The 130,864-nt window shown below is 38.9% G+C and overlaps 9 protein-coding genes, 2 long non-coding RNA genes and 2 other non-coding genes across 17 annotated transcripts; 11 read left to right on the top strand and 2 right to left on the bottom strand.

The window, feature by feature from the left end:
• The first annotated feature begins 6,453 nt into the window (after window positions 1-6,453).
• Window positions 6,454-7,479, top strand: LOC147519082 (germin-like protein subfamily 1 member 13). The gene is made up of 2 exons (XM_086590734.1): window positions 6,454-6,665; window positions 6,824-7,479. The coding sequence occupies exons 1-2, from the start codon at window positions 6,548-6,550 to the stop codon at window positions 7,369-7,371; spliced, it is 666 nt and encodes a 221-aa protein (XP_086446860.1). The 5' UTR covers window positions 6,454-6,547; the 3' UTR covers window positions 7,372-7,479.
• Window positions 7,480-23,574: 16,095 nt separating this feature from the next.
• On the top strand, window positions 23,575-30,404 carry LOC147519081 (uncharacterized). Of its 3 annotated transcripts, XR_015211997.1 has the most exons (3): window positions 23,575-24,198; window positions 24,562-26,939; window positions 30,179-30,404. It is a non-coding gene; the product is annotated as an uncharacterized LOC147519081 (long non-coding RNA). The 3 variants fall into 3 exon arrangements; XR_015211998.1 differs by having other exon boundaries at window positions 23,601-24,689; XR_015211996.1 differs by having other exon boundaries at window positions 23,601-26,939.
• A 21,352-nt stretch (window positions 30,405-51,756) lies between these two features.
• Window positions 51,757-52,458, top strand: LOC147519080 (uncharacterized). Its single transcript, XM_086594063.1, has one exon. It carries the CDS (start codon window positions 51,757-51,759, stop codon window positions 52,456-52,458), a length of 702 nt encoding a protein of 233 aa, XP_086450189.1.
• A 1,210-nt stretch (window positions 52,459-53,668) lies between these two features.
• Window positions 53,669-54,868, top strand: LOC147519079 (uncharacterized). Its single transcript, XM_086594062.1, has one exon. It carries the CDS (start codon window positions 53,669-53,671, stop codon window positions 54,866-54,868), a length of 1,200 nt encoding a protein of 399 aa, XP_086450188.1.
• Window positions 54,869-54,919: 51 nt separating this feature from the next.
• LOC147519078 (uncharacterized) lies at window positions 54,920-55,504 on the top strand. The gene has a single exon (XM_086594060.1). The coding sequence runs from the start codon at window positions 54,920-54,922 to the stop codon at window positions 55,502-55,504; it is 585 nt and encodes a 194-aa protein (XP_086450186.1).
• Window positions 55,505-67,351: 11,847 nt separating this feature from the next.
• Window positions 67,352-69,716, top strand: LOC147519077 (uncharacterized). Of its 2 annotated transcripts, XR_015211995.1 has the most exons (5): window positions 67,353-67,588; window positions 67,863-67,975; window positions 68,623-68,722; window positions 69,387-69,525; window positions 69,633-69,716. XR_015211995.1 is itself a non-coding variant. In XM_086590733.1 (4 exons), the coding sequence occupies exons 1-3, from the start codon at window positions 67,504-67,506 to the stop codon at window positions 68,701-68,703; spliced, it is 279 nt and encodes a 92-aa protein (XP_086446859.1). In that variant the 5' UTR covers window positions 67,352-67,503; the 3' UTR covers window positions 68,704-68,722; window positions 69,387-69,716. The 2 variants fall into 2 exon arrangements, 1 of the variants encoding a protein (XP_086446859.1); XM_086590733.1 differs by having other exon boundaries at window positions 67,352-67,588; window positions 69,387-69,716.
• A 1,627-nt stretch (window positions 69,717-71,343) lies between these two features.
• On the bottom strand, window positions 71,344-71,727 carry LOC147519076 (glutaredoxin-C1-like). The gene has a single exon (XM_086594059.1). It carries the CDS (start codon window positions 71,725-71,727, stop codon window positions 71,344-71,346), a length of 384 nt encoding a protein of 127 aa, XP_086450185.1.
• Window positions 71,728-77,143: 5,416 nt separating this feature from the next.
• LOC147519075 (uncharacterized) lies at window positions 77,144-77,821 on the top strand. The gene has a single exon (XM_086594058.1). The coding sequence runs from the start codon at window positions 77,144-77,146 to the stop codon at window positions 77,819-77,821; it is 678 nt and encodes a 225-aa protein (XP_086450184.1).
• A 2,882-nt stretch (window positions 77,822-80,703) lies between these two features.
• On the top strand, window positions 80,704-81,315 carry LOC147519074 (uncharacterized). Its single transcript, XM_086594057.1, has one exon. It carries the CDS (start codon window positions 80,704-80,706, stop codon window positions 81,313-81,315), a length of 612 nt encoding a protein of 203 aa, XP_086450183.1.
• Window positions 81,316-84,031: 2,716 nt separating this feature from the next.
• Window positions 84,032-90,945, top strand: LOC147519073 (CBL-interacting serine/threonine-protein kinase 23-like). Its single transcript, XM_086590732.1, has 15 exons — window positions 84,032-84,857; window positions 85,439-85,501; window positions 85,756-85,827; window positions 86,111-86,218; window positions 86,346-86,426; window positions 86,622-86,675; window positions 86,792-86,917; window positions 87,080-87,169; window positions 87,295-87,414; window positions 87,524-87,640; window positions 88,485-88,601; window positions 89,298-89,354; window positions 89,505-89,579; window positions 89,790-89,865; window positions 90,665-90,945. Exons 1-15 carry the CDS (start codon window positions 84,687-84,689, stop codon window positions 90,685-90,687), a joined length of 1,350 nt encoding a protein of 449 aa, XP_086446858.1. The 5' UTR covers window positions 84,032-84,686; the 3' UTR covers window positions 90,688-90,945.
• Window positions 90,946-92,902: 1,957 nt separating this feature from the next.
• Window positions 92,903-92,988, top strand: LOC147519072 (small nucleolar RNA R11/Z151). Its single transcript, XR_015214672.1, has one exon. It is a non-coding gene; the product is annotated as a small nucleolar RNA R11/Z151 (small nucleolar RNA).
• An 86-nt stretch (window positions 92,989-93,074) lies between these two features.
• LOC147519071 (small nucleolar RNA Z152/R70/R12) lies at window positions 93,075-93,190 on the top strand. Its single transcript, XR_015214655.1, has one exon. It is a non-coding gene; the product is annotated as a small nucleolar RNA Z152/R70/R12 (small nucleolar RNA).
• A 6,888-nt stretch (window positions 93,191-100,078) lies between these two features.
• On the bottom strand, window positions 100,079-129,098 carry LOC147519070 (uncharacterized). Of its 2 annotated transcripts, XR_015214184.1 has the most exons (4): window positions 129,076-129,098; window positions 128,423-128,638; window positions 128,174-128,239; window positions 100,079-100,501 (listed from the first exon to the last, which is right to left on the bottom strand). It is a non-coding gene; the product is annotated as an uncharacterized LOC147519070 (long non-coding RNA). The 2 variants fall into 2 exon arrangements; XR_015214183.1 differs by lacking the exon at window positions 129,076-129,098 and having other exon boundaries at window positions 128,423-128,693.
• Window positions 129,099-130,864: the final 1,766 nt, after the last annotated feature.

Genomic DNA, 130,864 nt, shown 5'->3' with positions numbered 1-130,864 from the left:
GGATCATGTAGGAGATGTCCAGGCTCACCTAAGAAAGAGTGAGGGGTTAACACACCCTAGATGGAAGATAAAAACAGAGAGAAAGATAGAAATGGAGTGCACCTTCTCCCAGTCAGTGTAGAAAGAGGTCCAGTGTTGGTCAAATGAGCCCTCTTCCGCGTATGTAATGTCCTTGGGAAGGTGGGACCCATAGAACAGGGAAGAGGCAACCACAGAATTCTCCAAGGCTGAGTCATTGATGTTGACGGTACGGCTGCGGACTTTGAATAGGGGGCGAAAGGCAGTTGAGGGATCTACGTTCTCCTTACCCGGCCGCTGTGTATGGCAAACAGGAGTAGTGGGAGGGGGAGCATTGACCGTTGAGATCGGCTCATTGGAAACCGAGGTCCGCGGACGCTTGAGAAGCGGTCCGTGAGGGGGAGCTGTGGGGGAGGTAGGAATGACTTCTGTCACCGCGTCATCGTCTGAGTCGCTGTCAAACAACTTTCTCTTGGAGACATTCATATCTGAGCAAGGGGAGTCAGCGGTGGGGGAGTGAGGGGAGTGGTATTGGTCCTCCCAAGTAACCATAGACTGGTGGGACCGAGAGGATTGGCGGGCAGATGGGGAATGAGCAGTGGGATGTGCAGGGCGGCGAGTATTAGCAAGGAGTGGGCGATGATTTCTGGTGGGGGGCCTTTTGGCTGGAGGAGAAGCTCGAGGTTTGCGTTCCTCCGGAGGAGGGGGACGGTAAAAGGGGGCGCTATAGGCACCAATGGTTTGCAATTGAGTGTCAGACAGCAGATGGGTGCAAGTGTGGGGGTCAACTCCAAGGACCGCAGCTTGAGAAGGGCCTAGGTCGTGAATCTTCTGAAATATGGTGGAGTTCACACCGGCATAAATGCTAGACTTCGAGTCCGGTCTCCAACCTGAACAGAGAAAAGAGATCATGATATTAGGGTTCATACAGCGAACTACACATGCAAGGGGAACTCACCACTGGGCAGAAAAGCGAGATGAGTGAGAGTCAAGGCAGGGGGTAGATCCGTGGACAGAAAATTTTCGGGAGACATACAGTGGATAGTGGTGCCACATCTTGTTCGAAAAAGTGACGCGTAGGACAAACGACAATTTCTTGGGACGGACACAGAAGGAATGATAACCGACACTAACATCCTTGGTGCTTCTTTTTATATAGTAATGAGCGACCATATCACGTCATGTTATTTTGGGCACACCAGATTTATTATAATGGTTCGCGGCATACATGTTGCGCTAAAAATTATCGACACCTTGACAGGGAGGGATGTTAAAATGGTTGCATACCGCAACATCCAAAAGGGTTAGGGGGAAGCGAAGTCCAGCGACAATCTACCCAACCGTGGCTACCAGACACCCTGGCCTATGAGGGACTAAGTGTGGAAAGTAGGTGAGATCAGGCACGTGTTCCAGGATGACATTAGCTGGAATGCTGTAAGCCTCCTTGACCGCCTCTAAATTAGGTCTACGACTACAAGGCGGCGGTGGGGGAAGAGCAAATTGTTGCCCTGAGGTGGAAGGGGCTTCGGAGGGATCTGGCGGAGGGGTGAGCCCACCGTGTTGGAGGTAGAGGAGGAAGAGTGGTTAGAATCGAAGTTTGACATTAGAGAAAGAGTCCAAATTAAGGGAGAAGATGAACAGTTTTCAAAAGGGGGAGGGAAGTAGCAGCAATTCTATAAAAGAAAACAGCGTAAGAGAGTGAAAGCTGGAGAAAGAAATAAACCTGAAAATGCTGAAAAGATTAGTCCGGTGTTGGAAGGCAAGCGGTGGAACAAGCACCAGGAGCACAACCACCAACCAGTGAAACAAAGGTAGGGGGAGGAGTAGAGGAAGAGCAAAACGCGAGAGGAAGAGTCTGAATGAGAGAGAGAGAGAGAAGTTTGAGCGGGTTTTTATAAGAGGAGGGGTAAAACTGTAATCCAGAGGTGCTGAAATCGAGGAGACACCCACAAGCACCAGCCAAAAAGTGACATGTGGATGCATAAAGCTCGAATAGACACTGACCCATTGCGCGTGTTGAACACGCATGGCCCAGTGGTACAGTGGGGGGATAGATCGCGGCTGCCGAAGTGAGAGAGGGTGAGGACTCTCAACCCCCCGACCTCTGTAGGATCGCGACCTCGAGGGGGGCATCTGTAGTGGTAGGATCTAGGAGGTGACAGATCAACGGTGAAGTGAACTTGGGGTAACATATATTGCGAAGGTGCGGTGCACAGGATCGATCTGTGAACTCTAAGTTACTGTACGGCAACCCTACACGTGGAGGTAGGCATGCCGCGAGATCAAGGGACAGATGGAGGGCTAGGGAAAAAGAGGGGATCGAGGAGTATAAAGAGAGAGAGGGGGGAAGAAAGAAAGGGGGATTGGATTGGAAAAAGGAGGCGAGAGCTAGCTAGAGAGAAAAAGAGAGAGAAAGAAAAGAAAGGAGAGAACATTAGAGAGTGAGATACAACAATCACCAACTTCTCAAGTCGAGGAGTACTTATGCTGAGACTATGGAGATGTCTATACACAAAGTTATGTATCTCCAAGTTCTCCAAAAGTGGAAGATTTTTTTTTTTCTAAGTAAGCAAATATTATATTGATGAGGGTAAAAACAGAATAGAGAAGAAGGTACACGTGTATCCTAGAGTCCACTGTAACAGTAGCACTACTAGGATTTTCTAAAGTAAACTTTAGTCAAAACTGGAAGATCAAATACTAGTTCTCTTTTGCAATTACCTTCAGGAAGTTTAACGTAATCCAGTTTCAAAGTTTTGAGTTGTGAAGTCGAACATATCGACTTGGGGAGTTGGAAGTTCCGACTTGCCACTATGCATGAACAGATGAACTCAAACTAAAGGTTGAGGTAGATGTAAATATTAAGCCCGAAATTTCTTTGTATTCGAATTCGTCTGGTGTGACACTTAGGAGAACATCTTGAACATGTCGTCTTGATGCGAGTTCTAACCAACGGTTAACGTGACATACATTACAAAAGCAGTGACCAGAGATATGGAACTTGTTTATATTGGATCCTTTGCCGAACTTCAAAACTTTATCTATAAAATTCCCGTACCGTAACATTCTATTAGAAGACATATATAAATTGAAGTTTAAATTTGGAACAGAAATCCATAGATGTCTCCATCTTTTTGAAATAAGGGTTGTGTTCATTATTACTTCAGACATGTCCAAAAAAGAGAGTATATGATGAAGTAACACATTTGATCTTCTCTAGTTGGCACCTTAACTTCATTATTATTGATTTTGAAGACGAATGCGTAGGATTTTGGTTTTCCTCCCAATTCCAAATCAGCAAATTCTAGAACTCAGGTTACGTGCGGACACATGTAAGGATGGGGATTCCAAGTTCTAGTGTTCCACTGCCATTTAGATATTCAAGCTAGGGCTGGAAATGGAACCCGAATCCGACCATATCCGAATCCATTTTAACGGATATGGTTTGTATGTTCGTGACTAGAATATGACCCGAATATTCATTTTAACAATATTTATATTTTAATGTCTAAAAATTAATTTATATCTTATATTTATATATGAAAATCATTAAAATATTATATTTTTTAGTATTTTTTAATAGATATGGATATTCAAAATCCGACCCGAATCCAGTAAAAAGTTTTGAGTGAGAATCTGATCCGAACCCGCTCCATTTTCAGCCCAATTCCTAACTACCGTATAAGAAATGGGCCCATATACTAGGGCAGTTAATTAAGTGCCTTTAACTGGGCCTAATATTGGACCCTTTATTCTAACAAGACTGGAGGCCTTACGAGCTTGCGTTACAAACCTTACTTACAGTTGTTACCTTTCTTTGACCAGAGTTATTTCTAAGCAGGCAGGTCAAGTCAAGAAATGTCAAACTACATACATAGAGGTATATATATAGACCATAAAAAGTGGGGAAAAAATGATACGCCTTGAGGTTCATATTTATATTTTCTAAGGGAAAATATGGCTACACTTGTGGAGGCAGAGCCTGCAGCCTCTTACGAAAATTTTCCAATTCCTCAGCATGCGTGCACCGGTGCACGTGAACGCAGTTACAGAGATGTTCTCCAAGACAGATGCAATCTTCAACAAATATTTAAGGATTTTGAGTTCAATTTCGCCGCTTCCATGTTAATAGCGAAGCTTTACAGATGTGTTGTACACTTGTACTGGGGCATAATATTTTATTTTGTCCTTTCTATTCCACCTTAGTTCTAAACTTCTAACACAGTACTAGTAACACTAATTACAGTAGAGAGAGACCAGGTAGAGTGATACATAAATGAGACTAGGAGCATGTATCTTGAACTCACAATAAAATTTTCTATAATCAGTCTAGGAGTTCAAGGTACTTTAAAATTACTCAACTTCGTTCATCCCAGAACTATGCCCATATAATATTAAAAAAAATGGTTTATATGATATCATTTTATTGATTGAATTGTGAATGATGAAGTAAAGATCAAGCCTGAGAGTTCTTGGCTTGAATCTGGATTATGGGCATGTATTGTAAGTTATGAGATTTGATTTGCGCAGTTCAACTTTTGCTGTTTTTTCTTAACCATGTCCCATATCATGCATCACAACTAATCAACTAGACCAATATCATGATCCGGTGTAGAGGTTGGTGGAGGGCTTGTAGCAAACTTGATTGCGCCAGATTCCATAATAACTAGGGATATTTTAGGAGATATGTTGTCATTGTGAAGCACTCTGCGATCTGAAGATCTTTCCCGTGTAGGAGCAGAGCTATCAAAATTGAGAGAAAATATTTGGAGAGAGAAAAACTTGTAAAGAGAGAAGAGTGATCTAGTAAGGTGGAGAAACTTGAGAGGAGTGATTATAATATTCATTCCCACGTTATAAACGGATTAGCTCTTGTAGAAGTAGGCATCATTAGCCGAATCACGGTATATCTTTGTGTTATGGTATGCTTGTTCTTTTTTTTACATTATTATTTGTTGTTTATAGTTGTTTAGAGAGTTGGGCATGCTAGCTAGGTTGTAGTAAATATTTAGAATTTGTCTGGAGTAGTAGTGTTTCATAATACAAGTTATCTGTGTAGTGGGGATCGATTGGTGTTGGTATTAACCCCAACAAATAAACACCATATATATGTAGTGGAGCTATACTGTGCACACAAGCGGACTATCCAACTGCTTATGCAGTTGATAAATAGCCATGAACCGAGCAAGAGACTTTTCCCTATGAAATCAGTCTGTTTAAGCTCAAGACATTGTTGGCTATAACAGAAAATTTTGCCTATACAAAGCTCTCCAATAATAAAAGCATTTACAAAGATATTAAACACAGCAAAATCAATCAATAACTAAAGAGATAGGAAAACGTATTCAACTACGAGATAGTTCAAGTTTTGTTGCATTGACTAGAGCCCAAAGGTTCAGTATAGAAGAGTAATAATTATGAAGTAGCCTACCAATGAGCAGAAGTGATATATGACAAGGAGCATATCTTTTGATCAAGCAAGAAAGAACTTCTAAATAATAGTTTGTCACCAAGTTCTTAAGTCGAGGAGCACTTATGTTCAGATGTACCAGCTAGCTTTAAGCCCAATCGCTCCTAACTTTCGAATAAGATTCCTCTCTGAATCTCAATATACTAGGCAATAATGAGCTGTAATTTACTGGGGCTCAATGTCAGGCCGTTTTAGTCTAGCTCGGACTTAAAAGTGAAGTGTGCGTGCGTGCGTGCGTGTGTGTGTGTCATCGCATTTCTCTGTCGTTCGATCTCAGTCATGATCAGATGCTATTTGGCCAGTCCATAATTTTCTTATCCATGTTTTTCAACTTTTGTCCATGGAGATTTTGTGTTCAATTTGAAGCAAAGTGCACTCCTGAAGTTCGCTGGTATACCAAACTTATTATGCCTAACTTAGTAAGTGATGGCATGGAGGTAGAAGGGATGTCCAAGGATCAAAATGAAGATATCCACTTTCGTCCTGACAATATTTATCATTAGCATAGTTGTCAAATAATCCTCGCGTGATATTTCAAAACCAAAATAGATATTTGGGGTTCAGGATCAGGTCCCTCAAAAGATATTTCAAATAATCCTCGCTAGTGCTAAGCTAGTTATTCAAAATGGTACCTTTGCGGCATCATGGCATGTATATCAGGGATGCACTAAATTAAGCAAGACGTACTCTAAAGGGGGTTGTCCCTTACCATTTCTATCGGTAGATCTGAGGGCGTAACCGTTTTTTCTAGATGTTGAAGAGACTTGGTCGACGACCGACTACACAGAGACTAAGATGAAAGTGTCTCAAATTGGTGAAGTTGTTGGATACAAACAGTTAATTCTACTAGTTTATTATTTTTATTTTGGTAGAAAAATTCAATGTCTAGAATCGCATGCAAGAAAAGTAGTTTTTTGACGACTCGGAAGGTAATTGCTACCTCCAATGAAAATGATGCATATGAGACCAGTTCTAAAATTTGTTCCTAGCTACCTGTATAAATACCCATGTAAGACATGCTAAGTTTCATCAACTCAAACATAACAAAGCATTAACACAATGGGCTCCGCAATCCTTGTAGCTTTCACCGTACTTGCCTACGCCTCCTTTGCTCTTGCATCTGATCCTAGTCCACTTCAGGATTTTTGTGTTGCCATTAAGGACACTAAAGATGGGGGTATAAGCTCTAACTTTTTTGGGTTTTTTTTATAATATATAGGTGCTATGTTAAAATCAATTTGCTGTTTACAGCGGTCAGTCGTATCATATATATTGCAAGTTGTTATACTTTTTTGTAGTTTCATATATGCTGATCGATACACGAACATTTTGCAGTTTTTGTGAATGGAAAATTCTGCAAGGATGCGAAGCTTGCTACAGCCAATGACTTCTTCTTCAGTGGGCTTCGTAAACCGGGAAACACATCAAACCAACTTGGTTCAATGGTCACTCCAGCAAATGTGGATCAAATACCTGGACTTAACACTCTCGGTATCTCTTTGGTTCGTATAGACTATGCACCCTATGGTCTCAACCCACCGCACACTCACCCTCGTGCAACTGAGGCCCTAGCAGTCTTGGAGGGTACACTTTCTGTCGGATTTGTCACCTCCAATCCAGATAATCGCCTCTTCACTAAAGTTCTTTATCCGGGTGATGTGTTTGTGTTCCCCGAAGGCCTTATTCACTTCCAGTTCAACATTGGTAAAACTAAAGCCGTTGCATTTGCTGGTCTAAGCAGCCAGAACCCTGGTGTGATTCCTATTGCCAAAAGCGTGTTTGGATCCAATCCGCCCATATCTGACGATGTTCTAGCCAAGGCATTCCAGATTGACAAGAAAATGGTTGATTATCTTCAAGCTCAGTTCTGGACGAACAACTAGATTAATCGCTACTATTAATGCTGTTTGTACAACTAGTAGTCAATAAAATACAGAGCTCTATTCTCTGATTGTCTTTTTCAAATACGATAAAAATTATGTTTCTTTGTCTATGATCACATCACACAATATGAAAGTTTTGTTCCCCGACAAAAATACCTGAGTGACTCTTACTGCTTTCAGCTGCCATGGATTTTTTATGCAGTTAACATTAATTGGTCGTCATCTCCACGAGCTGAGTGCCATACTAAAAGCCAGTCGAACAATTTTATATATTTTAAACTCTCTGGAACTTACAATTTACAACAATGTACAGAATGTTGGAATAAGCTAGGACATTCTAGAAAATCAATTTAAAGAGGACATAGACTGTCTGAAAAAATTGAAGAGCAAGTCCAAAGCTAGGATGCTAAACGCCTAAACATGCCCTTTTTCCGTTAAACCGCTCTAAGCATTCAAAACTAAAGACAAGTGGAGTTCCCTATTGAATTACATTTAAAGTATAAAGCTACTCACGGAAAAATGCCACAAAATTACCACGATTATGAGCTACGCATCACTGGAAATAGGATAAACACCCTTGCTAAAACAAACTTAAAAACCATTAACTTGGTTGATTGATCAAGAAGGTAAGAAGTTTACATGATTAGTACATCCCCCGCGCGCCAGCCTTATGCCAATGTCTTAAAACATGATTTCTTCATTTTAATGAAAAAAAATATATTCTAAATGTTATAGTAATGTGGACAAATTATTTTGCAATGGAGGCGTACGCCTCAATACTGAAGCGTACGCTTCAGGAATGCCTCAACACTTCATGAACGCCTCACACATTGAAGTGTACGCTTCCAGTGTAAAAGCACCTCACTCAATGCTTCTAGGGCACTTTAGGTGGCCTCAAGGCGTACACCTCAACTGCCTTTTAAAACACTGCCTTATACTTCGTCCGAATAAAGTTTCCCATCCCAATTTGCCCAAGATCGAGCCCTTCCTCTAAGGCTATGATATATTAACTTTGTTTGTTTAGCATTCTTCAATATATAATGGAACAATTATTTAGTTTGTTTGTCATAACATTTTTTTTCTCAATTTTTTCTTTAATTTGTTTGGGTAAGGTTACTCCAAAAGTAAAAAAAGGTTACTCCAGCATCGTGCAAATAAGGTTACTCCGAAGGGAAACTCCAACCCTTTAAATTCGCTTTAGCAAAATGATATGCTTGGTGTTATATCACAACACCCGTTAGTTACAGTGATTCACTTAAGTCTTCTGAAATAAAGTACGCCTTGCAAAACAGGAAAAAAAAATGTAGAAAAAAAAAATTGGATGAGAATTCTACATTAAAGACGCGTTTGAGAGGTGAAATTGTGTTCATTATATTGGGGCTACTACTTTGTTTTATAAGGGTAAAGTTTCTTTAATTTAGTGAAGTACTGAAGCCAGTAGCCTTTCTGAATGTGATAGCTGAGAACTGTGATTATTCGCTCGATCATACTTGCCATCAATTCATTTTGGATTATAACTGCATCATAATTTTCAGAATAAAAGGAAAAAAGGAAAATCTCACGTCAACTCATTTTGCATGGCATCTGGATTAAGACATGCGTGAGGCAGTTTCTGTGGGAGCCATCTAGAGTGTGGGGAAGGACTGTACTTTAGGCAAGGTATATATGTAACCAAGTATGTGTTGTACTTCTACCTCAAGATGTCGAGTCATGGGAACTGGGAAGTAGTAATTACTGGATGCTCAGAGAAATCCAGAATTGGTGGAACATATATAAATCATAGAATGGCAGTAAGAATAGGAACTCACTGCAACAACCCCAAATACACCATTTGGAAAGTGATCCCAAGTGTGCAAACAAAAATAAAAACATCAAATACTAAACACTGTATAACCCTCAAAAACGGAAGTTGGATTAAAGAAAATTTACAAATGTTGGCACAGACGCTCCACCCACAAACACACAAAGAGTATATGGTCGAACAGAAAAAGAAAAATTGATGCAACTAATTCTGTCACGCGATTTGTACAATGAAGAATAAAATTCAGAAGAAAGAATACAGATTATGTTGACAGTATAAACATAAGAAATTATAAGAGCATTCCCAATGCAGATGAATATCAAGAGAATGTGACAATATTCACCTCCAAATGGTCAAAAACCATTGCCCAATGCAAAGGTGAATATCAAGGTGACTATTTTCCCAAGTCAAAATGAGAGTGAAACCTTCAATTCAACCGAGATAGTGGTTGAGTTGTGAACTTCGGCCAGAATGTTGGATTCCGTCTCATGTGTTTCTTTTTAATAAAAAATCGGTTTTTTTTTCGGACAGAATGTTTGATTCCGTCTCGCATGTTTTTTCGACTTTTTTTCGGTTTCTTTTTTTTTTTAACTTCTCCGGCGCGTTTTTTTTTTTCGATTTTTACATTCAAACGGAATCCAACATCCCGTCCGAGATTAATATTCACCTTTGTATTGGGCAGCCTCACCTTGCTTTTCACCAAAACGGTGGAAAAGAGGGGAAATTGAGCCTACGTGGAGGTGAATAATATTAACATGCATTGGGAATGCTCTAAGCAGTGTACCTTGTTCAATGATGCGAATGGTACATTGAAGCTTATCTCACACAACAGAATCCGCAAATGTAGTTGGAAGCCATCAATGGAAAAGTTGTTGGGGATATGACACCAATCAATATAATCCCTTCAAGAATAGCTTGTAGACGAACACTCAACTACTCCAATTCATAAATCCAATCAAACTCTACAACTAACCAAAACTACAAACCTAGCCTATGGAGAACAACAACCATAACCTAAGTCTATGGAGACAACAACATCTACTATCAAGCAATGAACAAAGCAAACTAGCATAACAAACCACAACACAAGATTTATGTGGTTCGGCTTAATTTGTGCCTACATCCACAAAGAATCAATCCTTTTATAAGTATGGGATATGAGAAAAGAATATTGCAATCACTCCTCAAGTCTCTCACTCTTACTAGATTTCTCTTTCTCTTTACAAGCTATGTCTCTTTGTAAAGGTTTACTCTCAATTTTAGTTTGCTCCTCAAAATTGGGTTTCTCTCCTGTGTGTGTTTTTTCTCTCTTTTTCTTTCAACCCTAAATAATGTTGTTTTTATAGTATACAAAGTTTCATGGTCGAAATTTTTGTTTTGTCAAAATATTGACAAAAAATCAAGCTCCTCATTTTTTTTTCTCACACTCTCGTCATGGTGATGGATAAAACCCAACATAAAGCCAAACAAAAGTTACGACTGTTGAAAGCCATGAATGAAAAACTCAAGAAAGGGGAAGACAACATACCACTGCAATAATAGAAGTAGGAAAACAAAAAATAGTACCAAAACAAAGTTGCTGCCAACATATGAACTTCAAAATAATATTAGAAAAAAAAAAAAGGAACAAAAATGCCACCTCTGCATTTTAAAATGGAATTCTGCGGTCCGTGGTTGCGAGGAAGATAGAAATCAGTTAGCGCGGATGCATGAATGAAGTTGCTGTCAAAGATGTTTTAATGGATATTTCTGATGTTATTTATTGATGTTTCTAGTAGTATATATACATGAATATAGAGATCTCCTAGATCCACATATCTAGGAGAATATAATATTCTTACTAAATACACAAGATACTTCATAATACTAAATATAGCAACAAATATTCTAACACCCCCCCCCCCCCTTCTCAAGTTGGTGCGTGGATATACACATGCCCAACTTGAAAAGAGTAAGCGCGCCACGCGCTTGGATATGCCTGGACAAGGGCATGCCCCGCGCTCTTGTCTTGACGAACCTCCAGTAGAGTAAGCGCACCCCGTGCTTGGATATGCCTGGACAAGGGCGCGCCCCGCGCTCTATATTATTTCAGCATCTTGTCAAGTTGGTGCGTAGATATCGCACATACCCAACTTGACAAGAGAATCATTAAACACCCTTGCTAGCCACTGCTTTAGTAAGGACAAATGCTAGTTGGTCTTCAGACTTGACAAATGGAAAAGTAATAATTCCAGCTTCAAGTTTCTCTTTGATAAAATGTCTATCAATCTCCACATGCTTCGTCCGATCATGTTGAATAGGATTATGAGCTATCTTTATAGCTGACGTATTGTCATAATACATGTTCATTTCCACTTTTGGTTTAACACCCAAGTCCGTCAACAAGTTTCTCAACCACAACAACTCACATACCCCATATGTCATATCTCTATATTCAGCTTCAGCATTTGATCTCGATACTACTGGCTACTTTTTACTCCTCCAAGTCACAAGGTTTCCACCTACAAAAGTGAAGTATCCTGAGGTAGACCTTCTGTTGTCGGCTGAGCCTGCCCAATCTGCATTAGTGTAGCCTTCTACTTTTAGGTGATCATGTTTTGAGAACAATAAGCCTTTACCCGGAGCAGATTTCAAATATCTCAATATGCGCTCTACAGCATCCATATGAGATTTACGTGGGTCATGCATGAATTGACTCACGACACTAACCACATACGCAATATCTGGCCTAGTATGCGATAAACAGATCAGTTTCCTACAAGCTTCTGATATCTACCCTTATTGGTAGGAGTTGCATTCACACATAGAAACAGCTTGTGGTTCTGCTCAATGAGAGTATCAACTGGCTTACATCCGAGCATTCCAGTCTCAGATAATAAATCAAAAATATATTTCCGCTGGGATAAGAAAATAGCATTTTTTTATCAGGCTACCTCAATCCCAAGGAAATAGTTAAGGTCTCCGAGCTGTTTCATTTCAAACTCAGAAGCCAGATACTGTTGTAAACTAGAAATCTCCTCATGATCATCACCAGTCACCACCATATCATCAACATAGATAATCAAAGTAGTAATTTTACCTCTTCTGTGTTTTAAAAACAAAGTGTGATTCGAGTTGCTTTGTTTGTAGCCGAACTTCTTCATAGACTTGGTGAACCTGCCAAACCAAGCTCTTGGAGACTGTTTTAACCCATACAATGCCTTCTTTAGTTTACAGACCATTGTTGTATATGAGTATTCTGGTATACCTGGGGGATGATCCATATATATTTCTTCAGTAAGATCTCCATGTAGGAAAGTATTTTTTACATCAAACTAAAGAAGAGGCCAATCTTTGTTAGCTGCTAATGACAAAAGTACTCTCACAGTATTGAGTTTAGCAACTGGTGCAAAAGTTTCTTGATAATCTACACTACAAGATTGTGTATACCCTTTCGCAACCAGCCGAGCTTTGTATCTCTCAATAGCCCTATCTGCTTTGAGCTTGACTGTAAATACCCATCTGCACCCCAATGTCTTCTTTCCCTTTGGTAAGATTATAAGTTCCCAAGTGGCATTCTTTTTCAGTGCTGCCATTTCTTCTTCCATAGCTTTAGTCCATCTAGAATCTGCTAAAGTTTCCTGCATTTTACTAGGAATAGAGACAGATGATAACTGGAGTACATAAGATGCATATGACTTGGACAACTTGTGGGATAACACATGATTGCTTATGGGATATTTCACTTTAGCTTTAGGATCAGGTTCATATTTAATTGGTGGTTGGCCACGGTTAGATTGAGCTGGAAGATGATATTGAACACGTTCAGAATTAAGACTAGGTAACTTAACATCATGAATATTAGAATCAACAATAAGACTAGGTAGGTTAACATCATGAATATTAGAATCAACAATAATAGAGTCAGGCGATACCTCTAATGGGTCTTCTGGAGAAGATTGGATTAGTGGATCCGTTGTAGGAGGTAATATACTATCATGGATTTGATCTTCACATTCTTCATTTGAGCACTCAGTGGAGGTTGCATCGACTTCTTCTATTGATTTTTTTATCACTAGGTGATTGTGGTCCCGATAAATCAAAGACCATTATATCATCATGATTCTGCATTTCATTTCTATTCTCCCCTTGAAGTGAAGAATCTTCAGTGATCTCTGTATAAAAAAGGTCGTGTTCATGGAAAATGACATACATTGAGACAAAAAAAAATTTAGACGATGGATGATAACACGTATAACCTTTCTGAGTTGAGCCATACCCAACAAAGACACACTTCAATGCACGTGGATCAAGTTTGGTGCGTTGTTGTGTATGTAAGTTAACATACACCACACACCCGAAGATATAGGGTGCTAAATGAACAATGGGTGGAAGCGTATAGTGATCAGAAAGCCTATCTAAGGGTCTCTGAAATTGGACAACACTAGAAGGTGTCCAATTCATTAAGTAAACATCAGAGTTCAAAGCCTCGCCCCATAAGTGAGATGGGACATGCCCACCAATTAATAAAGACCGAGTAATCTCTAAAAGATGTCTGTTTTTTTGTTCTGCAACCCCATGCATTTGGCTGAGGGGAATAAGGGCAAGAGGTTTGATGTAGAATATATTAGCCGAATGCAGAAAGCCAGACAATTCCTTTTTGAAATACTCACCCCCATTATCAGAGTGAACAACCTTTATAGAGATGCCAAACTGTGTGAGCACCATCTGATGGAAAAGGGGAAAAATTGTACAGACATCACTTTTATGTTTTAAAAAATATACTCAAGCCATCCTAGTGCAGTCATCAACAAAAGTAATAAACCATTTCATCCCGTTATGTGTAGGACGTGGGGCAGGACCCCAAACATCTGAATGAACTAAAGAAAAAGGAGCAACAGATTTATTATCACTCGAAGGGAAAACAGTACGATGGCTTTTCGCCATTACACAGGTTTCACAAGCAAACTCAGAAAGACTACAACCATTAAATAAAGAGGGAAATAATCTCCTAAGATAACCAAATGAGGGATGTCCTAGTCGTCTATGCGAAAGCCAAATCTCATTTTTATTTTGATTAACCTTATCGTCACTGTCACACCCCAAATTTCCAGACAATATTTAAAACAATTATATTCAATTATCTGGAAACCCGGGGTGAAACAAAACCCCAAAACCCTGTTATCAAACACGATATATACAAAATTGAAATCAAAAGAAACCTAAAAGGAACAATCTTTAAATCACATTATTAAACTACAAAGAAACTAACCAACTCTATTACATCTGTCTCAAAATAAAACCATACCCTTCAGAAAATCTTAAACCAGAAGACTCCGAGAGCAACTCCAAACCACGTGTCCTTATCCACTGCACTCCACCATCTATGTTCCCAAGAACACACCCACGTTGCAAAACAAAGCAAACATGGGTCAGCAAATTGAATTTGATGGTATGAGTAGACTAACAATAAAATATATATAATAGTCTTTCAAATTAATAAATATAACATTACCAACCATTTCAACTTGGAAGACAATATAGTTCCGTTTTCCAAAACGGCGTGTAGTTTCTTCCCAAGTAAGATTTCACCCCAATATACAAATTCCAAGAATCTCATATAATAGTACTCATTATTCCCACTTTCCAAAATAACTCACAACATAAATACCATTTACATTCCACTTATTAAATGCACATATGATAACCTTATTAAATATGAGTTTGGTATACCTTACCTTTAAGCCAACACGTCGTCTTAGGGTAGGATATTTATGTCCCTACAGAAAAGATTAATAGATCCTACCCTCCTGCAAAACAGAGTTAGACATCACAATAAAATGTTTTATCTCAACCAGTCAAATTTCCATTCATAACCAAACCTTATTTAAGACATTCAAGTCTAATTGATATAACCTAGTTCGTCCCGCATATTCGGGGAATACCACTTATCATAATACCTATATCAAGGGTAGTCATTCATATGACATCATTACGTCATAAAGTTTCTACGTGCATAACCATAGATCTCAGACTATCACAATTCATTAATATTTCAAGAATAATATATCACGTTATAGTCATTTTGCAGTCACATAGAAATCACAATAATTTACTAATATTATTCACATTCACACTTCACATCCATAATATCACACAATTCATATATTTTTACTTAAAAACCACTCGTCTACTTATGAGAACGGGGAAAATATCACACCCAAGGAGTACATTCATCCCTTGTGAGTTTCAACTCATACAAACCACGTATATATTTCTCATAAGAAAACATATACATCATATGCAATAACTCCATCACACGAAAAATCAATATTTTTACTTTACTTATTAATTATCTTGTTGACTCATTTATTCAAAGACACAGCCCAACCTTTAGTTCCTACTCCACGATTTGCACTACACACATTTGCCAAATCACACATATCCGTGTGCCTCACTCACACCGAGTACCACTACAAGACATATGTCCCAAGCGGGATATCGCCTCCAGGAAACATACTTTCATCTTGTAAACTCGTAACTTGTGAGTCACGTCACCATCTCTCGGCTTTCCATACACATAATCACAAAGCCTCCTTTGGGCATAACAAAATATCAGGTCATTCATGGCACATTCAATGAATACCTTGGGTCATTCCCGCCACATTCAAGGAATACCCATCATAACACTAACGGGCCATTCATGGCACATTCAATGAATGCCCTGAGTCATTCCTGCCACATTCAAGGAATACCCAAACCTACATTCCCGTACATTCAAGGAATACGACCAACCCGCAAGGCGAATACCTTAGTTCCTCTCTAGGGCAGTCCAAACTATTGGGTCATTCATGGCACATTCAATGAATACCCCATCTATCACATGACATCACAAGTCATAATATCTCATTACCAAATCCTGAGGCATGGAGAGTTCTAAAGATGTGGGCGACACATTAAAACATTATTATCACTTATAACTATACTAGCATTACTCATGTCAAAATAGACCACACATGCAGAGAGTCATTTTCGCACGCGTCAAGGCAAATCAAGCACTTAAATATCATTGAATGTAAACAGGCTTATAATCAAACAAATACAATTTATCTAACCACACTCATATATACAATATCGTAAACAAATAATTCATTAGCCCAAATTCAAGTCCACACACACTAATGTCCAAAACATATCCACATATACTAAAGTCTATATTCATATACAACTTCTATCTCACACATATATATTTATGTAGTCTCACAACAACAGTAATTTCTAACACAATCACATAGTTATCACACAAACTAATATATATATTATAGATATAGTGACTGCACTTTATAATGTCGCCTCACGATCCAATCTTTTAAGATTAGAATCAAGCCTTACGTAGCTCTTAACCAATTCTCCAAATATTTTAATAATCACGATAAAATAAAACATATAGATATATTTTCATTCCACACCAATATTTTCACAATAGTAAGAATATATCGAAAGTATAATAACCACTGACCATCTAATGCCATCATGTAACCACCCAACTATATCTATTTTAAACTTGAGCTAATTCTAACAACCTTGTTAATCCGTGCCTTGACAGACAACCCACCATTGGATCTGCCTAAAATTTGTTTATGTCATTTAACTGGATATCAAGAATCTATGGATTAAATTTGAGGTCAATCCGATAATAGGTTGACCTCCAAGGTTGACCTCCATCTAAACAGAAACAAAGGACTGCACCCATCAGTTTTCTGGTGTAGTTTCTACTACGACTAGTCCCACTAATGGAAGCCTCGACAGATATCAAGCCATTGGATAAATCTAAAAATCTAATATGGCAGACTAAAATGTGTTAGGAAACTATAGATTAAATTTCATACAAATCCGAGTACGAAAAGGTCACCATCTAAGAAGAAACAAAAGACTACACACTGCAGTTTTTCTGGTGTAGAAACACTACGACCTGTCACGCTTATGCACACCTCGACAGAAATCCAACCGTTGGATCTGTCTAAAATTTTAATATGTCAGACTACAATGTGTCAGGAAACTATGGATTAAATTTCATACAAATCCGAGTATGGAAATGACACCATCTAAGAAGAAACAAAAGACTGCACACTGCAGTTTTTCTGGTGTAGAAACACTACGACCTGTCACGCTTATGCGCGCCTCGACAGAAATTCAACCGTTGGATCTGTCTAAAATTTTACTATGTCATACTACAATGTGTCAGAAAACTATGGATTAAATTTGAGAGACATCCGTGTACGGAAAGATCTCCATCTGAACAGAATTAAAAGACTGCGCAGACAACTTTTCTAGAATGGTGTTTACTGTTAACTGTTCATCTTCTTCACAAAACTCTATACAATTTATTAATGGCTTTATCCTCCCAATATACAATCCATATGATCACACATAACAAACAACATATCCTATTTCTATAGAAACAATAAAAGAAAGAAATATAACTCACTTTATTAAGTCTACAAGATGTAAACAACTTGAATATCAATAGTGCGGTGAGCCCAATACTTTGCACTCCTTTTTTCTCTTTTCTTCCTCTTCCCCTTCTTTTTATTGGAGGCTAGGGTTTTGTTTTTGAATAATAATCTTTTTTTTTTTACTGAGAAAATTCGCAGGTCTTCTTTATTCCATGTTTTAAGTCTGTTTAAGTTAACCTATGGGCCTCCAATGGGTCTAAAAACACCCAAGGTCCATACCTATATGAATGGGTACATTTTAACAATGTTTTCAAGCCCAAAAATGATTATAAAATGCCCACATAAGTTCTAACAAACAATTGAAGTAAAAACATGAACTTTTTTTAAAAATCAACAATAGTTAAACAAATTCTAGAATAAGCTAGACTTCATAATATAATTGTTATTTTCAATCAAATAATGTAATTTATGTTGTTTAAAAATTGGGGTTGTTATAGTCACTCATAACATGAGCTTTTACTCCTTGATTGTACCATTGAAAACCATCTTCCAGATAGTACAATCCTCCACTTTGTTTACCACTGCCAATCCTCTTCTTGGTATGGGTGTTCTGAAAAATACAATGAGTGGGAAAGAACAAGGCAACACAATTATTAGATTTGGTTAATTGGCTAATAAAGAGAATGTTACAATTTAGTGACGGAACAAATAAAACATCGTGGATAGATAAAGAAGGGGACAAAGGTACAGTGCCAATACCAACAATTGGAGATGACACACCATTAGCATTAGTAATGACTGATTTGGGACAACTAGAGGAGAAATGGTTAAATTTATATCGATCGCAAGTCATATGATCAGTAGCACCCGTGTCAATTATCCAATCACTATTTCCAGTAAAAACAATAAGAGCAGAGTTAGATATACCTTATTGGGCAACAAATCCGGCAACAGTGACTAAGTGACTCTTCGAACTTGAACTCTCTGCCTTAGAGTTAGAAGACATGGGAGACGCCTTACCATTTGGATGCCAATCTTGATAGCCATGTAGCTTAATGCAGGTGTCAACTACATGGTTATCACTATTACGATGGGTACACTTACAAACTCCTTTCTTTGAATCAGGATGAGCAAATGATTTTCGAGCCACCATAGCAGTCCCTTCATTAGATGTCCCACCAAGCATGATATCCTGACGATTTGCCTCAGCACAAACCATGGCATAAACAGACTGTATGTCTGGAAGTGGCTTAATAGCAAGAACACGACCACGAACCCCATCCAAATGAGAATCAAGATCGGCCAAGAAAACATACACACGCTGAGAATTAACCTTTGTGGTATATTTCTTAATGTCATTGGCACACTCCATAGTGCAGTCTTCAATAGCGTCAAATTCCTGCCATATTTTTTTAAGTTTTCCAAAATAAGGAATAACAGAACCTCTATTTTGGTGGACAGAAATTCCCTCACAATATAGCTGATAACCTTTTGATGCATCTTGGCTAACATAGTAAGTTTGTTTTGCAGTATCCCAAATTTCCTTGGCCGTAGATAAGCGAAGGAAAATTGACCTGATGTCCTTGGTCATTGCATCAAGAATCCAAGACTTAACCAGACAGTTCTCATCCTCCCAAGCTTCATATTCCTCATAATTTATGTTTGTTGGAGCAGCCTTAGTACCAGAGATAAAACCCCAACATTTTCTGCCCCTGATCTTGTTTTGCGTATTCAATGACCACTCGATGTAATTAGTACCATCAAGTCGTTATGGAGTAATTAGTGAGGACATCTCTTTCATATAAAGATTAGACATGACCGCGGAATCTTTATTAGAATGCACAACAACGGAATCACTATTGATAGTTAAGTCTGTCATTATGATATTGAACACAAATAATGAACTAGATCAAAAAAGATAAGAACGATAAGTAGGAGAGGGTAATAAAAAGTATGATATGACCCGAAAAAGAAACCAAACACAAAAAATGGCTCCGATTCCTATAGTAATGGGGTAGTGGAAAGGAAATCGGAGTTGGCTCTTGATACCATGTCAAAGATGTTTTAATGGATATTTATGATGTTGTTTATTAATGTTTCTAGTAGTATATATACATGAATACAGAGATCTCCTAGATCCACATATCTAGGAGAAGATAATACTCTTACTAAATACACAAGATACTTCCTAATACTAAATATAGTAACAAATATTCTAACAGTTGCTACAAACGGTTTCATTTATTTTTCCAAGTGAAAGAGAAGTTAGGCACAATTCATTGTTTAAGGAGATAAGTTGAAGACGAAGGGTTTAAGTATAGTAACCATTTTTGTTTTGTTGTTGAGAGAAACGAGAAGGGAGCAGTGGCGGAGTCAGGGGGCGGTCCAGGGTACACCCTAGCTCACCCTCGGTTTTGGTAGAAAAAACATTTAGTCTTGGTAAAACTGTAAATTTCACTTTCCTTAAGGGCTTCAACAAACCCATTATGTTTTGAATTGTCAATTATGCCTATAAAACCTAAAATATAGTAAGTGTGTCTAGTAGATTTGCTAAGGTTTTGAAAGTAATTTTGGAATTTATTAGTTGGTTTGACTTGAACATGGACGCATTTGAAACAACAAGTGCACATGGCTTCCACGTACACTTTAACTGAAAAGATGGTAGTGCTACTATAAGTTTGTCACATGAATGTTTGCATGCTAAGCCATATGTTATTATAGTACTATATGTTTGAACAAAGAAGAACAAAAAATGAGAGCAAAAAAAAAAGTGAAAGAGTATAGACTTTTAAATGGCTTTTATCTATAGAAATTATCAATTAAGAAAACAAACAATTTAATGAACTAACCTACACAATTAATAATCTTGTTTACTCCTTATTAAGTATAATAGATGTGAGTTATGATTGTTCTTTTAAATAAAAAAATTTCATTACGTAAACTTTAATATGTTTTGATTTTGAAAATTTTATAGACTAAATTAACAATTGTATGTTTGCATAAAAAAAACACGATAGATTGACAAATATTAAAGTAAAGAGAAAAGTAAGAAATATGTGTACACTCTAATTGAATTGCGCTGAAAACTTGTAGTGCTAATCGGCTCACAAAGGGTTTTTCTTTTTTTTAGGTAAAGGTCGGGAAGGTTTTTTTTATCTTTTTTTTATGTTTCTGTTTCTTTCTTTTGGTTATTAGGGGTTGTTACGCGAACAGTTCCCAAAACTGGGCATGAGTTTGTTTTTTTTCTGCCAAACTTTTGTAAAAGTTGAGGTGTCCACCTTAGAGAAAAAAAAGGGGGCTGAGATGGCTTCTTGGGAGCATTCTCAATTGTTCAGTATTAATGGTCTTTGATATCACAATATATTTATGATATTTGCAGTCACAAATATCTACACACAGTCTGTGGATATTTGTTGATATATCACGATATATCCACGATATTTATAGATACCCCAATGTAAAATATCTCCACATAGGGTATCCCCGATTGATAAGAGTCCAAAACTGTAGTTTTAACTCCTTAACAATATTGCTTTTAGACCAATTATGTGATTAATAAGTAAGAGTTAGTACTGTTATCGTGCTTTTGTGTATTTCAGGCATTGGAGTCGAATATGTGTAGAAATGCGTCCCTTTTGCGAGATAAAGGAGCAAGGGTTGGTTGCTAAGAAGTTCTATGATTAAAGGCCAAGATTCTAGGAGAAAAAGCCTTTTTAAAGCCCGGTCAAAACTGAAAAGTCAAAGTCAACGCGGGCAGAAATAGCGCACAAAAGTCAGCTAAACTTCCAAAGGCCGTATCTTTAGACTCAGACCTCAAAATTGGGCCTACCTTATGTCAAAACGACCGGCTCGAAAATGAGCTTTCTAATGGTCCAAGCAAGATAAGTAAAAGTGGATAAAAAGATTGTTGAAGTCATTTCCAGCTGAAAACCCCTTTGTGGACTGAAATAATGAGGTTTTGGGTTCGATTTTCCGGCCCAAAACATGACTCCTCAGCCCATGCACGAATTTGTGGATCTTGTCTCCTCTATTTGAAGAGAGAAAGACTTAGCTCTTAAGATACTTAGTTTTTAGTTAGTCAATAATCCAATAGTTAGTTTTTACTTAGCTTTACTTAGTCTAGATCCAATAGTTAGGTTTAGATCTAGTTAATTAGCATCAAATTAGTGTTTAGAACAAGATTTAGTTTTTAGAATCAATAATTAGTTTGTATTTCAAGTTTTAGTTTCTAATTCAATATTTGATTCATAGATTTAGTTTCTCTTAAATTGATAATTAGTTATTCACAATCTTAGTTCTAAATTAGTTTTAAATTCAATTTAAATTCATTTTGAATTATTATTATTATTGTTCAAATAGATTAATAGAGTTTAGTATTCAATTCAATAATTACTTCTTCTTTACATTATGTCTTCCTTTCATTATTTTAGTTTAATTAATCCAAAGATATTAGGCTAACCCCCCCATTAGAGGGATTGATTATGAAACCTAATGAGGAATAGATTGCTTAGTATAATTATTTCATTATGTATGTATTTCAATGAGTTTAGTTTATTGTATGACTTCCAAAATAAGCATATGATAAATTAAACTAGGAATTATTGTAATTAAGTCGAGAGACTTAGTTGTAATAATCATACATGCTAGTAATAATGACTATAGAGATATAGGTTGTTGCTAGGGATGATAAGGATTGAGGCTTTAGGTTGAATCGTTGCGTGAAAACCTAAATATGATATCTTTTCAATGAATAATTTGATTATTGCATGAAACTAGTTATTAGGTGGATTGATTATTCTTCTCTATAACTTTCTCTTCCATCAAAACCCTATTTTTATTAGTTTAGTTAATTTAGATTTATTTGAATCCATAGTATAATCGTAGAATAGAAATCTCTCAACATAACATTACTCTCACTATTGTTTCTTTGTGTTTGATTAGTTGAATCATATTTATGTCTTGGTAGTTTAGGAGTGGAACAAATCCGTACTCTTTATATTACTTCATTATTTGATAGTAGGAATATTGATATAAGAACTTATTTATGTGATTGATTATTTGTGTTTACGCATAGAGAGTTAGTTAACGTAAATTTGCTATTATCAACGATACATATCCATAAATCATGAGTCGATATATCGCCCTATCCTGATATATATTTTGTACTATAGTAAAGCCTATACACAATACAAGTTGAATCAAACTTTGTAGCCTATGATCGAAATCGAATTTGTAGTTAAGAAGAATAGTAATCTAGACTCGTTGAGCTACTCAAATACTTGATGAATCGAGCTTGAGCACGTAATAAAGCTCAAACAAAATTTGAGCTCAACTCGAGAAACACATGAGTCAAGCTTGAGCACGACCTTAGTACTCGACACGAGTAACGCGATGAGACGATGACCCGCCCTAAATCAGACCAAGATAATGAGATATCGCGATAGTTCAATTTAGGGGTGGAATTTGGGTCGGGTTAGCCAAAGCCCGATGGACTAAAACCCGACTTTTGTTGGTCATGGGCTAACATGTTATATCCGTGGTCCGGGATTGGTTTTGTAAAATCAAAACCCGACTCGGTTTTGGGTTGGGCTCGGGTTAGAATATCAAAAAACCGAATAAGATTGAGAATCTCTATTTTAGAGAGAATAATATAATCAACAATGTTAGTTTTTCTTTCAAACAATCAAATCTCTTTGATTTTATTAGAAGATTTCAATTTCGATGTTTTTTATTTCATAATTCAAAAAAAAACTTGAAAAGTCTGACCAACCCGACATAACCCGACCCAACCCGAATTGGTCGGGCTAAAACTTGGGCTGAAAATTTAAGGACCGACTAGGGTTTGGTCTCGAGCTCTGGCTGAAGCATTTCAAACTCGGGTTGGGCTCTGGTTATGCCTCAAACCTGGCCGAGTTCCACCCCTAGTTCAACTCTTCCATATATATTTCATCATTTCCGAACGTACATATCGATATCGTAACATATAACTGGTATTTTGCCCACCGCCAAAAGTACCCAATCAAGAAGAAGACACATCTCAAAACCCCCACATTATTTCACGTCCAAAAATTTCCACAATCAAAACAGAGAGAAAAAATTGGAAAACCGGAGAAGATTTTGAAATCATTACCCCAATTTCTCTCGTAATTATATTGTTCTAGAGTCTTCTCATTGACGTCTACAATTTAAACTACAATTCAAAGTCTATTTTCGTTTGAGCTTTTTCCAATCTCTCTGCATACCTTTTTCATCCTTTAACCAGTTCATATCTCACTTTCACTCCAATGGCTGATTGGTCTAGTATTCCAGAAGAACTCCTATCTTCATCTGTAAACGGCTAGATTCTTTCGTCGATTACTTGCAGCTGAGCGTGGTTTGCAAGTCATGGAGATGCGTGTCTATCTCCCCTTACAAGTTACAACTATCCACTGCGACAACTTCCGCTGCTCATGCTACCCCAAGAAAAGACTAATTCAACATCTCGTAGTTCCTTTCTCGGTCTTACAAAAGGCGGGGAAGAATTCGATAAGACCAAAGTATACGAGCTTGATTTACCAGAGATCCATCAGCATAGGTGCGTTGGAGCCGCAGGTAATTGGATTGTTACAGTTGATATGGAACTTGATATGCATATTTTCAATCTATCTCCAAAGTTCATATGAATCTCCCACCACAATCCACATTCGATAGCCAGTTTCAGGATCCAACAATAACTCGAACTCAACTTCGTGATTTTATGATAAGTAAAGTGGTTTTAACCTATCCTAAGGATCCATCTGAAGATTGCATTGCGGTAGCCATCCATACTCTTTCCAAGAAAATAGCAATTGCTAGACCAGGAGACAAAACGTGGACGACAATACAAAACATCTCCTTTGTTATGGACGTTATATACTTCAAGCAGCAATTGTATGGAATTGGTGCTAATAGGAAGTTATATATTTGTGATATCAGGAGTTATCCTCCGAAGGCAAGTGAAGTGCACGTGTCCTATTCGTTAAGTTTTGAAGGTGTAAATCGCTACTTGGTGGAATGGTAAGGGGAGTTGCTACAAGTAGTTCGAGATGTTGATTATCGAAAAGGTATGTTCTGTACTTATGTCGGTGGAAATCTTTGGACAACATTCTTTGTTCTTGGGTTTTAATACCTCGATCTTCCGACTCCACAATCTTCAAGAGGAATTGCATCTATTTTACTGAAGACAACCATCTACATTATTATGGAATTAATCTCGACATCAAAATTCCTTTTGATATGGGAGTTTTTAATTTGGAAAATGAAAAAGCTCGCTCTTTTTCCACCAAAAACAGTATTCCTACTTCACGATTTTCACCTCCTATTTGGATTATTTCAAAACACCATGGTTGATCGTCAATATTTTTGCATGGGACATTTGGGACCGTTGTGCCGAAGTGAACTGCACTAGTTACTGTACTCACTTTACAAATCCTTTTTAACTTTCAGATTGTTTAGTTAGTTTGTGCGACATATATTTTCTTGGTGTACTCCAATATCTATATTTTCTTTGTATATGATGAAATTCTAACTAGCTTATCGGAAGAAAAAAAGATGAAATTCTAACTAATCCCACTACTTTAATTTTTTATGATAATGGATTTATCAATTAAAAATATAAGTTATAAGGGTATTAGATCTTATGTGTAAGTTAACCTGTCTTTGCTTATGGAAAATGCATGGCATGTTGTTACTGCAAACAATGATTTTGCAAAATATTTTGGGAAGTAAAAGTTTCACTAGGGTTGGTGAAATGATTAGTTACTATGTCAACTCTTCAATATGGTATGGTATGAAAAGGGCAATGTAGGAGTTACTGCCCAAATGCCAATGGCACAACCGCACAAGGTGGATATTTGGAGAGATGGGTGGAATAAGTAGTGTGACCCTTAAGCAAGCTTTATATATTTCTAATATGGAGTTGGGTGGATCCAGAGGCAGACCTTTTTATTGAATGGGACTTGGGTGATTACAAAGATTATGTGGAGGTTATTGAGCTTGCAAGCTTCAATGCAACTTCCATTGGCTAAGCCAGATGAGAATGAGGAAGAGTGGAAGACCACCTGGCATGGACTATGGACTCTTGATTTAGAGGGTGTGAAATTGAAATAAAGAACTTGCTTGTTTTGATTTCACTAAATTGTGTTCTTTGCAGAGCCATACATGGAAAAACAAGCACTTAATGTAAACTATACACAAAGTCTTTGGTAGGATAAATAAGTCTTGTATAGACCTTGTATAAAGTCAGCTATGAGACGACTGAGCACATACAAAGCCTCGTGTTTGTCTGGCATGTTGTAGAGAATGGAGTTGATAAGTTGGACTTACACAACCGAGTAAAGTCATCAACCAAAGTGAGAAAGTAATGAGCACCACTTAGTGAAGCAGTTTTATAGTCTCCCCAAATGTCAGTCCTAGTTTGTTTTGCTCTATGACAAGTATCACACACAATTACGAGAATCAAAAGTACTAAAAATAAATTCCTTTCGAACTTTGGAGGGATGTTTAAGACGACAATGCCACAAATCAAACAAGACGCTAGGTTGAATGGAAGTGCAAGCCACCGGTGTATTGGGGACACAAAACAAATATAGTTCACCATGTTGTTTACCCACTCCAATCGTCCTCTGCGTTTGGTCCTGAAATACACAATAAAAAAATGTTACTGTACATTGGATAGACTTGGTGAGACTTGGTACAGAGAATAATAAAAAAATGTTACTGTACATTGGATAGACTTGGTGAGACTTGGTACAGAGAATAAGTTGTAGCCAAATGAAGGTACACATAGAACATCATTTAATGTCAAGTTTCTGGTGAGAAATATGGAACCAACATGAGATATAGGTGGGGTGGTACCATTTAGCAGCTTAACCGGTGGAGAGGCATCACATGAAACCAAATTTTGAAGCAACGAAATATTATTGGTAATATGATTAGTTGCCCCACTATCAATAATCCAAGTAGTGGATGCCCTACGTGCAAGATGGAAGGGTATTGGGCAGGTAGTAGTGCAGTAGTAGGACCTAATGCAGCTGCAGCTGCAGCAAGGATAAAGATTTTGAATAACTTTGATTGGATTCTCGCATCAATTCAGCATTACTGATGAGATCAAAGCATTAGATTTAGCAGAAGTGAAGATTTATAGTTTTAAGTGTTTTTAAAGTTTTTTTACGTGTACTTTGATTGGAATGCTAAAAGTCATTAATTAATGAAATCTTCACTTTGCTCTTTTGTGTGAGTGGTGAACTGGGGATCAAGAAGTACATTGGACGGTGGGAAATAAATATTCTGCTACATGACATGTATATGACGAGGTTAGAATTTTGCAATAGCTTTATTTCTTGGCATGATGATTTTCATCACATAGAGACTGTTCTCCCTAAAAATGACAGCTTAATAGAACTTGACATATTTAATTTTTAGGCAAATTTGTGTCAAATTTCACTGAACATGTTATTGACTTAATCATCTACACTCTAATCAATTGCGTGGGAAATCTCAATTTTCCAGAAGTAAGTCCATATTAATAGAGTCATGGTAATGAATATGGTGCTCCTATTTAGCGAGAAACATGGCACTTGTGTAAACTGAGTAGTCTTACTGTATAACATGTAGAAGGTTCGGACTGAATGATAACTTGACATTTGCAGACAATGTTGTACTCAATGGCGATTTCGAAGAAGGACCCTTAGTTTACACTTTATCGACATCGCCAACTTCTGAGTCTCCTCAACCTAGGTATAACTCACAACCAATGGCTTAGCATTTAGGAGCAAAATAAGTTTAAAATCTAGGCTACTACCGTAGAAGGCTTCAGTTCTCCAGATTCCTCAAATGTTATAAGAGTTGAAGATTCCATCTACCTTGTAAAAGTGGTAAGAAGAAACAACGCTTTTGGCATCTAAGGCTCTAAGCCTACGCAAATCGCATGTGAATTGTGAAGTATGAAATGAACTAGTTTTTGCCCGATAGTACAATACTACAATTATCAAAAGGTACAGCGCGTCAAACCAAAACTACATAGGAACTAGAACACAGACTATAACACCCCGTGTTTTATTTTTTTTTATTTTCCTAATAATAATAATAATAAAGATAATAATGAAAATAGATAATAGATAAAACAGATATAAGATATCTAGCAGTTACGGACAGATAAAAGCCCGTAGATAAATGGATGAGTGTTGTCCTTGTTTTTCGGGGAGTTTTCTCACATAGAGTTTTTGGGAAAAAAACACAGCGAGGGTTTTAGAAAAAAAAAAATGGGAGTTTTACTGAAAGAAGAAAATGAAAGGTTTTTTTGGTAGCTGGCTGATAATCGGAGAGCGCTACAGGTGAGTAGAGTTAACTCTCACCACTACTAGAACTATGATTTTCGTCTCTTTAGAATTTTCGAATTTACTGTCCATATAAATTGTTATTGTGAGTAGTTTAGTTTCATTTTTAGTCGATACCCGGGAATAACTTTAACTTTACTGTATCAAAGTGTTGCCGTCTGTTTTCTGCTCATTCCACTGTGGTTATTCTCGCATTATTGTCCGGTCAGGTATGGTAAAGAAAACTTGGAGTATTGTTAAAACCGGTCGGTTATAGGGTGTTTGTTCATAATTACTAAAATCTATTGAACTGTTGGAGCTCTAAATAAACTGTTAATGGCGGCCCAAATAAAATCGCCAGTCTACGTTTTTGGAATTTGTATTAGTTGGATTTTGATGTTGTGTTATTGTTGTTTGATTGAGGTTGGGATATCGATTTGGAACATTGGTTTCTTGGGGTGATAGAAGCTTGGAATAACTGTGTTAATGGCGTTACTGTGATACTGGGATTGGTTTTTATGCGTTTTTAAAATAGTTTAAATTGTTTTTGTTTGATTTGGTGGGTTGTTGATGTATGTTTAAATGTTGGAATGTGGATGAGGGTTGTTGAAAGCTTGTAGCAGCCATTAATGGCGGTTCGAAATTGTAGATCTAGTTTTGAGGATGAGTTATCGAGTAGGTGGATGGAGTTTTTGCCTTTGTTAATGTTGTTTGGTTTTTGATGGGGATCACAACCGATTTGATGAAGTGAGGAGGGTGGGTGGCTTTGCTTTTGGTGGTGGTGGAGGTCTTTGGAGGAAGGAGATGACCGACCGGGCTTGGGCACGTCCAAAGCCTTTTGGCTTCTTTGGGCCGGTCTAATTTGTTTTGTGTTGGGCCCGGTTTTGTTTTAGTGGCTGGGCCGAAATTTCAATGTTTGGTTGGTTGTGTTTAGTTTAGGCCAGTTTAAGTTAAGTTTTGGGACAGTTCTCTTTGTTTTGTTTTGGGCGAACTTCGGTTGTGTTTTAGGCGATTCGATCTAAAAGTTTTTGGGCCAGTTTCTAATATTGCTTGGGGCAGTCCATAGGACTTACTAGAGATCCCAATGGGTCTTTCAACGTTTAGACTTTCGGGTTCTAAGGTTTGGGGTTTGGGCTCGGCCAGTTGGGTCCGAACCATTTCCTTAGTCATGAGCTCATGAGCCATGCACCTTTGCCCTTAGCCATGAACCATGGCTATGACCCTGAACCTGTCGAACATGGAAACGACACTTTGACTATGATATGTTGATTTTGACTTTGACCAGTTGACCCAATTTGACTTTTTAACTCGGATTATGATTTGGGCTATTAGGATAGGTCTAGGGCTATTAGCATGCTTGGCTTTAGGCTAAGACCTTTCTATATATACGTGTGTATGTCTATTAACTGCTATGTGATATTTCAGTTTTTGTGATATGCAACGTTATGACACTTATACATCCATGAAATTAATAACGCGTAAACTAAAATATACATGAAACAAGATACTCCTACGTTCTCTGAAATGATATATACAATAAGGTTCAATAATGCGTAAACAAATTTACCACCTCTTTTAGAACTCTCTACCACAAGTTTTAGAATTGAGTTTTATGACTACGATGTCATATATTAGGTGGGCATTTATTGAATGTGCCATAAATGGCCCGTAAGCGTTATATAGGGGTATTCATTGAATGTTGCCATGAATGACCATTCATGAATGTGCCATGAATGACCGTTGTTGTTTGGACTGCCCTGTAGAGGAACTAAGGTATTCGCCTTGCGGGTTAGTGGTATTAATTTGATTATGTGAGTGTTTGGGTTTTCTTTTGAATGCCTAATATAATATCTACAAAGGTTATATAGAAGTTCTAACTTTCTTTTGCAGGAGGGTAGGACTTAATAACATTTTGTGTAGGGACGCGATCCTACCCTTATATAGCAGTGGATATCGGTAAGTTTTAATTAAATGATTTAGATATTAAAACGAGTTATTTGAATGAGTTAATATAATGGAAGTCTTGCTTGGGAAGAAATTATGCCGGTTAAAATGACGGAACTACCTGTCTTCCAAGCTGTGAATAATTAAGTTATGGGATAATATAAAGTTATTGTTTGAATAATTAAAGTATGATAATGGTTTTATGTGGTTAGTCTACTCATACCAGCAAATTCCATTTTGCTGACCCATGTTTGCTTTGTTTTGGCAACGTGGATGTGTTCTTGGGAACATAGGTGGAAGGCAGTAGAACCGCGGCGTTTGATTTGGGATTCTTGCCTAGAGCAGTCCGTTAGTTTTCTTTTAGGTCTGATCTTTTGAAAGTATGTAATAACGTAGTTTTCTGTTCAGATGACATGAAAATACGATGTTGAAAACCTGTTATTCTTAGAGTGGTTTGATGTTTTATTGGGACGGAAGATAGACTTTTTATAAAGTAATAAAGAGAATTTTTGGAGATTATTTTTGTTGTTAAGATTCTTTATGATGTGGGTTTTAGGTTTTGACATGTGTTGTATCCACCCCGTCATAGCCTGGGTTTTTAGACAATTGAATCGAGTGATGTTTGATATATTTATATTTCAAATATTCATTTTTTTTTTATTGTTTAGAAATTCGGGCTGTGACATAGACCCAGACACCCAGTAAGATTGTTTACCTTAACATCTTTCCTAAAACCTGATAGACTCTACAGTCACACACACTCACACAGCAGCCTATTTTGTGTCTGAATAAGCTATTACCATCAGTCCTGGGAAAGCAAACTTCATGTCCATAGCAACACAAAGGCCAAAACAGCATAGGCCTCAAACCTAAGTCTGCACACATATTTCTTCCCGATCTGGACAGTCCCCACACTCTAACATCATCCATAACAGGCCCACATAGGGAGCTCTTGTCATCAGTTCTTGTATTGTAATATATATATACTATAAAATGCAATCCTTGTCCTTTCAGCCTTTGCTTGTGAATGTTAAATTTGCAGTGTCATAGGTTGAGCTTGCCATGGTCAAGTGGCGAATATTCTGAGCTTGATCCCAATTCCCAAATGCCACGATTGCGATTGGCTGTTGGCATTTGTCACCAGCATATCCTAAAGAGAATATCGATGGACCATAAGTTGCATAGCAGTTGTTCCCCTTAAAATAACTAAGACACCACCAATATGCAGAGCTGAAAGTACTGAGACATCAATTTCACCTGCATTTAGGCACAATTATAACATGCGTAAAAGAACGTGATAGACCCCAAAGTTATGCACCATCACGGGTCACAATAGTGTTGGAGCTCTAAAATTCAAAATAATTGTAAAGGCGTGTTTTTCCTTCACATACAAATGAGTAAGAAGAAGGGGTTTGGATTTGGGAAAGATCGAGTTCGCTAAGAAGCGAGCTGCCTACGTATCTTCTCTTGATTTGGGGAAAAGAATCAGGTCTCACGTAGTTCGTGTAGGTGGTATTTATAGGCAGATTGGGGTATGGATCCCTGAGACACGTGTGCTATCATGTCCATAAGGGTGGAGATTATGAATGGGTGTTAGGTTGGTTCTGGTAGGAATGCGGTGATCATTGGGAGTGGGTACAATAGTTCATATTTCTCGGTAATTGGAAGTACATCTAAGGCTTTGGTAATGATTACCCTTGGATTAGGAAAAGTGTCTTTATTCGAAACGTTCTGTGCTAGGTCGTTCAGTCGTCTTGGAGTGTTCTTAAGCGAGCTGAAGTGTACCACCTACATGAAGCGAGCTGCTTGCAAGTCGATCTTGGAGAACAATGTCCTGAGTTCGTTACAATCTCTACTTATGCTTAATGCATGCTTAATATTCTTTAATGAGAATATTACTCCCTCCTTACGACCCCTCTCTCGATGGGTTGTCGCACATTGAAGCGATCTGCTGAGAGAAAGCGGCAATACGTGTTGAGCATGAGTGGAAGAGCCGCTGGTGTAAATGGAGCGATTGGCATGCCGTAAAGTTCGAGTTGTGTTGTATAACGATTTGGTGAAAACAAAAGTTGTCACGTGGTTAGCATGTGACATAATCGTAGCAGCTGGTAAAGAAACGTGTCGCCGCATTTTCCAAAATCGTAAAAAGACAGGCCCTTGAGACACTTGTGTGGGCTTGGGCGTAGGTTGTAATCATAACTCCTTGGTAACTGAACAGGCGGTTGCACAAAATCAAACTTGGGACAACTGAAAAGTTATTTCCTGTTTTCTTCTTCAGCAAAACCGCAAGCTAGGGTTTCTCAGGTGAGTGTTTCTGCTGCTGCTGCCTTTCCGTTTTCCATTTTCTTTCTTCTTAGTCAAGTGTTGTGTGTTTAGTAGGTAGGTGGGTGTTAGGTTTTATTGTTTAAGCTTGGGTATTTGGTAAGGAGAAAAAGTAAAAATGTCTGACTCTGACGATACTCGATCTGAAAGAGGTTCGAGAGGTCTCTTTAAGTTGTGGTGAGTATGAGGATGATAAGGAAGAGTCATTGAGTCTTGGCAATCAATATGAGCATGGTGAGGAAGTTAGGAGAGATGAGGGTAGTGTACGATCTGGCTCTGTTGGTGCTGTGGCTAGCACGTCAGGTCGTAGTGAGGGGTCGTCTTCAAGTGGGTTGCCCCCTAGGACGGTGGATCGTCTTGCAGCGAGTGCGTTCCCCGAATTGAGGGCAGCTTATGAGATAAATATACCAGACCTGGAGGGTAGCTTATGGGATAAATATATGAACCAAGGTTGAGTGAAAATGTGCGGAGTGAAGAATACAACCCGCCGAACGGTGGGGTAATAATCTGTGAGGGCCAGCTGAGAGCGTATATGCAAATACCGTTCTCGAAGTTGGTTTGTGACTTTCTAGCTCATTGTTGGAAATCCCCTTGTCAGTTTGTTGGTAACACCTGACAGCTATTCAAGGTGTTCGACCTGCTGAATGCAAGTGACGAATACCGTATAAGGGTATCTGATATTACTGAGCACTTCGTTGTAAGGCGATCTGGTAATTTCAAATTTAGCTTGCAAACTATGACGACGTGTTATGGTGTGATTAACGGGCAAATAACGAGGCTTGGACAAAGAGGTCGTTGCTGCTAGTTGGCAACTACTGTGCTAGCGGATGTAGGTTGCAAACTAGGATTTGCAATATCTCCGGTGGGTGGGAGTGTCTTGTATATGTCATTTTAATGGGTGAGTTACTGTTATTTTAACTGACCTGTGTCTTTGCATTGTTTGTAGATTTTCCTATAAAAATGCAAACTGATCGGGGGGAGATAGAGAGGTTCGCGCAGTTGACTCGAGCGCAGAAACAAGCGAAGCTGCCTGAAGTAGCTCATTTCTTTGTAGAAAAGGGGGGGTCCAGTGATCCGGGAGAAAAGAAGGGTTCAGAAGGACCGGGCTCGAGGTCAAGCTAGGAGAGGAGTGATGGAGAAACGCACAAGTGACTTGGTAACCGGGGAGGATAGGAACCGGGGTCAGGATAGTTCTAGACGACCCTCAGGAGGTGCTGGTGCCTCAGGGGTAGGTGGGTCGAGCTGGCGACCTGAAGGTGAGTCGATTGATGCTCCTGTAGAGCTGGAGACGGTGGTCTTCAACCCTCGTGTAAGGAGCAGGTCGTCGAAGAGAAAACGACGCGTCGGAGCAAGACTGTAACGCCTGTATTTAAAATACGTATTTATTTATTAATTTATTTATTTATTTAAAATTCGCTGGATTGGATTTGGGATATGTGGGCTTGATTTCTGGGCCCGAGTCTGTGTTGGGCTTAGGTTTCGAATCCAAGTATATATACATATTTTTCTAGAGAATAAGGTTTGGAGATAAAAATAAAATAAAAATGGAGGCGGAGATAAAAGCTCGTTGGCTAGAGCGTTGGAGCGCGACGATTCGGACTAGGAGGGATTCGTCGAGCTGTTAATTAAGGTGAGTGGTTATATTTTTAAATTTTCACCGAATCTACGGTACTGTCAGAGTTTTGCTTCGGGCTCAGTATATTTTTTGGTTATGCTTACTGTCGATAATCTTTTTCTCATGTCGTATTGATAAACTGTTAAATCTGAAACTATGTCGTATTAAACTGTCGAAGCTTCAAGAAGCTGTTAATGGCGGCTCAAGCCCCACAGCAAGATTTCGGCCTGTGTTTCATTTAAACTCTTTTTGTTTGTGGTTTTGAAACTCAACTTAAGGCGCGCCGAAGCTTTAAAAAGGGGTCAGAATGTCGCTGTCCGGACCTTTTTTATTTGAACCCTTGTCTTTATGAATTTTACTTTGTGGATTTGAGGTTGGTTATTGATATTGGGTGTGGCTGTGAAGCTTGCACTGTTCATTAATGGCGTCTTCGCGATTTGGTGGAGGGTGAGTGGTCGGTATGGGTGATGTCGGGGGTATGGGTGAAGTGGATTGATTAAACTGTGATTAGGATGGGTTGTTGGTGATGGGGTAGCTAGTGTAGAGTGTGTGAGTGCTGGAGATGGGTGCTGGTGGAAGCTTGAAGCAAGACATTAATGGCGGCGCGATGGAGTTTTGGGGCAGCGAGGGTTTGGAGTTTTTATGGTACCAAAGTGTTGGGTTTTTCATCACGAGTCAAACCGCTGGAATGGAAATTATAGGAGGAGGAGAATACGGTGATGGCTGGGTGGAAGAAGCTGGTGAGCTGAGGGAGATGAGGAAGACAACTGTTGCTGTGGTTGGGCCTTGGGCCGAACCAATTAGTTACTTGGGCCGGTTTAAATTTTTGGGCTTTAGTTTTAGTTGTTGGGTTGGACCAGTTTTGTTAAGTTTGGACCAGTTCTATTGGTTTTGTTTGGGCCAAAAATCTATTTAGTTTTTGGGCCGGTTTTTATATTTGTTGTTGGGCCGGCTCATATTAGCTTTCTTTGGACCGGTTTTTTCTATTTTTTGTTTTGGGCTTGGTCCATATGTTTTAAAGTGGGTCAGGTTGATTCACTAGGTCAGTTTAGACTTTTGGGGTCGGGTTCTGAGGTTTGGGTTTGGGCTTGGCTAGTTGGGTCCGAACCATTTCCTTAGTCATGAGCCCATGAGCCATGCACCTTGACCTTAGTCATGAACCATGGCTATGACCCTGAACCTGTTGAACATGGAAACGATAGTTTGACTTTGACATTGACCGTTTGACCATTGACCGTTGACCATTGGAATGTTAACTTTTTCCAGATTTTCACATATTTAAGAATATGGACAAAGGTAGTAATAAAATATTGTCAAAATTTGTATAACCTTGGTTGTCATTATCTAATTAAGATTGACGTGAGTAGTGTGTAAAACATATAAATATTGGCACATAACAAGAGGGGAATTCTTATAAGACTTAGATATATATGTTTTTATGAGAATTAAACTACGCATGTACTCAGATTCATGGACTTTAGTTTTGGGCTTTTTGATGGTTGATCAGTTTGACCTGACTGGTGATTTAGACTCGAATAATAATGCGTGCCTTTGATGGTGACTTGAGTTCACATAAATATATTGAACAAATACATTACATGATTGATTATTATTATGAGTTGCTTCTTAAATGAACTGTAGTATGTATGAAGGCTTGAGATATTCCATATGGTGTAGTGCAATATATGATTGGCACGTGAAATAATAAGTTTCGAGATTTGATATAGAGATATTTGGATATCGTGCAATGAATAGTATTGACACATGATAATGTGGATTGTATTATAACGAGAAACGTTGAGCTTCAGTACAATTAAGTATACTGGCATGGGATAGAATAAGAATTATTATGAGATATAAATGTATGACACCTGAATAAATTACTTAATGAAAATCCTGGAACCTAGCTACCACAACTCATGTGATTTGCCCTTGTGATGGGCGTATGTGATGTGATTGGCCCTTTAGGCGTTTCAGTGAATCTGAATGGCCCTTCTGGCTGTTTCAGTGAAGCTGAATGGCCTTTCGGGCGTAGCCGAATGGTGGCTTGATTATTCCGTTCGCAAAATTAGAACTAGATGCGCGATATTTTATGTCGAATAGTGGAAGTACTCACATAATGGCTTTCGTGTGAGGGTTACCTGGTGTGCGGCATCCCGCTCAGGGTAGTTACGCACGGAGTGGTTCATTATGTGAGGGGAGGCATGTGGATGTACATGTTTGGCGTTGGGAAGCGATTGTGGTAGCCAGAGAAACTAAGTAAGACATAGATACGACGTGATTTTAGGGACATGCAAAGAAAGCCTTAAATAATATAATTATGGTAATATATTGGTTAATGATATATCTTTAAATATATGATTGGATAGAGTTTTGCAGAAAGGTGGGTCAGACTAATTACTTGTGCAGAGACGACCCACTCTGTAATTGAGCATGAAATGCGGTAAGTATAGAATATGCTTGGCTGGTTAGTAGTTTAGTTAGAACCTAAGGCGCCTCGGTGGATGAACTAAATGCCTTTGTATTATTGTTAGGAAGCTAAGGCGCTTCAGTGGAGGAACTACCTGCCTTAATTATTATACTTAAGGATGTTGTATTATTCGTTGGATGTTAAGGCGTCTCGGTGGAGGAACTAACTGCCTTATTTAGTGTGTAAATATATGTATAAGTATGTATTGTATTTTAGAGCTACTCACACCAGCATTTTTATAATGCTGACCCGATTTGCATGTTTGCTTATCGGGTGTGTTCATTAAATGAACATAGTTGATAAGTCTTGACAGGTTTAGTGTTGAAGAAGGTTAGTTGCTGCTTGTGGTTTGCGTTAGCGTCGCATTTCAAGATAAGTTTTGTTTTCTCTGGAGGTAATATAGATTTTCAGTTGAGACAATGTTATTTGTATTTTCCTTTGTAATTTTAAATAAAGAGTTATTGAAAAGAGATTTATAACCTAATCTTATTTGTGAATTTTTGTAATGAAGAGGACTTTTGTTTAATTTAACATTTTTATTGGTTTTTAATTATCCGCATTTTTAAACTGTTTATGGGTTTTTGGAAGTTGAGAGTGCATCACACCTCAAAGATCGAAGAGTCGGGAACAAATATTGTTTTTCCGAATTCTGTCAAAATTCGGGGTGTGACAAAGACGCTGCAAGGGTTGCCAAAGCTGCGAGGCATGTTCTGGGGGAGAGTTCCAACGACGGGGCGGTTCTGGTGGTGGTTGAATTGGTGGTACCGCCACTCGCAAGACTCAGGCGAGACCGGAGCAGGTTCTGGACCTGGCTACTTTTGGAGCTAGGCCGAGCTCGTCCCCTATAGTGCGAGAGCCTAGTCCGCTAACTAAGGCGAAGGGTCCCCGTAAGGCTAGTGGGAAGTCAAATATGACGACTGATGACTTGGAACCACAACTTGTGTATTTGGATGACAATGGGGTGCAGCGAACTGTGAGGGGACTGATTGTAACTTCAAGTCGAGTAAGGTATTGGCTTATCTGCTTCAACATATAGCTCTGGATGGCAACCGTAAGGAGCTGGATGAGAGGGGGTTGGAGGATAACCTAAAGCGGATGGAAATCGCACAATGTCTGGTATGTGGAATTATCCCGCTTTAACTTATTTGTTCGCTTATGAAACTTGCTACGAACTGATTATTAGTATATGTGTGCGACTGCAGCTTGTGAGTGGATTTCAGAAGCTGAAGGAGATTACCCAGCTCACTGACAGATAGGGAAATTGTGGTGAAGCTGACCGATGAGCTAAAGAATGTTCAGGACGCTGCTAAGATGGAACGCGGGGAGCTTGAGGACCTGAAGAAAGCGCACCAAGCTCTTAGTTTGGCGAAAATGCTGAAGGATACGGAGGTAAAAGATCTGAAGCTAAAACTACAAGGTGCTGAAGAGAACGATAATGCAGCGACTGTGGAAATTGGTAGGTTGAATGAGTACGCCCTGCACTGCAAGGGAGTTACTCAAGACGCTACAAAAGCTTATGACGAGTTGGATGCTGATTTTGTTGAGCTAGAGGTTGATTATAAAGCTTTGAAAGAGGAGCATGAACGCGGGGCTCCTCGTACCTCAGTGGTACAAGTACAGGGAGATACCAGTGGTGTGCTTACTTCTTCTATCGTTGCTCCGAAGGTCGTTGTGCCTCGCAATGAAGCTGCTGTGTCTGATGTACTTATGAATTTAGATTTGGATGGTGTGTCAATAGTGGTCGAGGGGAAAGAACCTGAAGTTGAAGACTCGCTGGTGGCCGGAGGTTTGGTTGTCATACCTGGAGCTAGCGAGTTGTGATATAGGGTTGTTGATTTGGACGTTTGTAAGCTGTGATACAATAGAGCTGGTGTCCTGGTAGGGGTGCAAGTGGATATCCAAATATTCGAATCCGATTCGAATTCGTATTCGAAAAATTGGATATTATCCGAAAATTTCGGATTCGAATTCGGATATTTTTTTTATGTCTGAACTGGTTTCGGATACGGATTCGGATACTGACATATCCGCATCCGATAATATCCGATCCGATTTAAAAAATTAATAGTTATTATATATAATTAATTTATTCATTTTTTATTGTACAAAATATTATATAAAATCATAAACTAATAATATAAAACTATAATAACAAAATATTAATAATAAATGACAAATATAATATTTATACTAGTTTTTATAGTGGTAAAATGAATTATTCAAAACAAATAAAATTTTAATTAATTTTAAATTTTTTTTGGATCGGATATTATCCAATATCCGTTTTCGATATCCAAATCGGATTCGATAATTTTTAATATCCGTCGGATTCGGATACGGATTCGGATATCGGTATAAATTTTCGGATTCGGATTCAGATACAGCCATATCCGCATCCGAACCTATCCGTTTGCACCCCTATGTCCCGGGTAACCCGGCGCTTCTTTTTTCTTATTTGTTTTATTATCGGCCACACGGTACCCGTGATCGGTCTGGGGTTACCATATGATGATGAATGTTGGTTAGCCGAGTTGGATATTCTGAGTAGACTCAGCAGCTCGGCTAAGATGTGGACTGTGTTTTGGGCCTGCCCTAGCAGCTTGTTTTTTGCTTATATGTTATGTTTGTTGCTTGCTTCTCTATTTTGTTTTTCTTTTACATGGTTGAATGTATGACTGGCAAGATTGTTATATCCGTGTGATTGCGTAGACGACTCCTTGTAAGAGTAGGTGATTTTCAAGTAACTTGTCATCTTGAGGAAGCGTGCTGTCTTTAAATTGTCCTTAGCGTTATAGGTCGTACGTGATGAGAATTATTAGCTCATTACGATCTGCAAATAGAGCAGGACATATGCTGTGCTTTTCATTTCGGAGGACGGAAGTATTTTCGCACATGTGTGACACGTGTAAGGAGATGAGCGGTTAGAGATGTGCAATGATGGCTGTCAGGTGGCCTGACATTTGGCATCTCGATGTAATTATGATGTACCTAGGGAAGATACATTATTACATAATAAGTAACACTATTCGTAAAAGAGCAAAGGCATTTGTTCCCATTTGCTCTTCCTATTGCTGCATCTCCTCTTCTCCAAACTGTGGTGCTGCATTTTCTTTGCTGCTTATTCAGGTACGTCTGTCTTCCTTTTTTAGCTACGACTTTTGAACAGAAACTTGTGTTTTGGTTGTTAACTCGTGTAGTGTCATTCTCGCTCGTAGATTGCGCTATGGCCAGGTGCCGCAAATATACTAGGGGAGAAGGAAGCTTGAGGGAAACCTCTCCTCTGATAATGGAAGAAATGGAATTCCATCCCCATGTGCATGGTGATTGTGGTAAAAGAAAGGTTGTTGCTGTGAGCCAAAGGCAACAAGCGACCTAGGAGATCAGGTCGTTGGACTGGTGGCATTGTATTCAGGTGGCCACGGCGGGTGGATGACACCGATCGGCATGCTGAGGAGCGTAGCGACCTGGGGCAAGGTCACCACGTCGCTGGTGAGAGTTCGTCCCCACGTCTCGAGGATGTGGGGAGCGAATTCTATTATATGGGGAAGATGGGGAAGAAGCATGCGGTGAAACGCTCTGACTGCAGCTTCCACTCGGCACCCATAGCGACCAGTCTTCTGAAGGGGATCGTGTTGAATGGTGACAAGGCTGAGGTGGAAGATGAAGATATGGAGACGCTGTTGGGGACCATGGACATGGGTGCTTGTTTGGTGAGCTCTTCATGCGATATGTTTTTGTTTCTGTTACTTGGGCAATTTTAAGTTTAGTATTGTACTTGTAGTTTCTTGCAGGGTATGACAAATTGAAGAACGTTGTGCAGCACGTTGATATTGACGCTAACCCTCACGTCGAGTTGGGATGTATGCAAGCTGCGTAGGGAGTTGACAAGAAGAAACTGGAGGTGATGACCAAGAAGTATCGGGATGCTGCTGACAAGAACGCTGTGCTGGTTACCGCTATGATTGATCTGCAGGGGGAGCTAACTAAAGTGACTGAGTATGCCAAACAATGTTAAATGAAAGTCGCGGATCATTATATGATAAGAGCCCAAAACTGTAGTTTTAACCCCCTAATAATCATACTGTTAGACCAATTATGTGAATAATAAGTAAGAGTTAATACCGACATTACGTGTTTTATGCATTTCGGGCTTCAAAGTCCATTATGTAAAATGTGCCACTTTAGCGAGATAAAGGAGCAAAAGTCAGAACTTCGAATGCCATATCTTTGGACTCGGACCTCGGATTGAGGCCTACCTTATGTCAAAACGACCGTCTCGGAGCTTTGCAATGGTCTAAGCCTTGACCCAATCAGAGGAGAAGAAGTGGACGAAAAGTCTGTGGAAGCCAACTGCAGCTGAAGAGGCCTGTTTGGATTTGAAGAATTGGGTTTTGGGCGATTCTCTGCCCAAAACATGGCTCCAAGCCCATACACGATTTTGGATCTGGATGTATAAAACAAAAGCTTGACTCGGTGTTAATGGCACCAATGGCAGTTAGGTTAGGTAGATAGCTTAGAATAGAAAGTAGCCATTAAAATAGCTTCTAGATCTAGATTTAATTGTTTTATTTAATTAGTTTCAAATCCTTTATTAGATTAAACCCTTGGATCTTGTTCTCCATTTGATTAGATCAATAAAGTAGTATTTTTTATCAATTTCGATTTTGTCATTTCCATTTCTAGATCTAATTTCAATTCTTGTTCTTATGTCATTTTAGTCATTAATTTAGATTTCATTATTGTTTAAATTAGTAAATTTTAATGCTTATTATTATGTGTAGTTTTAATTTAAATGGAAATGATTGCGGAATGATTCAAGACTAAACCTCCATTAGAGGGGGTTGAGAAGCCTTGATGAAAGCTTGATTCCATTTGTCGTAGAATCGTCGTAATTTCTATTCCACGCCAGAAATAATTAGTTCACCATGAGAATGGGTTTAATTGTTCACATGCTAGTTATTAATTGGTAGAAATGCCATGTGTAATTAGGGATTAGGAAGAACAGCTTGTTGGCGATTCAATTCGGATTACTGACGACTTCGTCGTTAGTGGATTAAGTTGAGTTAAGGTGGAATCAATCCCCTCTAACTCCTTATCATAGAATCACCGTAGCATTCCCATAGTTGTCTGATAATCGACTAGTTGCATCTTGTGGGTAGTTGCACCATAGTTTAGTTGCCCCTTCGTAAAGCTCTCGTTGGCTTTAAGTAGAGTATTGAGACTAGAAAACAAGCATACGGAAGGACTAAGAGTGGAACGAACTTCCTACTCCACTTATCTCATAGGATCGAGAGTAGAAAACTTTGATAAATAAGACTCGTAAAAGTCTAGTTTTAGTTTACTTACGTTTTGAATTCATCGTTCATTTCGTAGGTAGACTATCAATTTTACATTTATCAGTATACCATGGCATGTGTCCAATATGCCGAGCTGGACGAGAAATATCACCAGCTGAAAAAGGCGAGTGATGGTGGGGAGCAGAGTCCTGGTATGCGTGTGGTGTTGAGATCTGCTAGGCACACTCCTTCGACTAGTGCTGCTCCGAAAGATAAGCATGTTATGGCTGATTCTTGATGGTGACTTCTACCCTTGTCTTTTGCAATTGTTGAAAATTTGTGAGTATTTTGTCTGTTCTCCTCTCTTATATGAGAGTTAACAATAGAGCTGTGTTTTCAGGCTTGCCTGAGCAGTTCGCCATTTTGACACAGAGAATTGGTTTCCACGAAAGTGGCAGTTCGATGTTTTGTTAAATTGTAAGAAGTACCGATCTGGATTTCCTGGGTAGACCCAGCAGATCGGTGGAACTAGTTTATTGGCGTTGGCCGAGTATTTCTATTGAATATGTATGGAATGCATGTTTCTGCTTGAATGCTTGTAGCTAGTACCCTGTTTATAATGCGTATAGTGTGAAATGGCTAAGGAGCCTGAGGCTTAGCTTAAAGAAGTGTTGCGCTCGTAGTTATCGCTTCCTTTCATGGTTATTACGTTATGATGTAAGGCTCGCTGAGAGCATTCTCGTTGATCTGAGCCTAAAATTAAGAGTTTTCCACTAGGTGGATTGGGAAAGCGCTGGAGCCTGTAAGCTCAAGAGAGCATTCTGCTCACGGACAGCGTGTTGGCTTATGGAAGCACATTGCTCACATCGAGAGGCGTTCTCGCGAGTCGATCCTAAAAGTATAGGTCCTCGACTAGCGAGACTTCGGAGAGGTCGTGGAGCTGTAAGCTCAAGAGAGCGTTACGCTCCGCGAGGCGTCTTTGGCTTATGAAAGCACATTGCTCACTGAGAGCGTTCTTGCTAAGTAGATCCTAGAAGTATAGGTCCTCGACTAGCGAGACTCGGAGAGGTTGTGGAGCCTGTAAGCGCAAGAGAGCGTTCTGCTCATGGAGAGCGTGGTGGCTTATGAAAGCGCATTGCTCACTGAGAGCGTTGAAATTTTAGAAAGTGTCGACAGTGCAAGTGTACTGGTCGAAAGTGTACTGGTCGTGTTTGCGGTGTGAATTGCGTAACTTGTCGTCGCAAGTACATGGAGTTGATTGTAATAATAATCAAAAGTAAATTAATCTTAAATTTACAGCAAAAGAAAACATGGAATATACAACGAAGTAATTTTATTGATAAAACTTCTTCAACAAGTAAGTGTTCCAAGGGTGTGGTAATAATTTTCCTTCTTGGGTTTTGATCCAGTACGCTCCATTGCCTACAACTCATTCCACTATGTATGGGCCTTCCCATGTTGGTGCTAGTTTGGAGTCATCTTGAGTCTTTTTCAGAACTATATCGCCGTGTTGAAAAGATCGAGGATGCATTCGCTTGTTGTATGACTTCTTCAGAATTTGTTGATAGGATGCTACTCTGATGGCTGCTAGGTCGCGCCGTTCTTCCAGCAGATCGACCTCTCGTGCTAAGACGGAGTCGTTGCCTCCAGACTCAACAAGTTCTGATCGAGTAGTAGTGACTGTCAGTTTAGTGGGAATAACGGCTTATGTGCCATAACACAAGGAGAATGGAGATTCGCCTATACTTGAGCGAGTTGTTGTGCGATGAGCCCACAGAATGTTCTCTAACTGATTTGGCCATTGGCTTTTGTTCTTTTCAATCTTTTTCTTCAAATTTTTTAAGATTGATTTGTTGCTGACTTCAGCTTGACCATTACTCTGGGCGTATTGGGGAGTGGAAAATGCATGAACGATCTTCCACTTGGCTAGAAACTCTTTGATTGTTTTGCCTTTGAACTGGGAGCCATTGTCCATCACCAGTGTGTGTGGTAAAACAAATCTGGTGATGATGTGAGTCCAGATGAAGTTTCTGACATGTAACTCTTTGACATATACTAGTGGAATAGCTTCGACCCACTTAGTAAAATAATCGGTTGTAACTAAGACGAAGCGGAAGCCGGTGCTTTTCTGTGGGATGAATGGTCCCATGATATCCATGCCCCACATGTGAAATGGCCAAGGGCTCGCAATGTTAATCAACTCACGAGCTGGTTGTATGATGTTGTGGCCAAAAGTCTGGCATTTGACGCACTTGAGTACATATGCTTTGGCGTCGATCTGCATGCGAGGCCAAAAGTATCCCTAGGAGATCGCTTTGTGAGCCAAAGAATGACCTCCCACATGGTTTCCACACTCTCCCTCATGAATCTCAGCAAAAATCAATTTGTCTTGTTTTGGGCTTATGCACCTTAAGTGAGGGCCACCAGCGGACTTTCTGAACAACTTGTTATTGAGCATGCAATAACGACGTGCCTGATATGGGATTTGCCTGGCCTTGGTATGCTCTTCTGGGAGCGTGCCGTGTTGGATGTATTCAATGATGGGCTGCATCCATGTTTGACTCATCTGATTTTCAGAGAGTGGGCACAGGTCGCTAATTTCTAATACATGGTTCACTTGATAGGCAAGTCGGTCAACTACCTCAATAAGTAATTGTCTAGAGGCGCAGTTCGGTGTTTGAGTAGCCAAATAAGCTAAACTATCTGCGTGATGGTTCTCATCACGCAAGAAGTGGTGTATAGTGGCTTTCTTGAAAGAAGGAAGTAACTGGTTAACGACTTGAAGGTATTTAGAGAGGTTACCTTCGTGGGTAGTGTACTCTTTTGCAATCTGGCGAACAACCAGTTACGAGTCACTAAAGACCTGAAGTTCCTTTACACCGAGTTGCAGCGCCATGCGAAGTCCCATAATTAACGCTTCGTACTCTGCTTCGTTGTTAAAGGTCGCGAAGTCGATGCGAACTGATTTCTCGACCATGGCTCCATCTGGGGATGCTAAGACGACTCCGACTCCACTTCCTCCAGGGTTACTAGAACCGTCGACAAAGAGAGACCATACTGACTTGGTAGTTTCCTTTGTGGGTCGCGACCTCGCTTACGGTTCCCAATTTGGGTCATCGGCGGAAATCTGCTAGGAAATCTGCCACGACCGCCGCTTTTCGTGAAGTCGCGAGGGGCCGAACTCCATGTGATGTTCTCCGAGTTCTTTGGCCCATACTGCCATGCGAGTTGTCTTGTTTTCTTTGTGAAGAATTTTCTTCAAAGGAAGGTCGGTGAGTATTTTGATTGGATGCGCTTGAAAGTAGGGCCTGAATTTTCTTGCCGAGTATAACAATGCGAGTACTTCTCTTTCAATGTACGAATAATTCTTTTCAGCTGGAGTGAGTGTCTTACTTGTAAAATAGATCAGTTTCTCTGAGTTGTTGTCCTCTTTGAAAAGAGCCGAGTGGCTAATGGCAAAGTCTGATATCGTTAAATATAGCCCAAGCGTTTTGCCATCTTTAGGCTTGGCCATGACGGGGGGTGTAGTCAGGTACTCTTTGAGGGTGGAGAACGCTTGGTGGCATTGATCGTTCCACGAGAACTGCTCACCCTTTTTAAGAAGTTGCAAGAAAGGTCGGCACTTGTCTGATGCCCTTGATATAAATCGGTTGAGTGCTGCGACCATTCCTGACAACTTCTGAATTTGCTTCTTTGTCTGGGGATCGGGCATGTCCAAGAACGCTTGGATTTGGTCTGGATTAGCTTCGATCCCTATTTGTGATACTTGGTACCCAAGGAACTTCCCAGAGGATGCTCCAAAAAGGCACTTCTCAAGATTAAGCTTCATTCGAGTTCGGCGCAACTTGGAGAACGCTTTCTCAAGATGAGTGAGGTGGTCTTCCGCTTTCTTTCTTTTGATGACCATATCGTTGATGTAGACTTCTATGGTGTCACCTAACATGTCCTGGAACATGTCAGTGACAAGACACTGATACGTTGCGCCAGCGTTCTTAAGGCCGAAGGGGAGAACGTTGTAACAATAGATTCCTTAGTTCTGTGATGAATGATGTTTTCTCTTGATCTTCTTCAGCGAGTGGGATTTGGTTGTATCCACTGTACGCATCCATGAAAGAGAGGAGCTCATGGCCACATGTCTGATCCACGAGTCGGTCGATGCGAGGTAGAGGGAAGCTATCCTTTGGCATTTCCTGATTAACGTTTGTGAAGTCGACGCAAAGACGAACTCTGACATTCTTTTTTGGAACTGCGACGATGTTGGCGATCCAGTCTGGATAGTCTACTTTTCTGATGAAACCGACTTGCTTGAGTTTGTCGACCTCATCATTGATGACTTTCTGAAATCGCAGGGATAATCGGCGAGGTCACTGATGAACTGGTCTAGCATTAGGGTTTATATTTAATCTATGACACGCAACATTAGGATCTATTCTAGGCACATCGACATATGACCAAGCGAAAACATCTTTATTCATGGCCAAAAAGTTTACAAGCTGGACCTTGAGTGTGGGGTCAAGATTAGCCCCTACATATACGAACTTGGGATCGTCCTCAGTTCCTAGGTTCACTCGCTCTCTGTCTGCATGTTGAGATGTTGTCTTTGATGCTGATGCTTCCTCAGTTGGATTAATCTTTGGAGATACTTTGTCGATCTGAGGGAGAGTGGAACTGGTAGCGTGAGCTAGAGCGATCTTTGTGGCGACGACAACAGGGGGTGGGGTGGCCTCTGTGGTCATGACAACAGAGGCTGGAGTGACCTTTGGAATTGGTATTGGCTGTGCAAAACATGATGATGTGACTTCTGGAGTGCTGACTGGTGAAGCAACAACAACGGAAGCGACCTCTGGGGTCTTGACTGATGGATCAACAACAACTGATGCGACCTCTGGGGTCCTGACTGGTGGAGCAACAATGGTTTGATTGACTTCTGGGGTTGGAACAGACGACTGGACCTTCTTGCTAGAGCCCCCAGCGTGCTGTTTAGATGCCTTGGCTCTTACCTCGACGACCAGGTATTTGGTCATTGTGTAACTGGTGGGCTCATTCCTTGTGTGATTATGTAGGTCGGCAGTCTTGTTCGCTGAGAGAATTTCATTACAATGATAAGATTCGAGCTGATTGCTTCGAAGCTCCATTATGCCTCTTGGGCCTGGGAAGCGGAGAACTTGATGCAATGTGGATGGTATAGCTTGCATTTGATGAATCTAACGCCGCCCTAGAATAGCTAGGACAACTTGATGTCTAGGACGCTGAAGCGTGTATTGAAGCTGACTTTGTCTTCTTTATATCCCACTAAAACTGGGAGTATGATGTCGCCGATTAGGTCGGCCCTGGAGCCATTAAACCCGTAAAGAGGAGCAATCGGATCTATAAAGAATGACTTAGGTAAGTTCATTTCTTGAATTGTATGGTAGAATAGAATGTCGCACGTACTGCCAGGGTCTATCAGGACGCGTTTGACTGTCCGGTCGCTGATCTTGACATGGACGACAAGTGCATTGTTGTGAGGGAGGCAAACCTTGTTGAGGTCGGCCTCTATGAAAGTAATATGCCCTGCGTTACGACCTGAACTTCGCAGGGCATGTGCCACTTGTGAAGAAAAATGATAAACTTCTTGAAGGGCGTCGACCGCGGCTTCATTTTTCTTTGGAAGATGTCACGGAATCATCTGGGAAAGTGATCATATGAATAATTCTGGCGTTGTCAGCGATCTGATGAGTGTTGTCGGCGTTCATGGCGAGAACGGTCACGGTCTCTGGGACGTCTTCTGCTGCAGGAGCGAGCTTGAACATTGTGGTGGTCATGGCGAGGTGGGGATCTACTGCGCACTCTGCGAGCCATGAGCTTATGGCGTAAGTCCCCGTCGGTAATGTTGGTATACTGTTTGATATGCCCTGCTTCGATGTGATCTTGGAGGTAGTGCTTTAGCCCCCAGCATGCTTCGTTCTCGTGACACTTGGCTCGGTGAAACGCCGCGAAAGACGGTTTTGTCGTCGGTCCGGTTGGTTGCCGCATTAATCAGTCGGAAATATGAAGCTTGCTTGATCTTTTCTAATATGTAATTGGGAGAGTGTGTCAGGACGGCGAACGCCCGGTCATTGTTCATTCTGTTTCCCGGCTTCCACTCTTGCTGTCGGGGATGCTTTTTGGAAGCTGGGGGGTCATCTGATATTGCTGCGACCTATTCTTCTTCTGGTAGGCCTTGACGTTTCAGGCCTTCCTACAACTTTATATACTTGTCGACTCGAGCATACAGCTCAGATAAAGTCTCGGGGCGTTCTTTCATCAGCGATCTGGCGAGTGCCGTGTTGCTCACACAGCAGGCGTTGTAGAATGCCAGGGTAGCGAAAGACTCTTTCAGACCTGCTTCCATGCACAGTAGTTCGGCTTTGAACCGACCTAGAAATTCACGAATTGTTTCGTCTTCTCCAAGTGAAAGTTGGAACAGCGGATCCAGGTCAGCTTTCTTACGTCTATTATGCACGTACTGACTAGCAAATGAATTGGTAAGTTGCTCGAAGGTCTTTATCGAATCTTGCTCGAGTGAGAAAAACCAATTGAGTGCACCATCTTTGAGACTGGCGGGGAACAAATGACAGTGGAGGTGATCGAACTCTGGTGCACTATATAGTGCCAAGCTTTGAGTATAACGAGTCACGTGTTGACCAAGGCATGTGTTGCCATCGTACATCGGAAAACGTGGCTGAACAAAATCTTGAGGAGAGGGTTTATTTAGTACCTCCATAGTGAATGACAATGCCCGGTATGTCTTGAGCATTTTCTGGACGATCTGGGTTGCGTCTTTTCTCACTACACTTTGGCTGATCCTTTGCGATAGTTCGTTAATCTGCTGATTAACTTCGTTGATGTTGTTCTCAGCGACATTCCCAGCTGGTTGTTATTGTGCGTCTACTTGTGCGAGAAGAGCATCATTTTCCTGCCGGAGCAAGGAAATGCTCTCATTTGTTAAACCCAGCTGGTTTGCGAGGCTTTGAACTTGAGCTTCGAGGCTTGCCATGCTTCGTGGGCTTGAGATTTATGGTTTTTGGTTTCTGATTTGTGTGAAAGTGGTTTCTCAAGTAATCGAGACCACAAACGGCGCCAATGTAAAGGAGTGTTTTTCCTTCACATACAAAGGAGGAAGAAGAAGGGGTTTGGATTTGGGAAAGACTAAGTTCGCTAAGGAGCGAGCTGCCTATGTATCTTCTTTTGATTCTGGGGGGAGAAAAGAATCAAGTCTCACGTAGTTTATGTAGGTGGTATTTATAGGCAGATTGGGGTATGGATCCCTGAGACACGTGTGCTGTCATGTCCATATGTAGGGTGGAGATTATGAATGGGTGTTAGGTTGGTTCTGGTAGGAATGCGGTGATCATTGGGAGTGGGTGCAGTAGTTCATATTTCCTGATAATTGGAAGTACAGGTAAAGCTTTGGTAATGATTACCCTTGGATTAGGGAAAGTGTCTTTATTCGAAGTGTTCTGCGCTAGGTCGTTCAGTCGTCTTGGAGCGTTCTTAAGTGAGCTGAAGTGTACCACCTACATGAAGCGAGTTGCTCGCAAGGCGATCTTGGAAGACGATGTCCTAAGTTCGTTACAATCTCTACTTACGCTTAACGCGTGCTTAATATTCTTTAATGAGAATATTACTCCCTTATAATGATTGCCATGGATTGACAAATAAGTGAAAAGCAAATAACAAAAGTAGCACAAGCAGTTTCCAAACAATTATTTAACTTGTTGACGTTACATTAACCTTGTTTAGTTATTAAGACAAAAGTACAAGTAATTGAGTACCACATCCAGCCACACTTTTCAGGTCACCTATTCCTTCTTTCTCTTCCCTCTTACTCCACACATTTCTATCATAGCGACAACAATCACAAGTCTACGTAACTCTTTCCTATATTTCAAGAGTGAATAACTGCTAATGGTAGTATTGTACGATACAATCCACACTCTTATTTACGGAAATGAACATTCGGATAGTAGTTTTTATTGTGCCAACTGAACACCCCTAGGCAGTCTAATCTGAACCATCTAGAAACAATTGATATGCACCCTATGGTCTCAACCCACCGCACACTCACCCTCGTGCAACTGAGGTCCTAGTAGTCTTGGAGGGTACACTTTCTGTCGGATTTGTCACCTCCAATCCAGATAATCGCCTCTTCACTAAAGTTCTTTATCCGGGTGATGTGTTTGTGTTCCCCAAAGACCTTATTCACTTCCAGTTCAACATTGGTAAAACAAAAGCCGTTGCATTTGCTGGTCTAAGCAGCCAAAACCCTAGTGTGATTCCTGTATCAGCCTAATTCATGACCACCAAGACGACAGGTGACGAGCCGGGGTGACTTAATATAAGAAGGAGAATGAGCATAGGATCCAGTCTGCGAAACAGAGAAGGACCGCGGACTCCGAAAGGGCATAGGGGTCAGCGGAGTGTCAGTGCCCCAAAAGGGAATGCTTAATAGGGAAAGAAAGAGCTGGAGCACAATAGCCAGGACTCGATAACTTGAGAGACAGGTGGACAATTCAAGGACATGGGACACGAAAGGAGATCATGGGGATAGGAGAGTGGTTAGAGAAGATGGGAGCGGTTAGAGAAGAGAAGGCGGTTATAAGGTATAAGAAGATGAAGAGAGGAGAGAGAAAGGAGGGAGAAAAAGAAAAGGGGAGGAGACATACGAGAGGAGAGGTTGTAATTTTAGAGCATACATTTGGCGCCGTCTGTGGGGAGAGAGAGAGGCTCGCGATCAGGTGATTGATAAGAAAAGGTTATAGGATGGCAACAGTAGCTAAGAAAGCAAGAGGGAGACCCAAAAAAGTGAGGGCTGAGGGTGTTGGAGAAGAATCTATGAGTGTGGAGATAGAAGAGATGGAAAAGGTAGAAGAGGAGATTTAAGAGGACGCGGGGGAAGCAACCAGGCTGTTACAGGAGGAGATAGGGAGGTTGAGATATGAGAATGACAGTTTGAGAAAAGAAATAGAATTCACACAGGGAGATGAGGAGATCAGAGAGCCGGAGAATAGTGAGGTGCAAGGCCAGCATGAGGAAACGCATCATAGACCAAGAGGTGATATGGGGGAAGGCATCACCATGGAGATGGTCCAGGTGATGATTGAAAAGGACAGAGAGATGAATCGGGTGGCAGAAAGAGAAAGCCAAGGGGTGGTGAATAAAGTGGTGGCTGGTCTTAATCAGAATCTGCTGGCAGATGCGGTCTGGAACTCCGAAGTGCCCAAGAGGTTCGCGCAACCAAGATTCGAAAGATATGAAGGGAAGGGCGATCATGCGGTCCACCTGCACCATTTTAGGCAGCAGATGCCGCTGTGGCAAGAGAACAAATATGATAGATTCCGCTGCATGATGTTTCCCGCCAGCTTGAAGGGGGTGCTTTGGACTGGTATTATCGGTTGGCTTCGCAGAGTATAACCAAGTTCGAGGAGTTGGAACAGGCATTTGTAGACCATTTTATCCACCAGAAAAAGAGGGTAGTGGATATAGCAGATCTGTTTAACGTCAAACAAAAGTCCCACGAAACACTTAGGGAATTCCTGTGTAGATTCAAGGAGGAGACTCTGAGGGTGGAAAGTTTGGATGAGCACACCGCCATCATCGCTTTCCAACATGGGCTGAAACCGGGAACTAGAGTCCATGAATCTGTATCAAAAATCGAGGTCACGACCTTACATGCGTTATACCCGAAAGTTGAGAAGTACATACGTTATGAGGATATGTTGCAAAGAAATGCCAAGGAGCCTAGGAAGGTAGATAAATCAGTACAGAATGTATAACAAGATGAGCAGAAGGGCAGAGGTAAGACAGTGGCAGGAGAAGGGGAATCTTATAAGGAAGAGTCACGCAAATCAGATAGAGGCAGAGACCAAGTTAGGAGAGACATCCGCGAAAGAAAGCCATATCGCGACATAGAGTCCACACCGTTGAATAAATCATTGGAAGAAATCTTGCCACTAATCAAAGAACTGTAGTATTACGAAGGTCCGTAAAACATTCCCAGGGAATTAGAGGGTAAACCGTTCTGCGGTTATCACCAGATCAGAAATCACACCACCAATGAGTGTTTCACGTTACGATGGTTGATCGAGAGAACGGTAGAGAAGGGATTGTTAAGGGAGTTTATCAAAGAGGTACACCCAGTTGAAAGAACCGGCCGTGGCCAGAATCATGGGTACAATCAATGTCATCTTTAGTAGAGAGACGTTGGGGAGGAGTGCTCACAGAGACAAAGTAAGAAGGACTGCCAGCTTACAGCAAATAAATGAGGTTTCATGTGTTCCGCGACCAGTACCAGGGGCCGCCATGGGAGACAAAAAGATTGAGTTTACCCCGAAGGACTTGGAAGTGGTAACCGCACCCCATGAGGATGCATTGGTGATTACGGTAGCAGTGGGTAATTATATGGTGAAGAGGGTTTTGATAGATTGTGGGAGTGTAGTTGATTTGTTGTTTAGGGGCGCAATGGAGGAAATGTATATTGAAAAGAGGCAGATGAAGCCCCCAAGGACGAATTTGTTTGGATTCAATGGTAGCATGACCGAGCCTATTAGAGAGTTGCTGCTACCCGTAACTGCTGGACCGGTGACTGTGTTCACTCATTTCATGATAGTGGACGCCGCCTCACAGTACAATGTGATCTTGGGAAGAAGATGGATTCACGAAATGAAAGCAGTTCCATCCACATTTTATCAGGTGATCCGTTTTCCAACCAATGGGGTAACATACGAGATAAGAGGGGATCAGGTCGCAGCTCAAAACATTCACCAAGTGGTGGTTAGAGGATTAACCTACGCACCAGAAAAGGGAATGCAAGGGAAGGGTGAGTCCCCGGCATATCAATTACAGTCCGCGATGTCCAACGAAGAGTAGGCGGTGGGGGGAAAGATAATGGATGAGACTGAGACCTTGAACCTGGGTCAGGGGGAAGAAGAGAAACTGGTGTCTGTTGGGGCGGAGTTCTCAGAGGTTTGGAAGGCAAAGTTGGTCGTGTTGTTAACAGAGAATAGTGATGTGTTTGCATGGTCGATTGAGGATTTGGTTGGACTGGATCCGGAATTTGCATGTCACAGGTTGCACATGCGAGAAGGTGCAAAACTTGTTAGGCAAAAGATGAGGGGAGTGAGGCCACAGTATGCACAAGGGATAAGAGAGGAGGTGCAGAAGTTGAAAGCAGCCGGAATAATCCGCGAGTGCCAATTTACAGAATGACTTTCAAACATCGTCGCAGTTCCTAAGAAAAATGGAAAAGTGAGAATGTGCGTGGATTTCACGGATGTCAACCAGCAGTGCCCAAAGGATTGCTACCCAATGTCGCGGATAGATGAATTGGTAGATCGAACGGCCGAGTTTAAGTTTTTCTCCTTCATGGACGCCTCGATGGGGTATAATGAAGTGGTAATGTACGGACCGGACCAGGACAAGACCGCGTTCATAGTAGAGGGAGGAGTGTACTATTATACCCGGATGCCTTTCGGACTGAAGAACGCAGGGGCAACTTTTCAGAGGATAGGGGAGAAGATGTTTGAAAGCAAAATCAGGCGAAGTATGGAGATATACATAGATGATATGGTAGAGAAGAGTATGACTGAAGAGGAACATCTTGAGGGATTGAGGGAAACTTTCGCTATACTGCGAAAATATAAGCTGAGGTTGAACCCTGAGAAGTGCGCATTTGGGGTGACATCTGGAAAGTTTTTGGGTTACATCGTCACATACCATGGAATCGAAGCAAACCCGGACCAGATCAGGGTATTAGTAGAAATGTCGTCACCACAGAATGTGAATGCAGAGGTTAGCGGGAAGAATCACGGCCCTCAATAGGTTCATTTCCAAATCATCGGACAAGTGTAGACCGTTGTACCTACTATTAAGGAAGACAACTGACTTCCAGTGGACCGATGCATACGAACGAGCTTTCCAAGAGTTGAAGGGTTATTTAGGGAAGGCTCCTATCTTGTCACGATCGGGGCAAGGGAAAAAGTTGTATTTATACTTGGAGGTGTCAGAATACGCAATTAGCTCAGTGTTGATAAGGGTAGTGGACAAGGCAGAGAGGCCGGTGTATTTCCAGAGTAAAACCATGCTAGATGCAGAAATCAGATATAGCAGGATCAAGAAGTTTGCGTTAGCCTTGGTGTTTTCAGCACTGAAATTGAAGCCTTACTTCGATGCTCACTCGGTGGTCATGGTGACCAACTTGTCTCTCAAACAGGCATTGAAGGCAGACAAATCGGGGAGAATGTTGAAATGGGCAGTGGTACTCAGTGCCTATGACATTGAGTATCAAATCAATACAGCGGAAAAAGCACAGGTTATGGCAGAGTTCTTGGCGGAATTTCCCGCCGAAGACCCAACATGGGGGGAAGAAATGATCATGGAATGGGAGGGAGAGGTCGGCCATGACCTTTTAGACCCTTGGGACATGAGGAATGGATGGAGGGTGTTCGCAGATAGGTCCGCGACTGACACCGGCAACGGAATTGGAGTGGTATTAGTTACCCCAGAGAACAATCGCTTAGAACTGTTAATGAAGTTGGGTTTTGCGGCTTCTAACAACGAATCAGAGTATGAAGCGGTGATAGCTGGGCTAGGATTAGCCGCGGATCTGGGAGTGAGAGAGCTGACGGTTTATTCCGATTCCAACTTGGTGGTTTGTCAGATGAACGGAGAGTTCGCTGCCCGATGCCCCAGGATGGCAAAGTACTTGGAGGTATTACAGAGAAAGGCTAATGAGTTTGATAAGATCTATTTCGCTCATTTAGGATGCAGCAAAAATAGACATGCTGACGCATTGGCATATATGGCCGCGGTATTGCCTGGATCCAAAGGCAGATCAATTGAGGTCACGGTGATGAGCAAGCCAAGTACCGCCGAGAATGAAGAGGTTCGGGTGACCACGAAGGAAGAACCAGGATGGATTGAACCCATAAAGAATTTCTTGTCCGGGATAGAGATCGAGGACAAACGAGAGAGAAGGAGAATGGAACAAGTATCCCAGAGATACACATTGGTGGATGGAGACCTATACAAACGAAATATTAGCGGACCGTTATTGAGATGTTTAGGGTCACGGCAGGCTCAAGAGATCTTGGGAGAGATTCATGAGGGGGACTGTGGGAGCCATTCGGCTAGAAGAATGACTGCGCATCGTTTGTTATCTCAGGGATATTTCTGGCCACACATGAAGAGAGCAGCAACAAAGTATGCCAAGAGGTGCGAGAAATGCCAACGATTTACACCACTGATACATGCTCCAGCTGAGCCCTTGCATAAGGTGTGAAGTCCTTGGCCGTTCGCGATGTGGGCCCTTGATATTATAGGGCCGCTACCGATGGCAAGTGGTAAACGATGGTATATGTCAGCAGCGATGGATTATTTTACAAAATGGGTAGAGAGTGTGGCGCTCCAACAGATTAAGGATGAAGAAATTCCTATGAGAGAATATAATATGCCGGTTTGGGTTGCCACTGCACATACCATAATTGCTGATAATGGTACTCAGTTTATAGGTAGGAAGGTGCGAGATTTCCTCCAGGCGTTCAAAGTAAAACAAGGGTTCGCGACTCCTTACAACCCAGAGGGGAACGGGCAGGCTGAATCTTCCAACAAAACAATCATGGATAATTTGAAGAAAAAACTGGAGGATAAAAAGGGGTCTTGGGCTGACGAGTTAAACCAAGTTCTGTGGGCATATCGAACCACACCGCGAACATCCACGCATGAGTCGCCGTTTGCCATGGCATATGGGGTAGAAGCGGTGATTCTAGTAGAGATGGTGGCGGTCACAACTCAAACAAGAACAGTGGAAGAAGGGGTCAATGAGATGGTATTGGCCGCGGAGTTGAATCTTACGAAGGAAAGGAGAGATATAACACACATCAGACTGGAGGAGTACCATAAAAGATTGCAAAGATAGTACGATAAGAGAGTAAAGCCGCGGCAGTTTCAGGTGGGGGACCACGTTATGAGACGAGTAACACCGGCAACCAGAAAGGAGACAGACGGAAAACTAGGGCCAAACTGGGAGGGGCCCTATACCGTGGTAGAAAAGGGGAGCGCAGGAACCTATCGGCTGTAGACACCACGGGAAAAAGACATCGTGGGGCCTTGGAACATCAGAATCTAGGAGTGACATAATGTATAGTGTTTGAATCAATGACAAAGGCAGCTGCTTCTAGAAATGTAGTTATATTTTATGATGATGTTTGTGTTACATATGTTATCAATGAATATAATACAACTTTGTCCAAATGTTGAATTACCTTTTTGGCTCCAAGTGAGCAGAGAAATGGACCAAGAAAGATGGGGTCCAAATAAAACTTGGGGGCAAACTGAGCTACCCCCAGACAGCTTCACAGCGGGAAAAGCTAGGCGGGGGGGGAAGCCCTTCGCGGACAACGAGGTCCAAATCCAACTTGGGGGCAAATTGAGCTGCACCAATTTGGGAACACATCAGAGATAGCGGGGGGGTTGAGCCTTCCGCGGACGACGAGGTCTGAAACCAAGTTGGTTGAGTTGCCCCTAAGTGTCTTCGTGAACAAACTGGACAATTGTGATGATGGGTGAAAATTGTTATGCAATATAATAAAACACGTACCTTGCCCAGGAGATAATAAATTACAGCAAACCCACTAGTTAAAATAGCAAAAGATAAGTGTTTGCCCGCTGGGACTACCCAGAAATATGAGACACAGAGTATGCATACAAAATGTTTGAAAGCAGAATATCACCCAACTAAGTACATGAAAAACTATCTCCCAAACTACTGCTCATTGGCCGCATCCTCGTAGATTAGGATCCTCAGCTGGCTCTTTTTGGGGCGAGCCTTCAGATATTTCTACTATCGCGTCATCTGCCCCTGAGATAGTATTGAGATCTCCTTCAGGTGTCAGAGGTGAAGCAGCGGAAGTACCAACAGCAGGGGTAGAGGTGGAGGAGGGCACGGGGATGAGTCTCCCAGCAGCAGTAAGCTCTTCTAGCTGACGTTGAAGCTCCCTGGCAATCTTCTTTTCAGCCAATTCACGAAAGCGATCAGATGCAACATTCAGCGATTGCTCAAGGGAGGCCTTTGCAGTTGCCTCTAGGGCTACTTTCTCACTCTCCATCTTAGCCTGTAGTTCAGACTTTTGCTGGTTGAAAGCCTCCTCCGCAGACTGATGCGCCTTGTGGGATTTGATGGCCGTGAGATGTGCTTCATCACGTTCTTTCTTCAAGCGTGCGCATCGCGCTTTCCAGCCTTCAAGACCGTTAATCTCCTGTTTCACCACGTCTAGGGTGTCCAGGGTGTTGGTTAGCCCGCGAATGACATAGCCTATATCCAAGCTTAACTGAACAGAAATGAGCTGTTAGATATGGTGTCAATAGAAAAAACGCACCAAAACAATAGAAGAGATGTACCTTTTCCTAGCCAGTGTAAATGGCAGCACGGTGAGCAGCAAAGGTCCCAGAGTCACCGTAGGCCTGGTCCCGAGGAAGATGGGGACTGAAGAATAGCGTGGCAGCCACTGCAGCGTTGTCCAGAGCTGAGTCTCGGGTGGTCACCACGCGATCCCTAGCCTTGAAGTCAAGACGCCAGACTTCAGGTCCAACTGGGATGAGATCCTTGCCTGGGCGACGGGTAGGAGCTACAGGCCGCAGTAATACTAGGGCTGGGGCAGAGGGGGTAGCAGAAGTCCCCATAGTTTTGCATCTCTTAGCTGGCGGGCTCTTCGCCGCAAAGTCAGTGTTGCCCTCCTCATCATCGCTGTCCCAGAGTTTCAGCTTGGTGATGTCCATGTCAGGGGGTTGTAGAGGGGAGCCGGCAGCTTCAAAATTGTCCTCCCAGTCAGCAAGGGAAGAGTACGGGGCTGGGGCACCCTGTAGGCGGACTGTTGACGTCTTCGTGGTATGAGGGTGTGATTGAGCTGCCACAGCTCTTTTGGCAGCAGCTTGGGAGTGAGAAATCTTCTTGGTGTAGCCCCTCCTCTTGGTCTTAGGGGGGGAAGCTTTGGGCAATCGTTCCTTGGGAGGAGGCAGACGATAGAAGGGTCCTTGGTACTTGCCAAAGTCTTTGAGAGAGGAATCCAGAAGAAGAGGGGTACCTTTCTCCGGATCGATACCTAGAACGTCGCACTGATCACTACCTAGTGCACGGAGTTTCTAGAAGATGTATGAGGAGACACCGGCGTATAGCTGTGAGTACAAGTCGGGTCTCCAACCTGTGCCCAAGAAAATTATATGGTGTTAGCATCGAGAACGTGAAGACGAAATAGACGCGGTCAGACTACACTTACCGCTCGGGAGAAAATGTAAATGCCTCAGAGAGACTTCAGAAGGTATGTCCGCGGACGGAAAGCTCCCAAACACATACAGCGGATAGTGATGCCACACTTTGTCGGAAGTAGTGATGTTGAGAACAAAGGACTTCTTCCGCGGACAGCTACAGAATGATTGGTAGCCTACACTCCCGAATTTGGTACTCTTCTTTATGTAATAGTGGGCTATCATGTCCCAGAGTTGGATTTTGGGGGAGTTGGTTTTGTTATAGAAGTTAGCAGCATACATGACACGCCAGAAATTACCAATACCCTGACATGGTGGAATATTGAAATGGCTGCATACTTCTACATCTAATAAGGACAATGGAAAGCGCAGACCGACCACTATCTGACCTACCGTAGCGACAAGAGTTCCCGACCGAGGTTTAACCAGGTGAGGGAAGTGAGTAACCCCAGACACGTGCTCTAAAACCACATCGTATGGAATATCATAAGCCGCCTTGACCGCAGCTAGGTTTGGTCGGTGGTAATGTGAAGGGGTCAAAGGGAGTTTAAACAATTGTCCAGAGGTGGAGGGGACAGCGATAGGGACATCCGAGTCCGAGGCCGCGAACTCAGATCTCTCAGTAATGGGGCTACTGGACCTAGAGGAGGGAGACCTAGATCTGAGGGATCTGGCGGCGGATGAGCTTGTTGACTCAGAAGTCGACATGGTGCAAACGACACTAATTGTAGAGTTTAAAAGATGAAAGATCTAAAATGCACAAGTGGGAGAATCCACAGGTCACCAGCGAACAACAAAGCTAAAGTGTGTAATAAAGATTTGAAAGAGAGAAGGAAGAGGAAACAAACCTTGTCCACGAAGCAACAGCGGGCAAAGAAGATAGCAAGAGTCGAACCTGGTGCGGAAGCAGTGGAGAATCACCGTGAGGAAGGAGAGAAGTGGGGAAACAAAATGACTAAACCAAGGAGAACGAAGGAAGAGGGGGGGGGGGGTGTTGAAAAGAAAAGTGTGAATGAAGAAACAGAATGAGGTGGAAGAGAAAGGGAAGGGTTTGAACGGATTTCGAAACGCCAGGGGTACCAAGATAATTCCCAGAGTTCGAAAACCGAAGGATCAGAAGGATGGGCCAGCAAGTGAGCGACACGTGGAGGGGTAAAGAACGAGGCGTCAGGTTCTGCAGGCCATCATGATTGTTAGAAGCGTGCAAGACACGCGAGGTGTGTGGAGCACGCAAACAGAGTTAGGGTGACACGTGCTAAGAGGACATGGGACACGAAAGGAGATCATGGGGATAGGAGAGTGGTTAGAGAAGAGAAGGCGGTTAGAAGGTATAAGATGAAGAAAGGAGAGAGAAAGGAGGGAGAAAAAGAAAAAGGAGAGGAGACATACGAGAGGAGAGGTTGTAATTTTAGGGCATACAATTCCTATTGCCAAAAGCGTGTTTGGATCTAATCCGCCCATATCTGACGATGTTCTAGCCAAGGCATTCCAGATTGACAAGAAAACGGTTGATTATCTTCAAGCTCAGTTCTGGACGTCCAACTAGATTAATCGCTACTATTAATGTTGTTTGTACTAATAGTATGTAGTTAATATAATACAAAGCTCTATTCTCTGATTGTCTTCTTCAAATAAGATGAAAATTATACTTCTTTGTCTACATGTCATACTTGATCACATAATATGAAAGATTGTTTTGCGCAACCAAAATACTAGAGTAACGTTCTTGCTTCCAGCTAGCATGTAGAGAAAAAGGGGGTTTTTTTCTCTTTCTCGTATAAGGCACACCCTGCGCTTGGATTTGCTTAGCAAATGGCGGTCTTGCCATGCCTTAATCGAACTCCAGGCTCTTGGTAGCACCCTAGCTCCCTTTGCTGGACAAGGGCGCGGGTCGCGCTCCACCGTATTTCAGCATGAAAAGACTGTTTCGAAAGTTTTTTCTGAAACAGTATAAATATAGGTTTTTTCTATATAAACCTAACTTAACCAAAACCAAGAAAGAGAGAGATTGTAAGAGAGCAATTCTTAGTGAGTTGAGTGTTCATTCTGTGTGAGTGAATTGAGAGATCTTGAAATCTGTTACTCTAGACATCAAGGAAAGCTTGGAACTCGCAGTGTGGACGCGTAGGCAAATTGCCAAACCACGATATAGCTTTGTCTTGTGGTTTGTTCTCTTTTACATTAATTATTTTACTTTATATGCTTATTATTTGATATTGAGAAGTGTTGGGATATTACTTGGAGGGTGTTGAAGTCTTATCTAGTGAGAATGATCGATCATTGTGTAGGATTGATCTATTTGTTGTGGGTAACGTTGTTTCCGCATTATACTATTCACAATATAGCATTAATTATTGGTCCGAATGTGTAGAATTAAACAACTAATTAAAGAGACAACACACAAGAATTTATAGTGGTTCGGTGCCAATGCCGCAACCTACGTCCATGGGAGAAGAAAGGTTTTGCTTGATTGATTTTGATTTGTGTTACAGAGGTGTTTATATAGCACAAAATGAGTGCATATTCATGTCTCTTGTTTCTAAAAGGATTGGAGACTTTCCTTTATAGAAAACATACGAATCTATCAAACCTCTGTCAAAACCGACTCGGGTGCAACCCACGCTCATATTAGTCTTGCTCAAGGCGCGACCCGCACTCTTGTCTTGACGAACCTCCAGGCGATTAAGCACACCACGCCCTCGACTTTGTCTGGCCAAGGGCGTGACCCGCGCCTTCTCTTACTTCTCCCACACTCCCCCTCAAGTTGGTGCGAAGATATCCAGCGAACCCAACTTGGAGAGAATATCATGGAACTTGGAAGCTGGAAGTCCCTTGGTAAAAATGCCTACAAGTTGTTGGCCACTTCAAACAAAGGAGGTAGTGACAATGTTAGAATGTACTTTTTCAAGCACAAAATGACAGTCAACTTCAATATGCTTAGTTCTCTCATGAAACACCGAATTTGCAGCAATGTGCATAGCAGCTTGATTATCACAGTAATGTGTAGTTGGCAGATGCAACCCAAAGCACAAATCCTTCAGAGAGCGTGAAGCCATATGATTTCACTGGTGGTGGAAGCCATAGCACTATACTCAGCTTCTGCACTAGAACGAGCCACTACATTCTATTTCTTGCTCTTCCAAGTTACTAAATTACCTCCCACAAAGGTACAATAACCGGAAGTAAACCTCCGATCAACTGGACATCCTGCCCAATCAGCATTTGTATAAGCAGTAATAGATGTATGCCCATTTTTACGCATCCAAATACCTCTACCTGATGACCCTTTCAGATACTGCAGTATTCTAGAAACTGCATTCATATGTGGAGTCCTTAGAGCATGCATAAAACGACTAACCAAGCTTACTGCATAAGAAATATTTGGCCGAATAATAGTTAAATATATTAGTTTACCAACTAATCGCTGATACTGACCAATGTCAGTAAGAAGATCACCGGTGTTGTCCAACTTGGCTCCACTGTCAGTTGGAGAATTAGATGGTTTTACCCCCAGCTTTCCTGCTTCACTCAAAAGATCCAACATACTTTCTTTGATTTAGAAATATACCTCTTTTTGAATAAGCAATTTCGATCCCAAGAAAGTACTTCATAATACCCAGATCCTTGATGGTAAATTTATTGTGCAGTAACTCCTTGAGCTTAGAAATTTCGATATGGTCATCACCTGTAATAACTATTTCATCAACATAAATAAGAACAATAACCAAGCCTGACCTGCTAGATTTAACAAATAAGGAAGGATCATCATCACTTCACTTAAGGCCGGTCATAGCTAGAACAGAACTGAGCTTGGCATACTACGCTCGTGGAGATTGTTTAAGTCCATAGATAGCCTTTTTTAACTTGCATACTAATCCAACCTTAGTCTCCTTTGGATGTCCAGGTGGGATGCTCATATGTACTTCTTCTTTAAGATCTTCGTGTAAGAATGCATTTTTCACATCCATCTGAAATAATTTCCAGTCTTGATTTACAGCTAGAGATACAAGAACTCTAAACGTGTTCATCTTTGCAACTGGTGCAAAAGTCTCCTTGTAGTCCTAACCATAAGTTTGGGGAATCCCCTTGCAACAAGTCGAGCTTTACACCTCTCTAAGGAACCATCACTGTTGAACTTGTTTCTGAACACCCACCGACAATTAACAGTTTTCTTTCCATACGGTAACATAACAATATCCCAAGTTTTATTCTCGTATAGAGCACGAAGTTCTTCTTGCATTGCCTTTCTCCATACTGGACGAGAGTTAGCTTCTCTAAAGTTATTGGGTTCTTGCACGTCATCGACTGTACTTAAGAAAGCACGATGAGATGAAGTGATATTAGCATACGTTTTATACTCCTGTAGAGGATATGAAACATCATACAAAGAATAAAAATTCATGTGAGTCACTGGAGGATGTAGTTCTCTATCAGATTTATAGTAATCCTTGAGAATTACTGGAGGTCGTCTCTCTTGTTCAGATTGTCTAGAAACTGGAGGAGCACTAGAGCGCGCCCGCGCCTCAGTTTGCTCATTCTGGGGGCACGCCCTTGCTTCAGTAGAGCCCAATTCTTCAGTGGCAGGAACTATACCTTCACCAACCGTTGGGACAGGAACAATGCCTTCACCAACTGCTAGGAGAGGAGCCAAATCAGCCGTAACAACTGGGAGAGGTGCCAAATCAACCGTAACAGCTGGGAGAGTTGCCAAATCTACCCAACACTCCCCCTGGGACCGATTCCCAGGCACAGCTGAATCGTGAAAAAAAGCTTTAGATTCCACAAATCGGACATCACGAGAGACAACCAGTTTCTTTGTTGCCGGATTGTAACATATGTAGCCTTTCTGTGTGGTAGAATAACCAACAAACACACATCGAGTAGCCCGAGCATCAAATTTATCTCGATGAATAGCTTGCTGATGCACATAACAAACACACCCAAACACTCGTAGATGAGAGAGATCCAGTGGCCTAGATTTGAGCACTTCCAATGGGGATTTAAAACCAAGAACCCGACTGGGAAAACGATTAATCAAATAGGCAGCAGTTAAGATGCCATGAGACCAGTATTGCTTAGGAACATTCATGCCCAACATAAGAGCATGAGTGGTCTCCAAAAAGTGTTTGTTCCTTCCTTTAGCCACGCCATTCTGCTGAGATGTGCCAACACAGCTAGTTTGATGAATTATCCCCTGACTACGAAGATACTCAGGTAACAGACCTTTATAAAACTCAGTGCCATTATCAGATCTAAACATCTTGATGTTAGCACCAAACTGATTAGTAATTATAGTATGAAAATCCTTGAATACAGTCATAACCTCAGTTTTCGATTTCAACAAATATAACCATGTAGCATAAGATTTATCATCAATAAACAACACAAAATACTTATAGCCATCATAAGAATTAACGGGAGCATGTCCCCATAAATCATAGTGAATTAACTCAAACAATTTATTTGACACAGAATTCGAGCTTGGAAAAGATAAACGAGTTTGTTTAGAAAATTGACAAACATCACAAACATCATCAGAGTTTAAAGAAACATGCGGAAACAAATTTGACAGGACATGACTAGATGGATGCCCAAGTCTTTTCTGCAAAATTCGACTCTCAAGTAAATCACTAGCTTGACACGCCTTCTTATGCGACTTCAACAAATAGAGTCCATTGGAATAAATTTCTTCACCAATCGTCCTCTTCGACTTTCGATCTTGAAAGACGACAGAGTTAGGAGATAAAATGACATCACAATTTAAAGAATTGGTAAGGTTTCCAACAGATAGAAGTTGAACAGGGAATGAAGGAATGACTAGAGCATCACTCTTGAGACTTTGATAAAAAAAATCCACTTGATCATTACCTAGAATGGGAACGGTGGAGCCATTAGCTATGGAAATATTATGTTTTTCGGTTTTGGACACAAAATTATGGACAGAGGTAGGGCAATTAGCCATATGATCTGGAGCCCCCGAATCAATTATCCATGAGTTACTATTTTTTGGCATAGTAAAATAGGCATGTAAATTACCTAACACATGAGTTGAGGCAAACTGACCTTTGCTAGATGACATGGACTTAGTGAGTTGTTGGAGAATTTGACTCAACTGATGACTAATATCTGAGTTGGACATTGACCTCCAACAACAGCGACATGCTCTTTCTTGGACACTTCTTTTTCCTTTTTAAGATGCGGATATAATTCCCAACATCGGTCCTTGGTGTGCCAGTTCTTTCCACAATGATCACAGTGAGACGGTTCCCTTTTTCCCTTACTTTTTTCGAATCCCTGTGACTTCTTTCGAAAATAGTTTTCTGCAAGTAATACAGTAAATTCATAGATTGAAGACTTTACCTCAGAGTTCATGGTTTTCTTCCTTGTTTCCTCTCTCTGAATAGTTGCATAAACAGCAGCAAGTGATGAAAGAGTGTTTTCCATTAGAATATTGCTTTCCAGATTTTCATATTCTTGTTTAAGACTGCGAAATACTGTGAAGATTTTATCCTCTTCAGCCCGTTTCAAAAGAGTCTTAGCATCTGTGGTGTGTAAATGATATATGTTTAACTCATCCCATAATTTCTTCAAATTCCCAAGGTATTCTGTAAAAGTCTTCTCACCTTGTTGCAAAGCACCGAATGCGAGTTAAAGTTCAAATACACGGGTAGAATTGTTTTGGTTTCCGTATAAATCTTCAATTGAATCCCATATCTCCTTTGTAGAATCAGAGAAAGTAAAAATTCCAGCAATAGTAGACTCCTTAGAATTGAGTAACCAAGATCGAACAAGCTGATCATTGGAAACCCAATTCTCATATTCAGCATCATCAGTGGCAGGATATACCTTTGCACCAATAATGAACCCTAATTTCCTCTTGCCACCAAGCAATAGCGAAACAGCCCTAGACCAAAGTATATAGTTTGTTCCATTCAAGAGAATTGATAACAGCTTCCAACCAGGATTAGAATCAGTCTCTGTTGTAACAGTAGACTTTGGGTTTGGTTTTGGATCTGACATAATGTATTGTGTTTATCTAGATTGATTTAGAGGAGAGATTAAGTGCTCCACTCTGATACCATGTAGAATTAAACAACTAATTAAAGAGACAACACACAAGAATTTATAGTGGTTCGGTGCCAATGCGGCAACCTACGTCCACGGGAGAAGAAAGGTTTTGCTTGATTGATTTTGATTTGTGTTACAAAGGTGTTTATATAGCACAACATGAGTTCATATTCATGTCTCTTGTTTCTAAAAGGATTGGAGACTTTCCTTTATAGAAAACATACAAATCTATCAAACTTTTGTCAAAACCGACTCGGGTGCGACCCGCGCTCATATTAGTCTTGCTCAAGGCGCAACCCGCGCTCTTGTCTTGACGAACCTCCAGGCGATTGATCACGCCCAGCCCTCGACTTTGCCTGGCCAAGGGCGCAACCCCTTCTCTTACTTCTCCCACAGAATGCATTACTAAAAAGGTCTTGGGCACTCATCAAATTGGATTGGGAAACCCCCCAAAAAAATATATATTACAAATTTGCAATATTACAAGTTTGCCATTAAAGCCCAGGCCCAACAACCAATCCAACCGGTCTCACCATAACGAACCCATCGGGTCGTTTGAGTGTTCAAACGGTCTTGCCATGTCGTATGAGCGTACACTCAAACGACCTCACCATGTAGTTTGAGTGTACACGTAAGTGGTCTGCGCGTGTCATTTGAGACAAAACTCTTAGTTTTTTGCTAGACGATATGGCGGGGTCGTTTGGGCAGTCCCTAGGACGACATGTGGCAGTCTCCAATACGACATAACGGGGTCGTTTAAGGACTCTCTTAGGCAACATGGCTGGGTCATTTGGATTTTAAAAATTCGGTTTGTTTGTCACGATGTTCATTTTAAAAATCAACTTCCACTTAATCAACCCAAACTCAAACTCAAACTCGAAAACGACTTCATCAAGCTTAGGCAAACTCGAACTCAAGTTTAATCAACCCAATCTTCCACCCAAACTCCAAAAAAACATCAAGTTTTATCAACCCAATCTTCCACCCAATCAAATTTAATCTAATCAAGTTTAATCAACCCAACCAAGTTTGAGTATATACTCTAACGGGTCACAACTAGAATTGGGTGAAGTTGCCAACTTCAATTCTCATTGTTGATTCACAACTCAACACTCGAAGTATGAACACAACAGAAAACTCGATGTTTTTTTTTTTTTTTTTCGCGAGAGAGATGATACCGGCTACAAAAGGTTTGAAAAAAGGATAGCCGGTATGCGTTGAGGTAGGGGAGGGGAGAGGGTATATTGGGCTATTGTTGTTGGACTTAGTTGTCGAGCTTGGGCCGAAGACTACCCAATGCAATTTGATGAGTGCCCGATTAAATCACCTACTAAAAACTAGGGGTGTTCATGGGTCGGTTCTGGGTCGGTTCTTACCGGTTTTGGTTCTGAGTCTATTTTTAGCGGTTCCTATCGGGTTCGGTTCTTTCGGGTTTTTTCTTATATTTTGAAAACCCAGACCTATACCCATTAATTAAGTCGGTTCCGGTTCCGGTTTCGGTTCTTTATCGGGTTATACATTTTTATTACTAAAATTATTTTTTTTAGTTATATAACCGATATAAAAGTTGGTTTACGGGGACTATAACACTTGTCATCAATATTTTTGTTCTCTCATAAGAAGTAATGGTCCTAAATTCAATAATAATATTTGAAAGTTATCTAAAAATTTTAAATACATTCTCATACATTATATGTATGTGTATATTTTAAATCGAATATATGTATATTATACTATACATAATGCATCATATATAGAATAAATACCACATGTACCACAATTGTTAGTTAGCATTGCACGTATTCGTTATCTAATATATATACATGTAATATATCAAACACGTACACGTTCATGTATTAGTTAATATAAACAGTGCATAAGTTAATTTATAGTATACGACTATACGTATAGACGTAGACACGTAAATATTATTATTAATATTTATAATACACATATTTAATGTAATATTATAAAAGATGCATTTAATAACACACATTCACTATTATGTTAAATGTTATATATATTTAGTATAATTTTACACCTAACAAATATAGACTATATATAATACTAATGTTTGGGTTTGTTTTTATTTAGTGTAATATAATACTAAATTCTATATATCAAAATCAAACTAATCGGTTCCGGTTTCGGTTTCGGTTCGGATATCCATCGGTTTTTTACTATTCGGTTCTAACGGGTTCGGTTCTTTATCGGGTCGGTTCTTAAAGACCCACTTTAAATGGGTATAACATTTTAGGACCCAAACCCGCTATAAATGGTTCCGGTTCCGGTTCCGGTTCGGGTAATTGGGTACCCATGCACACCCCTACTAAAAACGAGTAGAACATTAAACAAATTTGGGCCGGGCCGCTACTTAGGCCCGAATGTTTGGGTCTCGAGACCTTTACTAATTCTTCTTCACTTTGTTCATCTTCACACTTGAGAAATCAGAACTGCCAAATCCCAAATGTTGGGACTTTGGACGGCTTATTGTATTTCTCTGTTCACATAATATAATAATAAGATATATAAAAACGTGGCTTATTAGAGAGAGATACACAAACCACTAGAAGGCAGGCCGTAATAATGGGAGATAAAGAAGAAAAACTTACAGAAAATAATATTATTAAAAGTACTCCTCCTCCTCCACTCCGATTTGATCCCAGCAGAAGTAAGTTCCCCCCCTCTAAATTTATTTACCATATATTTATTATTCTGTTTTTTATATGATTGCCCTTCCTACTTTAATTACTTTAAACTCATATCGCTCAATTTTAGTTTGTTTTATCTTTTCTAGGGTTTACTTTTTTTTTTTTTTTTCATTATTGAATTATTTATACTTGTTTTAAATCATCATTGTACTAAGAACAGATAATATGTCAGTTTATGTTGGATGTTGGATGTAATTAATTACTCTGTTTTGTTTTTTTTTCGATTTTGTGAAGTGATTGGCATTATTAGGAGGAAAGCGTTGATAAAGGATCTAGCTGCTGTATACCATGCGGAATGTCTTGCTTGTTGTCAAGATCTTCTAGAACTCCAAAGGAAATGGGAAGAGGTTTGATAAAAATAACCATTCCTTTTTATTTTTGCACTTTTTAGGTTTATTGATTAATTAAGATACATGTGGATATGTTTATCTTTACGTTATCAATTGCCTCCAAATTCCAATTACATACTTGCTAGATTTAGGAGCTCCTTTAGAAATGCTCGGAGGATCTAGGCGGCAAGTGTGCGTCGTGTATTGACCTTGAGATATGATGCATGTTTAGGGTATCCACATCCAATTATGAGCGTTATTTATTACTGACCTTGCGATATGGTCTGTGTTACTCGTCATAATAGAGATACAATACCTGTTTAGGGAATCCCTGGAAAGTCATTGGTTTTGTGGAAAAGTGAGGAAATTGGATATTTTCACTACGCACTGTTTTGATGTTTTTATTTTCTTTGAGGCTTGAGCATGAAATATATACTTCTGAAGGGATGGCTTCACATACGATAATGCAATAGTTACTTATCGAGCAAACAAAAGAACTAAACACTGAAGGGATGGTTATTATGATTCAGTTACAAAGAGTTTTAGCCAGCAAGACCACTAGAAAGCCCTAGTTATTATAGTTTGTTACTATAAAATCTTCACTTTATGCCATTCAAGAAAATGATTATATTTGTTACTAATTAGCCTTCTAAATTATTTGGCAGACAAATATGGAAATCAAAGCTTCAGAGGAAATGAGAAAAGAGATTATGAGACAACCCAAACGTCTGAAGAAAACTCGTTAGGGAATACGCTCAGTTTCAGGTTTGTGATTTTGTGCACACTCTTCGTAACTGATTACATAATGTGTCAAGTAGAACTTCTTGAATCTGGGATTAACCAGAGTCTGTTCCCTGGTTTGACTGGACACGACTTCGCCAGTAACCAGATTTAAATAAAGTTTGACATCCCTTTGTTTTTTAAAGGTGAATCTTTTGTTATTAACAGAATTAACAGTGGTCTTCATGGACCTTAAAATTAAGCATACTTTTCTAACCCTACAAAGATGGCGTATCTTTGTTTAACCTACTTTCACCTATTTGACAAATAGTTTCAGAGTTGATTTATAGGAAGAAATTGCATTGCACAATGGACAGTAATTTGATGTGGACTTCTTAATTCTGATAGTCTGTTATGAGATGAACTGGATGCATTTTTCATGTCGGTTTTCCAACCATTTAAAATTGTGCCCTGATCGTGGAAAAGTTTTATATTAAAGTGTCTTCTTTTAAATTTGCAATTTTAAAAGCCAAATAAAACCATTTGTGTTACCGAATAGGTTAGTTGATAAAATATTAGATGAAAATTGTCAGCAGAAAAGAGTTAGCTTCAGTTTGATTTTGTAGAAGCTTATGAACAAATCAAACTTACTTATTCTCTATCCTTTCACTCATCTCTTATTTAGACATTGTATTTGCTTTTGTTGCAGTTTCTTGATTTGGAAGTTGGTCACAATCATAGTTAATAACTTACTTTCTGTGGCGCGGCTATATTTACGATTCTAGCAAGACCAGTCTAATGGTGCAAGCCTTCAAGTTCTGTCTGCAGTAATACGCGAAGATACCATAGTAACTCCTATCATTATATTCTGTATCCATATTGATATTGTGCTCAATTGTTATGAACTTTACAATAAAATGTAAGTCTTATTTTCTTTTTCTGTTTTTTCATGTAGAAAGAGATTGTCAGTAACCATTCTGAACAGATGAACAGATGAGATTAGCTAGGCCAATTTTCAAGTGATAAGCATTTAGAAAGCGCTCCCAACCTCAGTGATTTTTTTTTGTTTTTAACTAATACGTTATACATAGTATTGATAGGCCCTTATCTTACAGTTTGGAGTAAGCAATTCAGTTGCGTTTGTATGTTCCGTAGTTTCAAAAATGGGAAAGTGTACGTTATGGGATGGTGACATGGTGTAGAGATGTGTGTTCTTAAAATGATGTAAAATGTTATTGTGAACCGCGCAATGTCGTCTAAGTGTGTGTTTGTTAAATTTTAACTCATGGAAAGGAAAGGAAATAAAATGGGTGGTCCACTATGGAATGGAAAGGAAATAATTTTAAATGGTATGTGTTTGGTAAACCTGGGAAAGGAAAGTAAAAACTTAATCACGTTTGTTTGTAAAAGCTGGAAAGGAATAATTGTATTGTTGAGTGGAGTGTATTAGTAGTAAGTTTCATTTATCTATTTCCTTTCCTTTCCACAAAAATTTCAGTAAAAGCACAAAAAACTTTTCCATTTGTTTTAACAAAAAGCCCATTTCCTTTCCATCTGCCTGATCACTCTTATTTTTTCCTTTCCTTTCCATATTATTTCCTTTCCTTTCCATCATAACAAACACACCCTAAGACTTCAAATATGTTTGTGTTGTAAACAACTTGTTCAGCAACAAAATGTGATCCAACTGTCATCTGTGCTTCTTTACTTCAGTCACCGTCTTCGTATATTACTAGTCGTCCAATGGCTTCACTAGGCAGTTGAACCTATTCGTTTAGCTAGCTTATTAGTATATTCAGTATGAAATATTAGAACAGTGAAGTTATCCTCGGTCACTGACTCCCAAACTAGTTTCTATGTTCACAATTATTGGGCCTCCTAAGCTGCAAGCTCACTTTTGTTTGCTTTCTGGTCAATTGTCAAACGTGTAAAAGGGTCGTTTGCTTTCATTTCATGACCAAGGGTGTGGAGGTCTGGAGGTAGATTCACATACTTTTGGAAGGTGTAATGGACAAACTTCTTGTATTTTTGTCTAACATCCCCTAGATAGAGATGTCATTTCTCTATCATCAAATGAATATGATCGTTATAACACAGTGCATATAAAACTATTTAAAACGATGCCATCAGATGTACATGATCATTAATCTAAACATCCTTTTAAGTATCAAAGATATACGTCGTGAATTCAATTGAGTTAAGTAATCGTAAAACAAAAGATGGATACTGTTCACCAAAGTTTACTCTACTCATTTAGCCTACAAATTAATAAAGACAGACATACAAACTAACAAAAGTTGTTAAAAGAAGAAACAACTATCAAAAGAAGAAAACGAAGGAATAAAACGCCACTGGGATGGAACAAGTAAAATCCATAATTTATGAAGCAATTCATAACTAAAAATGAAAACATCACAACAGGCCGGAAAACACCATCTAACTAATCATCGGTCAGTTCTGATGAGCCTGTGTTCCTTACTACTAGTTAGCTTGTGTATACACATTGTTATATCTTCATTCTCTGCCAAATATTAAACTAGAAATAAAGCACGTACTGGAAAATAAAAGGACATTCATGAAGAAGAGCCCGGTTTGTGTGTCAGACTACAGATATCATTTTTGGGTGAAGTATACTATTATGATGAGCATCAACGTCATCATCCATATCAGAGCCAAAGACCTCCGGCGTCCTTGAGAAGTGGAACCAAAGTACCATTAATATGGCATGACATTACTGTCTCAACCCCACCCAAATACTTTCCACCTACAAAGACTGCTGGCACCCCCTCCGCCATCTTATCTCCACCACCAGAACCAATCAGCTGGTTCAACATTTCTTGCATCTCCCTACCACCCTTCACTTCATCTAGTTCTACAATAGTAGGTCCAACCCCAAGCCCAAATAGCAACCTCTTCACTACATGACACATGCAACACCCACTCAAGCTAAACACAACCACTGCATTTCCAGTTGCTAAATTTCTCACCATTTGGTATGTTCTCTTCAGCTCCACTGGGTCCACGTTACAATTCTTTCCTTCTTTCATCATCTTCTTTCTGCTTTGTTTTTTAACTGATGATGAAGATTAAAGAAAGATGAAGTAAACAAGAAATGTTAACACCTGCTTTGGCTTCTTATATAACACAAGTTGAAAAGTGAAAACCTTATATGACACAAGATGAAACTCTATTTGAAAGTTTGAAAAACAGCATGGGAGACAAATTTTTGGAGAGAAATGAGATTTTCAGACCTGGTTAGCTAGAGTTTCAGGACCCCGGCAATTTCTGACTGCTTGAGCTCTACTCTTTCTCACACTAGCACCTCTAATGATTCCTACCTTTAACGCATGCCTTCTATAGGGGAAGAGTGAGACTGATAGGTAGTACACTTAGTTTCTGCATGGAGAATATGATGCTAATGTAATCCCAAATAGTTGCACCTATGCAACCATGGCTTAAACAGTTAAACTCTCATGTGATGTGTGACAAGGAGGAGGTTAAAACTTCCTTCCTTCACTTTGACCACTTGACCGTCTTGAGTTCTTGACCCATATGGTTAAAAGTTAAAACTGCATTTTTTTTCCGCTCAACTCATGGTAGGTAGGGAAAATTTTCAGCTTCTTTATTTGCCACTCTCCCCTAGAACTTTTTGGTTTCAAATGCCATAAATTGAAAATTCTAAATTCTATTGTGTGGAATGAAAGTATGAAGCACTACTTTTATTGCATTTTCAAGAAAAGTTTCGTGAGACCGTCAGATTTTTTTATTTTTTATTTTTAACTTTTTCCAATCTAGTCAACAAAAAACATTTATCCAAAAACGATATCTAGTCATTCTAGTGTATTGGTCCAAAAACATGCAGTGATTGTTTGTAAATCGAGCTGCCACATGACACTATAAAAAGGAGTTGCACCTCTGCAAAACTGTTGCTTATGACATACAGCAAAGGTCATCTGCATGTGATGGCATTCAGTTGCTCTTCATCAATTACATGCTGATTCGTACGAGATCAGATTTTCTGCACTGTGTGTAACGGCGTGTCATAACGTTTTTCTACAGAAAAGGAATAATATCGTTAGTCGTGAAAACGGAATTTGTTTTTAGAAAGACAGAACCGACAGAACGACAAAGTAAGGAAAATGCGCCGTTGTTTTGAACTTTGAACAGTGACGATCGGTCAATGATACGTATCCTTCTTTTTCTCTGACATACAACGCCGTCCAGAACTGTTATTTATCGTACAAACACCTGCAAAACTGTTGGAACAAAATTAGCTCATTGTGCTTGTCTCATTTGTGTGAGAAACCCTTTTCAAGGCGTGATACGGATACCCAGTGTGACGGTCAAAGTCTTAGTAAAAACCATTTATTGGTCTATTAGACTGCAAATTCAACAGGACTGGCATTTGGTAAGAGCACTACATGGGTCTATCACCCCAAACACCAAAAATTCATTTTAATCGGACTGTTAGAAGGCTTCTAAATTTGGCAAGTGTGATTCAAATTTGTGACTTTGTTTAACAGCTGCTATAATAAGTTTCGGGAGAGAGTATAATTTCTACCGTGTGTGTGTTAAATTTGATTGATGATAGAAATTATGTCGTCTATCTAAAAAAATTCGACTCAAGTTAGAAACTAATTTAATGGACGGATAGTAGAAAGTGCCCAGTCAAATTTGTAGTCTTGTTTAGCAGCTGCCATAATAATTTTCGAGAGACAAACGGTACAATTTCTACCGTCCGTGTGTTAAATTTGATTGACGGTAGAAATTATGTCGTCTGTCCAAAAAAAAATCGACTTAAGTTATAAACTAATGGACGGACGGTAGAAAATGTGTCGTTTGTATTATTTAGCACTTCAAAACACAAAAGAGCGATTAGAATGAAATTCAAGTTTTGGTTTGCCATATTTGACTGAGCAAGGTAAAAACCCTAAAAATCCTATGTGGCAAGGGTTTAGCAGCTCCTTTTGGCAGCCCTCCATTAGGCTTGCTCTAAGGAGGAAACACAGACACAAATTTCGTATGACAGTTTGAAATCTTGACAAAACTCACAAAAATATTGACTGAAGTGTCAAAAATGCAAAAAACTAATTTCACGGGAATTTTCAATTCCAAGCTTGTCAAAATTTTATGATCAAATGCTGAAAATTTTGTCAATCGGGGTATACGCTGAAAATTTTGTCTGCCGAATTAACGAATTATTCCGTATTATTGAAAAATACGACATTTTTAAACGTTTTCCGAATTAAACGAATAATTCACTGAATTGCTAACTATGATCCACCTGGTCAATTATATATATATGCTGATCTTAGAAGTACATACTTATTTTAACTTAAAATAAGTATGTAAGTAAAACTTCACTTAAAAAATGAATTCAAATGTAATTGTTTGTGAATATGACATATTCACCATAAAGATCATCTCCACAAAATTTCAGCTCATTTGAAAACCTCTAACTTAGATAAAAATTGATGTCATCTTTAAGAAGAAATCTAATAGTTCAGAAATGTCGAGGTTTTGCAATCATATTTTATCTAGGTTAGAGGTTTCTAAATGAGCTAAAATTTTGTAGAGATGATCTTTATGATGAATATATCATATCTACAAAAAATCATGTTTGAATTCATTGTCTAGGTGAAGTTTTACTTACGTACTTATTTTTAACTTAAAATAAGTATGTACTTTTAAAATCGGCCCATACATAAATGACATACATATTTTAAAATAAGTATGTATTTTTAAGTATATACATACGGGCTAGCTACGTCGACATGCATAAATGACATACATAATTGACATACGCAATCCAAAAGTGCACTTGCACATTACTTTAAGGGCTGACGTTTGGTAGATATTATCTCCCTACCATGGATAGTATCTCCACAAAAAATCAGCTCAATCGGATGTGTCTAGTCTTGTCAAAAGAGTGTCAAAATTTTGGACCGTCAGATAAATTTCTGATTTGAACTTAATTTTTGGTAGGGTTAGACATGTTCAAAGGAGCTGATTTTTTGTGAAGATGATCTCCATGTAATCCCTATAAAATCAGCTTTTAGTTCATTATGTAGGTAGGTAGGAATGCGTATGTCAATTCTTTATGTCATTTTTGTATGTCGACATAGCCAGCCTGATATATATATATATATATATATATATATATATATATATATATATATATATATATATATATATAATAAAAAATGCATCTACCTGGTCAATTGGGATGTGCACCCCACTTTGAATTGGCAAGGTGACAATGTGTCATCTACATGAAAGTGTAGATGAAGGGCTATATTAGAGCAAGTCCAATGGAGAGCTACTAAATTGGGCTGCTAAAAGTGCCACATAGGCTTTTTAGCTTGCCCAGCCAAATTTGGCTCCCCAAAATAAAAAAACCAATCCAATCACGTTTTCTGTTTTGAAGTGCTAAATGATACGGACGGCATAGTTTCTGTCGTCCATCTATTATTTTTTGAAATTTTTTTGGACAGACGACACAGTTTCTGTTGTCCGTTAAAATTTAACACACGGACGGCAGAAACTATGCCATCCGTCTCCCGAACTTATTATAGCAGCTGCTAGCGAAGGTCTTAATTTTGGCTGGGTTTTTTACTCCTTCCAAATTTAAGACCCCTTTTAGCAATCTTATTGGAATGACATCTTTGTGGTTGGGGTGCTATATTTGCCTTTAGCAGCCCATATAGCCCCCCATTGGACTTCTTAGTTAAGGTTTACGTTTTCTTGGGATATCTAGCATTCTAGCCAGATCAACTTGGGCACAACGGTAGACCCTCAAGGGACTTTTCACCACTCCCACCAATTCCTCTCTAGAAAGAGTAACGACTTTTAGAGCGACTTTTAGAACGAGGGTATCATAGTCATTTCCCTTTCTTTTCTACCCTCTTTTAGGTTTTTTCACGTAGGTTTCCTGGTCTGTGCTAGAATTTGCCTTTTTTGGTAAGTTGGACCGACCATGGCCGGCAAGCTTCTGTCGTTGACTGAGTAACGGCGAGTTAGATCATTTGATGATGGAGACATTGGCACCTACTAATGGGATGGTGGAGGTTCCGGTTATAGATCAGCCTCAAACTTCTAATATTGCAGGCTCCATTGCGGCTACTCAACCAAATCGCTCTTGGAGAGAGTTGTTCGGTGACTCTAGTAGTCGTCGATTCCAAACTACTCTTAATTAAAGAATTCTCTCCAACGCTTGTTGATGGTGTTTTACAAGTTCCAGATGTTGTAATTCAGCAAAGTATCTCAGGTTGGAGTGATTATTTGGTTGAGTACTTCATAGAAAAAAGGCTGCCTTTTCATCTTGTGAAGGCAAATCTGAGTAGACAATGGAAGACTAAGGGCTCGTACGAAGTCACCGCTGATGATGATCTCTTCTACTTCAAGTTTTCTGAAGGTGAGGATCAGACGAAAATTCTTGAAGCAGGTCCTTATTTTATTGCTAGAAAGTTATTCATCATAAGGAAATGATCGGCTGAGATTGATATTAACAGACAAAAATTCGCGACTATTCCCTTGTGGGTTCATTTACACATCCCTAAACAGTTGTGGTCTGATGATGGGATGGGATATGTAGCTAGCTACTTGGGGAAACCCATCTGTGTAGATGAAGCAACTAGCCAAGAAAGAGAGAATATCTTATGCTCGTGTTTGCATTGTAGTGGTTGTTGATTCTAAATTCCCTACTTCAATTCCTATTAAAGTGAGGGGTGGGGGGGGGAGAGATGTTATCGATGTGAAGGTTGAGTACCCGTGGATACCAAGTAGATGTAGCGTTTGTGGCATTTTTGGGCACTTAGACTCTAAGTGTGTATCTGCTACCTTGCCCAAACCTTCTCAGCCTCCTAAGAAGAGCTCCAAACAGAAATCTTAGCAAGTTTGGATTTCTAGATCACAACTGGCTAAGGACAATGTTGGGGAGGTTGGTGAATCCAGTATGCCAGGTGTACAAGTGCAGGGTACTACTGAATATGTTGCTTCTGTAGCAACTATTGTTCATGAGGCAACTACCATTGACCATCAACCTAGTCCCGTTGTTCAAGTTGTTGAAGCATTTGTAACTGGTGCACTCGAACAGGAACATATTGTTTCACCCACCCCTCCTAGTTTAGTTGAGGATGGAGAGCATATCATTTCTGATATAGTAATTCATGAGCTTAGTAACGAATATGTTCAATTTGAGGTAAGGAAGAATGCTTACCATGCCTTGACTTTGGGAGATACTGATGAGGAGTTGGAGGATGGAGAAGTCTCTGAACGTGAGACAGAATACTTTGATGATCAGCTCTTAGAGATTACCCCTTTAGCGAAAGTGGGCAACGTTAAAGCTAACTTACTTTCTGCAGTACAAGGTAACAAGAGATCTAAACAAGTGCACTCCCAACCGCCGAAGGGAAGTAAGAAGAGACTGAAAGGGTCTGGTGGTCGCAACAATCACAATCGTTCTAGATGAGTGCTCCTATTTGTGTGTGGAATGTGAGGGGTATTAATGAGCCCCATAAGGCAAAAGAAGTTAATAAAGTTAGAGTTAAGAAGAATGTCTATATTTTGGGGTTGATTGAGACTAAGGTTTATATTAATAAGTTCGATTACATAAAGAATATTTGTTGTCCTGGTTGGTCTTCGTTTGACAATTATGGCAGTGACCCTAGTGGGAGAGTTTGGCTATGTTGGGATCCGTCTAAAGTCTCCATTTCTAAACTTCATGAGAGTGATCAGTTTGTACACTATGAGGTAACTATTCTCTCATTAGTTGTTACTTATTTCCTTACTACTGTGTATGCAAGAAATGATAATAATGTTAGATTAGTACTATGGCATGATTTGGTGAATTTGCATACTGATTCTCTTCCTTGGTGTGTTTATGGTGATTTTAATAATGTGGTTAATGCTAATGAAAGAGTGGGAGGTGCTCCGATACATCCTAGATATACGAATGCTTTTGTTACTTGTCTACAAGATGCAGGGTTAACAAATTTAAAGTTCACTGGATTCTTCTTCACATGGTCTAACAACTCTGAGGGGAGAAGGAGAGTTCTGTCCAAATTAGATAGGTGTCTTGTTAATGATAAGTGGTTAAGCTTTTTTAGGGCTACTAAAGCTGAATTCTTGCCACATCATATCTGATCATAGCCCTGTTCTAGTCACTTGGGCTGATTTTTACAAGAAGGCAAGTCCATTCTGATTCTTCAACAATTGGGTGTTTCACCAAGACTCTCAGACTATGCTGAGGGATGTTGGAGCCAGGAGGTCGACTCTAATCCAATGTTATTCTGTTACATAAGCTTAAATGCTTGAAGATGAATCTTAAAGGATGGTCTAAACAACACTTCTCAAGTCTTCATGCTATAGTGGAAGAGTCTAGAGAGGTTTTGTTTGAGATTCAAAAGCAAATTTAGATCAATCCTATGGATGTAGAACTCATCAGGAAGGAGAAAGAAGAAATGATTAAGTATGGGGAGTTAGCTAGGGCTGAAAACCTCGAGCTTAAACAAAAGTATTATGATGACTGGTATGTGGGAGGTGATCGAGGAACATCATACTTCTTTAACTGTATAAAAGAGAAGAGAAATAGGAATGTTGTATGGTATTTGGTTACTAGTGCTGGGGAGAAGCTGGAAACTCAACAATAAGTTATTAATGAGATCACGGGATACTACAAGGACCTTCTTGGGACTGCAGCAGAGATCACAGTTAAGCCTGAGTTCTTTAATGATCTTGCTACATCTAGCATCCTGTCCTCAAAAGCTGCTAATTCTTTGGCTATGAGTATCACCCCTGATGAAGTAAAACATGCTTTATTTTCTATGGATGACAATAAGTCCCCTAGCCCAGATGGATTCAATGCATTATTCTTCAAGTTTTGTTGGGCCATTGTAGGGTGAGACTTTCACTAATGTTGTTCTTAATGTTTTTACTTCTGGTCATCTACCTAGAGGAGTTAATTCCACGCTTCTATGTTTGATCCCTAAGATTAACAATCCTTCTAGAGTGGAAGAGTACAGGCCAATAGCATGTTGCACTGTTATTTATAGATGCATTACCAAAATCATAACCAACAGGCTGAAGAATGTTATTGAAAGTTTGACTTCACCCAACCAAACTGCTTTCATCCCTGGGTGCAATATACAAGATAATCTTCTCCTCTCTCATGAGCTGCTCCAAAGCTATGGGAGAGCTCATATTTCTCCTAGATTCTCTATTAAGGTAGACATCAAGAAAGCGTATGACATGGTTTGTTGGGACTCTATTGTTCATATGTTAGAGAAATTTAACTTTCCCCAAAGAATGATTGATTGGATTTGTTTGTGTGTTACAACTCCTTATTACTCTATACTAATCAATGGTTCTATAGAAGGTTTCTTTCAAGGAAAAAGGGGTATCATGCAAGGAGACCCCTTATCTCCTTATCTTTTTGTCCTGGTTATGGAGATCTTAGGGAGCTTGCTCAAGGAAGGTATCAATTCCAAGTCTATCATGCTCCATCCCAAGTGCAAGAAGATTCAATTGTCACATCTTTGTTTTGCTGATAACCTCTTAATATTCTCTAAGGGTGATTTTGATTCGGTAAACTCTATAAGTCAAAGATTGGATATATTTGCTGCTGCAACTGGTCTTTCTATCAACAATGCAAAGACTACGATTTTGGTTGGTGGTATGAGCCGCGATGATGCTAAGGGACTTGCAGATTCCATGAACATTAAGTTGTCACTCCTCCTGTTATTTATTTGGGAGTCCCTTTGGTGGCGTCTAGGTTGGGTATCAAAGAGTGTCTGCCTTTAGTGGAGAAGGTCACGGTGAAGATAACTAGCTGGAAAGCGAGGGCTCTGTCACATGCTGGAAGACTTCAGTTGGTCATTTCAGTCTTGACATCTTTTCATGTGTATTGGGCAAGATCTTTCATGCTCCCTTCCTCTACACTGGATCACATTGCTAGCATCTGCTCCAATTTCCTTTGGAGTGGTCCAGAATTATCTAACAAGATGCATCAGGCCAGCTGGAGCACCATGTGTCTCTCTAAGGAGGAAAGGGGTCTCAACATAAAAGATTTGCACAAATGGAATAAGGCGGTCTACTGTGGCTTAGTCTTCAAAGTGGCCTCTCAAGCAAATGGTCTCTGGGTTCGGTGGGTTCTTGCACAACACATTAAGACTAAGCATTTCTGGTCTATGTCTATTCCTAGGTGGGTTTGGAGACACGTTCTTAAGACTAGAGTCCTTGCAAGTGGATTCATTAAACAGAGATTAGCTAATGGTGTGAATACAAAGATCTGGCATGATCTTTGGTGCAGTGATACCCCTCTTTATCATAACCAACAAGTGTTGTTTGATTGGGGTACAGTGGTGGGACTGGAAGCAACAGTTGATGCTTTGATTACTGACGGGTGCTGGAATTCTAAAGTAGACTTGCTTCAAGATGAAGAACTTAAATTGGTTATTAAGTCTACTGAGATACATGGCAACTTAGATGTTGATGCCACAGTTTGAACGCCTTCATGCAATGGGCTTTTTTCAGTTAACTCTGCTTATGAAGCCATTAGAAGGAGAAGAGTTCAAGTTAGGTGGTCTAACCTTGTTTGGGGCAAGCTGGTACATCCAAGGCATTCTTTTTGCACTTGGCAGCTTTTCTCGAATAGTTTACAGACTCAAGATCGCCTTATTCAAAAGCATGTACTCTCTCATTCACAATGTTGTTTCTGCAATGCCAGTGATGAGTACTCCAAACATTTGTTTTTTGAGTGTAGCTTCTCCAAACAAGTGGTTAGTGGTGTGAAGAACTTTCTGGGGGTGATCACTGATGTTAGAAGCTCTAACAGAGAGTGGTCAAGTATCTTTAGATTGTGCTCAGGTCAGAAGATTAAAGCTGAAATCATTAAGTCTTTCATATGCGCTTCAGTTTATGAGATTTGGGCAGAGAGAAATAATCGAAGGTTCAAGGATACTCAGCAAACAATGCAACATATAATTTAGAAGATTATAGCTGATTCTAGACTCTTCATTCAAACTAATATGAGTCAAGTTCCTGACACTTCGGATAATCATAATTTTCTGATCAGATTGGGTCTTCATGCTACCTACAAGGACATGACTCCTATCCAATGCTATTGGCCTAAACCAGCAGCTGGTAGGGTTAAGGCAAATGCAGATGGGTCGGTCGGGGATGATGTATCAAGTATTGGAGGTCTTATATGGGATGAATGGGGTGAAACAATACTTGCTTTTACGGGCAGCAACTCAAACAAATCAGTCCTTTACCAAGAGATGTTAGCTATACAAATAGCTCTTCATAGTTTTGTTCAACTAAACCTTAAGAAGGTGGAAGTGGAGTCTGATTCTTTGCGTGCTATTCAAACTATTAATAGAGTAGAGAAGCCACCGTGGTACTATCTCAATGTCCTTGTAGCGATTGAACTGTTGGTCCCTTTGTTCGAGTATTTGGAGTTCAAACATGTCTATAGGGAAGCCAATAGGGGCGCAGACTACTTGGCTTCTCTACATGTGGGTAGTCCTAGTATAGTAGAGAATTTTATGAGTTTGTTTTATCCTCTTTTAGATGCTAAACTCAGTCAAATTGTAATGGAGGATAGACAAGAGTTGATGTATTTTAGAAATATTCAATAAAAAGCTAGGGATGTAATCCCTCCTTAACGGTCAAAACCTTGGGCACAACCGCACAAAGGTTTTATCCCGTTACTCCTTACTCCGTAGGAGGCCAACAGGTGATAGTATTTAGCCTTAGCTTCGGAAGGCCGAACGCCCCACTAATCCAATAACCAAAACTTCTCACTGTTCCCCCATATAATCAAACTTAATAATGTACTAGCACTGTATTTTACTACTGGCCTCCGACCCGCAACGTTATTGTTTTTATAGGCATCAATATATCATCTCTATGGCTTCAACCGATTTACTTACGGAATGAGAATTTCTTGAGTTAGCGTTAGGACATCCAACTCCATTGCCAGTATCTCTTTCAAACTTCATTGCACTAATAATCATAACGGCCCTTATAAATGTTGTTAGAATAGTTGTATCAACACAACAACTAGAGTAGAACAGAAGGAACAGTAGACAAGGACAAAATTAACAGGTAATAACCAAGGCGCGGATTAGGCTGTCCTTAAGGAAATATTTCGCCCCTTCCAATGGTGCGTAAAGGCAAAGAAGTGGCGTCTTCCTCACGTAATTCAATAGTTAACAAATGCCAGCCCCGACTTTGCACTATAAATGCACTACCCTCTAGAACAAAGAATATAACTCTATCCAAGGCCATAGGAAGAAGAGAAGAATAATAGGATAGGTTATCATTTATGTTTCTCTGAGATGGGTTTCTGATCTATTAAAGTCTCTCCCCTCTATGGACTCACAGTCCTATTTATAGAGGTTAGGTCGGTCTCTTAAACAGATAAGAAAGAGAGACCAACTCCTAATAGAACACCAAAACTTGCTGCTCAAGAAAAAAGCAAAACAAGTTTAGGCAATTGGTCAAACCACTACCCACAATAGTAAGCCCAAGCCCAAGCCTGAACCCGACCCGATGTGGTGGATAACTAATGTGGGACTATCTATTATGCACTAAAGTGCAGAGAACATTATTTGTTCATCTCCTCCACTTTGCACACACACACACTAGTATTTAAAAATACACAAGAGATTCCAACAAATGTGTATTTGAGCCAATACTGCTAGTCTTAGTCGTTTAACTTGGAATATATGAAGAGCTGCAAATTCATAAAATTCTTAACAAGGTGAAAGAAAAAATATTACCAGTTACCACTTGGCTGCCTAAGTGGTTGTGTCAAATAGAAAGTGTGAAAGTTATGTTATTCTTGTGAAGTTGTGAACCATCCCAACAAGGCAATTCCCAACAAAGTTAGTTAAAGTGATGGAGTCTGCTTAAGGACTTACGGTTCAATGCCATAGGGAGAGTTTTTAACGAGTCTACGCTGAAATAACTTGAGCGCCGTGATAAGAATGTGAGCTGTCCGGCACATATATGCCTCATAGATGGAAATAGAACCAAGCGGATGCGACCTCACCCCAAAGATTTGGAAATTTTCCATTAATTACTACACTAGCATTTAACTAGAAGAATGTTCAAATTGATTCACACCGCCAAACTTAACTTTACATTACTACTCCCGCGCCGCCTAGCTCTTCTTCACCTTCAGACAGTTGAATCTTGGTTCTGTCCACGCACATGAGGGGACCGTGGTGGCTCCACTGCCCTTTCCCTGCAAACAATCTTTGCACATACTTGCATGTTAGCAGCAAAACTTTACTGCAACATTCAACCCCAGAAGGCCAAAAAGTACCAGACTTGGATTGAAGCCCTAACTAACATAATATCAGGCCCAATACAGCACAGATACGAAAGACACAGACCCAATCCATCCCACTTTTGGAATACAAAATAGCCAGGCACGAAGGATATGCCATTTTTTAAAAAAAAAAAATCGGGGTAGAAGATGCTCTAGACCACAAATGCCACTATATGTCCTTTACTTATCAACAATTCAGCACTAATCACGTTCGTGATCAAAAGGAACCATTCACTTATCTAGCATTCCTAGACAAAGCACATGGGTCAGCTTACAAACCCCATGATTAAGTTCTTAAACTAAACTCTCCAACTCCAGCAGTCCAGCTGCACTTGTATGCCTGATTATGAAATGTGATAAATGCAAAACAGAGAGAGCACATTACTTAATTTCAAATGCCATTCACCATTTTGTACGACAGATTCAACATTGACTATAACTCGATGTATTTTTCAATAATATCCAATTTCAAAAGATGAGACATGGCATAAACAGAAGTAATTAAGCTGCTTAAACAAATTAATATTATCTGTATTTTATATAGCATTATTGAAAGGATAATGAAATAAAATAAAATCTTAGTTTAGTGTTCACTGGGTTAGGTATTATCTAAGTTGGTTAGAGTATTAGACCAGAAGCAATTGTTCTGTTGTAATAATTGAATGATGACCTACGTTCGATCATCATACCAAAATAACCAAATGAATGGATTAGAGAATAAAAGAAGCATTGCTCTGCTTGCCAATAGACTGGAGCCATTTGGAAAAGAAAATAACCAGTCGACCCACACAAATACTTGAAGTCCTGCAATTTGTAGGATACTGAAGTTTTCAATCCAAAATAACAATATATATAATAATATAATATAATAAATCAAATTGAAAATGCCACCAACTGTCTTAACTCTGAACTCATTGGGATCTAATATTGTATTGCCATTAATCTGTAAACGTCAAGCTGATCGGGGCCACATACAGCTGTAGAGGTCAAGCTAAGTCCGAACTTTGAACTCAACTAGTGCACAGGACCACAAGATTTGAAACGTTTCCAATATGTCTGTCGTTCTTTTCAAATTTGCCGTGCCCTCCAAAGTTTTGTCCCGTGTTTTGTCCGACTCAATTTTGCCTTGTCCTCCATGTCCAACCTCGATGCACAGCATACACTCTCCCTACTTTGCTATAATAATATGCTTTTTCTTCGTTGTATATACACAAATATTCACGTCTCCTCCAAAACTTGCCAACCATCAAAACTTTTAATTCCGCGTAGATTCAGTGTCCCCAAACTTCAAACTCCAAAACAATTCCCAGAAAACCAAAACATTAAATCGAACCATAAATTCCATTTCCTAAGACCATCCTTCAAAAGAAAAACAAAAAAAGTTTTCCAATGGAAAATCTCTCTGTTATATTTGCACCTGTCTTTCTTATTAGTCACGCGGTTTGATCTAAGAAAATTTTGATTCAGAAAATAGTGTTGTTGTTTTCAGTTCAGGGGAAAAAAAAAAGTTACAAGGAAAGATGAATATTGTTAAGTCAAGAGTGTGGCAACCTTGTAAGAAGAAGAGGTCTTAGTATCTATCGTTGTTTAAATTTAAACAACAAGAAAGAAACAAAGAAACAAAGAAACAAAGAAGATAAGAAGGTGGAAATTGGAAATTGGAAAAGAAGAATGAAGTCGTCACATGGGAGAATTAGAATAGGGAAGTATGAGTTAGGTAGAACACTTGGTGAAGGATCATTTGCTAAAGTCAAGTTTGCGAGGAATGTTGAAACTGGTTCTAATGTTGCTATTAAGATTCTTGACAAAGAAAAGCTTCTTAAGCATAAGATGATCAGTCAGGTATTATAAATATGTTTTTTTTTTCTTCCTATAGAAAAATTTATAAAGAAAGTTATATGGGTGGCAAGGTTGCAAATCAGCTTGATATATTGTGATTAAATGTGATGTTTCAATGGTCTACGCGCGCCTAAACTGTTAGTTGACAAAGCTTAGAAGAGTAGGGACTTGGTTTCGCAGAAATTGGTATCAGATATATAAATGGTTGTTGCATAAGTAGTATGTTGCCGCTGATTAGGATATCTTGATTGGTGAATAATGACGAGAGATTCGTAAAGTAGATTCTTAGTAGTTTTAGATAAAGTGTTCTACTGCTATCCACTAATCATGTACAGGTCTTTGTATATAGTTTTTAAGCTATTCGAAAAAATTGTGTATGAAAGCTGAAATTGCAATTGGAATTAGGAATGTTTTATATTTGAGCTGAAACTTCTGGTCTTATTCCAAATTTTTGGTTTTCATGTTTTTAATGGTATATGTCAAGTCTACTCTGTCTTTATGTTTGTGTAGTTTCACTTGCAACCATTTGTGGTAGGTAAAGTCTTATTTGCTAGCTATTGATTATCAGTTTTCTTTTTAAACAGATCAAACGGGAAATTTCAACCATGAAATTGATCCGACACCCAAATGTTATACGAATGTATGAGGTAGGTGGCTATCACATTGTTTTCACAATAATATATCTTCACCATATATTGATCTCTTGTTTACGAGTTCATTGTTTCATTAGTGAACTGTGACCAATAGTTGTGCGTTCTCTAGTGTGTAGATTGGGAATTCACTGCATTGCCCAAGTCCACACTCTTTTGCTAATTTGTTTCTACATGTGGAAGATTTTGATTGTAGAATGTTTTACTCTACTTCTACTTCTAGCTACCGTAGTTGACTGCTGTTTGTGTAGGTTATGGCTAGCAAGACAAAGATATACATTGTTCTGGAATTTGTGACTGGTGGTGAACTCTTTGACAAAATTGTAAGCTCTTGGTTCAATACATTTGGTCCCTTCAGCAGTTTGGTTTAATGCTATATTACATGGACACGTTTTGAAAAAAAAAATCCGTATCGGATACATGTCCACATGTCCGTGTCAGACACATATCAGACTTATATTGTATGTGATTTACCTCAAATTCACTTTGCATCCATGTCCGATACGGATACACGTATCCGTGTCAATGTAACTTAGGTTTAATGGTGTAGGATTCAGTCATTATAGGGTTCTATGGATTCATTTTTTTTTCTGGTCTTCGTGACAGGCTAGTAATGGGAGGTTGAAGGAAGATGAAGCGAGAAATTATTTTCAGCAGCTCATTAATGCCGTGGATTACTGCCACAGCAGAGGTGTTTTTCATAGGGACCTCAAGGTGAAAAAAGTTTTGGATTCGAGGCTCCTCCATATTATCCCTTGTTTTGTCTTTGTGATCCTCCCTTTCACAAACTTGATTAGTTGGAACAGAGTTAGACATCTTTTCCATTATTTGGTTATTGCAGCCGGAGAATCTGCTACTCGATTCTAATGGAGCTCTTAAAGTCTCAGATTTTGGACTAAGTGCACTGCCTCAGCAAGTTCGAGTGAGTGTGGTGGCATCTATTTCATTGTTTTTTTTGCTTGTTAGTAAATGTGAAAGTAATGCCTAATAGAAGTTTATTCCAAACAATTAATCATCTTTTGCTGCGAATACCCTATGATTATTTGATTTTGTTTTTGTGGAGCAATGACTAAGAAGTCATATTTCAGTGCTTGTAAAGATTTAACTGAACTTTCAGGAAGATGGACTGCTTCATACAACATGTGGAACACCTAACTATGTTGCTCCAGAGGTATGTAGCTTTGAATTTAGGATGATCTCCTGCTTCATAAAATAGCTTACAATACCTCTCTTCTCTTTCTGTCTCTCCTTTTGGATTCTACTTTATACAAATACTGTCTCTTTCAGGTGGTAAACAGTAAAGGGTACGATGGAGCAAAGGCAGATCTGTGGTCATGTGGTGTCATCCTTTTTGTCCTTATGGCAGGTTATTTACCTTTCGAGGATTCCAATCTGATGGCATTATACAAAAAGGTAATCATCAAATGTGTGTGTGTGTGTGTCTTGGGGGTAGGTTCGTTAGAATACCATGCTCTGTTAGGATCAGATATTGCATACTGTAGGGAATGAGTTCTGTAGGTAAGGATTTTATTTTTGAGCGTGTCTGAGATTCATATTGAGTCCATTTGATTGCAGATCTTCAAGGCGGACTTTACCTGCCCCCCATGGTTTTCTACTAGTGCAAAGAAATTGGTCAAAAGGATCTTGGACCCCAATCCCTTGACGGTATATGCCTTTCTCTTGTCTGTTATTTTGACAATGTCTTGTTCAGCTTCTTGAGACTAATTGATTGCATTGTCCTTGTTTATATGTTGATGAAAATATCTCCACAACTCAATGCTCCATAATAGCGAATGACAATTTCTGAAGTCATAGAAAATGAATGGTTCAAGAAAGGATATAAGCCACCCATTTTTGAACCAGCAGATGTTACTCTTGATGACGTGGATGCTATTTTTGACGAATGTGGGGTACTCCTCTAACCTTGTTCTCTATCAAAGGACATGATATTTCCTTATCACGTTCTGCAAAGAAAGTAATCGTCATGAATCTTTAAATATACTAATTTCTTCTGTATAGGATTCTGGAAATCTCGTTGTTGAGAGTCGAGAAGATAGACCAGTCGCAATGAATGCCTTTGAACTCATCTCCACATCTCAGGGTCTAAATCTCAGCACTCTATTTGAAAAGCAGGCGGTTAGTTTTGAAACCCCCGGGTTCCTATTTCTAAAATGAGATTAATACGTAGAAAGGTGGACAATTTGAGATGTGAACAGAACTGACAATATTATTTTCAGTACCTTCTTGAAAGTACGAAATTAGTCAACAATCTTAACCATATGGGCATAGGGTTTTGTTAACAGTTTCTTATATGTCTATATTTTCATGTCCAGTTTGATAAATTAGACAAGTGATATCATCTAACCTGCCCGTTATATGAACTCCGCTTATACGAACTCCAAAAAAACTCCACCATGAAAAACAATGAATTAGAAGCTGATTTTTGGTGGAGATGTTCTCCCCACAATATAGATCATCTTTAGAAAAAATCAGCACATTTGAAGATGTCTAAACGTATCAAAATTTACTTACAGTGTTATAAAATTATCCAATGGTCCAAATTTTTCAAATTTCAAAACAACTTTTGATAATGTTAAAACATTTTCGTTTGGGCTGATTTTTGTAAGAAGTTTCTCCATTATGAGAAGACTATCTTCACCAAAAATCAGCCCTCAATTGATTTTATAAATCTACTTTTGGTGGTGGAGTTCATATAACGGGCTCGATCATCAAATGCTTGCATTTATCTACATTTGTGCTCTTGTTTTAGGTCTATTAGGAAAGTAGTCATGAAAATACAACATGGTTAATATCTCTGGAACAGTATCTGACTGAAAATGTTAATTTATGGTATTGTATATATTAAAATTTGTGAAAACAGCCATATATAATTAATACTTGCAACATAATTTTGTTAATCTTACATAAATGATTGCTGCTTCTTTTCATCTCTTGGTTCTGATATTCCTGCTGCAAGCAGGGACTTGTTAAAAGGGAAACAAGATTTACATCTAAAAGCCCGGCTAATGAGATAGTCTCAAAAATTGAGGAAGCTGCCATGCCTTTGGGATTCAATGTGAAGAAAAATAAGTACAAGGTACACAACCCCCCTTCTTTGTTCTTTGTTCCGCTGTCTCGTAAAAATTTATACCAAGTGGTTAGACTTCCTTCTTTTTCTTTTTCTGCACAAGTTAAAATAGAAGGTAGCAATGCTAAAACACCTTACAATCAATGCTTTCTAAGGTGTCTGTTCACCTTAATGTTTCTCATTACTTCGAATGCCATAGATTGCTTAATCGCATGGGTTTGTAAACTTGCATGTTTATACATGATATCATATTTGAACCGGTTTTTTTTCGGGGGTTGGCAAAATCAAAATGTTTATATGCTCATTATATCTGCACTATATCACTTGTGCAGCTTCAGTTCGAACCATATCAATGTTGGATTACAAATTTATAATATCTTAGGTTGCTAATTCACCGTTTATGTTGAAAACCATTGATTGTAGGATTGAGAATGTTATAGTATTCATATTATTTATGTACTATATTGTTATTGTTATTGTTATTATTATTTTATTTATTATTTTATTTTTTATTATTTTTAATTTTTTTAAGGAGTGGGGGTGGTTTTTTCTGTCACGATGAGAATAGCATTTACCTTCAGTTGCATGTATTCCCCCACAGAACTGTGTTTTCATGTATGGTGGGCTCAGTTGTATTGATGATTATTATCTATGGGGTGTTCCTCTTCTATTTCTGTTAAAAGCAGTTTTGTTTGTTACCCTCAGATGAAACTGCTAGGGGAGAAAACTGGACGGAAAGGCCATTTATCTATTGCAACAGAGGTATATCTCTTCAAATCATAAGTCCTTGGTGGATTCGGCTTTGATTGAGTCAATGTGCCACTTACTTAGAGAAATTGTGCATCTAGAAGTCTCATTGCTGTATTTCATTTACAGATACTAATACTTCTTTCAAATTATTTGTTTGCCCAGATTTTTGAGGTTGCTCCGTCGTTGTTTATGGTTGAGCTTCGGAAATCCCAGGGAGACACCCTAGAATTTCACAAGGTATATATGAATGGATATTCATGCTCTTCGTTGCTCTTCCGCACTCTTATTGTTGTACTGGTGCATCTTGGATTTTGCTGCACCGCATAGAAATCATGCCTCCTGAGAATAAAGCATCAAATTACCAACCATTATCGGATTATCTTGTGATTTTTATCCCTGCATATGCCTACTAATTAATTTGACCTTGTTTTCATTTTAAACGACCAGTTTTACAAGAGCATTTCAACAGGATTGGGAGATATTGTCTGGAAGTCGGGTGAGGATACAAAGAAAATTACTGATGGTACGTATACAGTTACAATTTGGGTAGTTAAATGTTTTTTCAACTGCTCAACATATTTTGTGCCAATAGTCATGTAAGTAATGGTTTTAGCCTTTAAGAAATATGTTATACATGGGTACATACAAATGTGCATAAATTTCCGTGTAACCTTAAGACACTTGTGTTCAAACTGTGAAAACTACCTAAGATTACTGTTTGATGACATTTTATTCCTATGGGATCATATTATAAGCTTATGAGAGAGTTCAATTAGCTTTTGCAAAGTTACTTGATCTCAAAGGAACTGAAGTTTTGGAAGTTTATTGTCCAGGGTAAACATTTACTGACATGTTAATTATTCTAACCGTGAATAGAGAAACATGCAGAGGGTGTTTAAACTCGGCAATTACAATTCCAGGGGTCCCACTTAGAATGCTTCATCAAATTTTAGCTGCAATCACTTGGCTAGCCCAGGCGATTTTCTTAATGAAACTTGCTAGAGTCCAAGTATGTATACAGCCATGAATACCTCTTGCATATGATAAAAAATACCTCTCGGATATGCTAGTTAAAATCACTCAGATTCTAACACCCACTCTCTGTGAACTGGGACTTCAATAAGAACAAGCGCATATGATAGATTACCAAGCGTATATAAGAACAACTCTTGAATTCCTAGGGGAATCTTGATTAGCACTGAGCTAACCAGTGGTTTCAGGGCATACTGGAGCAGTCCATGTCAATTACACCTGAACTTGGGTTTCTCCTACTTACGTTGTGCTACTGAGTGTCTTTTCTGAAGTTGTGTTTACTTTTGCAGGTGCTGTTGCTCCGCTGTTGTAATCCTGTCGTTCTTTCAGTGCCCATATATATGTATATTGCCAATATTCACTCAAAACTAATTTATATATGTCATAGTTGTATGAGATTGCTTAGGCTTGCAAGTGGTGATCAGATTAACAACATTGGGTAATATGTTATTCGTGAGTAGTTACATATTCTGGGTGTATACTTCAACAGTTTTCTCTTCAAGATACGCTTCTTGTTCATATTGAATTCTATATTGAGCTATTTTTCCGTCTGGCGGAAGTTTAAACACTATATACTAATGTAATCTACTATCTACTATCTCTATATACTAAAGTAATCTACTATCTATATATACTAAAGTAGAGACTAATGTAATCTACTATCCTAATGTACTATCTACTCTCTCTATATACTAAAGTAGAGACTTTTTTCCTAATGTAATCTATATCCTAATGTAATCTACTATCTCTATATATTAAAGTATAGACTTTTAAGTGAGCTTTTTCTCTCTCCTGGGTGGCACTCTTATATGTGAGACAGTTTTTTCTCTCTCTTAAGTGGCACTCTTATATGTGATATGGGTGGCACTCTTATATGTGAGACAGTTTTTTTTCTCTCTTAAGTGGCACTCTTATATGTGATACAGTTTTTTTCTCTTAAGTGGCACTCTTATATGTGATATAGTTTTTTTTCTCTCTTAGGTGGCTCTCTAATATGTAAGTGCAAATGCAATTTTTACAAGTTCATAATCTGCTAAAAAATAGGTCCGTACAATTGCAATTTTTACAATTCCAAATATGCTAAAATATAAGTCTAAAAAATCTACTTTATATTATAATATATGAATTGAATTGAATATTATAATATATGAATTTAATCAAGTTCTGTGAGCTGTTATTTTTCTATACAACTTATCTAACAAATTTAGCCTGAGACTACAAAGTCCAAAATTTTAAAATGAAATTAGATTAAAAAAAAAATCATCCTATCATGTAAAATAACTAAATAATTAAAAGAGGTTGGCCCGGAGTCCAAAATCTAGTCAAGGCCTAATCTCGGGTCGTTTAATTAACATTTAAAACCATAATCCATCCATTTGTTCTTAAAACCATAATCCATCCATTTGTTCATAAAATCTGAACTAGTGGGGTTCCACAATCAGAATATAATGTAGTCAAATAGTTAATGTTTTTTTTATAAAGTGAATCTGGCCTTGGGGTTGGTCGCTAGTTCGAATCCCCTTAGGGCCACTACGCAAGGGGATTAGTCAAGGCGTGTGCGGTGTAAGAAAAATAAAACTGGTCAAGATATAATCAGCAGTAAGTTTCAGTTCTCAGGAGGTATTGGTGATTTGACAAAATTCAACTTTTCAGGTCCACTTGTTTAGCTAGAAAACATGAGAAAACTTTGTTTTAGAAAATTTTCCACGTGTTTCCATAAGGATTTGGTTGAGTTGTGATTGGGTGGGGCCCATGAAAATATTTCTAAAACTACGAAAATGTGAAGATATTTTTTGCAACTTGAAAGTCAACAAAACTTTCTAAAACTCATGCCATTTTTTTTTCTATGTGTTCTTCCTCTAACTTGATTTCAATATCGCTGAAATTGAAATTTCATCTCGCGAAATTTGAGTTTCCTCCCCAACTCTTCTCTAGTTTTCACTATTAGGGTTCTAAACCCAAATTTATAAAGAACCCTAATACCTCCAAAAATAATTCAACCAAGCAAGCATGTAGAAATCTGAAAAAAAAAAAAATCTCTTGTACAAGTTTCCGAAACAAAACTTTATAAAACAATCATTTCCATATATGCCAACTTTTACATCCAACCAAGCGGACCTTCAACTCCAAATTTTTGACACTTAAAAGGACTTCTTGACATCTAACGATATTTCACGGCATTTTGTTCAAAGGGTGAGATGAACGGCGATTAATAAAGAACAGTGCACCACCTAATTGCAACCAGTACCACCCAATGAAATTCTGTCCAAGAAAAACGCCTAAAAGGCTAAAAATACGAGATAGCATGGGCTTCTATTCAAGGCCCAATTCAATCTCTTCTTCTTTTGCCCTTTCCCAAAACCCTAACCCTAGTTCTTTTTTTCAATCTATAAAAACCACTTAAACCTCAAACCTTTCTCCACTCAACACAACACAGTCGTTTATGTCTGCGTTCCCTTTAGTAGCTTTCGTTTCTTTCAATCTTTTTATATTTTTGTTTTCTGTATTTGAAAATTTTAGATTAAAAGTGGCTTATGATGATAAATTTATTATATCTTAGCGGATTTCAGTGAGATGAAAATCAATGATCTGATTGTTACACACACTGAAGCCTTCACTTTTTTCAAATATATATTGTTTAATGAATTATTAATTAAGGTTTTCATAAACTGAAAGAGAGTAAAAAGAGTTTAATTGATGGATGCAATGATGAGTTGAAAACACAGGGATGTGTGTTGGGCAGTGGGATGAGGTCGTAAAAAAGCCTCTACCGTGAGCCCTATCAATTAAAACGACTTCTCCTTCCACTGAGCACAAGATCCATTCCCTTCTCTTTTCTGAATTAAGATTTTAATCGAGGTTTATGAAACCATTGTTTTATGTTTTTATTATTACTCTTTTGTTATTAAGCATTATTGGATGCAATAGCCAGCGTTGTCGAATTGTAACTTGATGATAGATGTTTGGGGCTGCTGGTATTTACTATATTTTGATGTACAAATTTGTGTTTCATGATATTGGGTAGTCATGGAGTTCTAGGAATTTAAACGAAATTTTATTAAAAAGACTTGTGATAATCTATCGATAATAATAAGAATATAGGAAAACATATTCGATTTTGAATAAACAGACGGGTAAACAGCCTACTATATATTCTTCTAGGTATAACCCTAGGCACGATTGGTTATGAGGTGCATATTATGTTGTCCGTGTTATACATCTTTCTATATATTTTAAAATTTGTACACATTTTCTTTTACATACATGCCTACAAATAATATAGCTCAAATTAGTTATATATTCATATTCTCCCATATATTGCCCGAATCAACTCTTATGTCCATCGAGACTTACAAATATAATTTAAGTTTAGTGTCTATTATCATTTAGCAAATATGCCCGCTTTCTGGGCGTTAAGGTCTTGGAATGTTTTGGCTCAATACTAGTGTGTGCATCTTATTTAATTTACTTATAATTGCCTAGTAACTGTACCATCATCTTCTGAACATATATGGGAATCATTAAGTATAAAAGTTTTAAACAACATAATTTATTTATTGGAAAAACCAAAATCATTTTTTTCCCCCCTAAATATTTACCCTCTTTTGCTGGCCATAATTAAGTGATAATATGGTTATATATATGAACAATAAAATACTACAATATTCATATACACTAATGAAGATAAATAAAATAAAATAACAAATATAACAAAAAAAAATGTGCTATATATAAACCACTGATCAAATCATTCTTCTTGTTAATATCTCTTGAACTCTTGAAGAACGGAAAAATTGACGGAAAACTTACAAATTGAATAGGATAACCTGACTCTACTCTCTCAATTCCAATTCGTAAAATTCAAAGAACCTTTTTCTATGCAACACGATCCAGATTACTTCACTCTCTTTTCTATAATATATGAAGAAAAAACTCAATAAGTGTTGTAAGCATCTAGCGCTTCAATCCTTATTTACTTTACCATAGACAAATCTCAATTAGATCCAAATTGTTGGCTCAAAATCTTCGCTTAAACTTTTCTAATGGACTGGATCAACCATTTGCAAGTAACATTGCATAATTCTTGTACATCAAATGAAGAAAACCATGGCACACATGAAATTCTTTTACATTGAGCAAATCATGATGCCTAAGCCTTAAAATAGAATAGAAAATTTGTAAAGACTTCGACACGGATGACATTTCTAAGTCTCTGTGCTCTATTAGCAAAAGTTTAGTATGCACATTGGTATGCCAATCGGAATGATAAGATGTTCCACTGTGATTGTACCTTCTAGACAATTATAAAGTTTAAATTGGGTCCTACCCAAAAAATCAAATAATCATCCTGCATTTATTGAGCTCACAATGCCTTGCAAAACTTTGATGTTCATTAATTGAGGCAAATTTTCTACCAATTTCAATATGCCTTTGGCATGCATTCAACATATTAAGAGCGAATGCTCCTTCGACAATTTAACATTTTGAGTGAGTAGATCAATTAAGCAAAATTCAAAGAAATTAAAACTTGCCAAGGTTAAAAATAGAAAGAACCTGAATAGGTGGATTTTTCTAAAATATCATTGTCTATACGACTATACCTTATTCCCAAAACAATTACAATTCAATCGAAGACATCTCACATTTAGTGCAATCATTAGACATTAAAACACAAAAAAGTTACAAATGTTTTAACAATAACATAACTATTTCGTTGCTTTCAGACCATTGATGTAAGGGCTTCAGAACTGAAACCAAAGTAATGAAGTACACATACACTTTCGTAGAAAATTAAAAAGTTCTCTGTAATGGTGGCAAGAATTCACTATGTTGGAACTTGCAAAACTACTTGACATGAAGACTCCCAAGCAATACTGGTTGTTTGCCCTACCTAATAGGTGAGCGATAAAGTTAAAATACATGAACTGCATTCTAAAATAGCATATATGGTGTAAAATACCCAATTCGAATATGGATATGATATATATTATTAAATACAAATTCAACTTAGGAAAAAAAACTAAAATTGTGATTATGAACTCCCAGTTCTAGTCGTTGGATGAAGAGCCTTTGACTGTCAGTAGGGCTGGAAATGAAGCGGGTTCGGGTCGGATCAGACTATATCCATGCCCAGATCTATTTTTTCAATACAAAACCAGATCTGGATCCATGACCCGAATGGATCCAAAATGGCATACCATATCCGAACCATTTCTGTAAATGGAATAATCGGATCCGACCCGACCCAACCCGAATTGCGAACCACAAGTTTTCAATCACCCACGTGTCTACAAACAAGAGAGACCTATTATTATTTGGAAGATATATTAACAAAATTTTATATTTTGGATTCGGATCTAGGAGGATCCGAACCGTTTAGAGTAAAACCATATTTGAATCCGAATTAAAAATGGATAATCCACATCCGACCCATTTTCTTATTTGGACTCATTATTAAGGTCCAAACCCGTTGAAATGGATTTGGATCGGGTCGGATTCGGGTCAAAACCCGCACCATTTCCAGCCCTAACTGTCAGTACTTATTTGCAAAGTTGCTATCACAACAGAAAGCAAAATATGGCAATAAAAATGTAAAATGCAAGTCTATCGGTAAATATAGGTAATTTTATATGCTGAAAATTTCACACGGGCTGTTTTTTTGTTGAGATTCTGATTTCAAAAAACAAATTGTTTTAAGTACTCGCTTTTTTTGTTGAGATTCTGATTTCAAAAAACAAATTGTTTAAGTACTCGCTTCACATGTTGCCAGAGATTTGCAGTGGGTGGTACTTGTGAATACTGGTTGAACCGCACTCCATGTCATTGCGAGACACCACTGACCGATCAAGCATGATTCTTTAATAGATATTGGAATCCTAGAACAACAAAACCTACATGATAAGATGAGCGCTGCATTATTTGTACAACCAAGGAACATTCTTCTTTCTAGCTTTGCCTTACACCGACTTGGTTGCCTCTTCATTCGAATCTAGCCATTGCTTTGGTGCACTCTTTGGCCAGTCCTTTGCCTTAGACGATTAACATCATTATAACAGTTGATTCATAAACACCACTAAACAGTTGGTGACTTTTAATAGATTGCATAAGTTGAAGAACCTATATAAGCTTAGCCGAAACATCGCGCTTGTAAATTTTCATATGTTTGACTACCCCAAAAACTCTAAACGTTGGGATAAAATTAGAAATCCATATTGTACTACACACGTAGAATAAAATTCCACAACCTCGTTCTCGTATCATAATGAGGCCTGAACGGTGGCATGTAAACCTTGCAACTGCTGCAGTGTCTGATTCAACTTGCCATTATTAGACAATTCCTTGTCTGCACATTAACTACTTATGCACATTACCTTACTTCCTTAACCCAAAAATAATAGTCATAGGAGAACATAAGCTAATTATGAGTACCTAGCTTGAATGGATCTATACATCTATACAGACTGGGAACAAATTCGACTTGGATGTGAACAAATTCTTAAAAGAAAGCGAGTGAAAATGAGAGACATTTTTATAAACAAACTGAAACGATGAACCAAATTGAATCACATAGACTATAAAACTGGTATAGTAATGGAAGTAGTCTCAGGAACCAGTATTGTTGCAAGCTTTGCATTCGAAAGCAGAGTTGGAGAAGAAACTTCCTCAAAGAGAGCAATCTGTAATATAATGAAGAAAAGAATTAAGAAAGTGTTATTATTGTCTTTAAGAACCAATCGATTCCGAATTGATTTGAGTTCCAAAGGAACCTCATATTTGCATACAACAAATCTGATTTGAACTTCCAAATATTTCAAAACGGGAACCAAATCAATATGTTCATAATAAGCTCAGCTTCCTCAACTAGTGTGAAGCTGTTGCCATCTCGTGCTTGCCAATCAATCAAGTTGATGCATTTTTAACTCATTAAACCCTCTAAGAAATAAAATTAATATTTAAAATAGTTTTGGTAAAAAGAATGTATATGTGATACAATAGCAATAGCAATAGCATTATAGAGTGAAGAAAAGGGAAAGCCCCGCCGACTCAACTTCAAACTCAATCAAGCTAAGTCGATTCAATTAGAGAAATTCCACATGAATTTGGCGTTGTGTTTATGACATTTCAATACAAATGGCCCAATCCCTATAATTCATGCAATATAAATCTCATGAAAACGCATATTGATTTTACATTTCTTCTAGAGAAAATACATCAAATGAAAGAAAGAGTTCGTGAGAGTGAGATTACCTGAGAAGGGACAATTTCACTTAGGTAGAGATTCTCTGCACAACTACAAGTCTACAAATAAGAAAAGAGATGAATAAACGGACAGAGTGAATATCAAACTTTGAGTTGAGGAAGTGAGGAAGATTGTTATTTGTACTTTGCCAAGCCAATGTAAGGTTTCAAGGCGGTCCACGGGTCTTCATGGTATTAAATACAAATGTTTTTGGATTCCAGATTGAAATCATTGAGTACAACAATTCCATCATTTCCATATAGAAGAAGCTAAATTAGTGATCATTAACAAAATTGAAACATTAATGAGGTTGATCAGTAATGCATTATAAACATGAAAACTGGAATTTAGACTCTAAAAAGATGATGAAAAATTGAAAAAATCCTAGATGGATGACAAAAACCACTGTGTTTCACTTCTGCAATAACAAAAGGTATTGCACATGTGAAATATCTCAGAAGTACCATGGTTCGTAACTAATTACATGGAGTGCTATGTAAAGAAGATGTCCTTCTGGATATGGAATATATAGAGTTCGATCCTTATCTACATATTTTCTAATCAAAATATGATATTATCAGTAAGCTTATAAAAATAATACATTAATGTTGCTAGGCACATTGTCACTTCATATATATGTCAATGTATTATATATATATATATATATATATATATATATATATATATATATATATATATATATATATATATATATATATATATATATGGAAGATTTAATGTTGATGATTTAATTTGTGATAGCAGATAGTCATCTTCTAAATCTTCTAATTCCAATCAAATTGCAAAACGGTTGTTCAATTCTTCAATGGAAGTTAAAAGCACAAATTGGCTTCTTTCACCAAAGTTTACAGATGTTGTAGCTAATCCAATCAATTCAACCCAAAAGGTCGTCAATAATCATGACTCACCCGTGTTACCTTTTCTATGACTTTGTTCTGCCTTCCGAAGTCTTCTATGACATTAATTGTGCTAATCAGGACCAACACAGAAGTTTTCCAACTAAATATCTTACAGGTGATGGTTTTGTCTATGTTAAGCTAACCTCGGAGTAGGAATTACATACATAGCATAAAATTTTGAAAAATGAAATAGAAATAAAGCCCTAATAAAGTAGTCGATAAATATTCAAAACACTTAGTCACTTACCCGAAGAAGGAGGGTGACCTTTTACCATCCAGTTTTTATCTTTGCAGACCCCAAAAAATTGGAGGGTTTTGCATTCTCATCAATCACCATTTTGCCGAAAATGCAACCAATTCCATGGACTGAAACTGAGAGATTATTGGAAAAAAATTGAAAACAAAATTATATGAGATTAGGAATACTAAATAAGAAAACATGATATAATAGAGGACAATGACAAAAGTAAGGGGGAGAAAACGAAAAAAGGAACCTGAGATCTTCTTTCTTATAGCCATTGAAAGAGCTATGTGTGTTAGAGCTGTTTCGTTTTCCATTTGGATCGTTTTTTGCTTGGAAATTTTTAATACAATCTAGGATTAAAGGGAAAAAAATTAATGGAAGGGAATGGAAGTTGGATCGTTTTCTTACAATTTATTGTGCTTTAGAGTGTAGGGTGGTAGAAGCCCAAGCCCAAGCCTAGCCCATTCAAAGTCTTTATGGTATCTCGAGTTTGAATATTGATATGTGCAAAATAATTTGATCAGTCGGACATGAATGATAGTTGGGTACGTAAACTGTACCTATCAATATTATAGAATCTATACACGAATTATTGGGGAAAAAATGAACAAAAACAACTGAAACTCTATTTAGCAAAATAAAAATAAAAATGACATAGATGTTGTTCTCTACCACACCTTCATAAGTTCATATGTAGCCATATGAAACATTGTCCAATACATCAATTGTGAAAAAACGTTAAACAATCACCGCTTTTTTGAGCAATAGACACATAAATATTGATTTTCAAGACAATCTTCGAATCTTCAAAATAAATTTACATTGAGTAGTCTGAGGCTCTAAGCACACTGTGAGCCATATTCTCAAATAAAATTACACACTCACATAACCAAACAATAGACATGAATAAATTACTTGATTGAGGCAAAACCTTAGGACTATAAAAGGAAGCTTGTTTAGTTGTTTTTAAGACTATCCTTCATCAATAACTATAGAGTATTACTTTTCATGAGATAAAATCTAGTAATTGCAGTTTTGTCTTTATAGTCTGGACCTCATTGAAATATTGAATTAGTGGAACCAGTTCTTTTCATCGCATGTTTTCAGATGTGTTTACCCAAAGTAAAAAACTATTATACATGCCATAATAATATTGCAAACTACAAAATAAAAAATAAAAAGCCATTACTGAATTGACCATGGATAAAAATAGTTATGACGATTCATTGCGTCTTCAACTTTCTTTGGTAATTGAGATAACAAAGCCTCTTTGCCAAACAAACTTTTCAACAAAAAAAACTACGACATCGAACACATGAATTTACTTCTCAAGTCAGTTATAATGCGAAATCACAAAATTGAACTAAATTGAAATTTGAAGATACAACTTTGTTCTGCCATACCAACCGATACATCCACATTGTGGTGGTACTTAAAAGATACATGATATCGCCATGTAGCACTATCCGGAGGTCCACACACTAAGAATTCATCATGAGCGTTTACACTTGAAATCTATACCCACCAAAATAAGACACATTAGATGGCATCCCCAACTGAAACACCAAATAGTTGTCAACTCTCACAATGCATATTCTCTGAAGTTCATCTTTATCCCCATTGTATCTAACCTTTGAAATTGTATATGCCTCCACAACTATTTCAGAGCTTATTTGACATTCTATGGCAAGTAAACTCTGAAATTCTGATTCCTTTGAACAATCTGCATTTTATCATTCATAACCATAAACAACAGCTTGGTGACAATTATTCAATATTGCATTTAGAAACCTATGCGCTCTACACAATAGTTTGGTGAAAACTTGCAATTGAAAATTTGAAGCACGCAAACCAATATGTGAGCAACATCATCAATAAACAATCCCAAATATCAAAAGGTTGTCCCGCTTGACCAAAGAAATTTTGAGCAACAAAACCTAAGTAGTATAGTCATCCATAAGACGAAGAAATGTTAGTAGTATTGCACTAATGAAAAGTTCATTATGGAAGATTTCATCAGACCTCAATAAAACTGAAAAAATTGTTGGTGTGAAAAGAAAGCTTGTATATACAAAGAAAAGTACCTTCACCATCAAATAGATGCTCCAAGTCCGAAATAACATACCTTAAGCATATAAACTTCCAAAAGACTAAAGCAAAATGGAGAAAGTTCTTCAGAGGATATATAGCCGACATAGAAAATGGATGAAGTTGGTCGTTGTTGCAAAAAAGAAAAATCAAACAAAAATTAGAGCATCTATATAGTAAAACACTAACCAAGGCATAAGGAAACAATCTTACAAATTCGTTGTTTTAAAAGATAAACAGACTTCTGAAGAAGGCATATACAATTTAGAGGTCAGATACAATGGGGATAAAGATGAATTGAATTGAGAAATATGAACTACCAGCACAAAGTAATTGAATTGAATTGATAAAGATGATAGGGATTTACACAAATGTAACCCAAAAAACATGCGAAATTGCAAACCTCAATGAATAGTCTTCACGTAAAAAAATGTGTTGGGTTTAATAATCGTAAGAGGAGTCTTCACACCAAAAATTGGGAGAGAGAGATTTGCGAGTTGGGGTTTTATAGAGATAGTTGAGTGAAGCTGATCAGATACGTCGTTATTTAGTCGTGCTCTGCTTTAACTCTATTGAGTAATTGCAATGAATGGTGGTTGATAAGCACCCAAAAGTGTATTATGAAACCCCATTGAGACATATAAATTTGGTTAATTATGTGTTTAATAATCATGAAATAAATATGTTTTCATACTTTTGCAGGTATTCGCAGTAAACATGGAAATATCATTTAAACCTGCGATAAAGCACGAGGAACAACATATATATGAATTCTTCCAAATCCGCACAGAAGCATCAAACTTCCGAAGCTCCTACCTCTTGAACCAGACTCGAATCACGACAAGTGAGCTGCTCGCATAATCAATGTCGCGGTGAACTCTACGCGATAGGCGAAAGTTGTAAAATTGCCCAAAGATCGGACCGCCATCGATCGCACATAGGGACCCACTATGCGGGCCCGCAAGATTGGATGAGTCATCAATCATGGAGCATGTCAAGACAAAAATAACAAATTATTGGTGCAAAGTTGACACCTTGCATGTAATTAATTAGATTAGGTGTTAATAGTGAAAAAAAGTAAGGTGTCACTTTGTTTTAATGTGGTGGATAAAAATGAAGTAAATGTGGTTTGATGTTTCACATGGGAGGAAATGAGATGTCTCTCAAATGGAGAAGAAAACAAAACAAGGGGGACACTCCATTTACTCCCTTTTCTTTTCCTTACCTTGTATTATTTTAGTTCCTTAGTCATTTTTATTATTTAGTTTTTAATTTTGTAAGAAAGCTTGTAATAGTTTTTAATGGAGGAAACTTTGGTTTTCTTCTAGTGGAAAATAAATCAAAAGCAAGTGAGAGATAATTAGTCTTCTTTTTCTTTTTTCTCTCTCTCTCTTTTTATACTTTCTAACTTGTAATCCTTCATCCCAAGGATCATGAGCTAACTTCCCTTTGGGGAGTTAATCAAACTCATGTGAGGGAAAAATCTTTGTTGTTGGTTTGGTGGGTTGTTTAGGAAGAACAACTAGACCTACACCCTATCCCAAAATGATAGTTGGTGTAGTGTCTAGTTAGGGATCAAAGTGATGAGCTTAGAGATAAGTCATTGCTTTGATTCCACTTGCTAGCATGTATGAGCTTAGAGATGAGCCATACATGTTAGGGATCAAGTTTTCTTCTATTAGACTTGTCTATGAGTTCTAGGAAGAATAAAATAAACTTATTAAAATCAACAACAAAAGTTAACTTCACATGAGGAGGATTAACTCTCCATATTTTCTTTAGTTAATCATATTGTGTTTAGTTGCATGAATTTAAATCTTAATGTTTTTCTTAATGTTTGTGTAGGAAAGAAATCTAGTATTAGTTTTAAACTTACTCACTAGTTCCCTAATAGTAAAAACCAAGTTGTAGTTGTCCTAGACTTTAGGTTAGATCGAATCTTTACTCCAACTATATGAACACGAAATTTTGTAAGTAAGGAAACTTTGAAATTGCACTTTTGTCAAATTAGAGAGACAATATCTAACGTAGTGAAAAGTGGATATCAAAATGGCGCCACTGTTGTTCTAAAGGCATAGGACGAGTGCTACGGTTTGGACTTTACTCCAAGGGGAAACACCCCTCTCATCCTCCCTTGTTTTTCCTATTTTTCTGTTTTTTTTTCTTATTTCTTCATTGTCGAAACCAAACGAACTGACCTGTCTCAAAATTTTTTTTTCCTGTACTTCCAAGTACCGAAAGTTAGGATTGGGGAAGTACACTGCAGGCGATTCTAAGGGTTCTGTGCAAAGTTGAACTCATTGTGACATCATTGACACGCTGCGGCGCTGAATTGACACGCCATTCCGAGTTTAACCCGCCAGCCGCTGGTGTATTTGTTTTGTTGGTGCTCATAATTTACCTCCAAAGATCCCCCTCGATCTATCTTGATCCATATCCAGGCCCCACTCTCTGGACCTGTAACTGAAAATTCGACTATTCTATTGGGATTAATCACGTCGACGATTTGAAACGTCTGTTTCAATTCTTTGGCGGACTAGCGGGAAGCTACAGGTTCCAAAGTTTTATTTTTTTTTTATTATTTTGTTGCATGAATGCCATGTACGTAGTTATTATAAATTAGTTTATGGATTATTATTGACGTCTTAGGCTAGAAATATGCATGAATCATGTTAATACGCCCGTAAATATTTATATGCGATTAAGTGGGTATGAATTGCATATTAATGTATATGTACATACCAATGGTACTATTTTGCATGGTTATCTATATTTATATGTATAAGTGTCTATTATTGCATGTTTAGTATTTCACGATATCACGACACGGTATTGTATAATAAGTCGATTTTGTCAAGAAAGAGGAGAACATTCCAACGAGGGTTAAATTCGAGTTGGGTAAGTTATTTCTAAACCCTACGGATAAAGCCGCTCTATATGACACTTTCGCAATCTCAATGAGTATTGTCGAAATCGAATTATTATGCAATACAAGAGTTGTATTTTAGTTTATGTATAATACCTTGCATGTTTAGTTTTGTCGTGATTTATCTGCGTCGCTTACTATATTTATTCGCATGCTAATGTATTTAGATAATGCATGAGTGATTCAAATTTGCCTGTTATCGCTGATATATCGTTTACGTAATATCGATTTACAAATTAGCGCACATATATGTATTAATCGATGTATATTTGCCTGCAGCATGCATGGAAGTATTTATCGATGACACAAGCTTGCCTATTCGTATAGCTATACGTATGAGTAGAGTATCTTCACATGCTACTGCACCTAGTATTGTATGAGTAGAGTATCTTCACATGCTACTGCACCTAGTATTGTATAAGTAGATCGTATTTGCATGTTTGTATTTTCACCCTTTCATAAATCTTAAAAAAAAAAAAAAAAAAAAAAAATTAATACTGACTTTGCATAAATTTTAATTCCATAAATCTTAATCATATTCCAACGGTGTCTAGGAAACTTGAAAGATTGAGGTTACTTAATTAGAACCGTGCTCGCACGGAAAGCCTCCCTCATATCTCTCTTGTGACCTGGCTGTTGGTTTATGCACACGTATTCCTAGATTCATTGTTACGTTAGCAGCAGCTTAGGCCTATGTTGTTCAACTCTAATGCTTAAAGATAATAATAAAATTCGAGTACTACTAAATTCCTTCTGTAAATTAGATCTAATTTTATGCTTGCATGAGATTAAGGTCTGGTTCCACTAAAGAAATTGAACATACCTATCGCCGAAAAAATAATGATAAAGCAATTGCGTAAGTTCTCACCTAAAAATTGTTCTTCTTCGTTAATTACCTTCATTACGATCCTTCGCCGCCATTAACTTCGGCTGCTATGGCCGACGATCCTCCACCAACCGAGAAGCCCCCGCCGACTTTTTTTATATCGCATTACAGAAAGGACCTTCTTCCCCGATCAAACTTGAGGACATTGTCGGTGATTTTCGTGATCCCGCCAAACGTTTTTAGTTTGTTACCTATATATCATGGTTTGGATCACGAAAAACCTTACAATCATCTTCGTAGGCTGCAAAAAGTGGCCACAACATTTCACCATCCAGCAGTCTTTAAGGAACAACTCTTGCTTCGGCTATTTCCATTCACTTTAGCAGAAAAAGCGTCAATTTGGCTAGCAGGACAACAGCCACATGGAATAAACTAGTTCAACTTTTCATGCTTCAATTTTACACTCAGAAGAAAACAACTGAAATGCTTCAGAAAATTCAATTCTTTCATCAAAATCCTCATGAATCCTTTACGAAAGCATGGAGTCGTTTTACTGATCTTCTGCTAGAATGTCCTCATCATTAGAACAACAATGGGGACCATATTAGATGCGACTGGGTGTGATATTACATAAGCTGCGCTTATGATTCTGTACACCTCTCTTTTTTGCCGCTTTTAGCAAAAACAAAAGATAAGAGACTCTTCTCTATCTCCTCAACTCTCTATTCATAGCTATTTCGGGTAAAATCCTACACTGAACAACAATGTTAGTTCCGAAAAATTTCTTCACTCCTTGCCTTTTTGTCAAATCCTTCACCGCTACGGTGAAAGTTCTAAAAGGCTAGTTTCTATTCTCTCGTGGTCGGTTTCTTCTAGGGGTAAAATCCTCTACCGCGGAACGCACCGAAGTTCAAAAGAAACAGACAAACATGGATATCTATGAGTTCGAAAGCTCCTTTAATGAGAAAAGAAGCATACAAAAGGAGATGAGAAACACTCGGGCATCGACATTGGTAAGGAACCAAATCAGCAAAGTCGAATATGGTGCGTGAAACAACGCCAAAATCTCTTATCTTTGCAAAGAAAGAAAGCCACACAACAACAAGCGTAACTTCAAGAGCTTCCAAACCCCGAGAAGATGGGGACTACCCGTACCATCACCATTCCGAAAAGGCGATGAAAAGGGGTTGCTCTATTGTAAGTTCCGCTTAGTGGGTAGAATTGATTTACGTAAAGTACCAATCGAAAAAAGTCGCGTGAAATAGCAAGGAAAATCTGGCCCTCGTGAGTAGATTATTACTCCCATTGGTAAAGGATATCTATTTCTGCGATTTTCAAATGCTGAGGATCTGAATAGGGTGTGGGCAAAAGGAGTATGGGACTTTGATAAAAGTCCAATGAGAATAAGTCAGTGGACACCGAACTTTTGTCCGGATAATCAGAGGCAGTCCCACGCTTTATTATGGTTTTAGTTTCCAGGACTTGGTCAAGAATTCTGGGAACCAGAAATCCTTATGTCCATTGCAAGAGGGGTGGGTTATCTGATGCAAATTGATGAGAAGACGCTGAGCTGAGAATACGGATATTATGCGAAAATACTGGTAGATGTGGACCTTTCAGAACCCATACCTGACCAGATTTATGTGCAAACAAAGTCGGTGAAGTTTTGGCAGACATTGGAGATAGGGAAGTTACCAAAGATGTGTACCCACTGCAAAATTGTCGGGCATCTGGTTACTGAATGTAGGAAACTAAAAGGTGATATGCAAACTTCTCGAGGGAAAGAAAATAAAGGCAAAGATGTTGTGATTGACCTTACCCCTGATGCCGATTTTCGAGGAGGGAAGACGAGAAGGAAACGAAGTCGAAAACAGACGCAAGTTTCAACCTAGTAAACAAGGAGAGACAATTTGGAGACCAAAATCTAATGAGCAACCGGTGGAAACACGACTTAATAGGTTTGAAAATCTTGAGATTGAGGAAATACAAACCATAGAGGTGCAGGAGCTAGCTGCCGAACAAGGACAAGCAGTAAATGGGGGGACATACAAAGATAGAGAATCATTTCAGGAAGCAGACCAAGACCAAAAAAAAATGCAGAGTCAGTCAGGGAGGAGGAAGTAATTTCTCTGGAGAGAAACAAGGAGACTGACAGTGCTGGAAACGAGGGGACTGAGCATGAGCATAATCCCAACTCAGCAGGCAGCAATGACGCATCACTGTCTCGAATCCATGAAGTTTACGCTGAAAAAACTTTGGTCGAGACTGAAGCGGAGAAAGTTCTTCAAATGATGGTACGCAAACATCATTCTGGAGTGGATGATAAAGAACCTCCTGACCCAGAAACCCCTACTTCCAGATAGGGAGACATGGCGGAGGATGATGAACAAGAGGAACAATATCCTACTGTGGGCTTGATGGTGAATGACACTCAAGAATCCGATATAATCTTCAGGAGTCGAAACAGACCTCAGTGGCAGATGCAACAAACATATCCCTGTTACGTGTCCGGATCACGATCTCGATCGGGCAAAAGGGATAATTAAAGGTGGTTTACACCTTCACTCACAATAAAAAAAACCTCGATCTCAATGAGGTGCATATTTTGGAACATCAGAGGAATTGCGAACGACAAGTCGCAAAATAGGCTTTCGAAGCTCATCAATAAATGGGATCCTGACATAGTAGGTATTGCCGAACCTATGATCAGCCCTGATGATTTCTCCAAGTCTTATCTCCAATCACTGGGAATGAGTTCTTGCTTCTTCTACAACACTAGTCCAAATAGAGTTCCTAACATTTAGCTTTTCTGGAAGACAACAGTTGCTACTCCGAATCTGATACATTGCTCCAATCAACAGTTAACAGTGGAGATAGATGGAGTGCTTTTGTCTATTATTCATACTTATTGCATCTATGTGAATCGGAGGCAACTATGGATGGATCTTCATCAGCTAAGCCTCATGAACCTTCCATGGTTAATTCTTGGTGATTTTAATGCTTATCCGAAAGCTACCGGACAAACAGGGAGGCCATCGACCATCTACAGCAGTGATGTCTGATTTTAGAGAGTTTGTTGGTTCCAATCACTTGATGGAAGCTCCTTGCAATGGGTTTCACTTCTATTGGTGGAACAAGCAAGTCGGGCGAATTTAAAAATTCCGTAAACCGGACAGGATGTTCTTCAATATTCTATGGAGCTCCAAATACCCGGGATGGAACTATAAGGTATGCAACAGGCTATGCTCGGATCACTCTCCTATAGTGGGTCGAAGCGTAGATATTCCTCGACCAAAAAATATTCCCTTCAAATTTTTCAACATGTGGTGTTCACACTCAACTTTCAGAGATACGGTTCAAGAAAATTGGGATGTTCCCCGTGGTCGACATTCAATCTATATTCTGACACAAAAACTTAAGCGACTGAAAAGTGCTTTGAAAGTTTGGAACAGGGAGATATTCGGTAACATCAAATTTCAAGTTGAAGAAGAATCTAAGAGTCTAGAGCAGATGCAAAAACATTTTGAACAAGGGAACATGAATGAGGAGTTCACTATGCAAATGGTGAATCAAGAGAACAAGGTTGAGCAATTGCTAGAACAAGAACAGATGTTCTGGAGGCAGAAAGCAAGAGCCAGCTGGGATAATGATAATGATCGAAGCACCAAGTTCTTTCACGAATGGCTTAATAGCAATAGAAGCAAATCTATGATATTGGAACTGAAAAACAATGAGGGGAACACACTCAGCACTCAGGAGGATATTGGAGAGTTCTTGGTCAAGCACTATGAGGATAAATTCAAAAAATCGGAGCATGAGATTGATTGGAGTCTAATTCAAAATATGCCTCAGGCAATTTCAGATGAAGACAATGAAAAGATATCTTCCATCCCATCAGCACAAGAAGTGAGGGCAGCGGTTTTTCACCTTAAAGCGGACACCTCCCCAGGCCCTGATGGTTTTACGGGCTTTTTCTTTCAACAATGCTGGGACATTGTGGAATATGATTTGGTCAGAGCTATAAGATATTTCTTCATCAAATCTCGGCTGCCTATGGGAGTTAACTCGAACTTCATTGTGTTAATCCCTAAAGAAAAGAATGCCAACCAAAGTTAACAAATTCAGGGCCTATTTGTCTTTCTAATTTTGTGTTCAAGATCATCACCAAGATTCTCGCCATAAGATTGAGCCCAATTGCAGAAAAGGATCATTAGCAAGGAGCAATATGGTTTCATCCCAAATAGAAACTCTCAGCAAGCCATTGGGTTAGCCTCCGAAGTTAATCAATGAGCTGCAAACACCTCGCATGGGGAAGTTTAGCAATCAAGATCGACATTTCTCAAGCTTTTGATACAATGGATTAGGAATTTCTATGGCAGCCCCTACGACATGTGGGATTCGTGATATATGGATTCAATGGCTACAAGGAGCTTTCTCTAGCAACTCAATGGCTATAATGCTCAATGGTGGACCGAAAGGTCATTTTTCTGCTGAGAGAGGGCTGAAACAGGGTGATCCACTATCTCCAATGCCTTTTGCGATAGCGAGGGACCGTTTTTAAGCGTAAAACATTAGCAAGCTTGTCCACGAGAAGAAGATTTGGCAGATGGTGGTTAATGGTAAATACTGCAGTCCATCACACCTAATGTTTGTCGATGATATTTTCTTGTTCAGTAATGCTAACATGAGATGCACCAGACAGATTGTCAAGGTTCTTAATAGATATCAAGACTCATCTGGACAAATCATTAACAAGGACAAATGCAAGATTTTTCTCAGCCTAATGACAAACAGACGGAAACAGCTAATACATGAGACTTTGAATATCAAGGAAGGAAAATCACCTCGAAAAGTACCTAGGGGTACCTCTAGTCATGGGAGAGTAACGAAAAGTAGCACTTGCTCCTTTGGTGGATAAGATCGGAAAAAGCTTCGGATGGGCGGCAAATTACTATCTTTCCAAGGAAGGGTAGTCCTTGCACGACATGTTCTAAACAAAGATCCCAAAGTGCATAATATGGCTATATACAAGTGGCGAAATCGATAAGGGGAATGTGAAGCTATTATCAGAAATTTCATTTGGAGCGGAAACCCTACAACGGAAATCTATCACGGTATCATGGGAGAAAGCATGCAAGCCTACAGAGGAAGGGGGGATCTGGGGTTAAGGAGATCGCAAGATATAAATCTCTCAATGCTTATGAAACAAGCGTGGAGTCTTCTAACGAGGATTGTGATTGGGCGCCCTTCATGAAAGGTAAATATACCAATCGAATGGGGATGGTCAAATTACAAAACCTCCACCGCTTTTGGAATGGTATCAAATGGGCACTAAGTGAGATGAAACATCTTCATGGATAAACGGTGGGCAATGGCACCTCTATCAATCTCTCGGAGAGAACCGGATGTTGAATAAACCGCTTCTGCGACTTCTTTTCGTGAAGAGCGAAAAGAGATTGTCAAGTTTCACCAAAGCTCGATAAAGTGTATTCAGGGGAGATAACCGAATTTTTCGGTAAACATGACTCAACCGCTGCGAGCAAATGGGCATAGAACCGGGCACTCTCCGCGTACAAATAGTGCAAGAGAGGATACAAGGGTATGGGTAGGTTCTTCTACGGGGAACTTCACAGGTTTAGAAGCTCATGACGCCATCGAAAAGAAATCACCAAACCAAAGATGGTGTAAATTCATATGGGGCTCAAAAACTCTACCGAAAACACAAGGGATTGCATGGAAGCCGGCACACGACGAACCTGAACAGATGATCAACTCCAAAGGCAAAAAATGCAGCGGCTTTTAGATGTTGCATCTGCCTCAATCGAAGAAACTCGAGCATATTCTCTTTCAATGTACTCGCCAAAACAAGATGGAACTATGCTCGGAGACATTTTCAAAGACTTGCAGGAGCCCGTAATCATTTCGTGATGTGCGGCAGCAAGGTAAAACACTACAGCTCCCTCATACTTGATATGTGGAAATCTTGTTCTATTACTATGATGGTGAGTCTTTGGAAGAACCGAAACAGAGTGCTTTACGACAATAAAGCCCCAAGCTTATCGCACATTTGCTTTTTAGCAAGACGAGCAATCATTCGAGCTCACCACAGATCTACAGGGCATATGGAGAACTCGGTTCATGATTTAAAGATTCTTAGAGTCTTCAACCTTCAACACAAGCTGAGAAGAGCACCGAAAATCATTGAATGTTTCTGGACTCTTCCTCCACCTGGAATATTAAAGGTAAATACTGATGGGTGCTCGAGAGGGAATCCTGGGAGATCAGGTTGGGGAATGGTTATGCGAAACTATAAGGGTGAATTCTTAGGTGTAGCGGCAGGAGGTCTAGGGGTCAATACTAACTACATGGCTGAAACAGTTGCTATTGTGGAAGCTGTACACAAGGCGCTGGACCTGGGATGGAAATATATATGGGTGGAAAGTGACTCGAAATCTGTAGTCCAAGCTTTTCAGGAGAATAAAATACATTGGAGAGTCCGAGAAAGGTGGCAAACTATGATGGAGCAGGCAGCATGGATCAATGTCACAGCCACTTGGAGAGAGACTAACCTTGGAGCCAATAGCTGCTCTAAACATGGGGCTAACTTGGCTCAAAGGTGAAAGAAAATGGTGGGATAGTAGACCACTCTTCATGAAGAATATAGAGAATCACTACACCACTTATTTTCGTTTTGTCCACTAGATCATTGATGTTTTAGGAAAGGTACACATATGATGTAACCTTCATTAAGCAGTTCTTAATATGTAACTTCCACTTTTGTAACCCTTATTCTTTATTAATCAATTACCTTTAGCAAAAAAAAAAAAAAAAAAAACCAACTAGACAAAGCTGTCCTTGTTCGTTCATTCTTTAATGGTCTTTCTGATCATCAAAAAGAAACTCCTGATATAATGAACGGCGGTTGTTTCATGGACAAAGGAGCTACTCGAAGCATATACTTTTCTTGAAAAACAAAGCGAAAAAGGTACACACACTGGGTAACACTTGAAGTCGTCTAGGTCATCAAAGGACAATGTTACAAAAGCCACATCTATTTTTGAGGTAAAACCCGATCCCTAATTAAAAATTTGATAGAATCCCTAACTAAAAAGTAGATGCCCTTTGCGGTTCAAGTAAATGATCAAATACCAAAATCACCATGAACGTTGACATCGCCCCCCATGTGTCCTTTGTCTTAGTCCTGGCCATCCTGATGCATATTGTCCCTTGTTATATGCTTCCCCTACTCAACAATCAGAGGAGGCATGTGCATTCAACATTCCCAATGCACCGTGGAGACAACATCCGAACTTCGCTTGACGCCAAAATAACCAACAAATGGGGGCTCCCCCAGGTTTCGCTAATCCACCTGTTCGTCCTACCAACAATTTTATTCCATACCACCAAGGAAATAATCAACAATACCAACAAGGTCAATTTCAAAATAATTCCAATGCTAATTATCAAACCAACCACAGCCTTGTTCCAGCTAATCTAGATCCCAACTATACTCAGCAACTTCTAAGCAATAATCGAGAACTACTAGCTATTGCACAACCTGCGCCACTCGTTACGGATAGGACAAACGAGACTTTCTTGGCTTACATGAACCAACAGTCTCAAATTTTAACGTCTATCCAACAATCACTTTAACAATTGGCGCAAGAAAAAGAGTCGAAGGCGTGTTTCCCGCAAAGCGGTTCCAAACCCTAAACCAAAGAACACGACCTTTGAACTCACCAATGCACCTAGTACAAGCACCCCCAACCAAGGTGAGGTGCATGCAATCACTACTCTACGATCTGGAAAAACTGTAGACAATCAAATACGTATGCCAGATGATCAACCAAAGGAATCCAAAGGATCAAATGAATCTTTTTCCAATAATAAACCTACGGTGGATTCACCAGATCCAACAAAGTCAACATCCCCGAATGTAGGAAACAAGCAAGTAGACCCTTTTGCCAAATTCCGCCCTAAGGCACCGTTTCCTGCACGCTTGGCAAAGAATAAACCTGATGAGAATTTTGCTGAAATTCGAGAGACTTTTCAAAATTTGACAATTAACTTACCTTTTCTCGATGCCTTAAAACTATTACCAAAACATGCAAAATTTCTGAAAGATATGTGCACCATAAAAAGGAGAACTAATGTTCCTCAACAAGCGTTCCACACCTAACAGTTTCCCTCTATCACCGAACACAATGGTATAGTCAAATACAAGGACCCTGGTAGATCAACAGTCCCATGTACCTTAGGTGACAAATATACGGCTACTGCACTTCTAGACCTAGGAGCTAGCGTGAACTTACTTCCATATTACTTATTTAAACAACTAGGTCTTCATGAGCTCAAACCTACCACCATGACTCTACAGTTAGCTGATCGTTCCATAAAGTATCCAAAAGGAATTGTGGAAAACATCCTCGTAAAAGTCCAAGATTTTTTCTATCTTGTAGACTTTGTTATTTTAGATACAGAAGTTGCATGCGATTCCATTCCTATCATCTTAGGACGTCCATTCCTAGCAACTGCTAATGCTCTTATTAAATGTAGGGATGGTTCAATGACCATGTCCTTCAGAAATCTATCGGTCAAGGTGAATGTGTTCAAGTTGATGAAACAAATCCCAGAGCCTGACAATGATGGTGAGGTCAACAGGGTTGATAGCATTACGCAAGAGTATTTAACAAACTCTTTTCCAGAAGATGAAGTGTACCAATTTCTTTCCTTTAGCGAATCCGAGTTTGACGACGATGATTATACACAGGAAGTAAATGAGTTATTAGAGTCAATACCATTATTTGACCCTACGACTGTGATGTCCAGTAACTTGGATGAACATCAATCTATTTACTGCATGGATGATGACTTTCCTCAAGAATCTTTAATACCCACTCTGCCCACCCCTGATTTAAAACCTCTTCCGTCGGAATTAAAATACGTACAACTTGATCCAAATGGTCGTCACCCAGTTATCATTTCTTCACAATTGACTGACGATCAGGAAGCTCGTTTAATTAATGTCATTCAACAACATCGTTCTGCTATTGGATGGTCCCTCGATGACATTAAAGGCATTGAACCTACTGTGTGCACCCATTGCATACACTTTGAAGAAAATGCTAAGACGTCGCGTGAACCGCAACGTCACCTAAACCCTACCATGAAAGATGTGGTACGAGAGGAAGTTTTAAAATTACTGGATGCGGGTATTATTTACCCTATCTCTGATAGTGTTTGGGTGAGTCCAATACACGTTGTTCCCAAGAAATCTGGCATTACAGTTGTGATAAATGATAAAGATGAATGCATTTCCGCTCGTATCCCAGGGAAATGGCGAATATGCATTGACTATCGCAAACTTAATGCCGTCACTCGTAAGGATCACTTTCCACTTCCATTCATCGATCAAATGCTCGAACGCTTAGCCGGTCATGTATATTACTGTTTTCTTGATGGTTATTCAGGTTATTTTCAGATAGTCATAGACCCTGCTGATCAAGAAAAGACCACGCTCACCACAATCCATTTGGTACATTTGCATATAGGCGAATGCCTTTCGGCCTTTGCAATGCACCCGTACTTTCCAACACCGCATGCTTCACATTTTAGTGATATGGTTGAGCGTTTTATGGAAGTATTCATGGACGACTTCTCAATATATGGAGATTCTTTCGATAGGCTGTCTATCAAATCTCAAAAGGTTTTACACGCCAGAAGAGAAAAACCTTGTTCTAAATTGGGAAAAATGTCATTTCATGGTTACAAAAGGAATAGTTTTAGGACATATCGTTTCAAAGGACGGAATCGAAGTCGACAAAGCTAAGATAGAAAAAATTGCTTCACTTCCTATACCAAAATCGATTCGAGACATTCAAGCGCATTCTTAGGATCATGCAGGTTTCTATAGGAGATTTATTCAAGATTTCTCAAAGGTTGCTTTCGACCTTTAACCAATCTCCGCTTAAAGATGTCGTTTTTGACTTCAGTTTCAATTGCAAATAAGCATTTGAAATTTTAAAAACTGCATTAACTACTGCTCCCATAATTTAACCACCTGATTGGTCTAAACCTTTTGAATTAATGTGTGACGCGAGCGACTATGCTATTGGAGTGTACTAGGGCAATGCCGAAAGATAAGCCGGTTGTCATTTACTATCGCGAGTAAAATCCTTAATGAAGCTCAACGTAACTATACCACCACCGAAAGAGTTTCTCATTTGTATATGCTTTGGATAAGTTTCGTCCTTACCTAGTGGGTTCTCCAACTATTGTCTACACACGACCATCGCGGCACCGTTATCTATTAGCGAAAAAGATGCAAAACAAAGGTTGATCCGATGGATCCTTCTTTTGCAAGAGTTTACTCTAGAAATTAGAGATAAAAAGGTTGCGAAAATGTGGTTGCGGACCATTTATCACGACTTGTCGATTGATGTTGATCGATACCAACCTATCTATGATTCCTTTCCAGATGAACACTTGTACTCTATTTTTTCGTCCCCTTGGTAGGCTGACATAGTAAATTACTTAGTTACCGAAGAAGTCCCTTCATCTTGGTCTCGTAATGACCGGAAAAAGTTCTTATCCACTGTGAAATTTTATTTCTGGGATGATCCCTACCTCTTCAAGTATTGTTCCGACCAACTAATCCGCCGTTGCATTTCCGACTGGGAACACAATGATGTGTTATTCTTCTGTCATGAACAATCTTGTGGTGGTCATTTTAGTGGTAAGAAAACTGCGGCCAAGGTCCTACAATGTGGATTCTATTGGCCAACACTATTTAGAGATGCACATGAGCATTGCAAAGCATGCAATCGATGCCAGCAGCTAGGACGCATTACTCAACGCAATATGATGCCCTTAAATCCTATTTTAATTGTGGAAATCTTTGATGTATAGGGCATCGACTTCATGGGTCCATTTCCCAATTCACATGGATTCCTATACATACTAGTAGCAGTTGACTATGTGTCAAAATGGATTGAGGCATTAGCATGTCGTGCTAATGATAAAAAAACGGTAGTTTTGTTCATAAAAGAAAATATTTTCTCTTGATTTGGTGTTCCAAAAGCTATAATTAGTGATGGGGGAAAACATTTCTGCAATAAAATTTTTGAATCTTTAGTAAAAAAATATGGAGTTACGCACAAAGTGGCAACTCCGTATCATCCTCAAACCAGTGGTCAAGTAGAAGTCTTTAATAGAGAGATCAAATCCATTTTGGAAAAAACTGTCAATCCATCTAGAAAAGACTGGTCTCTACGATTATCTGATGCCTTGTGGGCATACAGAACATCTTTTAAGACACCAATAGGGATGTCTCCTTATCGCCTCGTTTTTGGAAAATCTTGTCATCTGCCGGTTGAACTTGAGCACCGTGCTCTATGGGCCATCAAAAGCCTCAATTATAATAATAACGCAGTACGCGAAGAGAAAATTGCGGTTAAATGAGCTTGAGGAAATTCGGAGTGATGCCTATGATCTCTCGAAATCCTATAAAGCCAACATGAAAAGAGTGCATGACAAGCACATATTGAGAAAAGATTTCAAAGTGGGTCAAAAAGTTTTGTTGTACAACTCAAGATTACACATTTTTCCAAGAAAATTAAAAACTCAATGGTCTGGTCCTTTCATCGTCTCTACTGTCACCCTTTATGGGGCTATTTCTTTGAAAAACGTAAATGATGACAGCGAATTTCAAGTAAATGGCCAACGCCTTAAACATTATCATGAGTTGCGCTCTCCAGATGTCAAAGAGACTCTTCTCAATGATCCTGTCTACATAGACTAATAGATTCGATGGTGTACTTCTTTCCATGTGTTTAAACAGAAAAAGTACGCCATTTGGGTAGCCGGGCCCTCTTCTATTTTCTTTTCTAAAAATCTCTAGAGTGTATGGTTGCAAGCACCGGAACCATAGTCCACAAAAACTCTACTTCAGAACTGAGTATAAATGTCTTCTGATAATTGAGCATACGTGCCTCTTGGAAAACAATGGGTACCAAAAATCTCAACTCCTTCTTTCTCCTCCCTTTTCTATTCTCTTCCTCGCGAACTCTAACTCATCATTTGGTGCAAATCTCACCCATCTCGAATAGGTAATGGTCGTAGTACTTTTGCTCGAAAAGCGGCCAGGCGAAAAAGGATGGGGTGGTGTATGAACTGTCAAACTCCTTTCTGTCCAGGTCTTGATCTTCTATCCGAGATGAGCCGGTATAAGCTATATTATTGTCTGACACCAACTCAACAGGATAAACTTCGTCGTCGTCCCGTTGTTCCCACAGGTTGGGATTCGTCTTGAGGATCTGACGTTAAAAGACTCACATTTGTCTTGAGGATCTGACGTTAAAAGACTCACATTCGTCTTGAGGATCTGACGTTAAAAAACTCAACATGTATATACTCGTTTTTCCCTTAGCACCAAGCATGGTGCCCAAAGAGAGTCGTGATATGCAACATCGGACATTTCCTAGTTCGATGCGGGCAATGGATTCCACCGGCCAACCCGATCGATTTTCTATGTGATCAGATAAGGGGCGGTTTGAGGCTATACCATATGTACTAAGGGTAATATTATTACTAGACCATTGCACATTGGTCGGGGATGGTGTCGTCTGAACCCTCGGCCCCATAACATAAAGGTTAAACCCGGTCACGGGTGGATTGGGTTAAGCCCTAGAGCCGACATGAAAGTTGCCTGAGTTAAGCTGTTGTGATGTGTTGTTTTATTTGGACTGCCGGTGTTGTTGTCACGTTCCTCTTGACTTGTACATTTGTATATAAAAATTGTAAATAAATAAAAACTATATATATATATATATATAGTAATAATAATAATAATAATAATAATAATAATAATAATAATAATAATAATAAAATAAATAAATAAATAAATAAAAAGGTTTGAATGTGATTTTGTCATATTCCAGTGAATGGCATTTTGAATCCCGGTCGTTTTGATATATCATTGTTTCAATTTGGAGTTAAAACGAATCGAAATTCCACGTTTGAAATTTCGGGACATAAGGGGAATTTCTGGAATTCATTTGGGCTTGGGCCAAAAATTGGACCTGACCAAAAATCATGAACCCATTTACAAAAACCCACACCCTGGGCACCCACGCGTCCATCCCTCACATTTCTTCCCCCTCAAAATCCGGATCTTGGTCTCCCTCACACTCACCCCGTGCACGCGACTAGACAGGCCTAAATTCAACCCGCGCACGCGGGCTAAACTCCACCAATTTGAACTCCCTTCCTCCAGCACCATCTCCTCCATCACTCCTAGCAATTTCCACCCTCAGAAATTCATCTAGACCTTGCTATGGCAGCACGAAGGAGAATCACAATTGAGAGAAATTTTGAAAATCTCTACAATTCCAGGATGTTTCATCCATTTTTCAATGAGGAAATTGCTAGTAGAGAGTGGGAATATCTCTTGCATCGAATTCCAGCTAATTATTCTGAAGATTTGGTATTGAAATTTTACGACAATAGAGGTTTCCGGGGTGATGAATTTTGGATTACGGCGGATGGGTTGGAACGTGAACTCACGTTGGAGTTATTATCGAATACAGCACAAATTCCAATAAACTCTGATAGTTCGACCCTGTTGTTGTCAGAATATCCGACTACGAGGGACTTAATGTTTGACACGCTTCTCGAGGGAGAGTACAATCATGGCTCGAACTGCGTGTACCAGCACTCGCTCAGACGAAACCAACTAGCCGTCACTCAATGGCTGGCGTACAACGTCATTGGAACTTCAAAGACGTCTGACGTGAACAAGACATTCCTGCACCTATTGTGGATCCTTCAGGAGAAGAAGAACACTTTCTGTATGGTCCACTTTCTAGGCCATATTCTTACGACCGCGTCAAAGCGAGTCGGATCCTCTTCTTTGTACTTGTTACTTTCGACATGCTTAACTTAGGGTTCGATCTGCTACTCCTTTCATTCCAACAAGATCTTTCAAGAATTTTGGAATTTTCGAGACTTGTGTTACGGACCACTTTGGGACCCGGTGAGCTAGAGATGATATTGAGCGTGATAACGTACCTCCTCCTCCCCGCCCCACCACCGACTGTTTTAATGAGGCTACCATCGTCGAATTAACACTCCCATGGAAGCCTTGAGACACATGAACACTAGTATCGCGGCGGGATGTTTCTTCATCAGGAAGAGATGCTTACTTCCCAAAATGACTTCCAGCAAGAAATGCGCAATTGCCAAGGCCGTTTCCAGAGAATGATGACGGCAAATCAGCGGCAATTCCAAGATCAATTGCTACAGTCTATAGGCCACATTCCGGACCGGTCATTTCGGCCCGAGTTAAGTCATGGCCCGGCGGCGTAGAAACCCGGGTTCATCTTCTGCTAACCCGGAGGATTCCCAGTAGCTGTGTATTTCCCTTGGTTTAGAAATGACTATGTCATTTATTTCCCTTACGCATTGCATTTTTAGTTTTCTTATGATAAAAATATTATATATCGGTTGATTTCTCATAATTTTGTATCTCCACACGGTTTGAATGAGAAATTATTTATGTTATGCAATTATTGTACTTTCTAATATAGTAGTTTGTTCCTTGATGCATTGGGCCTACTTTCAAAGCCCAACGGCCAATGGACTGATCCAAACAGTCAGAAGCCCAACGGTCAGAAATCTAATTATAAATACAACTCTCCTTTTCCACCTTCACTCATCCCTTTCTCTCACTCTTCACACTTCACACACAAATTCTCATTTTCTTGATCATAATGAATCCAATCGAGCGATGGGAAAAGGAGCAACGCGAATGGGCTATCACGATTTAAGTGATAACGCGTGTTTATCATTATTCTCCTGTCACTCATGCATAACAAGATCCAGAACATCTAGATCTATGTAACCATCTCTTTTTATGACTTTCATTTTGTATATTAGTATGGTGTGTTAAATAATTCTCACACATTTGTACGGGTTACGTATTAAATGGAGAAGTTTCGTATTAACTATTTGTGTATATTAGTTGTCTTTTTCTCTCTAAAAAAAAAAAAAAAAAAAAAAAACCCATAACAAAGAAAGGCCATCCAAAACTCACCAAATTAATTAATTGATACTCATGTTGTTCAGAGAAGATCGCGCACGCTACAAGGTATGCATAATACTTGTCACACATGCAGCTCGATTATTCTATCCATATGCTATTACTGAGGTCTGATAATCATTTCTGAAATTACATGTAAGTCTAACTACCCTGTGAAACTTTCCTCCGTATTTTCTAACATTGAAACATCTCATTAATTGTTTGGAAATCTGACATAACAAGACTTACTATGGATCCCCATTGTTGCTGTTCATAATCACATGGGTCATTAACTACACTTGGAATCCAGATTGGTACAGACTCATAGATTGGCTATAAATCTCTTCTTTTTCAGCCATTCTCATTCAAACAATTCTCACTATCCTTCCCCGATATACTACCAATGGATCAACCAAGAAAAATAATGCCCGAAAAGACTACCTAAAAGTTTTGGAAGATGGCGGTTTTATCCTTATTCGACACCCGAAATAATATCGGGGGGATGGGCCTCTTCTTATATCATTCAAGAAATTGGTTATTCCCAAGAATTGGTTTTGATATTCTACCAATTTATAGAACCTGAGAATGGAAAATTCTACTTCAATGCTTATGGACGACGATTGGAATTGACTAGGGAAATTATCTCCGACATACTTCAAATACCAATGAATACCCAGGAGTGCCTTTTTCCAGAGTCATCATTTGATTCCGTCAAAAGTTTACTAAGAGCTACCATATCTTATGGCGAAGTGGGAAATAGACATCACGTTGTTCTTCAGCGCTCTTTGAAACAGAATCAACGAGTCGTGCTCCACTGGTTGGGACACAATGTGATTGGTACATCTCACCAATCAGAAGTCACAAAGACTCAACTTCACCTACTTTGGATTTTGCAGACTCAAAGAAATGATTTTTGTCTAATCCGACACCTCTGGAACGTGATCACAAGGAAAACAAGAAAGTCAACACCTCTACCTCTACCCACTTTAGTCACGCAAATTATGATGCGTTGGGGTTATCCAGTCATTTCTCTAGAAACACCACTTCAAAGAGCACATATCAGCGTACTCCAAACAGACTACTCCACTGGTTTTTGGACTCCTGATACTCTGACAGATGAACAGAACGACCCAAGCTCAAACCCTGACCATTTCTTTGATGAAAATGCCATGCTAAAATTTTTTAACCCCATGGAAGGCATTCAATTTTTTCATCACGGCATGCGGGAACTACACGCTCGTCAGAATATCATCATTACAACTCTTAAGGATTTCCAAGAACGTCAAGCAAAGAATGATGTTGAACAGGAAGAATCACGCTCTCGTTATGGAAAATCAAACTACACTCTCTGCCAGCCAAGGGGACATTCAGATGCAGCTCAGCCAACAAATGGAAGAACTAAACAGTCTGGTGCATGATATGCGTCTCCAAGATCAACATAATAATCCATAATTTTCTAATATTACTAAGTCAATAAATAAATAATCGTATATGTTATTACATTTTTCGTCGTATTATGAATTTTGTCTTACTTTTGTGTCTTCTTTTGTATGAAATACTTAATAGGATTGTCATCATTTGCATTGTGACTAATATAATTTAACATGTGCTTACAGGAGGGTCTATTCTCTTACATACTCATTTATCCATCCAGTTTGCCTTTGTCGTTACCTATTTCTTTACTTCATCCACTATGACATCTTCATCAATTGCATCTTCATCAAACATGGTATCTCCCAAACTCATTCCTGAGCAATCCTTTCAGTCTATGATGGATTCCAATACCTATGACCATCTTTTCCGTGACTACATTACAAACATCGGGTGGTCTTCCCTAATTCTTCAACCTGACCAAACTTATTCTCCGAGTTTGGCTGCATACTTTTATGCTAATATGGAAGACACACCAGCATTCAACCATGCGCATGGTTTCTACTTACACGGGTTCACAATCCAAGTTGGTGACACACCTCACATCTTTTCTGAACAACAACTTGCCCTAACTTTGGATCTTCCATACCACGAACCTGCTGCATCATGGCATTACATCTATCATAATTCTTACCGTTCCTTTCAGTGGCAAGAATTTTGCGACTCTTATGGTGATGGTCTTGAGATTAAACGAGAAGGAAATGGCCATGTGCCATGGCGCGACATCACCATTCCATTAGCAAGCATGACTATGAACATGGGGACTGCGATGTTATTTGTACTCCTGAACATTATGGGAGATTGACATTTTTCTACTGCCAATGAGGCTGCCTGCGTCGTATTCAGTGCACTGGCTCAAGGTCATACATTATTTAACATCTTAGATTGTGTTATCTCCAACCTGAAACGAGCTCGCACTTTTCAGGATCGATTATATACTTTTACCGGTCACTTGCGAATCATGAAGACACATTTCCACGGTTTGCGGCTACTTTTAATGGCTGGGTCAAGGTAGATTCTATGTGCCCGGACAAAGCGAATCATTCGTTCATTGAGGTTTTTACGGCAATGGAAGCGTCCCCTTTCGGTACACGAGGCATGTTCGTTGTTACCCGAAGGATGAAAATATGAAGAAACATTTGAGGAAATGAGAGGCGAAGAATGGGCAGAAATTTGGCAGACTATTATCTTTTGGCGCGATGCTAAGGAAATGCATTTCCTTAAAGAGGACGCCAGACCTTCACATCCTGCTGGATGGTAAACTTGAGCTTGCCATTGTACATATCTAGCCAAACCTTATGTTTGGCATGCTATTGTTTTTCATGTTTCGTATGCTATTGTTTTTCATTATTTCGTGTGCTATGTTTAGTGTGCTATTGAACATTTTATTCTTCTTTCTGAATAATATATTATGTTCTCCAACCTTTCTGTTCCAGCAATCTAGCCCTAATTTTGCTCACGGTTCTCAGGTACTTTCTCTATTTAATTGTTGATACTTCAAGGACTAAACATCATTCTGTTGGGGGTGCTTTAACCACTCAGAGCAAATATTAGGCAAATTGTAACCATTATATAGTTTTTATTTTCATGTTAATAATTGTACTTAGTGACAAAGTCTTGTTTCCTTTTCAATGATGAAAATTGTCTAGAAATCTCACATTAGTATCCGAATTAGGATTTGTTTTTAAGAAACTTAAGATAATACGTATGCAATAGTTTATACATCTTTTCATGAACATTCATGTACTGAGTATCATCGATTGTACATAGCAGTAAGTTTCTGGAACCAACGGTTAGTTACTTAAACTATAAATCCTGTGAGAATCTAACAAAAAACCTTAACACGAGTGATTTGTGTGTGATGACACAGAGGAGTAGTTTTTCCGATTAGAGAAAATCACACATCTACTTACTTGATCGCCACCCGAACCCTAGGCAAGAATTTAGGCCATCTTTGGATCGACATAGCTAAAATTTTTTACCTGTTACAAATTTTACCGCTAGTCACTCCATTGAACCTTTCATCAAACCTTTCACTTTCACCAAAAAAAAAAAATAAAAAAAAAAATTCCTTACTCATCTATTAAACCAAATAAAAGAACCTACCTAAGTGATGATTATGAGAAATAGGATGAAATGTGGAAAGAATAAAGAGAAAGACTTATCCCAAATAAAAGTTAGTTACTTGCTTCAGGAAAGAAAAATAGAATCATGTTCTTAAGCCATCTAAAAAAAAATAAAAAAATAATCCATTAGAGGCTTAAGAACAAGGTTGGAAAACTCAGTTAGAAGAAGGAAAGAAAACAATGATTTCTCTAGTGTAAATATATGAAGACCCTATTCTCTCATGATCGTAAATTTTGATTATCTATTTTCATTTTCTTGTACACTATCACCTAAGCCCCATAATACCTAATAAAGACCTCTAGCTCAATTAGAGATGCGGTTGGTGTGATAATAAGTAGTAGGCGGGATTGATCGACATCGGCTCCTCATTTGTCATTGAGATGTGAAAACGTGTGCCCACTGCATCTTTGGAGTTAACAAAAAACTGAGTGGAAATTTTTTTGAGTGAAATTGTGTTTTGACACATACACTGTGAGAACCCATTTAGGTACACTCTCCAAAGGATTCAGAAACAACCACACTGGTACATTTCAATGAAAAGTTCAATTTGCATGCATGATCATATGTAGATGTTTTAATTATTGAATACATATTAACTTGAGTTTCAAAGAAATCAATCCTCGTTCCTTGCTAAGGAGATGTATGGATATCTAAGATTAATTTAGGAAACGAGTTTGTCACTGAGTCGTTGTAGTATAAATGAAGTTTGTGAGTATCTTCTCTGGAAAACTCTCACGAGGCTATAACTCGTCCACTAGGGAATTCCTAGTGGTTTAAGGCCTTGTTGCATATAGTCAATGCAACCGCACTCTGCGAAACGAGAATTAGTTAGGACTACACATTTTTGGCCACTTATCTGTTTTAATGTCTCTTCTTTGCTTGAGGACAAGCAAAGTGTTGTTTGGGGGTAGTGTGATAAGCACCCAAAAGTGTATTATAAAACCCCATTGAGACATATAAATTTGGTTAATTATGTGTTTAATAATCATGAAATACATATGTTTTCATACTTTTGCAGGTATTTGCAGTAAAGATGGAAATATCATTTAAACCTGCGATAAAGCACGAGGAACGACATATATATGAATTCTTCCAAATCCGCGACGAAGCATCAAACTTCCAAGCTCCTACCTCTTGAACCCGGGGACTCGAATCGACAAGTGGCTGCTTTCGGACAATCGAGGCGATGAACTCTACGCATAGGCGGAAGTTGTAAAATTGCCCAAAGACCGGACCGCCATGGACCACATAGGACCCACTATCTTGGGCCCACAAGATTGGATGAGTCATCAATCATGGAGCATGTCAAGACAAAAATGACAAATTATTGGTGCAAAGTTGACACCTTGCATGTAATTAATTAGATTAGGTGTTAATAGTGAAAAAAAGGCAAGGTGTCATTTTGTTTTAATGTGGTGGATAAAAATGAAGTAAATGTGGTTTGATGTTTCACATAGGAGGAAATGAGATGTCTCTCAAATGGAGAAAAAAAAAAAACAAGGGGGGGGGGGGGACACTCCATTTACTTCCTTGACTTCTTTTTCTTACCTTGTATTATTTTAGTTCCTTAGTCATTTTTATTATTTAGTTTTTAATTTTGTAAGAAAGCTTGTAATACTTTTTAATGGAGGAAACTTTGGTTTTCTTCTAGTGGAAAATAAATCAAAAGCAAGTGAGTTAGATAATTAGTCTTCTTTTTCTTTTTTCTCTCTCTCTTTTTATACTTTCTAACTTGTAATCCTTCATCCCAAGGATCATGAGCTAACTTCCCTTTGGGGAGTTAATCAAACTCATGTGAGGGAAAAATCTTTGTTGTTGGTTTGGTGGGTTGTTTAGGAAGAACAACTAGACCTACACCCTATCCCAAAATGATAGTTGGTGTAGTGTCTAGTTAGGGATAAAAGTGATGAGCTTAGAGATAAGTCATTGCTTTGATTCCACTTGCTAGTATGTATGAGCTTAGAGATGAGCCATACATGTTAGGGATCAAGTTTTCTTCTATTAGACTTGTCTATGAGTTCTAGGAAGAATAAAATAAACTTATTAAAATTAACAACAAAAGTTAACTTCACATGAGGAGGATTAACTCTCCATATTTTCTTTTAGTTAATCGTATTGTGTTTAGTTGCATGAATTTAAATCTTAATGTTTTTCTTAATGTTTGTGTAGGAAAGAAATCTAGTATTAGTTTTAAACTTACTCACTAGTTCCCTAATAGTAAAAACCAAGTTGTAGTTGTCCTAGACTTTAGGTTAGATCGAATCTTGACTCCAACTATATGAACATAAAATTTTGTGAGTAAGGAAACTTTGAAATTGCACTTTTGTCAAATTAGAGAGACAATCTCTAACGTAGTGAAAAGTGGATATCAGTGGTAGTGGAGCAACGTAAGGTAATAATCACTGGTGCTCTAATGGTTGTACTAATGGCTGTACTTAATGTCCAATATTGAGGGCAACCATTAATATTACCTTAATAAGTAATATAACTCTTAATAAGTATGGGAGAGGAAGAGGGAGTAATGTTTGTACTAATGGTGTCTTAAATAATACGATTAATTTTTTTTGGTGAAGAAAACGGAAACGGACTTTGGAGGTAAAAATGGGGGAGAGGAATTGACATTGGATGGTAAGTTCGTTTTTTTTACGTAACGGAGAGTTTATTAGAGGCCCAAGCCCACAAACTGTTTAATGTCACAAATTGTGTTTTCTAACTCAGTTTCCCTAAGAGATTAAGATCCAAAAAGATGACTTAAGCAAAATGTATAATGACATTGGGTAGAAACTCTAAGCTCATTAATGACAATGAATCGAATCACTGATCCATTGATCTTCAACACAACCCAATCTCGCTTTGACATACAATCCTAAGTTCTAAATAAGTTGCAATTTACAATATAATATAATTAATCCATGACAAAACATGAGAAAATGGACTAATATTTTTTTACCTCCATGACCATAGTAGAAAGATCAAGGATAACGAAAAAAGAAGGAAAAAGCCGATGTCTACTGGGGATAGGAGAGAAACATGTTAGGGTTGTCTTGTCAGCATTAAAACGAATGGGAGAGAGATCATATTGTGGAGAAACCAAAAACCAACGTTACTGTATTGTTTTTTCATAGTTGCAATGTACCTTAAAAAGCACATAAACAACCTATACTTGTAGAATATAAAGTGCACAGATGATCCCATAACTTGATTAAACCAAAAAGCACGGGGAAGACAATGAAACACCTTGTTAATAAATTGTAAAAACATAACCTAAGAGATGCATATAGACTTCTTAGATACTGGAGACACATTGCAATACTCAAATTCAACCACTAACATACAACCTAAGCACAAATTTTTTGAAATGTCCTCTATAAAGAATATTCTTATTATAGGAAAAACAATGCCTAAAACTTTGATGATTTACGTTTACGCCAAATACGACATCAATGGCTGGCCTCTATGTTGAGAAGTCAATTTGAATGGTCACAAAGGGTACACAGATCTTGCATTGCCATCGAAAAAAGGTCTAAAATGGTTTCTACAGTGGTTCTAAGCAATGAAAACAAACTTGAACCTATAAAAGTTGGATGCCAAGAATTCAACCCAAAAAGAACCAAATAGAATTGAAGCCAATGACAGTACTGAAAATACCCAAAACCTACCAATTATCAGAAGCTTCGTATACCTTTCGTATGCCTTAATGGGTTGCACTGGAAAGTATGAAACTTACGGTGATGTTCCCAAAGGTTTTGAACTTTGGATGGCTTGAGAAAATGGTTATAAAGTTGCAATCCAAGGGACAAAAGCATCAAAACTTCAAAGTCACACTATTACAAATACAAACTGATGGTATACCAAGTAGGAACACTTCAATCCTAAAGATCCCTTCACCTCCATTTTTGTTTTAATAGAATCATGGAGGCGTGAGAGGGAGAAATTCAGAGATCAGCATTGTATATATAGTACATCTTGGAAAATGCAAACAACCGAACAGAGATAATCCATTGACCCCTAATTAATGGCTACTAATATTAATTGTGCTAATTTATTTATCTAATTTTCTAATCACTTACACTACATTCGAGGCATGAGAGTCAATCACAGCCACCACTCAATGGACACACTTCTCTTATGCCTACCAATGTTTGACGGAAAGGCCAAGTGAGGGAGGATTTAACCAAAGCCAAACCAACAAACCTAACCCCTTGTAAAGGAACAACTCCTATTTCGCACAATCGAACTTGCTTAGTCCTAAACCACCGCAATGACCCCAAAAGAGCACACCAACCAAATTTATGTTAGTCCCTAAATAAGGCTTCCAATTGGCCAGCAAGTCCTGAAATCTATAACCTCTATTCTTAACGACTTCGCTCGTTGTAGTCTCTAAAGCCGAGCTATAAATGAAGCCCTCATATATTCACTCGCTTGGATTCATCTGACTTTACTTGATTCACTATTTACACTGTACCGCTCATACATGTACTTGATTCAGATTACTCAAAGATTTAAGCCATATTTGAATCAATATATATAACAAACGTATTCAGCCATGCATCAAAGACAACAACAATGACAAATACCATCGAATTTCTAACATAAACTTTGCCTAATTTTACATGGCGGCTGGCATATACCCAATCAGCTGAAGCAAAAATGAAGTTAACAATAATAAGCCTTTCTAAACAAAAGGAGAATACTACCCTCATGGCACTGCAATTTTACAGTAATAAGTATGTGCAAATTGGAACAAAATAAATATAATTAATCTATCTGGATATAAAAAATCTAAAAATGATCACAATGATGAAACCCATTCACGCTGATTAAATCTTCTAGATAGGGATATCATTATATATAGTTATCATTATTGTTCATCAAAGCAAGAAACATATCAACTCAAATTGGAGAAAATTATTAGACCAACCTTATATAATCACCTTATTTATAGATGATAAATTTGGAAGACGAACATCCGCGCTAGAAAAGAATCCTGCAAAGGATGGTATAGATTTTAAAAGGGGAGGAATTAGGGAAACCATATTCAAATGAGAACATTCTCAAAGAAGAGTCATAGTGGTAGTATGATAATCACTACTATCAGTACAATGAAAACAAAGGAATTTTATAAATGAGAATTGAAAAACTAAAGAAACCATTATTGAATAGAACTTACATGAAATTCAAAAAGGACCATTTTTGCCAATTTGATTGCATTTTTTCTTTCATTTAATGTGGTGTGTTTTACAATCGGAGGAGGAACCTTGATGTCATAAATTGGGGGAGAGAGTAATGGAAGAGGAAACTACTTTGGGAGATGAAGAAAGGGAGGAGGAAATAAGACGTACTGATGGAGATAAAGAGAAAGAAGTGGTAAAGGACGGGAGAATATCTAGCCCATATTAAAACAACCAGCCAGCGGAAAACTAATTTAATCATGTAAAATCACCTTTATGAATCCTGACAATAAGATTTAGGGAAGCTGACGCCGGAAATTTGGAGCGAGAGTTTAGCGAGAGAGAGAGACCCAGGCTTTATACTGAGAGTTGAGAGTGTTGTAGAAGATGGTTAGAGGAGCAACGTAAGGAAGAACTCATTGTTGCTTTAATGGCTGCTCTAATGGTAGTCAAAGTTGATTATTTTGGAAATTCTCGGGCGGCCAAATGAAGAGAGGAGTTACGGTATTGAAGAGGTAAAAGTTGTATTGTATTAAAGGAATTAAGTGTAAAATTAGTAACTCTATCCGTTTCTTTGAGAGTTTGGAAGTTGGGAATGAATGAGAGAGGCGAGCAGAGGCGGTGCAATTTTGTGTAGAAAAACGGTAGAAACGCACATAGAAATAAATTTGTATTAAATTGGTATATTTAGTATGGAAAGTGTTTTGTAGATGTGCATAGTTTAAATGTCATAATTTAATCCAAATTTAATCAAATTGCCAAATATGGAAGATGACATAAATGTGTATTAAATCAATAATAAAAGCTAAAAAATAGATCAACACAAATCTCCATGCACATCTAACTCAGATCCCCACGCGATCTCGATCTCTCTTTGTCACGATGAGAATAACATTTACCTTCAGTTGCATGTATTCCCCCACTGTTGAAGCTTTAGGTTTTGGAGGGTAATCCCCCCCCAATACAGTTTATTCTATATGTGTACTCTGCTATGGCAGACACTTATGGCTGCTGTTGATGCTAATTACTTTGCTATGACAAGTGACAAGTTGTTGTTGATGCTAGGTACAATGGAAATAAGGAAGACGGAAGACACCAGTGATTGTTTCAAATTCTAGCTTCAAAAGTTCAAGGATATTAACTAAACCTGTTAAAGTTTCAGGTTTTGGAGGGTAATGCCCCCCCTCTTCTCTGTCGTTTAAGTATATGTTTGACATTGAGACAAAAAAAAGGTTATATAAGGCACCCTTAATGAACCTTGGAGCTGTAGTGTCTTGCATGAGTGAAATTATTTCTCCTTTTTTATAAAAAAATGATGCATATCACGATTATCTATTTTCTAGGTGCGGCCATAACTTCTAGCAGGCATTTTATGTATTTTATGTTGGTTACCGACTCGGCCTCTGGAAATAACCACTACCATGTTTTCACCAGGAATTAAAATTTTCACGTCTATGTATTAGAATGTTTTTACCAGTACCATTTCGGAAAGGGGGATCTAATTTTATTCATTAGTCATTATTCGTTTTTACTAGAAATGTGGATCTCAAATTGAGAGCAAGAAATGACTCAATACCTGACAACCCAAAGTTGAACCCATAGCTTATACACCATCTTTGTAACCCAGTCCATGTCTTTAGTTCAAGTCTTAGTATCATTTTTACATCGCTTTATTGAGTATCGTATCTGCATGGATGTTGTGAGTTATACCAAGTACTGTTTACCATTCAGTTGGATGAATATATGATTGGAAGTCTCAAAACAGATCAGTTACATATTATACGTGTTTTACTCTAAATCTTGCTAAAGAATATTGTTATGTGTGCATTTGTTTTCTATTGCATTTTGGCATATATAGATGTTTTATCTCCCCTAGGGAGTGTGGAGCATTGTGAATAGGGGTGTGTTTCGGTTGGATCGGATCGGAATATGGGTTTTTGGTTTCGGATTTTTTTGGAATTTGATATATTGTGCCGAATCCGATCTGATCCGATTTTTTTTTTCGGAATTTTTGGAAATCGGTAATCGGATCAAAATCGGAATTCAGAAAAAATCGAGAAATTCAGAAATCGGATAATTCGGATGAAAAATCGGATGCAAATTGGAAATTATTGAAAATTCAAAATTTTTAATATTAAATCTATTTCTTCGGAAATTAGCTTATAAACTAGAAACTAGCATCAAGCAAAGTGGATATTTTAGAACATTTAAAATACCTTCAAGCAATGTTTATCATGGCTTTATATTATTGTTGTGACATTATATTGTTGGGTTGTCCATGATCAATTCATGACTATGTACTTTTTTGGTTTTTAATTTGTTCCGGTGATGTTGCAAACATATTTAAGGAACTCTGTATGCTTTTCAGGGGGAAAACTTTTCCAATGGAGATTGGACTAGAGGTGGACGAGAGCTAAAAGTACTTTGCAAGCATGGAAATA

Source organism: Coptis chinensis, chromosome 2, assembly GCF_015680905.1.
Source record: "Coptis chinensis isolate HL-2020 chromosome 2, ASM1568090v1, whole genome shotgun sequence".
Classification (NCBI taxonomy): domain Eukaryota; kingdom Viridiplantae; phylum Streptophyta; class Magnoliopsida; order Ranunculales; family Ranunculaceae; genus Coptis; species Coptis chinensis.
The sequence above is the reverse complement of the archived record's forward strand: the minus strand, read 5'-3'. Positions and strand labels throughout refer to the sequence as shown.

What these genes read in the sequence shown, in the direction of transcription:
- LOC147519082 (XM_086590734.1), top strand. Translation starts at nt 6,548, where the DNA reads ATGGGCTCCGCAATCCTTGTAGCTTTCACCGTACTTGCCTACGCCTCC. An exon ending in TAAGGACACTAAAGATGGGG is followed by an intron (nt 6,666 to 6,823) that starts GTATAAGCTCTA and finishes AACATTTTGCAG; the next exon opens with TTTTTGTGAATGGAAAATTC.
- LOC147519080 (XM_086594063.1), top strand. Translation starts at nt 51,757, where the DNA reads ATGGGTACAATCAATGTCATCTTTAGTAGAGAGACGTTGGGGAGGAGT.
- LOC147519079 (XM_086594062.1), top strand. Translation starts at nt 53,669, where the DNA reads ATGCTAGATGCAGAAATCAGATATAGCAGGATCAAGAAGTTTGCGTTA.
- LOC147519078 (XM_086594060.1), top strand. Translation starts at nt 54,920, where the DNA reads ATGGCAAGTGGTAAACGATGGTATATGTCAGCAGCGATGGATTATTTT.
- LOC147519077 (XM_086590733.1), top strand. Translation starts at nt 67,504, where the DNA reads ATGGGAGATAAAGAAGAAAAACTTACAGAAAATAATATTATTAAAAGT. An exon ending in CCGATTTGATCCCAGCAGAA is followed by an intron (nt 67,589 to 67,862) that starts GTAAGTTCCCCC and finishes GATTTTGTGAAG; the next exon opens with TGATTGGCATTATTAGGAGG. An exon ending in TCCAAAGGAAATGGGAAGAG is followed by an intron (nt 67,976 to 68,622) that starts GTTTGATAAAAA and finishes ATTATTTGGCAG; the next exon opens with ACAAATATGGAAATCAAAGC.
- LOC147519076 (XM_086594059.1), bottom strand. Translation starts at nt 71,727, where the DNA reads ATGATGAAAGAAGGAAAGAATTGTAACGTGGACCCAGTGGAGCTGAAG.
- LOC147519075 (XM_086594058.1), top strand. Translation starts at nt 77,144, where the DNA reads ATGAGTGCTCCTATTTGTGTGTGGAATGTGAGGGGTATTAATGAGCCC.
- LOC147519074 (XM_086594057.1), top strand. Translation starts at nt 80,704, where the DNA reads ATGAGTCAAGTTCCTGACACTTCGGATAATCATAATTTTCTGATCAGA.
- LOC147519073 (XM_086590732.1), top strand. Translation starts at nt 84,687, where the DNA reads ATGAAGTCGTCACATGGGAGAATTAGAATAGGGAAGTATGAGTTAGGT. An exon ending in CTCTATTTGAAAAGCAGGCG is followed by an intron (nt 87,641 to 88,484) that starts GTTAGTTTTGAA and finishes TGCTGCAAGCAG; the next exon opens with GGACTTGTTAAAAGGGAAAC. An exon ending in TGAAGAAAAATAAGTACAAG is followed by an intron (nt 88,602 to 89,297) that starts GTACACAACCCC and finishes TGTTACCCTCAG; the next exon opens with ATGAAACTGCTAGGGGAGAA.